This window comes from Salarias fasciatus, chromosome 19, assembly GCF_902148845.1.
Source record: "Salarias fasciatus chromosome 19, fSalaFa1.1, whole genome shotgun sequence".
In the NCBI taxonomy this organism is placed as follows: domain Eukaryota; kingdom Metazoa; phylum Chordata; class Actinopteri; order Blenniiformes; family Blenniidae; genus Salarias; species Salarias fasciatus.
In genome coordinates, this window is record NC_043763.1 from 11744740 (window position 1) to 11861888 (window position 117149).

The 117149-nt window shown below is 43.2% G+C and overlaps 7 protein-coding genes and 1 non-coding gene across 16 annotated transcripts; 7 read left to right on the forward strand and 1 right to left on the reverse strand.

Annotated features, from left to right (window-relative positions):
* The first annotated feature begins 3761 nt into the window (after positions 1 to 3761).
* On the forward strand, positions 3762 to 13169 carry atg9a (ATG9 autophagy related 9 homolog A (S. cerevisiae)). Its single transcript, XM_030117561.1, has 20 exons — positions 3762 to 3898; positions 4210 to 4262; positions 5081 to 5232; positions 5325 to 5368; positions 5529 to 5593; positions 5715 to 5864; positions 6061 to 6202; positions 6287 to 6427; positions 6552 to 6672; positions 6787 to 6962; positions 7052 to 7174; positions 7345 to 7532; positions 9391 to 9544; positions 9870 to 10049; positions 10151 to 10363; positions 10456 to 10676; positions 10825 to 10942; positions 11018 to 11285; positions 11471 to 11616; positions 11717 to 13169. The coding sequence occupies exons 3-20, from the start codon at positions 5130 to 5132 to the stop codon at positions 11723 to 11725; spliced, it is 2562 nt and encodes an 853-aa protein (XP_029973421.1). The 5' UTR covers positions 3762 to 3898; positions 4210 to 4262; positions 5081 to 5129; the 3' UTR covers positions 11726 to 13169.
* Positions 13170 to 15067: 1898 nt separating this feature from the next.
* trnak-uuu (transfer RNA lysine (anticodon UUU)) lies at positions 15068 to 15140 on the forward strand. Its single transcript has one exon. It is a non-coding gene; the product is annotated as a tRNA-Lys (tRNA).
* Positions 15141 to 20252: 5112 nt separating this feature from the next.
* pcnt (pericentrin) lies at positions 20253 to 52094 on the forward strand. Of its 5 annotated transcripts, none has more exons than XM_030116427.1 (61): positions 20257 to 20451; positions 21672 to 21701; positions 23804 to 23968; positions 24415 to 24558; positions 25334 to 25483; positions 25609 to 26492; positions 26586 to 26933; positions 27289 to 27676; positions 27817 to 28233; positions 28323 to 28541; positions 28640 to 28735; positions 28844 to 28987; positions 29153 to 29381; positions 29559 to 29638; positions 29745 to 29934; positions 30161 to 30261; positions 30396 to 30507; positions 30661 to 30787; positions 31197 to 31316; positions 31394 to 31463; positions 31557 to 31661; positions 31807 to 31918; positions 32014 to 32054; positions 32146 to 32277; positions 32376 to 32610; positions 32690 to 32756; positions 33283 to 33736; positions 33882 to 34058; positions 34170 to 34241; positions 34471 to 34575; positions 34905 to 35057; positions 35760 to 35906; positions 37469 to 37629; positions 38052 to 38227; positions 38311 to 38492; positions 38586 to 38748; positions 38914 to 39156; positions 39576 to 39808; positions 39986 to 40093; positions 40564 to 40584; positions 41217 to 41453; positions 41537 to 41710; positions 41893 to 42045; positions 42211 to 42402; positions 42502 to 43533; positions 44750 to 44920; positions 45035 to 45224; positions 45381 to 45715; positions 45821 to 45923; positions 46067 to 46239; positions 46322 to 46597; positions 46806 to 46963; positions 47191 to 47320; positions 47454 to 48245; positions 48343 to 48561; positions 48641 to 48856; positions 49000 to 49226; positions 49698 to 49777; positions 49867 to 50011; positions 50098 to 50204; positions 51629 to 52094. In XM_030116427.1, the coding sequence occupies exons 1-61, from the start codon at positions 20404 to 20406 to the stop codon at positions 51658 to 51660; spliced, it is 12291 nt and encodes a 4096-aa protein (XP_029972287.1). In that variant the 5' UTR covers positions 20257 to 20403; the 3' UTR covers positions 51661 to 52094. The 5 variants fall into 5 exon arrangements, with proteins under 5 accessions (XP_029972290.1, XP_029972291.1, XP_029972287.1 ...); XM_030116428.1 differs by having other exon boundaries at positions 29559 to 29632; XM_030116430.1 differs by lacking the exon at positions 21672 to 21701 and having other exon boundaries at positions 20253 to 20451.
* Positions 52095 to 52810: 716 nt separating this feature from the next.
* On the forward strand, positions 52811 to 58538 carry senp2 (SUMO specific peptidase 2). The gene is made up of 17 exons (XM_030117520.1): positions 52811 to 53177; positions 54258 to 54319; positions 54406 to 54518; positions 54650 to 54716; positions 54845 to 54923; positions 55034 to 55208; positions 55322 to 55428; positions 55534 to 55616; positions 55720 to 55768; positions 56184 to 56253; positions 56358 to 56504; positions 56649 to 56780; positions 56888 to 57112; positions 57224 to 57303; positions 57404 to 57488; positions 58006 to 58101; positions 58389 to 58538. The coding sequence occupies exons 1-17, from the start codon at positions 52882 to 52884 to the stop codon at positions 58449 to 58451; spliced, it is 1929 nt and encodes a 642-aa protein (XP_029973380.1). The 5' UTR covers positions 52811 to 52881; the 3' UTR covers positions 58452 to 58538.
* Positions 58539 to 62315: 3777 nt separating this feature from the next.
* Positions 62316 to 66121, forward strand: LOC115406417 (transformer-2 protein homolog alpha-like). 4 transcript variants are annotated; one of them, XM_030116442.1, is made up of 8 exons: positions 62316 to 62498; positions 63787 to 63914; positions 64006 to 64165; positions 64264 to 64452; positions 64658 to 64773; positions 64864 to 64968; positions 65125 to 65195; positions 65603 to 66121. In XM_030116442.1, the coding sequence occupies exons 1-8, from the start codon at positions 62466 to 62468 to the stop codon at positions 65611 to 65613; spliced, it is 813 nt and encodes a 270-aa protein (XP_029972302.1). In that variant the 5' UTR covers positions 62316 to 62465; the 3' UTR covers positions 65614 to 66121. The 4 variants fall into 4 exon arrangements, with proteins under 4 accessions (XP_029972302.1, XP_029972304.1, XP_029972303.1 ...); XM_030116444.1 differs by having other exon boundaries at positions 62321 to 63425; XM_030116443.1 differs by having other exon boundaries at positions 62321 to 62498; positions 63167 to 63914.
* An 893-nt stretch (positions 66122 to 67014) lies between these two features.
* On the forward strand, positions 67015 to 72259 carry LOC115406416 (obg-like ATPase 1). The gene is made up of 11 exons (XM_030116441.1): positions 67015 to 67127; positions 67426 to 67523; positions 67833 to 67976; positions 68054 to 68181; positions 69205 to 69380; positions 69475 to 69555; positions 69736 to 69833; positions 69929 to 70069; positions 70288 to 70384; positions 70881 to 71003; positions 71123 to 72259. Exons 2-11 carry the CDS (start codon positions 67426 to 67428, stop codon positions 71222 to 71224), a joined length of 1188 nt encoding a protein of 395 aa, XP_029972301.1. The 5' UTR covers positions 67015 to 67127; the 3' UTR covers positions 71225 to 72259.
* A 1687-nt stretch (positions 72260 to 73946) lies between these two features.
* LOC115406415 (transcription factor Sp3-like) lies at positions 73947 to 81841 on the forward strand. 2 transcript variants are annotated; one of them, XM_030116439.1, is made up of 9 exons: positions 73947 to 74088; positions 74412 to 74509; positions 76178 to 76408; positions 76496 to 77086; positions 79147 to 79350; positions 79425 to 79629; positions 79712 to 79901; positions 79989 to 80185; positions 80314 to 81841. In XM_030116439.1, exons 1-9 carry the CDS (start codon positions 74082 to 74084, stop codon positions 80565 to 80567), a joined length of 1977 nt encoding a protein of 658 aa, XP_029972299.1. In that variant the 5' UTR covers positions 73947 to 74081; the 3' UTR covers positions 80568 to 81841. The 2 variants fall into 2 exon arrangements, with proteins under 2 accessions (XP_029972299.1, XP_029972300.1); XM_030116440.1 differs by having other exon boundaries at positions 73952 to 74128.
* Positions 81842 to 82592: 751 nt separating this feature from the next.
* Positions 82593 to 111699, reverse strand: uggt1 (UDP-glucose glycoprotein glucosyltransferase 1). Its single transcript, XM_030116923.1, has 40 exons — positions 111647 to 111699; positions 108024 to 108162; positions 107612 to 107691; positions 107187 to 107317; positions 106988 to 107100; positions 106727 to 106901; positions 104879 to 104975; positions 104691 to 104769; positions 104313 to 104413; positions 100103 to 100202; positions 99926 to 99986; positions 98453 to 98544; positions 97432 to 97582; positions 97214 to 97333; positions 96271 to 96356; positions 95445 to 95580; positions 95232 to 95363; positions 93672 to 93836; positions 93345 to 93465; positions 92700 to 92798; positions 91895 to 91989; positions 90861 to 91067; positions 90595 to 90726; positions 90326 to 90456; positions 90085 to 90180; positions 89801 to 89903; positions 89627 to 89706; positions 86807 to 86996; positions 86222 to 86380; positions 86035 to 86120; positions 85842 to 85926; positions 85245 to 85333; positions 84893 to 84997; positions 84720 to 84804; positions 84451 to 84633; positions 84210 to 84370; positions 84015 to 84129; positions 83720 to 83836; positions 83008 to 83152; positions 82593 to 82861 (listed from the first exon to the last, which is right to left on the reverse strand). Exons 1-40 carry the CDS (start codon positions 111675 to 111677, stop codon positions 82842 to 82844), a joined length of 4593 nt encoding a protein of 1530 aa, XP_029972783.1. The 5' UTR covers positions 111678 to 111699; the 3' UTR covers positions 82593 to 82841.
* Positions 111700 to 117149: the final 5450 nt, after the last annotated feature.

Here is a 117149-nt window from a genome sequence, read left to right on the forward strand (position 1 = left end):
TTTATCGCTCTCGAAACAGAATGAAGTCATTTCTGAGAAAACAAAAATGAAACAAATGAAGTCATTTGAAATGGAAATGGAACAAACCTTTTTTTTTTAAATCTCAAGAACATTTGGGTTACAAAGTGCTAATAAGACCGTCATGAGGAAATTGTGATTAAAAGTTTGCCCTTTCTTTCTCTCCTCCTCCATTCTGCTGTGATACCGCTGCTAGAGAGATTTATTCTGTACCTTCTCACTGAGCTAAGTTTTTTTTTGGATGGCTTATTGTTCTCGTATGATTAATACTCGTGCCCTTCAATGCATTGTGTCCTGCTCTACAAAAATGTGTCTGCACCCTTCTAGTTGGTCTCAAGTTCACCCTCAGTCCTTATTCAGGTTGGATTTCATTGCTCACATAAAACTCAATTACTAATCTTTTCACAGCTATTTGATATCACTCATCACCACATGAATATAAAACACAGACTAAACATTGATATCATACACTAACTTTTGAAATTGTACAATATAGTACATAAATTAAGATTTTAAACAAAACAATACTTAAAATAAATTACTTGTGAGTTAGAAAGTGAGAAAATATTGTGCATTCTGTCTTTGAATTTAGAAATTAACTGTACCTTAACTTCTCTGGTACTCAGTGCAATTCTGCTGAAACCAAAAATTACACTAAATGTTTCAAATACTTCTGTAAATATGACTCAAACTCAACAAAAATGTATTTTTTGTAATATTTGGAAGATGCACAGACTTAACAGCGTGTGTGCGTCATGAGCAACCTGTCTGGAGTCCATCCTGTCTATAACCTACTGGGATCTGCTCCTATATCCCACCAGTTTCATCACCTTATGATAGCTGTGTGCTTCTAGCGGTGTCAGAATTTGATATAATGCAGCAAATTAAGATTCAATAACATTTGCCTAACAATATGATCATGAGCTAATGATACACTTACTGGAAGCCGGCACTGAGGGTTGCCCCTAAGGCGACCAGCAGCAATAGGAGTGCGATTAATGATTTATGTTTTAAAGGGAGGTTTGGGGGGTGTTGGGTTGCATCCAGTGTGGATCTTGAATGCCCTTGTGTGGAGATTTTATACCTGCTGTTCTGGTTTTTACATGTACCGGAAGGAGCTCCGTCTAATTAAGTCACTCCAGAGATGACTTCATCCTGATTCCCTTTCTCCTGCCCCCACCGGCACCCCCACCAGCCACTCCCCTCCCTCATCCCACCACCCATTGGCTGCACAGCCACATTGGGTCAAATTAGCTGTCTGTGCAACCCCCCCCCCCCATAATTCCCACCAGACAGGAGGGTAATTCTATCAGTGAGCTATAGCCTGCAGCCCAATGCAAATACTTGTGGTTGTGCACATGCAATAAAGCAGGATTGGGTTTTACTTTACATTTATGAAAATTTATTTAAAAATTCTCTCCATTTTGAATCATTTATAACATTTCAAAAGGTTTCATTTGAATTGTACAAGTGGGATTGATTAAATAAAGTGTTTTAAAATAGCATCATCAGCTACTGAAATTCATTGTGACAGACCTGTCTTATCAGATTAATCTGGAAAAAAAAAAACTAATCCTAATCAGAACAGATTAAGTTAACCTGATCACAATAATAACCGGATTACACAGACTCCCTCCTGACTCAAGAAACCCCCTGCCCAAATTCTGGTAATGTAATGGTGGACGAGAAGGTTAGAAAGTTGAAGTGTAAATGCAAATAACAGAAAAATTCCAGATGTGGATGACTTACTGTTTGTGGATCTTGTGGTCCCTGTACATTACACTCTGCACGGGGAGTTAGGTTAATAGAATCATCATTAGTATGCTTAATACTCTGGGGGCACACACAAACAAAGTGAGTGGTGTTAACAGTGTAACACATGCAACAAAAGCCCAGCTGTCATTCCAGAGGCTTAACAGTCACATATGAATATTCATCACTATGCAGAGCGACAGAAGGGAAGCTTGCCTTTATCACTTTTGTTCTCTGGAGTCAGCATCTGCACCTCATTGACTGTAGGACCATTGAATCTCATTCTGCAGCCACAAAAAAGATTGAGGACATTGAGTCAGACACCTGAACTTGGCAGAGAGATCATTGAAATTTTGCATCACTTTTTTTTTCTCATCCCACACATAAAAACACAATTTGTAAATACAATTATAACGTTCTAGTGTGTTTAAAATACTTCATAAGTGAAAGTAAAATGTGAGATGTTTGTGCCCTGGATGGCTTGGCCGTGTCTCTGTAATGCCCCATGCTTTGCTGTAAGCTGGTGGTCATTTGGAGAATGTGTTGTTTTTACTGACCCACCTTCAAGTGTGACACCTGCTCCCTCTTTATCTCCCGATGGACTGAGGACAACAGGAGGGTGACAGATTACACCATCGTATGGTGCAAAGTGGTATGACAGTGTATAACAAGCAGGGTTAGATGGTTTAGTTATTAAACTTCGGTACAAAATTATTGCTTTAGACAGATTTTTCAAAGATGAAATTCTAATTGTCTTGTTGAGTTTTCCAAATGTTTAAAAATCCAGAGTTGTATGAAAAACCAAACCACAATATCACAGAAATTTACTGTCTCCTGTTGTTTTCCATTGTTTACTCTGAGTGGCAACAAACATAATGAAATCAGGAATAATGACATAATTTTTACAGCTAAGTTTCTGATATTTTAAATATAATTTTTCAAATATTACATGAAACCTAATATAAAATAACATCAAATTCATTCATCTTGAGCTGAATTTTCAGTCAGGATGTTCAATCTTCACTCTTAAGTATGCACATGCAATTTAGAGAAGTTAGAAAAACACTGACAGTTTTATGACTGAATAAATAGTGAACTTTTGATTTAATCACATTGTGCCTCAAGTCAATGCTGAAGTGATAAAGGTGGGGGCAGTGTCAAGATTCAAACCAGCAACCTTCCTCTCACAGGTTAACTTCTGTCTGGAGACTAAATAACCACTGCAGCCTCCAATATTCCAGGAGCATGCAATGAAAACATAAAGGAGGGGATTATCTATTGCACTGTCAGTAAAAATAAATCACCACGAAAAAAAAGTGAGGATGCCTCCTTATGTAATCTTCCTAATACAGCCTAAAATAGTTAATAAAAATAATGTACTATCATTAATTTTTATTGGGATCCACTGAAAGTAAGTAGTGTACACTGACATACAGGCTTACAAGCATAAACTTTGAAAGTGATTCTCTTCATATAGTTGGCAAAAGTCGTCAGTGTTAAACTTGTGATTTTAAACAAGACCTTGTTTCATTATTCAACAAGGATTTGGTTCTGAAAATGTTTAACCCCAAAATGTAATCCCAATTTTCGATTTGGCCTTGCTGTTCCAGTGAAGATTGGACCAATATGTACTTTATGACTTCCTGCAGATGAGCCATGTGTTGTATTAGAGTAGTCTAATGTCAAATGTAAAGATGAATTATCTCCCACCAAATAGCAGAATAACTCCTCTATTTGGTGTGACTATCTCCATCACGACTGGAGCAGTACATGGAACGGCCAGGCGGTGGCAGTAAACTGCCGTGTAATGAGAGCAACATGAATGGGGTGTGAGCCATCATCCAGGGCGTTACCGCCCATCCCACAGTGCGTCCAAAGAGCCCGCCTCTCTGCAAATCTGATTGGCTGTTGAAACTGCCTGGCAGTAAAGTCTGCATTCTGATTGGATGCAGTTCTTGTCAGTCAGCAGTGACGGACGCGTCAATGATTGCTGCTTCGAAAATGAAACTAGCTCGCTTGTTACTCAGAGAGAGACTCAGAAGGAAACGAAAATAAAGCGTTCAATTAAAAAAATCTGAGGGGCGGTGGGTGTTTCCCTTTGATACAGCGGAGGCGACAGAGCCACACGGTAAGGGCTTTTTTTTAAAACCCTGCGGGATCTGGGAGGTGGCATATTATTTTTAGGGTGAGGAAGGCCCGTGCTGTCATAACACGACAACAACAAGCCCTGAACCAGTCCTCCTCCTTTTTCTGGCTTCGTGTCTTCATGTGTCTGATCATTTACCTGTCAGATCTGCGCGGATTTGCAGACTGCTGACATTTCCGTGCGGGTTAAACACTGCTGTGAACGGAAGTGTCGGTGGTCTGTGCTGGGGTCTTATATATTTAGAGAAGGAGTCAGATTTAACAGCAGCAGCTCGTCCTTTTCTTCTCTTGCAGCTGGAAATGTTGCCTAAACACACCTGGATGGGACCTACAGCACTGACATGGAAGTAAGCTAACAATAAACATATTTTATGTATTATTGTTGTTATTATTATCATTATTATTAGCTGTGATCTCAGAGGTTTGAAGAGTTGTTGAAATGTGTGCTCAAGATATGATAATATTGTAAATAATACTGTAAATGTTTTTTTTAATAGAAAACTTTATAGTGTAGTTACTTTTAAACATCATTTAATTGCACGGTTTATAACAGACATTCACTTCAATTTGTCAGATTAAAAAGTCTGCACTCAAAGCACATCCTCAGACCAATTCTGTAAAGATAGCACACCCTGTAGAACACAAGGTGACAGATTATAGCTTTATTTTTTTCTCTAAATAGAAAAAAAATCATATAGATTTTAAAATATGTTTTACAATACTTCTGACTCTTCTTACACAATAATGAATGAAAATGTTTTACTTTGTCATGCATTTTTTCTAACTTTTTAAATGTGTTACGAATCTAATAAGTCTTTCTTCGTCCATTTTGTGTTGTGTTTGGTTTTATTATTATTATTAACTCATTATTGTTGGTTTGGAGGAAATGTTTAAAAAAACCAAAAACCTTCTTTGTCATGTGGCTCCAGACTGAGAGTTACTGTTGTGTTGCTGCTCCTGACCTTTGACTTCTGGAGTCAATCCATATTCGCTCACATAACATGTTTATTTTAGTGTTTTTTTGCGGATGCTGTACAGGACACCCTTGTAATGCAATATAATATATAATGTAAAGTTTGTGAATGTCAGAGTTACATGATCTCCACCCCCTCCCATGTCCACTAATTTTCACATCCACCCCCTTACCCTCCCCTCTTCTCTCCAGTTTGTAGCGATAGGCTCAGCTACCTATTGATGCTGAAGTTCCTGTCACTATGGCGCACTTTGACACAGAGTACCAGCCCCTGGAGGCGTCCTACAGCGACTCTCCTCCTGGAGAGGAGAACCTGTTGATGCATGTGCCTGAAGGGTCCAAATGTAAGTGACGCAAGACAAGTACGATATTTATAGCGACAGTTTTTGTCTCCTGACCACAAAGTGATGACTAATATGAAATGAATCTTTTGCAGCCCAATGGCACCACATAGAAAACCTGGATCTGTTTTTCCAGAGAATATCCTTTTGCATAATTTTTGTTTGGTTATCTTGTGTGTTTTGTTCTGATTGTATCCACCAAGCAAACTGTGTCTTCCTTTGTTGTGCAATGAATATTGCAGCACACAAGTAATTTCCGAATTCAGTTGCACTTCTAATATTCCTTAACATCTGTTTACATTTATAACCTACATCAGAAGAATGGATTCACATGTATGTTGCTGGGAGAACTCTTTGAGCTGGTGTATGTATCGTCCCATATATTTTAATTTATTTCAAATTGATGTTTATTGTGTCTTTTGAGCGTGTTTTGTTTGTCTGCTGTTAATTTCTGCCTCCTCCGTCTTCTTCCCCCCTCTGTGCAGTCAGTTGCTGTTTGTGGTTGGTTTCACGGTGTTCCTCGCTAACTGTGTGGATTATGATGTCCTCTTTGCCAACAAGCTTGTAAATCACACTAATTCATCTAAAGTCACGTTGCCCGGTGCGATTTACCCTGTGGAAGTCTGCAGTGCCCAGTGAGTCCGACTCTGTTTGGTGAATGTGCTGCATTCTGTTTTGTTTTTTAAAGTTTAGAATTGATTGCAAATGAAAAAAATATATATATTTTTGAAGTAGGGAAAAGAAAAGAACAATGCAAATAACACATATAATTACATTGTGTTTGTTTGTACAATGTGGTTATTTTATGTCCTTAAATATTTCCTCTCTCAGTATCCGAAACAACACATTTGTGATCTTCTTGATGATAATCTCTGGGGTGTTTTGGCTGCATCGGCTAATCAAATTCATCTACAATGTCTGCTGTTACTGGGAGATCCGATCTTTTTACATCAACGCCCTGAAGATGAGCATGGTGAGATGCGCAAAAATAAATCAGAATGATTCATCAAATCGGTCAAGTTAACTGTACGGTCTGACCTGTGTTTGTGTATTTCAGTCTGAGCTGCCGTATGCGACGTGGCAGGAGGTCCAAGCCAGGATAGTTGAGATCCAGAAGGAACACCAGATCTGCATCCATAAAAAAGAGCTGACGGAGCTCGACGTCTACCATCGCATCCTCCGCTTTAAAAACTACATGGTGTGTTTTATCGGCTGTGAGATGTTGCGACTGATGACTGTATTGTGTGCCTGACGCAGTTCATCACATTCACAAAGACATGGAGTGACGCTATGATAAAGACTTTCTTCCTGGGTGATTTCAGGTTGCCATGGTGAACAAATCACTCCTTCCTGTGCGATTTCGACTTCCTGTTCTTGGGGACTATGTGTTTTACACTCGAGGTCTCAAATATAACTTTGAGCTCATCTTCTTTTGGGGACCAGGTATTTTTGTTTGCCCTGCGTGTCGTTTATGTGTCTGTTGTATTTCCATGCAGAAAGCACGATCAGTGTTTGTTACTGCTGCAGCAATTACAAATAAGCCTGTTTTTTCTCTAGGCTCTTTGTTTGAGAATGAGTGGAGTCTAAAACCAGAGTACAAGCGAGGAGGCAACAGACTGGAGCTGGCAGACAGACTGGCGTCCCGCATCTTGTGGATCGGCATCGCCAATCTGCTGCTGTGTCCCGTCATTCTGGTGTGGCAGATTCTTTACGCCTTCTTCAGTTACACTGAGGTAAACCTTTCACGCTCGTCCAGAACACACCAAACAATCTCCTCTTGTAGGTACAAGATGTGACAGCGTGTGTGTGTGTGTGTTTTCAGGTGATCAAGCGAGAGCCTGGCAATCTTGGGGCGAGGTGTTGGTCTCTCTATGGCCGATGCTATCTGCGTCATTTCAACGAGTTAGACCATGAGCTCATGTCCCGCCTCAGCAAAGGCTACAAGGTCAGTGCACAACTCAAGAATTGACGTTTATAATCATAAAACTTTACGACAAACCATAATTACTATTATCCACAATCAAATATTTTGACTATTATTTGTACTACACACAACAATACAGTAATTTATTTTAGTTCCTCATGGTTGTTTCCCTTTGTTTCTGTTTTGTTCAGGCTGCATCCAAGTATATGAACTGTTTCCTCTCACCACTGCTGACCGTGATCGCTAAAAATGTAGCTTTTTTCGCTGGCTCCCTTCTGGCCGTGCTCATCGCCCTGACCATCTATGACGAGGATGTTCTGGCAGTGGAACACGTTCTTTCATCCATCACTCTGCTGGGAGTGTGCATCACAGTCTGCAGGTTGGCATTAATGGACTGTCTCAACTTTTTCTTATTCATCTGATAAATAAGTGATTTAACATACGCAAACCAAAATACTTTTTTTTTTGGGGGGGGGGGGTTAATCTTACAATTATCAAATAAATTAAAGACCATGTCCTGATGCATAAAACACACATAATCAAAAAGAAAGTATGAATTTATACAAATTTAGAATTGCATCCTTTCTCCATTAGTTATCTGTGAAATATTTTCGTCGATGTCACCGAAAAAAAGAAAATTATTACTTCATAATTTGTTAAAATAATACTGCAAAGGTCAGAGGTCTGATTTCATCTTGGTGCAGTAGGGCTGTGCATCTTCACTGGTCTCACGATTCAATTACGAATATCTTGTCAACGATTCACTCAGATTCGAGTCTGCAGTGTATCACGATGCATAGCTCTGTGTTACATCCCATTTTCTCTTCATCACTGCACATGGCTACTTTTTTCCATTACTGAATACAAGCAGTCAGATAAAAATGAACTCTTTATTATCGAAAATGACAAACAAAACAACAAGTGTATTTATACCAGTAGAAAAACTCAAATGGAATCAATAGAGTGCAGTGTACTTTAAAGAACTGCTGAGAATCAAGAGACAACAGTACTGTGTTTGTTTGGGAGTATATTAGGTTTAAGCTGACTTTTTAAAGGTTCCAGCAGTTCACAGGATCGGTGCCAGTCAGAACATATTGATGAGGCCAAGATGTCTTTTAGCTCTGTATTAATCAGATTGTTGCAGCATCGCCGTTCCAGTGGCTTACATATAGTCTGAAAATATAACAGTTATGTGCGAGTAGCTATCAGTAAATCACATTGATAAAGTGAAGTGTCACAAACATTCTGAAAATAAGCAGTCAAATCAAATATAAAGTCTCGCCTTCCAGACACACATTGCTTCTCAATTCTACTTCTTTGCTTATAGTTTAATTGAAGGAACTGTAGCAATAGTTAATTGTCTGAGGATTCCTTTTGTCAAAAATAAATCACTGCGTCAATAATTCAACTCCGTTCTTCAAAAGAAAATAGCCGCAACGTCTGTCATTTCTGGTGACATTGAAAACACCCTTTAATACAACATTATAATTGATTATGTTTTGTTGCCGCATCGATGCAGAATCACCCACGTCCTCATCGCGATGCATCATAGAAACGATTGTATTCAACATCGAGTTCAATAGAGAGAGCATGCAGAAGAATGAAATGAAGACAGCACAGCCTGCAGCAACGGCAGTTATGTAAACATGAGGTGAAATATATAACAAGTCAGCCGGTCACTGCTTCAGATATACAGCGCAACAGATGCCTCATTTACAAACACTTTGATTCTTTAAAATGTGTAGAACAGCAAGGAAGGGTAACCGTTAACTGCAAGTCATTTTTATTGCACTTGTAAAGCTAGTTGTAATCCCTTTGACACTCTTTGGCAACTTACTTTTCACCCTGAATGCTCATTGTAAGAGGTTTTCCTTTCATAAGTAGCCTCTGGCTTCTGACAAGTTGAACTCTGCTTTGACTCTGAGGGGAATTTTTCTGCTTTGGATCACATCCCTTCATTGTAATTCTTTCCGGTTTATGTAGCTCTTCACTACAGTTTGAACAACATAGTAAAAGTAGGTTAATCTATTTATATTTTCCTTTAAACGATTTTAACAAATTCAGTCATTTAAACTTAAGACTCAATTCCATGGTGGTCAGATCTTTTAATTCAGGTTTTTTTTTGTCAGATTACCCATTTTAAAAAGCTGCAATGACTGTTTATTTCATCTGACAGGAGCTGAAATTGCAAAACTAGGTTTTCTTCCAGCCATATCTGCCTTTCTGTGTCCCTGCAGGTCATTTATTCCCGATGAGCATATGGTCTTCTGTCCTGAGCAGCTGCTGCGGTTCATCCTGGCTCATATCCACTACATGCCTGACCACTGGCAGGGAAATGCACACAGATATGAGACCCGGGACCAGTTCGCCCAGCTCTTTCAGTACAAAGCAGTAAGTAGGAACGATTTGAATAAGATTTGCCTTTTTGTTGTTTAGTTGCTGAGCAATAAAAGTCAAGTCGATTCTGTAAGCAGGGAGTGTTGTTCACCACATGGCCATGTAAGCCTGAGATTAGAGTGCGACTTCTATTAGATTTTTTTCATTACTGTTGACTTCTACACTTATTGTCTCACAAAGAAAAAAAATATCAAAAAGTTTTTTTCTCCACAGAAAGGTTTTTAGCCTTCAGTGCCGATTGTTCAATCAAACTATATAATTTCTTTTAAAGCATTTTACTGAACCTTTGATATGCTTGTGAACCCGTTTCTTCATGAAGGTGTGTATTCTGGAGGAGCTGCTCAGTCCAGTGGTGACTCCCATCATCCTCATCTTCTGTCTGAGGAGAAAGTCCCTGGAGATCATTGATTTTTTCCGGAACTTCACAGTGGAGGTAGTCGGGGTGGGAGACACCTGCTCTTTTGCCCAGATGGACATCAGGCAGCATGGACACCCTGCGGTGAGCGACTGCTGCAACAGCAGCAGCCACACGCGCAAACAATTTCTAAACATGTGCACGCATTAGGTTAGATTAAATGACAATCGATTCTGCTTTTGTAGTGGATGTCCGAGGGGAAGACCGAGGCATCGATTTACCAGCAGGCAGAAGACGGAAAGACGGAGCTGTCGCTGATGCACTTTGCCATAACCAACCCTCAGTGGCAGCCTCCTCGGGAGACCACCCACTTCATCAGCCAACTGAAAGAGCGAGTGCACAGAGAAGCCACGGGGGCGCCTTCAGAAACACACCCAATGTCCTTATCGGAGTCTGAAGTACGATTCCAAACGCTATCGCTGTGCTGAAATTCAACTTGACAACATCTCTACAGGCAAAAAAAATAAATTCATACCGTGTGTCCTTCCAGCCTCGGAGTCTTGTGGCAAACCTCTTGGCAGGACCCTCGACGCTGGCTTCTGTTCATTTCGGCCGGGACTGCTCCCTGATCAATCATGCCATCGGATTGAGCGATGGGGCGTCCGCCCTGCGCTCCCTCTCCCCGACCAGTGCCGGCCCTCACCTGAGAGGAAGTTTAAGTGTTGCTCACAAGAGCACTGGGCACACGGCCAAATCAATGGCAGGCTCCGGGTAAGAAAACAGCCACTCGAACTTCACTGTATTGCTGCATCAAAACTGAATGTAAGCAGTTTGCTTTTTATTTTGCTCTCTATTTCTTATCCTTCTGCCCCGTCCCTTTTTCTCATGCCGTTTCCTCCACATTGCCCTCTCCCTGCAGGACTGATGCTCGGACTGTGAGCTCAGGCAGCAGTGCATGGGAGGGTCAGCTGACCAGCCTGGTGCTGTCGGAGTACGCTTCAACCGAGATGAGCATCCACGCACTTTACATGCATGAGGTAGAAGTGGCTTTGCATGCACGTCAAGAGGCGTTAAGCCCCATGTAATTTACCCTTACCTTCTTCTTCCTGAAGCTCCACAAGCAGCAGTCTCACGGCGTGTTGTCCCGCCACACGTGGCACAGACAAGCAAGCGACGAGAGCAGCGACAGCGTCCCCGATGAAGTCCGGAGCGAGCCGAACCCTCACTCCAGAAACTTCCCTCGCTCGCACACCTTCCCCAACGCCGTTCCCAGTCCGAGTACCATTCCCCCCTCAGCTTCAGACACCAGCAATGCCACCCTGGGCCAGGAGGGGGCGATACAAGGCAGCAGTCAGCGGCGCCACAGTGGACCCGCCACAGGTTTTGTTTACTGTTGTGACGATTATTCCCCATTTCTTTATGTTCCTGCAAGAGTATTTACAGAACAAATATGAGTCTTAGCTACGTGAAAAGTCTTCCTCAATGAATTCTTTCAATCTTTTTAGATAAACTGTGAGTGAAGTTACTGCATGGTGAATCTTGAGTTCTCTTCACCTTTTTTCTAGACTCTCTTGGAGCAGGAGGGAAAGTTGTCAGGTCTGCTCGTGTGCCTATGGGAGGATGGGCCGAGGAGGGCCAAGCTGCACCCCGACACCACGAGCCACTCCCAGAAGAGAGCTCAGAGGACGAGATGCCTCCTCGCATGCACAGGGTCAGTACTCTTCACACAACTGAAATGACAATATTAACGTGCCTGTGTGCTCTGCAAGTAAAAAAAAATAATCGATTTTGTTCTCTTTCTCCCACTTCAGGTTACATAACAAATTCACCAGAAAAAGTATCAGCGTCTCACCGTCTATGACTCACTAAACACACCCTCATCTCTGTATGGACCTTTCCCCACCAATGACCATCTGATTCGTCGGATAACAAAGGAAATGGGCAATAAGGGTGTCATGTGGTTCTCTGAAGTACTGAAAACACCTGGACAACTTTAGATTGATGTCGCTACAGTGATCTTCATGGGTACAGGGTAAATCACTGTTCATCAGCAGAGGACCTGAAGGATCTAGTTATTTCTAAGAACCACTATTACCATCACGTTACATTTCACACCTTTATGAGATCAGCAGGTTGCAGCACGCCTGAAGAATTGCTTGTTTCGTTACTAGGGGAAAGAAAAAAAAAATCAGACACGAGAATTGTTTAAAAACCGTTTAAAAATGTGCTGATACCAGACTTTGATTGTGTATGTCTGTTTTTGTTCTATTAGAATGAGGCTGTAGATCCTGCGCTGTTCTGTCTGTCAGCTTGCATCTGGCCTCTTCCCAAGATCAAAAGCCTCAAAAAGAGTAAAACTCACATGATATGTAGAATTATTTTTTCTGCCTTCATTGCTTTCTAAGTAATTTTTTTCTTTTTTCTTTTTTTTTTTAATTCAAAACCCCTAAACCTCTCCTGCAATCTGGCTGTTTGTGCCGATAGATGTTCGTTTAAAGGATAAATTGTACAGAACATCCTGGTATTCTGCATGCTCACCCATGCACATTGTAAATATAAGTTTTGCAGCAGCCAAATAAAAACATTATACAAACAATAACATTTGAAAATAGAACAGACTAGCATAGGAGTAAGGCCAGCATCATGCGGGTTGTAACCACAGTTGCTTTATACAACCACATTTTTTAATGTTTTGTCTGTTCATCATTTACTTATTTTTCAGTGGACTTCCTTGGACTAACGAGGCAGTTTTAAGCATGTAATACTGACTTTTCTGGCACACACAAAAAAGAAACAAATACAAGTGCATGTATATCATCTACTCATCCTTCTGATGACCAAAAGTAGATGAACCTCCCAGGAAAAAAACACTGCACTGTGCCAGATCCTGCTTCATCGCAACACAACAGTACTCTGTTCCTCTATCTTTACGCCAGTTTCTTCCAAAATGCACTTTAGGGATTTGTCAAAGCAGAGGGTGTCACGTAACATGGATTGTGTGTATGTGTATATTTTTCGATATACATATTTTTAAATTATTTTATTTATCAAAGGGATGTGCCATGATGATTGACAGTTGGTGAATCAGGGATGTGTTTTTTTGTGTTGTACACTTGAATGGAGAAAAACTGTCAAGCTGATATCACGGTGGGAGACGTAGTGACCCAGTTCGGTTACGGTATATTATATGAAATCGCTGTTGGACATTTGTAAAAATATCATTTTGTACAGTTGTAAATCCACCTATTAAAGATAACACGGTGATTTTGTGTGTTGTTTGTTCAATTTGTTGTCTTTTTATGATCACAAGAGAGACAGAAAAAAAAGAAAAGAGAGGAACTGAGAGCTTCTTTTGACTTTACAATGCAATTTCTGGCTTACATTTTTGTAATCAAAATTCTGTGATGTACTGACTGGTGGTAGAAGAAGCTGTGGCTACAGAGGTCCATGGTTCGAATCCGGCTGTTCACAGATATGTATTCTAACTGCAATTTCAGCCTGCTGTTAAACTTTGAGGCATTTTATATATATAGATTGATACATAGATATTAGGGATGGGACGAGATCTCGTGTCACGAGATCTCGCGAGATCGCAATGCCGCGAGATCTCGCGAGATCGAATGCCGCGAGATTAAGTAAGTTTATATCAAGGCATAAACTCTTTATTAACTGGAATATTGACGGAATGATACATTACAAGGCGCAAAGCCATATAAACACGTGCAAACCCCTGAATATGCCCATATTCATATTTAAAAATCCGGTCGAAAAGGACATGAAATACTGTTCTGCGCATGTTCTATCTGCAAGGAATCTTGGTCTTTTGAGTCCACAAACTACACTTGTGATGCAGTTTAATTGATACGACGTAAAGAAAATGTGCGGAAACGATCGTTCAGTTCTTCTCTTTTATTGAAAAAACAGTGCATCGCATCAATGCACATTTTACCACATCTTACCGGCTCACACTCTTTTTCTAACAACATGCAGAGAGAGCCTGCAGCGGCTGCAGCGCCCTTCTTCCTCTGTGGTGTCTGTGTAAAATAAGGTTGAACATGCAAACAGCGCACCTAGTGGCATGAAGTGCAAATGCAGTCATGGCGTCGTCTGTGCGCCGCGGTTTGAATGGGAATAGGGGAACTAGGCAGCCGCATAGGGCGCAGTGTAGAGCGGAGGGCAACGTGGCCGTACAAGAGGCACTCCGACCCGACACTCCATGCTCTGACGCTGCATGTGAGTACCGCGCTGCCCCCCACACCTTAGCACCAACCCCCCCCCCCCCGCCCCCCGTCTCGTGTCGTCTCGATCTCGTGGACTCAATTTCGCGAGACATCTCGTCCCGTGAAATTTGTGTCTCGTCCCACCCCTAATAGATATAGATATGTATATATAAAATGGCCTACTGTACTACTGTAAATTTATTCCATGGTCACACTCACACAAAAACAGGTTTTATTTAAGACAAAACTGTCAGCCAATTTTCTTTCTTTTCTTTTAATTTTTTTTGGAGCTTATCTATTATATTGATACTCTTACAAATAAGGCCAATTTGATCAATTATGAACGGGCTTTGAATACATACAGATATTCATGTGAAAAGGAAAAAGCACTGCTGCAGAAATAAATGCCACATTTATTGCAAATTATACACTTTATTTTTTTGTATCATACAAATAAATACAGGAGTTAATAATAAGCAAAACTATTTTAACAGCAATACAACACAAAAGATAAAAAAAAATCTATGAAAAGGCTAAGGTCTGTAGAGAAATAAGAAACGAAAATAGCAGCATTGCAACACTTAAACTATATTTTGTGCGGTCAGCTTTTCAAACTACAACATTCAGTAAGGACACAATCCATTCCTTGGATATCTTGGAACGGTGTCACAGGCGCAGCTCATCTGCCTTGGGATGCAAAAGTTGGTCAAGGTGCGGGCCAGCCAGGGTCACAGGTTCGGCTTGTCATTGGTTGCCGAGATTGCCCGTGACTCGCCCTGACATTGGTTGGTTAGGGAAATCTGGACATTCTTGGTATCGATTGGACGCTGGACCTCGGGACCACCTCCAGGGAGCAATAGTCTGCTTAGGAGGGGCGAACAGTGGGAAGAAGGCGGAAATGGAAACGAAGTTAGTGAAATAATGCCACGTATAGGAGCACGAGCCCGGATAGCTCAGTCGGTAGAGCATCAGACTTTTAATCTGAGGGTCCAGGGTTCAAGTCCCTGTTCGGGCGAATGCGTTTTCCTCTTTGCAATTCAGTAGTTATTACCATTTGCAACGCTAAACACAGACGCGATTGTGCCTTCTGGCAATTGAAATCACCGTCTGTGAAGAGGAAATCTCACACGTTTACCGCAGGGCATCTGAAACGCTCTTTACGACTCTTCTTTTTGTCTCAGCACGTGGCATAGAAATTAATCAAATCCTTCAGAAATACACTCACGATAAAGCAACAGTACTCTATCCAAAGTGCCCCTCAATGACTGCGGTCAGTCAATGACTGCGGTCAAGTGAGCGTCCGCAATGCCACATCTTAAATGTTCAATATCGTATTTATACTTACGGATAAATCTCTCAAGCGTGAAAGCCGTAGATCCCTTTTCCGCCATTAAAAAAGAAAGAAAGACAAACCTGCTCCTATTTCAACGGAAATTTCTTAGATATTTTTTTCAAAAAGGTATATCACGATTTGTTTTCGTATATTACTTAGTGGTTTGATATATTTCCATCAAAACAACAAACAGAAGTGATGATTGGAAGTTGATTTCAATCCAGCTTCCTACTTTGCATTGTGTTAGGACAACACACTCACCACACCACCAGGGATCTGTGAATTAATAACCTCTGAAACACATTCTGAATGATTTGCTCCATCTTATTTCTGAACTGACAAATGAAAGTTACTAAAGCAGACTTTAGAAATGACAGAACTTAAATCAACCAAACTCAAAGTTTCCAGGATACTAACAATGATTAAAAAGCAGCTGAATAATTCCTCTGTAACACTGTGCTCCTCCTCCCTTTCACAGAAAATATGCATAACGTTCACAATATTTCTGGGGGTATAATGTGCAAACTGTTTTCAGATCATCCCATTAAAAAAAAAAAAATCAAGCACAATAAGTGTCACAAACTCTGAATTCTATGCTCCACTTGTTTTTTTGTTTGTTTTTTTTTCACCTTAAACATGACACAGCAAATCAAGGCTGCTGGAAAGAAAAGAAAGGAAAATAGATCACATAAAGATAAATTAATTAAAGTATCAGTGACACTGAAAACATTGAGCAATTCCTTAAAGCCAAATTGGAAGGAACAATATGCAAACAGTGAAAGCTGGAACACAGTATAAAGTCCTGCTTCTGTGTATTGATATTTTTAAGAATGCACATCACAGTGGTGGGAGTGTGACAGGTGCAGTTGCATGATGAAACAAAGACGCTTGTCCATCTGCAGGTCCTCCTGAGGCTAATGGTGAGCCTGGTGCGTATGTTGAGTAGTTGATAGGGGGCAGATGTGGTGCTGTAGGGGTCGGACCAAAATGATGATGATGATAGACAGCATTGGCTCTTGGTTTGTCATGTGCCCTTCCGAAAAAATGATTTCCTTGGTAACTGTCCTGGAAACAAATGGAGAAATTTAACATGAGAAGAAATCTTGTATTATTGTCAAGTACAATAACTTACTGTGTGTGTGTGTGTGTGTGTGTGTGTGTGTGTGTGTGTGTGTGTGTGTTCTCGTATTTCTGTCCTTGTTGGGGCCAAATGTCCCCACAAGGATAGCAAAACGTGAAACGACGTGCCTTGTGGGGACCTTTTTCCGGTCCTAAGTAGGAGAAACAGTGTTTTCTTGACCATGTTGTTGTTACTGAAAAAAGTAAAAGTGCAAAAACATTTCTTTAGGGTTAGGCTTTGTTGTGGTGTGGGTTAGGGTTAGGGTAAGGGTCAGGGTTAGGGGCTAGACATGAATGGGAGTCAATGGAAGGTCCCCACAAGGATAGAAATACGAGACTGTGTGTGTGTGTGTGTGTGTGTGTGTGTGTGTGTGTGTGTGTGTGTGTGTGTGTGTGATACCTTGCCAAGATATGCATTGTGAGGGGCAAACGGACCGAGCCCCCCAGGCGGGGACAGGACCATGGGGGGCATGGCATTCAGCATCATGTTGTGCATGATGATCTGATGCATCTGGGCATTTTGCATCAGCATCAGTTCCACCATGTCTAACACAAAAACACACAAACACACAAATGCAAGCATTGATCGAGCACAGGCACTTGAAAGTCTAATTTTTGTGATGTACCTTCTTTGATGCTGCCTGATTGTGTTGCCCGGTAGGACTGTGCCGGGGAGATCTGTGGGACCAGAGGCGGCTGTGCTGGAAACTGTTGTATTAAAGCCGGAGGGTGATGGGGCAGCTGTAAGCATGGAAAGAAACGTTTTATTGTAGATCTTGTGCAAATATCTTTACATGAAGAAATTCTGATTCTTTTCAACAGGCCCTCCATTCATGCTCACAGTTTGTTGCGTGGGATGAGGCTGAATCGGGCCGTTTAGTGGAGGAAGTAGGAAGGGCAGGAAGGTGGCCGGATAGTGGGCGTGTGTGGGTGCCGCAGGTGGAGGAGGTGGAGGAAACTGAGGTGCAGTGATGCAGTGTGAGTGATGTCTCCGAGACCCTCCCCAGGTGTGAGGTCGGTTGACGTCTTCCAGTAAATGCAGCTCCTGCACACAGCCGTGAATACTTTAGCTGGTTTCTCATCAGGATCATGTGACCAGGAGAGGCCGCCACTCAAACAAAAAATAAAAAATATGTTCCGTTTTAACAATTCTGTGCTTATGTGTGCTACAAAGTTAAAATACTGCTATTATTTCATTGTTTCCAAATGTAAATATTTACTTTTCATAAAGCAGGGACACAACTGGAGGAGCTCTGGCATCTGCCCCCTTCACAGCACAGAATCCCTTGCAGACGAACCTCAGATTAGAGGTTCAGCAGACACCCTTTGATATCTTCAGTTAGGTGTGTGTAGAATTACGATAAAATATATAACACAACCAATTGTGAGTAGAGTGTGCATTTTTACAATTACTGGCTGAATTTAAGTTTATGTCCTAAATTTATGAGTTAATGAATTTGTAGGTATTTCTTAAAGAGCTGCCCCACTGTGTATCTCTGTTCCTCATGTTAACAGTGGATCTAAGTTACTTTTTAATGCTTTCAAAAAAAATTCACATACCCTTAGTTTTTGTAGCAGGTGCTGCTTTCGCCTCCGTGCACGTTGGATTGCATGCATCTGTCCATCATCACTGCCTTAAAACAAACTCATTATGTTAGACTGTAATTTCCCCAATCTCAACTTTCCCACAGTCATCCTCAAAGTGAATCAAAATGTTCAGGCTTGAACCTTATACAGTCCACATTGATGAGGCTCAGCAATAATAGTCACTGTAGCTCTGGGTTTTGCCACTCAACATTTTCACTATCAGTTTCTTTTCTTATACTGGACCTTTGAGATTTTTGGAAAAGGAAACTTATTTCCCATAAACTATGATGTGGCGGGCCGCGTTAAGGGTTTAGGTTTGATAGTTTAATCATAATATCACCCATTTTTTGATGTGAGGAATTACTTTTTATTGTCTTTTAGTAATAACATCTTAACAAGTATGAAAATGACACCAGGTTAATATGTGAACTCTCACACAAACAATTTTTTGTTTCTTACTTGCAGACTGAGTAGACTCTGGTCTGTCTTCCATGTCCTCCTTTGTAGTTTCTAAAGGGTAAGCATTCATTTAGGTTCAAGTGAAAAACAAAGTATACCAAAGAGATTTACACAAACTTTAACATCTGAGTGACATTCACGCACCTTTTTAAAGAAAGTTTATGTTCTGGTGAAGCACAGATATTCCATCCTATAAAAAAGAAAACAGACCTTTTGGTGTTCTGAAATGTACATATTTGTATCATGTATCAGCCTAAAGAGATAAAATAAAAGCACATACTCACTGAAACATCCCATCTACCTGAAAATAAGCATTTGGGGGAACAGACCGTGTGCACACCTGTGTGTTTGACTCAAAATACAGACACACTCTGGTTACCATGAGACACTTCTGTTTACTGTCACCTTGACTTGTAGATATGCTTGGTTGGGTTTCTAGGTGGCTAGTAGGAGGGGAAGACAGAAAATGTATTCTTTTACCCTTCCTTTGAGACTTGAATTTCTCACTATAAACTGCTTCAGCTTAAGACCAAGCATCTCACCAACATGTACTAAAGTGGAGATGTAAACAAATGGTGGGAAATTCCCAAGAAAGCAACACACGTTTAAAAGAAAACACTTTGAAAATTTCACAGCTTTTAAATTGCACTATCTTGGAACATCAATGCTATTTCAAAACACATTGTTATGTTTTTTTATATATATAAAAAAAGGTTTCGGCATTATTTCATTTTAATCATACATCCTAGTACAAAATACAGTGAACTTTCACAACATGTCCATTATTTTTCACATTTTATAGACTCTAATATGCACATTATTACTGTTTGACTCGATGACTAAGCAACTTCTTAGCTTGACGTAAATGCTTCGCCACTGACTAATTACAAAATGCATTCCCCTAAAAATAAATTAGAAGTTACTTTTAGTGGAAAAACTCCAGTGTTTTCCTCATCATTTTGAACTTAGCAACGTCATCCTGGAAAGCAATTTATTTATTTATATAGTACCTATCTGACACATGATTTTCACAGGAAATAATGTGAATAAAACAAGATGAACAAATGCATGAATTATGCTCAAATTTCTGGCTTTATTGTCTTGAATGACATGGAACCAAGATGAGCTCTGACTTTCAGCCTTTCATCTTTGGGACCAAAAACAATTACCTCCATTTTTTTCTCTATTATAAAGTTGTTTAAATTTCTCACACACCCAGTTACATTTATGCACACTCATTAACACTATCCCAAGTATATCCGACGGCTGCATTGGACCCCGTGGAGGAGACGGTTCTGGCCCCAGAGTCATATGTTTACGAGTAATAATGAATGAGTAATGAAGTTAAAACTTTGTTGTAAACATCCTTCAATGTCGGGCTGTAGCCCTTAGTAACTTCTGTGCGTTCAAAACACAAGAAGTGCGTTTTGGTTTTGCTTGTTCTGATTGGCTTTAAGAACTGTCGATCAAATCCGCGTTTCAAGACACAGGCGCTTTCGTTTGAATTATGCGGGAAAATACTAGGGAAGCATGAATTTGATTGGCTGAGAGTACCTTCACATCGCATTCTGATTGGACCTTCCTTCCAAGTCACCCCAATAAGGGCGGAGCTGGGCTGGCTTGGCGGCCATATTGAATATTATCTGTTGACAGTTGTGTGTCAAGGTAGCTGAAAGATTTCCTTTCTGCGAACTTGTTCTTAAAGTCGAAACTTGCTGTGCGTTTAAGTTGAATTGGGACATATGTCCTGAATCTTTGAAGTCTTCATTGGAGCCGAGTCATGGATGAAGATGAACGGCGGAGGAAAATAGATGTTGGGAGAGCTAAGGTTAGTTGCTAACATTCAACGCTTGCTAACACTGGTGGCTAGCAGTTAGCAAACTCTTTTGTCACAGCGTTCGTTTGTCTGCTAACTACTCCCACCTCCTAAAAAAATATGTTGTGTTTCTCGTTGCTTAGAGTCCTTCTGCCCGGCCCATGGCAGGCACTCGGTGTGCAGCTTGCCGTGCGTTCATTATTGTTGAAACGTAGCTCACTGCAAAGTTATGTTTGTGGTGCAGGTGAAGTGATGAACTCATGCAGTCAAATGTAACTCACCAAAGTCACGTAAATGAAACCGTTAATTTTTCACCCCTGTCTTTTAATGTTTGTAAACACAGGGGCAACTTGGTAATTATTTTTGGACGATATCTTCGATATGGATTTACGCGTACTGTCTTTGAGCCAAGTGTTGTAGTGCAGGGGTCGACGATGTGTTGTTGGTGACGCATGATTTAATATTGCAAACTATCGCCCAACATTTACCGAAATGAATTACTTTTGTTGAGGTCTGATTATTAAAGTTATCTGTAAATACCCAGGTATGACTCAGTCTCAATTACATGTCCTAAACATGTATGTTTTTAAATTATTATTATTATTACAATTATTGTTATTTTTATTGTTATTACTCAGTGTTTTAAAGGTCACAGCAAAATATGCACCAGCTGCAGTTCCTCTTCAATACCATCCTACACTTTAGGGCTGGACAGGTCTATTATAGCACAGTCACAGTTCGAAAATAATAAATCACTATGTAGGGTCCCATTTTCAGACATATGTAGGTGTTTAATGTGACTTTTCTCTCTTTAAGTACTTGTCTAAACAAGTGATATTCAGCTGTGTTTGTGACTCTTGACAGCATGATAAATATATAGAAGTGAAGGATCAGGTTATGAAATGCATATGTAGGCTGAGCATTACTATATTCTGTAGCATCGAGTTGATATTATAGAAAACCAAAACTGCTGTTGTTACTTAAGGTGGAGGCCATATTAGTAATGGGTCAGTGCTGAACAATGACCTTCTCTGTGTTTGCAGAAAGCCACATTGTCTAACAACCACATTTAGAAGTGGGTCACATGTTCTCAGTAGTTAATTTATGTGATGACTGCACTTTGTCATCCACCCTCAACCCAGACTGTAGCTAATCCGTAAGATCAGGGTAATATAAAGCCATTTGTCATTTGCTGAATCTGAATTACCTGACACTGATATTCCTCATGACAGAAATCTTCCAACATACCTGGAAGCCAGTCGGTAAGTATACAGGGTGGTGACTATCATTGCAACTTAATGTTGTCAAGAGGTTGTTGGTGTGTGGGCCTTTTTCCCCCTCTCTGTCTGGTAATTGTTTTGTTTGTAATGATTGGGAAGTTTTCACTTGACTTACGGCTTTTCTGCATTATGGTGGGGTTGCTGTTGATCAAGCTTGCTCCTCTTCGAGTAATGATTTTATAATTTAAGCTGTCATTACTATAAATCATGAAATCATTTGTGTTCCAAATTTAAATGCTTGAAGTGGAAATTCACCTTCCATGCACTGTCATGCTGGTTGCAGGCCATCAGGTGGTGCAGTGTGCCCATGGGATTTAATGAGGTTGAATATGTTGTGCTTGTGTCTCACATGGATGATGTTGCTATGGTAATCCAGCACTGTCAGTTGCCCTCCCTGTGTTTGCTGCATCAAATAGCTCTGATTTCTCTCCCACATTGAAAGAAGTCCACATGTGTAGGAAATTCAGTTCACACATGGATGGATGAAAAAAAACCTGACCCACATTCAGCACAGCAGCATGCTATGACCCTGTCTTAGTGTTTGAGAACACAGTAGCAGGGTGCAGCAGCCAGTTGCATCTGATTTGTCTGTAAGCTCCAGCCAGTTAGTCAGACTCTCAGTGGAACAAAAGTGGCCTTGGGCTAAACACAGCTCATCTGGTCGTTTTTTCTGAGATGTGATGCATTTAGTAGCAGGCAGAGGCAGCGAAAGAGTGGTGAATGAAGGATGTGATGAGTTTTAAATGGAAAAATGAGTTTGGTACTCACACCAGTTTGAGGTGAGAAGCAATATTTGCTTTTAAAAACGGATGCCGCCCTGTGTCTGGAGTAAAAATGAATTATTGAGTTGTGAATAGATCCAATTCAAACCCTTTGTGTGGCTTAATGGCCATGCATGTGATGTGTTATCAAACATTACCACACGGCATTGTTGTCATGCATGTTTGTGACTCATCGCACAAAGCAACAAGTAGGTCTCCGGGGGCCTTGTAATCTCAAATTGAATTGAGCACGCACAATCTGATGCTGCTCTCCACACACACAGAGCTCTGTCTCCTCCTCTCCGCGTGGATACATCTCTCAGTCTCCACCCTCTCGCCTCAGTCTAGACAAATGCCATCCTCTCTATCCAGACTTTGTGGATCCCTCTGCTCTGCACGTTGGCTCTGGTGGCAAGTTTTAGGACGAGACCTCGGGCTGTGCTGCTGCTTGCAGGCTTCAAGATCTAAACTAGGAGAGGGGGACGGAACTGCCATGACGGGGAGGAATCGATAGATTTAACCACCAGCAAGACAGAGAGTCAACAGCTGACTGTGACAGAGACCTTCATGAAGCTCTCCATCAATATCTGACAATGTGAACCGCTGTAATCTGATTTAAGCTGCTTAAAGAAGAGCCAGGCTTGGAGACAGAAAGGCAGCAATATAAAGAGGAGTGTTTTTGAAAGAGAAACAGCTTGGATTAATTTACTGCTTATCAGACGATCTGGAAAGCAAGCTAAATCTTGAACTATGCTTTTTCTCTTATGGATATTTTTTCTCTGAACACCTCAGACTCAGATCCTTGGGTTTTATGCTTTTATGACTTTTAATTTGTTTTTAAAAGCTCCAATCCACATCTGTGTGTCTTTTTTTGCTTGTTAAAATGCCATTAATGAAGTGACAGATGTGTACTTTTATTTCTCTCTGTTTCTGGTCTGTTCAGAAGAGATTATTTCTAATCTGTGTCACAAAAGTCTGCACTGTCATGGGCTCTGGAGATTTGAGAATATATAGCGTCGTCACCTCATTTTGAACTTGGATACTATTTTTGATAGCTGGGCTTTTTTTTTTTTTTTTGAAGGACAACTGACTCATCAAAACAAGGACTTTCAATGCTTTTCTCCCTGCAAGCTGGACTAACAACTATTGTTTCACATTAATAATTTTGATGCTTTCCATGATTTCCACTGCTTTGAAACGATAACTCTGAACTTGAGTTTATTCTTGCTCTTGCTCCTCGAGCATCAGCATGCTGGTAGTGTGGTGGTGCTCTGTGGTCCTGACCTACGTGTCCATCTACCTGTCACTGTCCTTCCTGCGCAGCTTGCTAGTTACAGACAGAAGCGGGCGAAAGGCGACGGGGAGAGGGCGCCGAAAAAGACGCAGAAGAGGAAGGGCACGAATGTCTCGCAGAATGACAGCTCGCCGCAAGACTGCCACGTAGAAGCAGCTCCTCCCTCAGAGCTTGACCTCAAGACCACCCTCGAGGTATATTTGTGTTTACACAGGGACCGTCCATGCATTAGTTATTGAATTATGACAAAGACACTTGCATGGACCTTAAGAAAACCATTTGAAATGACACCACTGATTTAATCTCATTTAATTCCCACATGAGCGTACTATGCTTTAGTCACGGATCACATTAGACCTCCAGCATATGTCTAGTGTTGTTTGCACATTGTCAGCACCCTGGTCTTATAAACATACAGAAATGGGTCACTAGCCATCATGTTGCCTGTTGGCCATGTTGTCATAGCAACCCTGTCAGGATAAACTATAGCATTATTTATTGCTTGTTTTTTTTTTTTTTTTTTTTCCCTCAAAGGGAAAGTTTCGCAAAAATAAATGCAAATATTTTTGGGATGTGGTACTGATATTTTTGTTCACATAGTTACATTTCGATGTAAATAAAATACGTTTTAATCCTGCAGGGAGCTCAAAAACCAGAGGAATGTGAGGGTCATCAGAATGAAGAACAGAAGGATCAGCGCCTCACCCCAGAGCGAACTCCTTCCCCTGTAGAAAACTTGAGAGATGAGGAGCTGGCTGCACTCACTGACAGAGAGCAGCTCAAGGTATACACATTAAATTATTTGTACAACTATGTTGTATATCAGATTTTTTAATGGATGTCTGTGTATTATGGCCGTCTTTCATGCCCACGTTGAAGCAAACAATTTAAACACTTCTTTGTATGTAATATTGACTGATCTATGTGATGTGAGATTGCTGGCAGAGCTGGTTTTGTGTAGGCACCTGGCATTTTATTCCAGTCCTCTGCTGGCACACTGAAGTCAGTCGATCAGTTTTGTGTTTGACAGGACTGTACATGGATTTAGTTTGAATTTCGTGTCCTTTCTGTACACTGGCGTTGTATTTGAATAAGGACATTTGTGAATTTGAGTCGTATTAACAACCCATGGGGGATGTGACTTTCCCCTCTTCTGCATGACTGCTTGGCTGCTTCAGTCTGAAACTGCAGCACAGTTTTCCTTTAATATGAAGGTTTGTGTGCAGAGCAAGGAAGCTACAGGGTGTTTTCATGGTCTGAAAACATTTTGTTGTCTGCTTATTGTGAAGACACGTTTGGAACTAAGTGGGCTTAACCATAATGTGTTCTATGTTTAATTTAGATTTTTTTTTTTAAATTATTTTCTGATGTTTAATTTATAGAGTTTTCTTTTTTCCAACATGAAATCGTATTCTTTTTGATAATGGTTAACTTTTTAATGATTTGGAAAAAAAATGTTTAGAAATCAGTCTGGTTTTTGTTAGGCTGCAGACTGATTAGTTTTTTTCCCACAAAGATTTAATAAAATTGTCCCATCATGCTTTTTGTTATTCTTGCAGCAATTACAGCAGGCTGTGGAGAAGCGCAATGAAATAATTGCCAAACTCAGCTCCAACTTGCAAGAGGCACTGGCTAGTAGAGACCAGGTACAGCTGGAGGCGCAGTCACTTGCTGGACAGATTCAGGCTCTGCAGAGGCAACTCCACCAAGTATGTGCTGTTCAGTACCAATAAACATGTGGCACCACTCGGGATTCTTTCAAATTTAGCAAATGTATTTTAATAGCTTATGTACTATTGTGTCTGTATAATCCCAGCAATGTCTTTTCTCATAGACCAGTGAAGGATTTCAGCGGCTCAAAAGCCAAACGGGAGCAGAAGTTCAGCCACAGCTTGGACTTTCTTCCCAGGATGCAAGCACAAATCACAAGGATTCACTGCCAGAGGGCGCAGGAAGTGCAAGCCCTGTCTCTCAGTCAGGTGCTGGAAGTGTCGTCACTGAGGCAGATTCTGTCCTGCACACACTGAGAGCCGAGCTAGAAGAGGAAAGGAAGAACAGCCAACGCATATTTGCCCAACTAGCTGAAGAGATGGAGAAAAACCAACATGTGCTTTCTTTGCTAGAGAAGGAGAAGCAAGGGAGGGAAGAAGAGCGAAAAGAAAGAGAAGAAGAGCTACAAAGCCTCCAGACTGAGCTAAGCCAAATCCAGAATCAGTGCCTTGCAATGCAGCAGTGCAAAGAGGAAAAGGAGAAACTTAACAAGGAGGTGTTGGAGCTAAGGAGGAGACTTCAGGAGGAGCAAGACTCCATTAGCAAGTTCAGTGAGGAGGCTCTTAGTGCTGCCAGCCGTGCTATGAGTCATGAGGAAGAGGTGATGAGGCTCAAAGAAGAGCATAGAGCGGAGGTTCAGCGAGTCAGGCAGCTGTTGGATGAGAGGGAAATGGAACTTAAGTTCCGAGAAGAAGAGGTTATCAGTCTTAAGGCGTCCAAGAACAAGCAGAACCAAGCGACAGCTGGCTTCGGCTTCGATGGGACGATCGGCGTGGAAGAAGCTAATCGGCAAAGCGAACCCGATCAAGATGACATAGAGGCATCAATACCCGGTGATGTCCTGATGGAGCGTTACTTCTCGTCAGTTCCCATCGCACAGTCACAGTCGTCAGTGGGAAACGCCAGCTTTGAACACGGCAGTCAGCTGGACGTCTCAGCAGAACACAGGTCAGAAACAAGTCAAACCTGTATTTTGTGCAGATGTTATTTTGCAGCCTGGTAATTAAATCCCTGACACTGACTTTGTGCCCGTCTTTACAGTTTTGAGCTGAACAGTGACGTGTTCGGAGACCAGCCCCTGTTGTCAATTTCAAATCGTGTCCATGAAGAAGAAAACGACAGCATCTTGGATCCACATTACTTTGTCCCTGCTGCTGATGAGTCCATTAGCGAGTCCCCGTCCCCGTATCCTCACAACTTCACCCCCGGTGAAATGGAGATCAGTAACAACTCAGAGCAGCGGCGTGAGGGGGCCGAATTGGAAAAAGAACTGTTGATTCAGCAGTGTGAAGAGCTGCGAGATGAGCTGGCTCTGAAAGAGCGGGACCTGAATGTGCTGAAGGAGGAAGTCATTAAAAGTGCTGAAGAGCTGGAGGAGGCAAGGAACAGGTAAAGTATTTATTTATATATTGATGTGTTTTGTTTTGCTGGCTAACCCCAATGACATATTTTTAGTTTTGTCATTTCAATTCTGAAATGCTTTATTTTGTGTATTTAATGTAGCTTTAATGGAGCTCCCTTTGATTTCTTGTTTTTGTCCTTCAACCCTTTCCTGGAGCAGCTGTCAAAATCGAAAAAAAATTGCAACTTAACATTTTTAATTTTAAGTCAGTCAAAAAGCGTGACCGTATTTTAGAGAATCCCTGGATGAGAGCAATTTAAATAATCAAACAGGTATTTCCCTCTGGGTAATGTATTGATGTGTCATGCAGAATAAGTTGTTCTCCTTTATCTGTGTATTCAGGTGGTCTCAAGTGACAGAGGAGCTCAGGCAAGCTCTGTGGGAGCTCGAAGAGGAAAAAGCAAAGAGGAGTTTGGAGGAGACGAGCGTGAAAGCCGCAGAACAAGACAACCTTAAGAACAAACCTGGTGCCTTATTGGAGGGAAAAGAACAGGAGAATATACTTATGCTGACAGGAGAAGTCGATGAAACTTCCCTGCTTGTGCCTGCCACGTTTTCATCGGAGGAAGAAGAGAAACTGTTGAATGAGCAGGAGAAAGAGACTCTCTCTTCTCAACAAGAGCAGCAGGAGCTGCTGGAATATTCTCCGCAGGAGATAAAGCAGGCTGCGGTTTCTGCCAAAGAGAGCCCAAAATTATTCAGAGATGACAACCAGTTGCAAACACTACAGGTACACAGTGATATTAAGCCGCTTTGCCAAACAAGCTTTTTGAAATCAGAAATGCTGGACTTAAAATGGAAGCTCACATTCATAGGAAAAAACATGTTACATAAAAGGATTAACCCTTTCCTTTTCTTTCATTTTTCTAGGTCCACTGTGAGCATCTTCTGTCAGAGCTTGAGAAAACAAAAGCGGAACATAAAACTACATCGAATCTGTTGAATAAAAAGACAGCTGAGCAGGACACGGTATTGAAGGAGCTCGATGCTACACGTGGGCAGATTCAAAATGTCCAAACAGAAGTTGAGCGGCTGGAGGAAGAACTGCGACACAGCCGTGAGAGGCTAGAGAGTGCTGAAAAGGAGAAAATTGAGCTGGAATCTCAGATTTCCTGTCTGAGACAAAACCTGGCCAGTCTGGAGGAGGACCACGCTCGGTCTCTGCAAGAGAGGGAGGAGCACAGGAAAAAGGAAGAAGAGATGGACAGGCAGATAAAGCAGATAGAGCAAGTCCTGGAAGAGGAGCTTGAACAATTTGAGAATATTTTGAAAGAAAAAGATGTTGAGGTATGTTAATGTTTTTTTTTCTCCTCTCTCTTTTCTGTGTGATTTTCAATTGTTGTGATGAGTCTGAAACTCCCAAATCATAATTACAGCTGGCCGAACAGAAGGAGAAATGGGAGTATGAGCGGCAGGAGAAGGAGAAAGAGCTCGTCGACGTGAGACGTCTTTTAGAAGCTCAAATGAAGGAGAGGGAAAACGAGAAGGCGGCTCTGATGGAGAAACAGGCCCTGACTGTACAGGAGGAGACGGAAAGGCTGAAGACGGCTCACCTACAGGAGATAAAAGACATGACAGAGAAACATCAGCAAGAGGTGGAATTTACAAATTGCACTGAAGTGTTTTGCATGATTTAATATGCAGTGTCATGTAATTGATTAGTTTTCATCGTGTGTTTTATACTTACATCAAGGTTTCAGAGTTGAAAGCTCATCTGGGGGAAGAACTTCTGAAGCAGCAGGCCATTATGGAGGAAGAACAAAAGCAACAGCTCTGCCTAATCAAACAGGTACAATACAATACATCTCCAGTGTTTCTCACTACAGTTGAAGTTCTTGCTTAATTTACCCTGTTAAAGAAAACCTCTCAAGTTTTTTTCCCTCTACGCTGCTCTCAGGTAACTGAACGAGAGCATGAGAGGATGGTGTCAGAGCTGAATGACAAACACAACGAGGAGCTCAGTCAGCTGAGGACCGAGGTGACACTAGAGCTGAGGGAAAGCTTGGAGGCGGCTCACCAGGCTGAACTGCAGCAAGCTCAGGTAAATTAAATACAAACTCGTCCTCGGCAACATCGGTTTGTCTCTTTACTGGCCGGTTTTTCTCTTTCATAATATTGTAAAATGTTATCTGTTGCCATCTAATTTATTTAGCTTGTGTATATACAGCAACAACAATTTTATCAGCATGTGGTTTATTTCCTTTAGGCTCAAAAGAACTTGGAGCTTGAAGCTCTGCGCCTGAGTATGACCGCAATCCAAGAAGCACAGCAGCTGGAGCTGTCTGATGTGACGAAGCTCCAGACCTCCGTGAATGAAACATGGACCCAGGAGATGGAACAACTTCAGGCCAACCATAAATCAGAGCTTGAACAGATCAAACAGCAGAACCAGGAGCAGCATGACAGGCTGATTGAAAAGCATCGTCAAGAAATAGGTCGGTGCAGAGAGTTTATTTGAACATTTAGTGTTATTTTCCCACACAGAATGCTTGGCTTATACGTTTGGTATGACCTAATGACTGACTGTAAATGTTTCACATATCATGAATAAAAGTAGAACATGTACAGTTGTTGTATCTGGTAAATATCTCTTTATTTTTCTGCATGTTCAGATGAGTTGAAGCAGCAGTTGGAGACTCGGGTTGCGCAGGAGAGAGCCTCGTTGGGTGAAATTCAGGCCAAAGAGGTAGAGGTGAAGCCTTTTTGCAAAGCCATATTTTCAGGTTTTTTGCACAAGTACCTTTTTTTTTCTTTTAATACAACTTTCTGAAAATTCCTGTTTGTCTTTTTTCTTTCAGACTCTCAGTACACAATGGCAAAGTAAAGCTGAGAAGACACAAACAGTACTCACAAGCACACAGGCCTCTCTCACTGAGACAAGCGGTGCTTTAACTGAAGCACAGTCAGAGCTGCAGAAAACTCAGGCCAGACTGGAGGACCTGCAAGAGGAGCTGAAACGAGCCTGGGCGGACAAAGTTGCTGCTACATGTAGGTTGCATCCCTAAACTGCAATTTTAATGAGACCAATTACTGATCTCTTTCCACTGGATTAAAATATCTCAGTAATAAATAACCACACTGACCGCACAACTGAACCCACAGCATCCTTGGAACACTTTTATTTTTCTTTCAATTTCAGTCTCTGGATTTGAATGCACATTTGTATGTGATTTCACAATTTTTTTCATTTATTGAATGCTTTCTTTCCTCTCAGGTTCTTTAGAGGACTTGGTTTGTAATCATAACACTGTGCTGAAGGAGAAGGACGAGCAAGTCCAACAACTACAGGAGAAAGAACATCAATTGGAGCAAGAGGTTACTTCTCTATTTCATCTAAATCACTTAAATTTGAAGATATTTCCTGTATCAAATCACAGCATAAGCATCTACTGATATCAAAAATTGTTTTTTTTTTTTTTTGATGGTGGTCATGTTTCCTCTTTGGCCAGGTTTTGCGCCTCCAGGAGGAGATTTCGTCACAAAAGCAGAGCTCAGAATTAGAAATAGGTCAGCTGTGGACCCAGCTGGAGAGCATGAGAGCAAGTCGACAAGAGTTGGGAGGTAGGCTTCAACGCACCTTTCTAATAGCTGCTTTTGTGGAATTGATTTAGCTCCGTTAGCTACAAATCATGGCTTAGAATCTTTATTTTTAAAGGAAATGACTCTTGTTTATTTTAACATTGTCTTGTCTTTGTCCATTCTGTTGTCCTCCAGAGCTTAAAGAGCAGCTTATTGCCCGCTCGTCTCGTGTTGATGACATAGAACGCCTGAAATCTGAGTTTAACGAACAAAAGCGAGAAATTAAAGAGCAGAACGAGGCTGAACTGGAAAGCCTGAGGAGGTACGAGAGCACAAACTGGCTCTTTAAATCTCGCATCCCGGTCCTGTCATCACTGGCATGATTATGAAAAGTACACATACAAAAATAACACCACCAGAAAACAAGCAGATGGCGCTTTGCACTTATGCACATCCAAGTCAGCAGCCCCCAGGACTTCAACAGAATGACCGTTAACTCAGACAGAATAAGGTCACACATATGTAATACACGGTGATATTGAAGTTATCTGGAAAAAAGAAACATCAGCAGTCACTGATTGCTTATAAATTTGAATAAACCCAGGCAGGGTGAATATTAACATTGTAAAAACAAAACTTATTGTATATTAAATGCAGTGATACTGACCTCAGTCTGTTGTTATGACGTTCTTTCTCCAAAGCAATCATGTTTTCCCTCCAAACTCCTGCAGGTATTTCGAGAAGCGGTTGTGTGTAGCCGAGGAGAGCTACAGAGAGGAAATTGCTCTGCTGCAGCTGAGGCTGGTTGAAGGTGCCTTGGAGGAATCGCTGGTAAAAACCACAGATGAAAGGTACGTGTGTTAGTCTGCGTGTGAAATAGGATTCATGAGTTGTAGTCTACAATTGATGCCTTTGGCTTCTGTTTCAGTACAATGTCTCAAATTCACGATATGGAGGAAAAATTGGATCATTCAGCTGTTGAGCATGAAATACCAGAGGTGAGATACGTATTATTGTAGATGAGTGGCTTCCTTTTTAAATTGAATTTACTTCTTTGCTAAAATTTGAGTCCTATTTTATTTTTGATACAGGAAATGTTTGACACTTTGAGGCTTCAGCTGGAGGAGAGACATGCCAACGACATTTCCAGTCTGCAGTCGTCTTTGACGCTTTCCTTTAAGGAGGAACTCCGACAGGTAACCTGCTGAAGCATTGATCACCTCCTCACTGTTTAGATTCTTCACATTTTACAGGAAAAAAATGAGAAGCAAACATGAATGGCTGCTCATGGTGCAGAATATCTTCTCTATCGTGACTTGTTTTGTGTTACTGGTCCATCAGGCGCGCTCAGACCTCACCGACCGTTACTATGAGGAGCTGCAGGAGATGAAGACGCGTCACGCCCTGGACCTAGAGCAGCTCAGAGCCAAACTTTCTGATGGGCATTTAAGAGGTGTGGAGCCCAGATCTTTTTTTTTTTTTTTAAATGACAAGTTTTTCATTTGGTGTTTAGAAGTCGTGAATTGACAATTGTTTTTATTGTCATAGATCTCACCAGAGTCCGTTTAGAGACAGCACAGCACGTAGAGGTGAGAAGATATTCAATATTTGGAGTGAATTTAGAAGAAAAATAATCAATATAACGTAATACCTTGTGACTTTTTCTTTTTTTTGGATCAGGCTGAGGTTGAACAAAGGATATGGTGTCATGTGGAACAGATGCAGACAGCGGTAACTACCATCCACACTCTGGAGAGCAGACTGGCTGCCTTAACTAAACAGCATGATGCCGAAATACAGAACACGAAGAAGGTGAAAAAATAATCAAACAACCTAAAGCAGAGATTTGACAATACAGTGTGGTTTGGGCAAATCGTGTTATTTAATGCATTCCCTGTTACTGCCTGCAGCTGAAACAGGACTTTGCTGAGGAGGTTATCCATCTTGAGGAAGCTCTGAAACAAGAGAAGGAGACAATGCAGCAAGACATGAAGAGACTGAGGGAGAGGCATGAGACCGAGATGTCTGCCTTGCAGTCAGACCTCCACCAGGAGATGGAGAAAGAGAAGGCACTTCTTGAAAAAGCTCTTTCTCAGGAAAGAGAAAAGCTAAACTCTCTGCAGGCGACGCTGGACAATGGCAACAGTAAGTCAACAAGGCTCCTTTAGATTGTCAGATATGTTTGGGGTGGTTTGCCATCAGTTTGTTATATTTTTATTTTTAGAAATGAAGGAGCTCACTGCTGTGCTCCAGCAGCAAGGAGAGGAGCGGCTACATGAAGCACAAGAGAGGTGAGACCTGAATCAGAAACCATAAAATGAACGTTCCAGCTGGAGGTGATCCTGTTAAGTCCATTTTGCAGTATTAGTTTAGTTTTTAAGATTTCGTTTCATATTACCTTCAGGATTTTTTATTTTTTTTAATTTTAAACTGAAATCCTGGAGAACAAATGTTGATTACAGTGTTTTCAGTGTTACTACTGCATTGATCCAAACATATACAGACCCATCAACACCTCACTTACACAATATGCACATCTGTAGGAAAAGAAATTTTTGGGACCGTCTACAGGAGAAAAATCCGGCCTTGTATGTAGTATTTCTAATCCTAAAGATCAAAATCCACTTGTTCAAATTTCAAAGTACTCACCTTTTCCTTTTCAGTAATATATATATGAGCAGTCCTCCCAGGTTTTGTGACCTGTCCTGTGGTGACTAAAATTTAAGTTTCTGTGATACTGTGGGCTAAGTATGGCCTGATCTAGCCTTCTGAAAACAGTTTTTCACAGTTTTGTGTACTTTGATTTTGCCTGTTCAGGTTCCAAGAGGAGAAAAAAGCACTGGAGCAGCATTTGGTCAAAAGATTTGAACTGTCTGTAATAGAGCAAGAAAATAAGCACAAAGCAGAGATGGAACATGAGAGAGAGGCACTGCTGCTCAAACACTCCCAAGAAATGAACACACTCGATGCCAAACACAAAGCACAGCTAGACACACTCGGTGCCAGTCACAGAGATCAGCTTGCAGCTATGACTGTTGCGCTTGAATCCAAGCACAACGCCGACCTTGTTGCCTTGGAAGCAGCCCTCAACGCCAAACGAAAGCAAGACCTTGAAAGTCTGGAGGCCGTTTTCCAGGAGACCAATCGGACTCGGTTGGAGGCTTTAGAAGCAGAACTGACGCACAAACACCAGAAAGAGAGGGATGAACTTGAAAAGAGGATGCTGGGAAATATGGACACGTTGGAGGCCACATACCTGAAAGAAGTGCAAGTAAGACACAAACCTTGAAGTATAAAAGAGTCTTAATATCATGAAGTGATTTACAAAAAGCTTTCAAACTATGTATTTCGTTTAAAGTGATTACTTTCCCAGTTTGTATATATATTTCCTGATGTCTTTTCTATTTAAATCTAAGACGCTACGCGATGAGCTGGCTCAGCTTGAAGAGAGGCATCGTCAGGACCTGACTCACTGTAATTCCGAGCACAAACAAGTAACAGAGCGTCTCCGAGAGGACCTGAGAAAAGAGCTGGCTCAGATACACATGGAGAAGTTCAAAGCCATGGCTGCAGAGCTCAAGCATGTCCACACGGTAAGAAAAACAGTTGGTTTGCAGAGCGCAAAGAAATGATTCAGTTAATCAAGCAGAAATACAACATGACAGCGGATGTTCACCGTGTACTTTCTGGATTTGTTCTTGCAGACTGAGCTCGCTGCTCTTCGAGAGGCCTTAGATAATGAACACTGCAAGGCCTTGGAAACACTGAAACAACAGGTACGCAACATGTGGAAGTGTAACGCCACAGCTTGTAGTGATTCATATTTAAAGCATTTGTTTTCATATCACCACAACCTGAGCACATATCTGAGCAGCACAGTTTTGACAGTGATAGACGTCCTTCCTGAGGGTTGAGATTTGTGTCGATGGATTGAAAAGATATGTCGTCTGTGCTAAGATTTTAGTTCCTCATCATGGTGTTTTTACATCCTGCTCTCTTCCTCAGGTGTTAACCTTGGAGCAGGACCACAGCACTGCTCTGCAGGAGCTCTCGCTCACCTCCACAGCTGAAAAGGAGAAACTCATTAAACAGCATCAGCTCCAGCTGCAGGTATGAGTTTAATACATGAACAAGCATCACATTGCCTCAGTCCATGTGATCTTTTTTTTTTTTTTTTTTTGTCTATTACAGGGTGAGTGAACATCCCATGCTTTAAACTGCAAGTTGCTTTTAATGGTTGCAACTCAGTTCTTGTCTCAGTGACTCTTAGAGCCCATTAGAAGGGGGATTACACTGAGTCATTGTTCATCCTTTATAATGGCATGCCTGTGTGTTGAGGCACAGTATTTATTTGGATTTTCTCCCGAGAAGCACTAAAATTGTGAGCATTCCACCGACCGCACGCTGCGGTATTAAAGCAATCCTCATTTCTGCTGCAGGAACTGAAGGGCATATCTGCCCGGGAGTTGGAAGCTTGTCGCAGGGAGCTCGAGGAGGAGTCGTCAAGGCAAAGGCAGCACTTTGTCGAAGAGGTGGAGCTCCTCAAAGTCCAATCAGAGGAGCGTCTGCAGGACAGAATTAATCAGCTTAAGGTAAACAAACACACGTTAGTAAAAGATAAAGAAGAATGCTTAATGGAATAATGGCAATGAGATAAAACATAAATTGATACTAATGAGTTATGTGATTATAGTTAGTTCTGTTGTCTGATTTTTGAAGTTGGGCATTTGACTTTAACTAGAGTTTTTTTTTTTTTTTTGGTGAGATTATGTAATAGCAGTGGATTATTGAGAGCTGTGTGTGTATGTGTGTGAGGGTTGGCATTGCCCTCTCTAAGCTCCAGCTGCACCAGTTCATTCCTAGGATAGCTTTTTTTTTTTTTTTTTCCCCTTTGGCCCCTGTCCCACTGGAGCTTTATTCAAACCCACTTTTCTCATAATCCCAGCATCATATATGTAGAAGTGTTCACGTCCGTCTGTCTCTGTTCTCTCGATCTGCGTGCCGCTGGGTCATGCATGTATTTGTGTTGCTGCCGCCATCTGAACAGTGGCTAAATGGGATGGATCTAAGCTTTTTATCCTCTGATGCAGAAGGTTTTAAGCTTGAAGGTGATTTTATTTTTCAGACATTTAGCTTTTGACCAGCTGAAATGTGGAAGCCAGCTTGTAAGCTAGTGAAACGCTGCGAAAGATCTGATGGATGACTGAACCTACGGCGTGTGCCAGCTTGTTTTTTTTTTTAAGGTCGTCAACGTCTTTTCTTTTGTCTTCCCATCATCACTGCTTTCTTTGAAGACCGAGTCTGAAGAGCAGAAGGAGGCGGAGCTTGAACGCCTGAGGCGGAGCTTCAGGCTGGAACAGGAGGAAAAGGAGCAGAGCTACACCGTCAAAATGAGCCAGCTCACTGCCCAGCTGCAGCAACTGGATGCTGTGGTGGCCCAGGTACCAGAGCAAGCAATGTGTTTGTGGAGTTATTCTCTGGAAAAAAAAAAAAAAAAAAAGATTGCCGTCACCTGCTGCATTAGTTGCTAGAAAAGAATCCTGGAAAAAGGATGTTTATTTAGCTAAATGCTTGTTAAATAATGAAAGTGATGGGTATTTATTTATTTTAAAGATTCATTAAGGAGTTTGCACGTTTTATGCGAAACAGCGGCCCCTGCAGGCCTTGGGCGTAACGCAGCTTAGTGAAACACTCGTGCCTGTGGCTCGCGTGCACTGAAGAGGGGGAAACTCCTTCCTCGCTCTTTTAGTAGCGCTCAAGTAAGATTTAAGTTTGTTTTACCTGGTGGAGTCTGTGCTGGAGTTGTGGCAGTGCTAGAAGCCAGTCTTTTCTTACTTTCTGGAAGATCCTACTCAGTTGTTGCTCACTAAGCATCTGGTGGAGTAATGGCGGACAAAACGAAACTTAAGGATATCAGGTCAGCGGGAGCGTGCATTACATCACATTCTCTCAAATTCTCCCCCAAAAAATTCTGGTGCCGGACCGACACTGCAACTTTCAAGTGACAATTTAGCGCTGTTAGCGGTACTTGCAATGAATATGTCAGGGCACATTGTACACATCATTAAACATGTGTAACATATTTATGGTGTAAAATAAGTATTTTTAAAGTTGAAAAACTCCTTAATGCACCTTTAAGACTAGATTCCTCCTTTCCCCTTTCCCCTAAAATGCTCTGATTTTCAAATATATTGTATCGATCGGTTGCTCTGTTATATTGTACTTCATGTCAATAATTGGATAGAAAGATGCAGTATCATGATTGTTAGTGCTTTTAAGCAAACTTAAATATGTACTTAACACTCACTCCTGCTGGAGAAAGTATAATGGCTGTTAAAAGGCAGCTGTTGCAGTAGATTAATTTCATCAGCATGCAGCCTCCATCGGTTTTCACGCCGATGCTGTAAATAATCAACCCGTATAAATGCTTATATATTGCAGTTTCTATGGCATCTGTCCAGCTTCAATATTTAGTGAGATAACGCACATTCACTCCGTATGTCCCCACGAGGTTAGCGAGGAGAGCTTATGAGGGGTTGGGAGGTTACTGTTGTCATGGCGACTTCATTGTTTAGTTGAGGCAGGTGGCTGAGAGGAGACGCGTTTAGGCAGACGCGGGAGGGAGAGGGAAAATGAGAGGGAAGACATGGTGAAAGGAGAGGGACAGAATGAGGAGGAAAGGGTGAGAGCGACTACAGATGTGGAATAAATCTCGTACAATTCCTGCTCTTGTTTATGTGGCAGTAATTCCTGGAGTTGGCTTTCAACACTGCTGCACTGAATTGGTTTTAAGCTGCTGCCAAAGATGCTCGGTGATTACAGTCAGTGTGTTTCTGAGAGATTTAGAACGGTTTTGAAAGAAGAGTGGATTTCGTGTGTGCATGTTTGTTTTTTTTCACACAGGATGCATATGTTTTCGGCTATAACTTCTGGATAACTTTGTAGTTGTTGGATTTTTGAGTTCTTATTTAACTTTTTTTTTTGTTTTGTTTTTTTCCCCCAGCTGCGATCTGAAGTCGGGTGTCTGCAGGGAGAGTTGGAAGGTAAACGGGCAGAAATGGAAACCCTGGACACCCTCCTTCAACGAAGGGAGCGGGAGAGCCAGGAGGGCGGAAACCTTCTCAAGATGCTCACCGACGACTTGCAGACTGCCAAAGAGGATGTGTACGTGATATCATCTACACCAGCTTGCACTGATTGCGTATTACTAATAATTTAGTTTTGTGGAGCGAGTTTTCAGTTGCCAATTTTTAATCAGTGACTTAACACTTGCTAATATCCTGGTGCTCATAAATACTTCACATATTGCTTATTGTATTTTACAAGGAAAATTGTTGTCTGATTCATCATTTTAACTTTCAATTTATTTCCTAATTCTCATGAAGCACTTTTAACTGTCTTGTCAAGTGGTGCTGTAAAAGCAAATGTAGCTTGCTGGTGGATGACTGACACAGAAAAACAACCTGTTCATAACAATCATTAGTTTTTTTTGCATTTATTTGTTTTATTTGCATTTTCTGGCACATGACACTCGGTGGCCTTAGTGTGTGAGTAGATATAAATCTGTTGTGTCTCTGTTCTCCTAGACACAGACTACACCTCGCAAATGACAAACTGAAAAAGGTGCTAATCGAGATGCTGCACAGCATCATAGCCACAGAAGAACTGATTGGACAAAAAATAAGTGCCAGAGCCAAAACCTCGGACGAGAAACTGATCCAACAGAGAGCCTCTGCTGGAAACAAAGATGCCAAAGAATCAGGTCTGCTATTCTTCAGATTTTATGACCGTTATGTCAGGATACTTTGCGTTATTTATTAATGTTTTCGATATGCTCCTTCTCAGGTGTTTCAGCTGCAGATTTGTCTTCAGAGGACTTGGAGCTGACCCACCTGCTCTGTGAGAGTCTGCTGGTTTCAGATGCTCAGATCAACCCCGCAGGAGAAGAGGCTTCTCTGAACGCTTGCAGCAGATTGCGGCACACAGTAGACACACTGCTGGATCTTCTAAACCAAGCCAACACACAGGTGAAGGATCCGAATGTCCTCACACCGCATTCATCCTGTCTTCATAGTGTTGTCGGCTGTGCAGTAGCGTTGATTCATTTCACTCGTCCTCAGCTGGAACAGACCCACCATGTCCATCTCTCTCTGGAGGAGAAGTTCTCTCAAGGCAAGGAAGACTCCGCCCAGCTGCTGGAGCAGCACAAGCTCCTATTGGTGCAACTCGATCAGGAGGCCAAGCAGAAGAGTCAGCTCCAGCTGGAGCTGCACAAAGCGCAGGGTGAGCGCTATATGCATGTTTGCTACTTCTAAAGTGACTCATCTCACACAGCATTCATTGCAAATGCACGTCCGCTCTCTGAAGTTAGCTGTGTTAGCGTTTAGGCTGAACATGACAATCAGGAATTAATTCTGGTTTTGATCATTTTCATGATGTTACATTCAGGCCTGCTCGAAGGATACGTGGCTGAAAAGGCAGTCCTGGAGGAGTCTGTGCAGCAGAGGGAAATTCAAGAAGAGAGGCTGGTGGAGGAACTGGAGCAGCTGAAGGTGAAGCTGCACCAGATGCAGGGCCTCACCTCGGAGCTGGAGAGCCTCAGAGTGAAGCATCAAGAGCTCAGCGAGGAGCATGAAACCCTCCTGCGTCAGAAGGAACACCTCTCTGCTGGACTCGGGGAAAGAGAGCAAGGTGTGTGAAAGGCAGCAAAATGGATGTTTGTGACCATACGGCGTGCCTTGAGCTTGTCCGCATACTTACGTAATGTCTGTGTGCTCAGATGTGTCTTCTCTCCTTAGGCCATTGGCTCAATTTAGATCCTGACTCAGGTTTGTGGGTCAGAGTGTGTGGAATGAGTGTGTGATGAAAGGGGGGTGGATATGCAGTATATTTGCAGTGCTGTGTGTGTGTGGTTGCTGTTTAAAGAACCTCCATTATCATGAGCTTGTTAGAAGTGTTTTTCGTGTGCTGTGTCATGATGTTTAATCGTGTATGACACAAGATGTGTTATTGCAGGTAATAAACCTCATGTTTGTCTTGTCAACACCAATTTTTTGTATGTTTGCATGTACACTGAACTTGGTCTCTTTTTCTTTTCTTTTTTTTTTAAGCTTTGCTGGCAGAGACGGAGCGCTTGACCCGAGACAGACTGGATTTGCAGCGGCAGGCAGAGAAAAACCACAAGACTCTGTCGTTGCGCCTCAGACACCTGGAGAGAGAACTAGAGGAGCAGGAAACGAAAGGCCTCAAGACAGAGCTGGACCACAAGACGACCACTGAGGACCTCAGCCAGCAAGTCCACGCTCTGGAGAAGCAGCTGAAGCATGACCGGCAGTTCATAGAAGTGCGTTTTTTTCCCCAAAGTTTACAAATATTTCCTCATAGAATTTGTCCCTCAGAAGTCCTTTTTAGATGAACATTCAGTAGATGTTTATTTGGTTGGTTTATTAGAGAGTGTAAGAGCATTTGTCATGCTGCTGCTTGACAAACTGTAAATCTGCGTAATTTCCTCACCAAATAGGAGCAGGCAGTGGAGCGCGAACATGAGCGAGACGAGTTCCAGCAGGAGATCCGCCGGCTGGAGGCTCTGCTCAAACAGACAAACATTGTAGATAACAAAGGACACAGGGTAAGCGCCCCCCCCCCCAACCCCATCACCTTCTCTCATTTCTCTCTTTGCGATTCAGTTACACTGCATTGTGCAAAAGAGGCATCAAGCCAGAAACTGAATATTGTTTTGATGGTTGTCTGTTTACTGGATGAACGCTCTGATTGAATTCAGTAGAGGTCAGGCGATAAATAGTGCCACCAATAGATTTGTTCATTTTAACATGTGAATTCCGAAGCAGTTGGAATGATTTACTTCATCATAGTTTTCAATACTAGACGAGCGAGTACAGCCGGTAGAAGGTTGTTGCGTATGGTTTCTTTGCTTTTGATGCATTTGCTGTGACTGTTCAAGCATTTAATTGTATCATAAACCAATTAACGGAAGACTGTAGTGCAACTTACGAGGTTGAAGTGATGAATGCGTGTTTGTTTGCCAACGAGCCTGACCACTGCCATGTGTTTATCCCTGTGCTGATTGGATTGCTGTAGTTTGAGGCCTTGGTTCTGCAGGTATGACATCTAACTGTACCGCTCTTCTCTTAGCTCCTTTGACTCTTTTGCATGTTGTGATGCTCTGATCCATTATTTCTGCACAGTCATCCTTACGTCGGCGTGTTGCGTGTGGGCCATAAATTATTCGTTCATTCCCGTTTCATCATCCATCTGCTAATAGTCATTAGACTTTTTCCACACTTCATTTGTCTTTTGTCTTTGCATCACTACTCTCTCCTAGATGACGACTTCTGCATTTGCATCAGTGGCTGCTAAACTGGAAATGGCTTGTTTAGCATTAAGTCGTGTATACTGAAGGACTTAAACTACACAACTTCTTTTTTAATTGCATCACTAAAGCATATTGCTAAAGTGTGCAGAAGATATAGCCAATATGGCAAGCTGGTGATGACTGTTTTCTCGTACCAATTTGAGGGTGATCACCTGCTCTACATGTGTCCAGTAATGCTGAATTAATCATTGGACCAAATTTCCCATTATGATGAAAAGTTGTAATTTCTAAATGAAGTTGATTTAATTATCAACTCTGCGTTGTGTCATTAAAGTCCTTCAGTGTAATTTTCCATTGGCAAAGCCAGTCATGGAGAATATGAACTCTGAAACTTAAAAATGTCTTCCTTTCTGAACAGGTGGAGAGTCTTCAAGCTGTTGTCAAAGACAAAACCGACGAGCACGCCTCTCTGCTTGCGGCCAACCAGCAAGCCCAGCGCGATCTCGCAGAGCGCGATGAGGAGATAGACAAGTTAGCTGGGCGTATCAGGGAGCTGGAGGAAGCCTTGCTCAACAGTGCGGAGAGCAATAGATCCGTCACTCAACTCGAACAAGAGCTGCACAGAGCAAAGTTGAGAGAACAGGAGCTATTACAAGTGAGAACCGCTTTAAGTTCAGGCAACACGTCGGTGTGCATACTCCTGATTGTCTCTCAAGCTGTCACTTATCTCTCGGTCAGGATAAGCAGGCGCTGGAGCAGCAGCAGCTCTCGAATAGGCTTCAGATCTCAGCCCTGCAGTCCAAAGTGGATGAGACGAGGCACTGTTACCACGACAACGTCCACGACCCCACCCAGGAGCTCAGGGATGCTGTGGATGCTGCTCAGCAAAGTCTTCAGATCAAAGAACAAGAGGTCAGTGTTTTCGGAGAGGTTGTGTTTGTAGATGAACGCCTTTGACTGCAGTGCCACCTTTTGGGAGAAGTGTGAAAATCCAGATGAGTTAAAAAAAAAAAAAAAAAAAAGTGACTGCATCGTTTTAACACCAAAAGACTTCTGTAGTTGTATCTTCATCAATGTTATTTATCATATTTCAGGTTGACGTCTTGGTTGGCCAGCTGGAAAGCGTCCAGAGAGACTTAAGTATCAAAGAGGTGGAGCTCAAACACCTCACACTGCAGCTGGAGCTTCTAACGAATAAAAACACAGAGCAGGTGAATGAGCTTCAAGAGCAGATCGCAGCTCTGAAGGTGAGACTTATTTTAACTCAAAAGTGTATTTATTCCTTTGTCACATTATTTATTATGCACCTAATTGTGGGCTCTGTTGTACTTTCTATACATTTTTCAGTTGCTTTTCAATTTCTCGGTTCAGTTAAATAACACTGAAAATGGTATGCACATCTGTTCTTGCAGGAGAATGTGTCTGCACTCACTATATTTAAAGAGGAGAAAGAAGGACAGAGGGAGATGGAGGAAACCGAGGAGGAGACCCTCCCGTCAGCTCTTCTTCAGGAGAAAAACCAGGAAATTGACCACCTAAACTGTGAAATCCAAAGGCTAGAACAAGAGCTGGAGAATGCCAGGAACAGCAGTGTGGGCGTGAAGGCAAGTATCCAGTACTTTGACAGATGGGGTGTGCATCTTCTCGATGAAGCTGCGATTCCTTGAAAGAAAGGTATTAATTTGTTCTTTATCTGATGCAAGGCTTTGGAAGCCGAGATCGAGGATCTTCGCTCTCGCGTGGAGCACCTCCAGTCTGAAGTTACGCGAGTGCGCCAGGACAAACAGGAGGAGGAGGAACGCCTCCACGAGGTCATCAGCACGCTGCAGGCAGAACTGGCCACACTGGGCCCCAACCTGTGCGAAGTTAGTGACTCCCAGGACGGCGACAGCATCAATCCTTCGCCCTCCCCCAGCCCCGAGCCCCAGCACTGTGCCGAGCAGGAGAGGAGGGCCGGGCCCAACAGCCTGAAGCACGAGCTCAGTCTGACTCACGCCCCATCCTCCTTCGCCTCCTCCCCTTCTCTTCGGTCTCATCTCAAAGCCCTCCAGAGTCAGCTGGAGACCGCCGTGGCTGAGAAAGCGGGGCTGGAGCGATTACTTCTCACCCAGGAGGAAGAGTACAGAGGACACGGAGAAGAGTTTGAAAAGAGAGTCACAGCCATGAGGGAAAAGACCGAGGAACTCCAAGGTCTGCTCATCCTGAAGGAGGCTGAGCTGGAGGGCGTCAGATCCCAGTTAGAAGATGAGATGAGGATAAGGGAACAGTTGGAGGAAGAGGTAGCCAGTTTAACGCTCAAAGCTAAGGAGGGCAGCACTACGACTGAGCAGAAAAATCAGCTGAACTGTCTGGTTTTGGAACTGCAGGACAAGGAACAGGACAGAGTGAAGGAGATTGAGACCCTGAAAATAAAAGAGCAAGAGACGAAAATGGAAATCGAGGCCCTTCGAGAAACCAGTCTCACTCTGGAGAGACAGGTCCAGGAGGTGCGTGCGGAGGTGGTGGACATGGAGGAGCTCGTTGCTGTGGAAAGGACCAAGATTAAAACGCTGGAGACGGTGAAGGGGGAGCTTTCTGCTGAACGCGAGGCGCTCAGGAGGAGGGAAGGTCAGCTCCGGGAGGAAATTGAAAAGCTAAGACAAGAATCAGCTTCAATGAAAGGCCTGATTCAGGACCTGACAGTGAAGCTGAATGAAAAGGAAACCAGTCAAGAAGAGGCTCAAAAGGAAGTGCTGGTAAGTCTACATGTTTTTAGTACGAAGACGTTTCTTTTAAGCACAAATCCATAATATCAGAAGCCAAATGGCGTTTCATTTCTCAGCTTGTAACTGACTGCGCTTACATAACAGATTCATCTCTATCACTTTAACAACTAATCACATAAACATAAACAGCGTTTGGCAGTTACCAGAAATGCAGACTTCTTATTTATGGTGAATGGACCAATAGTTATTTTATTGAAGTGTTTCATTCAGAATGTTTTTTTAGTGGATGGGTCTGACTTTGTGCCTTGTTTGTCATAAATCCTTCATATTGGATGCATAAATCTGTACATTAATGAGAAATGCTGAATAAAACAGACATGATACAGAAATTAATTCCATTTCTCAAAACAAAGGTGGGAAAAACTACTACAAATTGATTTGTCAGAAAAAAATAATTTTTGAAGTACACTTTTACTTTAAAAAAAACCCAATGTGGTTAAAACTGTTAAAAAAATGTATCATTTTAAATACTTTAATAATTACTAAAAGAAAAACACCTGTTGGTAAGTCACTTTTAATTTCTAGAAAGAAAATTAGTTTGAAAATGTCAAACATTCCACTAAATATTGTATTTCCATGTCCGACTGCCTCGGGTTCTGGTATTTCTGCCATGGTTCTTTGCGTGCAGCTGCTGGTGGCTGCAGGCTGACCCACATCTGGTTATAGTTAGGGGGCGTCGCTGAAATGACGTGTTACGGCAGGCAGACAGCAGAATCTTACTCACGCAGAGGAAGTGACATGAAATAGAGGAAGAAGGAGGAAAATCCTTGTTTTAGTCTGTCGTTCTGAAGTTTTGTTGCGCTTTATTTATTGTTTTCGATGTTCTGTCTTTGGCGGATGTGGTAAGAAGCTGCTCTTTTTTCTTTGAAGTCGAGCCTGGAGGTTGCAGCAGACTGGTTGAGCTGCAGCTTTGCATTCTGGAGAACTTAGTTTTGACTCGTCCCACAGCTGCTTTTGGGAAATGTTGCCACTTAAGAGCAAACCCCTGCAGTGATGTTTGAGAGTGTGTAAAGGTTAGCTTATGTATAAACTGTAAATGTGTACTACGAATGGAACTCATGTAGATGTTGCTTTTCAAATCACTTGACCTAAGTTATTGAAGTTCTGATTGGCTACAAATGATTTGTTTAAAAAGTGCAGTTGTGATTGTACTTGCCAATGTTGAAGTTGTTTCTCTTTCTGTCAGACGCATGCAGAGGTAACCCTCGCTAAAGCTGATGCTGCCTTGAGGGAAAAAGAGGCAGAAATCACCAGACTGAGGGCAGAACAGGAGAGTCTGAGGTCTGAGCTGACTGCAGCGACTCAGGGGCTGAGCACCAGTGCAGAAAGAGCCGAAAAACTGCAGGAAGAAGGACAGGTATGATCATCAGAGCTGAATATTGGCTTCGTAATGCTGTGAGATAGTCTGCTATGCCCGAAGTGCTTTCTGGGTGACCGATGGATTTTGATATCGCTCATTTCTTCGTACCAGACCAAAGACCAAGCGCTTGTCAACTTGGAAACTGACAACCAGCGGCTGAAGGCGGAGCTTGGAAGGCTTCAGGAGGACCTGGCCGTGCAGGAGGAGGAACTAGCTTATCAGCAAAGAGAACTACAGCACCTCCGACAACAGTGGCATCAACAGGAAACACTCTCTCACCATCAGGAATACCCACAGAGGGGTGAGTAGTTATGTAAAGTCCTCTTATCAGCATAATCACATAATCTGCAATACAGAAACTTGAATTGAATAACACTTAACTGACCAACTATTTGTTCATCTAGCTTCAAATCAAAGAGAATGGAACCAACACATTCAATCTTTTTTCCCCCATCAGATATTCCTCAAAGAACTTTTGAGGATGTTGTGACTGTTTCCCGTGATGAAGTTTCTCTCAGCTCTCCGGAGATTCTGAGAAAGTTCGACGCGTCCGAGGACAGACTCCCAGAGCGGTTCCACACCTCAGTGCTCGGTTCTCGTCTGTCTGAGCTCAGCGCCCTGAATAGCACCGGCCTGGACCTTCACCAGGTCAAGACCTCTCCCAGGGTTGTAATGGATCCTCCACACTCCAGGACCATCACTCCAGATCCAGCCACACAGAGTACACACTCTCCAGCCTCTGTGTCCATGTCTGACAACTTCTCTGTGATCGATTCAGTGGACACTGACAAAGTACGTAGTCTACACTTACTATAGACACGATATCATAATAATCCTTGATGCGTCTCAAACTTCTGGTGTTAAGTTTTCTTACATTTATGCAAACGTTTATTTTAGATGCGAGAGTTGGAAGGCCTTGACCTCACAGCACCCCCATCGCCACTTGGCTCCACTTCTTCCTTGTCAGCAGCCGAGTGGGCGAGTGACGGATATGGCAGCAGTGAGTGTCGACACCCATAAAACTGCTCCTGTTTGACCGTCTTCAGTAATGCAAGCCACAGTTGATTTTTTTTTTTTGGAATAACATTAAATTGTCATGCAGGAATTGACGAGGCGTTACTCTTGTCCCTCCCTTTGATTCAGATGTCAGTTCAGAGTTGGGTGCGAGACTGAGAGTGGAGCTGGAGCAGACTGAAAGGCTGGACGCTCAGTTCATCGAGTACCTTCGCTGCAGAGGGATGAATCCCACGGCAAACACCGACAGTGCCGCAGGCAGCATGAGCTACAGCGACGATCTTTTGTCACCAGAGCTTCAGGTAGACTCACCGCAAAGCTGACTGGCTTTTTATTTTGTCATTTTAATGAGCGTGACTCATCAGTTCCTTCATCTTCTAACAGGATCTGCTAAAGAAAGTATATCAAGAGAGCTGCAGAATCCTCACGCTGTCCCAGCGTCGTGCGCTCCCCTCAACGCAACAGCGCGTTGCAGACTTGAAAGCCTTCGCACTGAGTCAGTCGCAGCATCACTCTGAAGACGGCTCCGTTCCACTGGACCACCAGGATAAATCTTTATCCACTCCCCCCATGAGCTGGCAGCAGGAGAAGCGAGCTCTGCAGGAGACCGTGATCGCTCTCAGAGAGCTGCTCTGCCGAATGGCACAAAGGCACACTCAAGTGAGTTTCCACGGTTTACAGATAATACAGAGAAGAAACGGAGCGTTCTTTCAGACCAATCAAGATAATGTTCACACCATCTAATAGTTATTGACTTTTAACCTTTTTTTTTTTAAGTATAATGCAATGATAGAAATTTAACTTGATGCATTTAGTTGTGGTTCAGTTGGCTTGAATGTATCTTCATGACATTTTTTGGTATTTTTAGCCGAACTACAGAGGCGACAATAACTGGGGCAGAGACCAGTCACAGATCGATGGACAAGTCGATTCCCAACTGCGGACCGAGCTGCAGGAGAGCCAGAAACAGCTCAAATGTGCTCACGACATTCAGCAGGAGCAGAAGAATAAGATAATGTCACTCAGGTATATCGCATTCCTCGACGATGTATATAACTTATCACAGAAGAAACTTTTATCTTTAGCACCATGGCTACATTTGAAATTAATTGTTCCCATAAACTCCCATGACTGACCAGAGCAACCGGAGCAGTCTAGTCTTTATGAATGACATGCCTTGCTTGTTCTCATCCAAGTACAGCATCCAAAATGAACGTGAGAGGTTTAATGTTTATTGTTGTGTTGCTCTTCAGGATGACTGTTGACAAGTGTGAAGAAGCTTTGAGGAGAGAACAAGCCAGAGTCCAGGAGCTGCAGCGAGAACTGGAGCAGGAGCAAGCTTTGAGTCTCCGTAAAGATAAAGAAGATGAGGAGCGACGAGAAGTAAGATGTTGACTAAATAACTTGCATGAGTCTGTATGAGTCACCATAGTTGATTTGTTTCTGTTTAAAGATCTAGTATACTGAAGTTTTCCCTTTTTCACCCTAAATTTTAACCTCTCGTCTCCCTTTTCAGGCTGTACACATGTCCTCTGAGAAGCAGAAGTCAGAGGTCATGTGTCTAAAGGGTCAACTGGAGCAGGACAAAGTGGCCTACAGCAACCTGAAACAAGAGCTGCAGATTGAACAGTCTCGAAGCGTGTTGCTGGAGAAACGGCTCGATGACACCCATAAGGAGCTGGAGGGTGAACGCCATCGCTACGCCCACCTGCAGGAACTCAGCCTGCAAGACAAGACCCATCTGGAACGCCTTCTGAACGAAGCGGAATCCCGTTTGGCCGACGTCCACGCGAAGCTCGCAGATGCTCACAGGAAGCTGGACGCGGAGAGGACCCGCTTCTCCGGCCAGGTGGACGAGCTCAGCCGCTTGCACGAAGCCGACGCCGCCCGAGACGCAAAGTTCATTTCGGACCTGCGCTCCCAGCTGGAGCAGGAGCGAAGGCAGGGGGAGGAGCTGGCCGCCGCGGCGGACCGGCTGAGGGCTGAGCTCATGCAGAGCAGGAGGAAATGGGAGGAAGAGGAGCGCACGAGGAGGTCCGAGCTCCAGAGGTTGCAGGAGGCCACCGCCAGACACCGCGTCGCCGTGGAGACCCTGAAGGAGCAGAAACGGGAAGCAAACCAGGCGCTGGAGGCGGCGCAAGAGCTGTCTCGGCGCCAAGGGGCGGAGCTCGCAGAGCTGAAGGAGAGACTCCGATTACTGAAGGACAAGGAGAGGGAGAGGGAAGAAGAGTGGGAGAGAGAGAAGAGAAAGGGGAGGCAGGAGCAGATGGAAAGGGAACGACGACAGGAAAGAACCAATAACAAACTGGTAAGACAGATCTTTGCTCGTTCCCCCTATAATATATTAGGTGCTTTTTTTTCTGATGCACACACAATCCTCTGATTAAATACATTTTTGACTTCAGCACGAGTTGGAGTTACTGAGGCAGCAGGACCAGCAGCGCATGCAGGAGCTGCAGCAAACTCTTGCAGAGCTCGAGCGAGATGAGAAGGAGATGGCCGCACAGAGGCTGTCGGGATCGAGGACCAGGCCGCCGCACACAGCCGCGTCCTCCCAGCATCTCAACAGTGACACCCATCCTGACCGCACCCTGTCCAACAGCCCTCAGCAGCAGCAGCAGCAGGTACTCAAAATTTTTGATGATTGTGGTAAAACTACACGCCCCTCATTCAATGCACTAACAAATGTTGTTTTCACCTCAGAATCCGTCCACTTCGCCGTCCCACCTGTTGCAGACGCTGCTGAAGGACAATTCGGAGTTGACGGAGCGTTTGACGTCACTGAGTCAGGAGAGAGCCGCGTTCAAACACAAACTCAGCTCCCTGGAGCGACAACTGCGGCGCACTGAGAACGAACTGGCCAAGGTCACCTCGGAAACGGAAAATAGACCCACCGCTGATGTGGCAAGCAACAGCAAGGTCAGGAACAAACACATGCACAGGATTAGTGACCTATGTTAGTCTTTCGTACACCAGCATTTCTTGACATTATTTAAAACCTGCTTGACGACGAATGTATTAGTATAGCAGCAACGAGCTCACACTTGTGTTCTGATTTGCAGCTGCAGCGATTGTATGAGCGCTACCTGCGGGCGGAGAGCTTCAGGAAAGCTCTGGTGTACCAGAAGCGTTACCTGCTGCTGCTGCTGGGAGGATTCCAGGACTGCGAGGAGGCCACGCTGTGCCTCCTCGCTCAGATGGGGGCGCGGTCGTCGCCCCATCCATTGTCCCAGCGCAGACCCCTCGGACGGTTCAGGGCCGTGGTTCGAGTCGTCATAGCCGTGTCGAGGTATGGGAGAATGTATTCCACCGCCAGGCAGCTCTGATCCCTCTGAGTAGATCGGGACAGAAGACAGAGAAATAACAGAATTATAGCTTAGTAATTAAAGGAAACTTTTAATTCAATAAGCCTTATTTAGAAATGAGAAACAAAAAAAATGTTGCCTTGAAATTTGGTTTCAAAATGGTTCCATATGTCTGTAAACACACTAAAAGCTGCTCATGTGGTAGACATGTTGCATGTTCATCTGGTCATTTCAGTAGCGAACACAGAGTGGGCGTCGCGCACATACAAACAGCTCCACCTGTTCAGTTCTCTGTGGTAATGCTTGGGGAAAGAATTGAGAATTAACATTCGAACAAAGGGAGTACACAAACAAGTGAGGAAAACAATCTTGACTTAAAATTGATAAATACCTCCAAGGGTAGGATGAAATGCAAAACATCTCATGTTTCTCTTTATTCTATTCTGTAATTGCAGGATGAGATTCCTGACCAGGAAATGGCAAAAAGCAATGAGAAGACTTCCAATAACCGGATCTGTCAATGGACACTCTCCAGGTCAGCTCTGTGGACATACTTAATGTTTTTTTTGCAGGAGCTGTGTGTGCTGAATGGGTGGGTTTTCAATTATTTTTTTTTCCTGACAGGCCACAAACCAGAGGTTTTAAGGCCACAGCAGCAGCCAAGATCCAGTCCTGAATCCCCTCAGAGCCGAGAAGGCATCGCCGTCCACAGAGAGACCGTCTCAGCTCTCACACCTCCCAACAAGTCACCCTTCAGACTGCACATGAAGTTTGTGCTCCTTTTTCAAAACATGTCTTTAAAAAATTTTGTTAAATTGAACTGTTACTTAACTTTGCTTACTTATCTCTCCCCAGTGTGGCTGCATCTTTCAGCGCATCCTCTCAGGATCCTGAGCGATCACTGACAGAGTACATCCGTCATCTGGAGAAAGTCCAGCAGCGTTTGGGAGGAGATGTCCAAGGTGAATTTCATTCATAGAGATTTAGGAGAGGCTACATTGTAGTGCACTATACTCAATTTCTGGTGTGTTTTAAATCTGAGTTTCACTTGACACACCATGCATTTAAAGAAACTCAGACAGAAATTAGGGGAGGGCGGGGTGGTAAAAAAAGATACATCAATTTAGATCACGGTTCCGAAGGGAGTCGTGATTAGAAGTGAGAGACCAAAAAAAAAAGCCAACCTGCGCACATACATAGCAAAAAAAAAAAAAAAAACCCACAAGACAAGTTGCTATCAGACTAACGGATCAGCGGTCGCAGCTATACATCAGCGCAACACGTCATCACCACTAGTCGTCAGCAGAAAGGTGTGGTGGAGACGTTGAAAATGGGGGAGGGAGTGTGTGTGGCATGTATGTGGCATTTCAGTTCATCAGTCCGTGTACACGTGTGTGTGGTTTGGCCCGCCTCCCCTTTGCGCTCCATAGCTGTAAATATTGTGGAGTGAATCCCGTCAACTCAACCTTGACTGAAAAAAGACTCAGACTTGTTGACTTAAATAGTTTTGGGAAGAATTTAGCTCCCATTATCAGATTCAAATATCAAAATATTGATTAGTCTGGTGTCTGTATAACACCAAAGTCCCACGCAGTCATTATTTTCTGAATTTGGTTTGAGACAAATGATCAAAAACTAAAATCAAATTTTGTGATAATTTTTTTTATTATTATTATTATTTTATTTTTTATTTTTTTGGCAGTCTGTTACTTGATGGGACTGTGCCTGGCAAAAAGCAACACAATTACAAATCCGATTACCCCTGTGTACTCTAACATCTCCCATTGTAGTCGGGCAGTCTCATTTAGCCCCGCCCCCAAATGAGGAAAGGAGGATACGAACAGCCTGTTCCCCTGATATTATTGGGTATTACTTCAGGAAAATGGGATGTGGCTGTACCTGAGCCGCCTGTCGCCCCTTTACCTGTATGGTCCAGGTGAGTGTGAGTGTAGCGCACTCACTCCACAAAGTGAAGCAGCACAAAATAATTTTGCTGTTCTCAGCAGCCATTACAGCTGATGACCCCTCGGATCTGGAACCTGTGCGTCACTTTCAGTAGAAACTGCCAAAATGGAATGCTGCCAAAGAAAACATTCTACATTCTGATCAAATAGATCACATATTGTAATTGGAAGCATTAATAATATAACATCCTTATTAGATTTAGTGCCAGTTATGATATGTGGTCTTTAAACAAAAAAAAAACAAAAAAAAAAAAAACAGTATTTGATTTGTCATTTCAGTGGCATTTCTTTTTTTTTCAAACAAATCTTTACACAAATTTGAGTCACAACAGTAGTAGTAGTGGTGGTTTTTGTTTTAAATGTATATTATCCAGAGATCATCAGTTTTTTTCTTTTTCAAACATGTTTTTTTGTCTTTTCAGGTTCATCTTCTCTCCAGTCCGAACCGAAGTAGTCTCACCACTGCAAGCCTGAATGTCGCCTGCCTGCATTTTGCTATGACACTGTCCATGCCTTATCCTTCATGTAGAAACATTTCCAGATTTACAAGTGCGTTGGAAAATGGATTATGTGTTTTTGTTTTGGTTTTTTTTGTTTTTGTTTTTTTACACATAAGTTATTTTTTTATATCTGCCATGTAATTTTTCTATTCCCTGAACCTCAGTGTTTTGAAGGTTGCTTTTGAAATGCTGGAAGAACAAATGCTTTTTGTTTTAAACACCACTGTTATTTTTGTACTGATGTTTGTTTCCTATGTTTTGTTGTTGTTTTTGTGATATGTAAATGGTACAGAGACCATCGGTAGGTGTTTCATTGCACAAAATGTGAATCATATGCATTTTTGTATTATCTGTGTTTCTACCAGAGTCAATAAATATTTTAACTGCTTTTACTCGCCTGACTGGATTCATTTTGTGTCTCTGAATTATTTGGAATTGAGAAATAAAGTTCGGTTGAGCAGAGGGATCCTCATTCTCGCACATTTTGAAATTAACTTCTGTTGTCTATAGTAGTTTTATTATACAATTTACAGAAGGATCGAATAAAACTATCTCTGGGCCATAAATAGTCAAAACATGACCCAAAGAAATAACTACTTCTTGAGGTCAATAGCATGTTTGCATAGACAGGCACAGTGCTCAAATGTCAGAGTTAAAATTGGACTGTTAGACTGTTTCTCGTCTTAATGCATATTTACATTATAAAATCAATGAAATTATGGGAAGACAACACAGTGAGATGAAAATTGATACGTAAAAACAACTGCATAATTAAGCAAAAACTTTTAGGGAACTAAAAAGTGTGAGATAAATGTCATTTTGAGTGAGTGAAACTGATCTCTGAGTGTTTTACCGTCAGGTTCTCAGCATTTCTCAGTGCTGAAGTCTGAGACGGGGCAGCTCAGGTCCTCTCCCATCATTATGTAACGAGAATTGATATTGGAGCGGAGCAGTCTCCACCAATCAGAAGCCGAGCTGCCTATGACGCTCTTTGGCCTCTGGGTCACAGGTGCGTTTGTTATATCTGCACAGACGCCGCTGAGACACCAGCGTGTCTTTTGAGGCAGGACGTTGCAGGAGCCCCGCTCACCCGGACCCAGTGGGGGGACGTAACGCTCGCACCTCGTGAAACATCAACACGGAGTGACGCACGGCCCTTCGCTCCCAGCACGTTAATGCTAATGCTAAACCAAGGCAACAGAAGTCGGTGTGTCGTAGATCGTTATTTGCCGTTTAAATCAGTCCTGGACCGCGTAGAGGACCTCGTTTCGATTTTGACATATTTGTCTGGGATGTATGGATGGATAGTTGACGGATTCTCGTCGCTATTTGAGCCCGTTTCGAGGCAAAACCCAACCGAGTGGTCCTCGCACGGTAACGTTAACGGAGAGATACCAACGCAACCCGGCGTGAAAGCGGGACAGCGGCGGCAGGACGGCGGGAGCAGACCGGCGAAACGGAGCTACCAGAGGTCGGTGGTCCGAGGTGGTCGGTGCTTCTTTTTTAAGTTGACTGTCAGACGGAAGTCACACCATCTTCCCCCCGCGGTTATTTTAAGATGTGACTGGTTAAATGGCTTAAACTCACCTCAGCAGCTAGCTAACACCAGCCTGTGTAAACGTTAGCATCAGGTTAGGGTTAGAACACTGAAGAGCTAATTTTTAAGTTTGAACCAGCAATTTAACGAAGATAAATGTTGATCTTATTGAGAAATGTGTTGCAATTTTAAGATATTTTCCCTGAAATGTGACTCCTCTTCGTATAAAAACAATATTGTATATAGAGGAAGGATATGATCCAAATACTCCAAATAAATTGAATTCAGTGATATTGAGCATCCAAATTAAGTGATATTATGTGATGTTTTCTTTATTTCTGTCTGAATTTAGCCTATGAAAATGAAAACGTATTTGATGGTAGTATTTACTAGGTTGCATAAAATGATTGTATATTGGGGTGTATGTGACATAATATGTAATGTGCATTGCTACATTTAAAAAAAATAATGCAAAATTAATCAACAAAAGTGAGCTTGTTCATCCTGTTCAGAGTCGTGGGTTGCTGGAGCCAGTCCCAGTTAACTAGGGGTGAGGACAGGATACACCTCGGACAGATCACCAATCCATTACAGCAAACAGAGACACACTCATTCACACCCTATCAGCAATTTGGGATCAGCACATTTAACTTTACTTCACACACACATTTTTGGACTGTAGGAGGAAATTTGAGTGCACGGGAAACCCGGGCCGTGCACACATGGGGGGAAACATGTAAACCACACAAAGACTCAGTCGATTTTTGACCCTTTGACCTTTTCACTGTGAGGCAAGAGCCTCCACTGTGCGGCCTGAGAGGTTGTAACAAACCACTAAAAATCAAGACAACGGTTTTGGTTTGGAGCTTGTTGCTCTTGTTTTTTGTGTAATCTGTTGAATTGAGGGGCACAAACTGAGTTTGTCTTACCTGTGTAGACAACTGCAGGGTTGAGAAGTGGATGATGGTCTCTTTTCTGTCCCCACTCATATCAAACCTTGTTTGCCTCTTTCAGTGTGCATGTTGCCGAGAGCGTTTCCCAGAGCGACCAGGTCGAGGTGAAGCGACCTCGCCGAGGTTTGTTCAGAATTCTAAAAGCCTCTCGACATTTGTTCCCCAACACTCTGCGACTTAACCGTCACTGACCGTTGTTCTCTTTTTAGATGTCGTGATCAGCTTTCTGAAGAAGACTGTGGCTGGAGTAGCAGGTCTGCTCGGGCTGCGTAAACCTCAGAAACAAAAGTGTTCGAAGGCCCGGCAGTACGAAGAGACACGGGTGAGTGCTGCTGTCACGTCGCTGACATTGATTCATTATCCGATTGTGATATTAGATATGTGTTTATTTTGGACCTGTTATTTTCTCGTTTTGTGTTCGGTGACCATCCATTTTCTCTTTTGTACTACTAGCCTGTGACTTTACTGGGCATAGATGAGCTTCATACCTCACGGCTGAACATCCCTGACTGGAGAATGGGTAAGTGGGGGAAAATAATACTTCAGGCAAAGTCTTAATTGACTTTTTTCATTTTGTGCACCAACATTCATTTTTCATTGTGGACTCATCAATCACCTGTTCTTGTTCTCACTCTTGATTCCTTACAGACAAACCCATGAATGGAGTAAATGAGAGAGGCGGGAAGAATCTCTTCCAGAACTCTTTACCTGTAATGAGGAAATACAGGTATGCGATCCAATCAGATGATTCGAATTTTCTGTCCTCCTGATTCATGATATAAATGTAAGCTTTGGACAAAATTCCCTGCTTAGTGCTTATCTTTCATTTAATTCCAGTGGAGCAGCGCCCCCTACAGGCCTGCCAGAAAGAGGGAAAGATGGTGAGAGGAGAGGCTCCCTCCAGCTGCTGCCCACCAGGCCTGCTGTCAGGATAGGGGCTGCGAACCCTGACCTCCCCTACAACGGCTTTGGATACAGTCGCTGCTCCAAGCCCAGTCTTACAGTGGAAGAGGTGAATTATGCCATCATTTGCTTGATTGGAAGATTTTATGTTCATGAATTATCTCCCAGGCTGTATCAGGATCTAACGCTTGTACCTGTCCTGTGTTTGGGCTCTTCCTGTAGGCCATAAAGCAAAATGATAAGGAGCATTACAGGCGCCTGCTGGAGATGGTGACAGATAAATACAGCAAAAGCCAACCACTACCCTTCAACCAAACCAAACCACAAGAGTAAGTACATCTCAACCTGTGTGTGGCTTTTAAGAGCCACTTCAAGGCGATTTGCACCCAGAAACTTCAGATGATCAGTCTTACTAATTCTCTCTTTGTTTCCAGGAAGCCACTGTCACAGGTTGATCATAAAACTGCTGCCTCAGGAAAAACCTTTGATTCAGTACCAAGAAAGATGGGACACATCGGTAGGAAACTTTTTACTCGTGTAGAATATGAGCAGATTGACTGATTCAGCTCGTCCATTAAATTTATTTCAAAAATTGTAATGCGCTTGTCTTTGCTTCTCAGCTGCACCGACTGTTTTTACATGGAATAACAGATCTGTCCCCAAGGACAGGTTGGTGTTGAATCACTTTTGAATTTGTGTGTCGTTGACAGTGTCGTATCAGTTGAGACAAATGTTTGCTAAAGGAAAAGCTTTCTAACTGTGGTCCTGTTCGCTTTGTGTCTGCTTTGGCACTTTTAACCAAAACATGCAAAATGTTTGAATGTTTCTTGAAAGTGTATTCTTTGAACTTTTATTCCTTTCAGTCAACACTGTGTGTTGTGTTGAATGTGCTGCATGCTGTTGTGATGTTGGCAGGCAGCTCTCTGTGTTGTTCTGTGTTCAGACTTGAATTATATTTGATTCAAATGTCTCAAATACATTTTGAAGCAAACTCAGTTGTTTATGAAAACGTCCTCTATCTCTGCTTTGTTTTAATCTGATTAAAAGTGGAATATGTGGAAAAACACCTGTAATTCCTCCCCAGGCGGAGCTTGACCTGCACCAAGCCGCTCAGTGGGACCTTTGAGGATGTACAGCCGGTCAGATGCACAAAGGTAGAGCTTCCTGTCTTTCTGATAATGTGTCAAAAATATTAATTTAGTCCCAATTCTTTGTGGAAGTTAATTTTGTCTTGTCAAATCTTTGATCTGTGTTGCAGCAGAAGCAAACCACAGACTTGGACCTTTCCACAGAAGTAGCGACTCGTCTGAATCTTGTGGACAGAGACACTCCGGCTGTCGGCGCTCCAGACACACATTCTGCACATACATGGCACAGTGATGAGGACATACCCCGGCTAACCAAGGTGAGAGCACCGGGTTTATTAAGATATGCCGTCATGTTTCAAAGCTGTAGAATTAATTGAACCTCCTCGTGATATTTTTAAGTTTACTTATGTTCAGCACTTCGGCCTGAAGAAGTAGAGTTGACTTTCGCTCACTGTTGGTAGGAAATGGCGGCGGAGGTGAGCGCAGCGCTCTCCCAGAGTGATCCCAACCTCGTTTTGAGTGCAGCTTTCAAGCTTCGCATCACACAGAGAGACCTGGCCACACTGCAGGAAGGAGGGTGGCTCAATGATGAGGTGAGACCATGAGAGTGATACAGTACATCCCTAAAGAAAGAAAGTATATTTTGTGTGTCTCATGTTTTCTTCTATTGGATCTGGCTTCTCGTTTTCTCTCCACTCAGGTGATGAACTTCTACCTCTCCCTGGTCATGGAGCGCTGCTGCGGCGAAGCCGGACAGCTAAGAGTCTACTCCTTCAGCACCTTCTTCTTCCCGAAGCTCCAGGGTGGAGGAGGCGGTCAACCTGGAGGTCACGGAGCCGTGAGGCGCTGGACCAAGTCCGTCGACCTCTTCCAGTTTGATCTCATCCTGGTCCCGCTGCACCTCGGGGTCCACTGGGCGTTAGCTGTGAGTTCACACCGTCTGGTTGAATTGTAAAAGTTTTCTGTGTTGAATAGCTGGGTATTATGGGTATTATGGAGGACTGCTGGTTTGATTTAACCACCATTTACTTTTCAGGTGATAGATTTCAAGTCGAAGACGGTGAAGTCGCTTGACTCGATGGGACAGAGACACGATGACATCTGCAGTATGTTACTGTGAGTTCACTGTTCTTCAACCGAACCACCAGGAACCTTTTTCAGTTTTATATTGCCGTTTGTTTCAACTCCATTGTTGTTGCCATGTTTGTCTTTTCAGACTTTACCTTAAAGAGGAGCACAAAGCAAAGAAGGGCAGAGAGCTGGACGGTGCCAAGTGGACTTTCAGAAGCTTCAGAGCTTCGGTAAGTCAGACTGCTGAATGATGCACCCTGCTGCTTTTCAAAGTGTGGGACAGTCCTCCACTGGGGGGCGCCAGAGAGCTTTAGGATGTCACACAGCTGCTAAGTGAAGAGAAAAAAACTCATTTTATTTTGATCAAATAAAAATGTTCTGACTCACTTTAATGTCAGCCAGATGTGGAGGAATTTTAATGTACTTACTGTGATCAGTACAACTATTGCAGATGATATATGAAACACCAGCTATTGTAAATGAACATCTGACAAGCATAAGTACAGTTCTGCTGTTGTATTACCTATAGATCTCAACAGCCATCGACAATAATATATTAAAAAAACATCAGACTGTGCCATTCATGCAAAAGCTAGCACTTGTGAGACTTGATACTTGCAGCGTGAGATTATGGGATCACCTTAGTTCAAGCTCTGTCTGGAAGCTCATCCTCTAACACTTTGAAAACCGTTGATGTAACCCTTCAGCATTTTCTTGACTGAGAGACTGATGAGTGCGTTTCTGTAGGAAATTCCCCAGCAGAAAAATGGGAGTGACTGTGGTGTTTTCGCCTGTAAATATGCCGACTACATTGCAAGAGGAAGGCCTCTCACCTTTAAACAGGTACATGCTTCATAATCATTTCAAAGCATGCCGGGTTTCCCATCGGGTCATTAATAAAAACATTGATGAAACTTTTAGTGGGAGTACAGAGTAACTGCGATCTCTATGTATTTTTTAATATTTATTCATTATTGTACCTCATGTATCTTCTTTAGCTTTCCAGCAGATGTCGTTGAAGTGAAATTTCTGAATTTACTAATGCAGGTTATTATGCTAATTGCGTGTTTTCTTCCCCTTGTCTTGCAACAACAAACTGCAGTTGTTAACCTGTACCTCTGTCTTCGCAGTGCCACATGCCCCTCTTCAGAAAGTTGATGATGTGGGAAATCCTCAACAAGAAGCTGCTATAAATGTTCACATCAATCTCCAATGGACTGCACAGCTTCAGAGACTTTGTCTCCGGGAGCAGCGTCTGTGTACAGTGACTGTGTGAAAGATAAGAAATGGGCCAAAGAAGTGAACTTCAGATTGAAATGTGACACGGTCTCACTCGTCTCATCTGGAGACATCAACAGTCTTAAGAAAGGATATTGTCTCTTTGTCGGGGACATTTTTAACCTCTGAGTTGTATTTAGAGACATTATTGGTATGTAAGAAGTATTTGTCGGCACAGACTTTGGCACTACTGACTGAATTGCTTAATTTTTGTTGTTTGAAGTTCTACCCGAAGTGCCTTCACCCCTCTCTCACTGAGCTCCGTTTTGAGCACGTCTTGTATTTTGGGAAGTTCCTTGGTCATTTACCGCCCAGCAGCTGATTTGAGGAGTGTGACGTTGAATTTGATTGTTGCAGGACGGTTGATATTTTTGGCTGTTGTCCATCCCAGATGTGATTGGCCGCCTGAATGACACAAAGCTACACTAGTATTCCATTATGAAGCCTAATCTCTGTAAAGTATTGGCAATGAATAATAATATACCTCCTGTCAGATTTCTTACAAGAACCGCATGGTTGAGGCGTGAGGCTTGTTTAAATAACTTATTTATGGTATGCCTGGGTGAGAATGTGTTTTTGTAATGTGTGTGTGTGTGTACAGTTTTTTTCTTCTGAGTGGAGTAATATCAGTTATCTCATATCTACATTGAAATGCTGTGAATTGTTTTCCAGTTACATGTCCAGAGGAGGCTATTTAGGGTTGCTACAGAGAGCTACAAAATCATATACTACATAGTGAACTACTGTACACTCATGCATGCTTGTGCTTATAAAAAAATGTGATTTTTTTTTTCTTCTCCTGCCTGTAATAAAGTATTTTGTTTTTTAAGTAAGAGTTTGAGAAGTGACTCAACTAATTGACATGATGGTGACTTTGGGATTTGTTTCTGACTGATGAATGCATTGCCTTTTTTTTTTTTTAGCAGGCAGTCCAAAGCCTACTGAAGTAAAATAAACCTCAAAGCAGTTTAGAAATGATCATTGTCGGCATAAAGGAGAAACAATGGTTTTTGGTTTCAGACAGTATGAAAGGGATAATGCGCTTAATCAGCCAACCACATCCAGCCGGTCCTTATGAGGTTATTGAGCTGAGAAGTGTTATCCTTTCTTCTGTCCAAAGAAAAAAACACTTAAATGAACTAAAGGCATACTGAACCTAGCTGAACCCTGTTGATGTTAAGTTAGCCATATGATATCTGGGTTTATATGACTGTCTGCTTGCTAAGGCTAATTTACAGATTCTCTGTACTTCTGCTCTACGGGACTTGTCCTCTAATGCTAAAGAATATTCTACTCAATGACGTATATAGAGCTAGACCCAATGACGTATAGTAGTACTACTACTTGCTTTTTTCCTCACACAAAAATGGCCATAAAAAGTTTCTGGAGGAGCAATTCTTGCAGTCAGAACACGCACATTATTTATGTAATACCTTAACATACGCAGAGGTTTTTCAGAGTAAAATGTAAAAAAATAAAGTAAGTAGTGTCATAAAAAATGAAGTCAATTTAATCAGAAGAGGTTCATTGAATACAATGGACACTCATTTCTAGAATAATTAAAACTGAGTGAAACAGCCAAAGGAAGACAAGAAATGGAAAAAAATGAAAGCATGAAACAGTAATTGCAACAAAAAATAGAAAAGTTTATTTACAGTAAATGAAAAAAGTGCACACTACCGGATCTTATCCGCAAGGCCCAGGACAGAGCCACCTTCAGGATGCTGGTCGCCACGGTCACCTAATGGCCACGCGAACACAAGTACAAGTAAGTGTGGGTGGGCAATGTGTGGTTACATAATTATTATATTTAAATATGCTGCATGTCACTCATATGTACTTCTAAACAAGAAATACCTTCAGATGCTTCAAGCATGGAATGAGCATCATCAGACAGGGCTTGTATTTCCTTGCTTTTAGATAACATGGCCTCCAACGTCACTCTGTAGCGCTTCTCTCTACGCTTGGAATTGTTGAAGTCCTGCCTCAGCTTTTCATGATGTGCAATTAGATTGTCGTATTTCCTCTTCAGGCTGTCGACGTCTGTACAGTATGAATGGTCTTCGCTCACAGCAGGACTGCCCTCTGCAGGCTCTTGTTCAGGCTCTTGTTCAGGCTCCATGTCGATTTGCTGGTACAATGCCACTGCTGCCAGGCTGGTTTGGGTTGTCCTCACTGCGATCTAAAACATTTGATAAAAATTAACATGGCAAATTTCCAAAACATTTGTTTCTTTTTCACCAATACCTGAAAGAAAACACTGTCACAATGAATGGCTGCAAATCACTATGAAAGCCAAAAACCGATCCTCAATCATTTTCATAGCCACACAAAGTGACAAGAAAAGAAAATCACTAAATTAAAATAATGAGCAACCATTAACAATTAAGGAACATTACCTTTTTCTCTGGTTTCCCCAGATTGAGGGATGGTACAGCCCCTGGCCTGAGAAGCTTGTGTTGAGCATGTTTTGAGAGGATGAAGTCCTCCTCCCTGAAGTGGTTGCTGCATACATAATCATGATCCCCCGGGATCCATCTCCTCTTGGTTCCCACCACTTTTCTACTGATGGCCTTTATCCATTCCTCTCTCTGTGTGGTGTCCTTGGACTGCTTGGGGAACCTGAAATGTGTGGCATATTACAATACATCCATAGACAATGATGCACTGTGACTGTTGCTGATAATCACACCAGCTTACACTGCACAGTTAGTGATTCAGTTAAACTGGCAGAGTGCAGCACTCAAGCCAAGGTCAGAAGTAGTTTGTTTGCAAACAAAGAAGCAGACCAAATTTGAGGCTGAATGTCCCAAATAAAAGAGCCACTTACTTATGAAAGGAAATGTTACAGCCACGCACAAATCGATTGGTGCAGGAGATAGCAGCACACGACTTCACCATGGTGATATATTAGCCACATCCACCTGAAACCATAACAACAGAGACACTTAAAATCAACAGGTTCACGATGATTGCAAGGTGAGTGTCGGCACGTTTCCAGAGAAGGCACTGGTGGCATTGAAGGAGCCAGCAGAAGTGCTACGCAGTAACTTAAGCACTTTTCAGTGCCAGATACGATCTTGCCGTGCTCTTCACCTCCTCAAACAGATTTCTAGTTCATTTACACATATTTTCTGATGACAAAAATAGCCTTGTCACCCGTCACCAGGTCAAGAGTGACAGGCACAGGGGGAATGGCGAGCCATGCTAACTGGGCTCTCTCCTGAGGAGAATCTGCTCAGCTGCAGTCACTGAAAAACCCGGCCAGTGCTGGTCGACGGTCTCCTGGCCTGCTGTTCTCAACGTATTTCAAGCATTGTGACTTGACTCCAACACAGAAGTTTACTGCACCTTGGTAAATCACGAAACACAAAGTCACATACCGTACTGGCGTCCTACTCTGAATCCGCGGGTTGCCACTACCGGAAGTCAGCTCCTATTTGCCGTCTCTCAGGGGGCAGTGAGCGGTCTAGCTCTACAACCCTCTTCCGTGTTTCTAAAACAGTACGTTCGCTCAAAGGTTCTGAGATTTAGTAGAATTTTCACGTGGAGTGTCTTGATTTATTAGATTGTACAGATTTGATTCGGAAACTCAGATGTTCAGGTTACATCCGTATATTAGTATATTATCTTTTCAGGATGAGTTCCCGATCAAAATATTTCTGATAATAAATAAATGACAGCTGTAGAGTGAAATGCGGCAGCTTAACCGGAAGTCCCGCCTCTGAGTGAACAGCGGAACCGGAAGTCTCACTTCCGACTCGCACAGTTGAACCGGAAGTTGATTTACTGGCATCCTGCGTTTTTTCCCTCTCTTTAGCATTAGCGCTTATCCGAAGTGTTTGCTGCGAAAGCTGTTCAGCCCGTTGTTACCTCCTTTGGACTCCACAGTGATTTTTCTTTAAGACAGTTTCTCTCACTGAGTTGAAATGAGCAACAACGAGGGAGATTTTAGGAAGCAGGTGAGTTCCGAGCTTCAGGCCGAAAATGTCGCGTGAAGCTTATCAGTTAGCTGCTTTGTAGGAAATAGGAAATGTGTTAAAACGAACCGCTATTATTGACGTTAGTATATATATTTTTCGTGCTGATATATTGAAATTGAAATTAAGACTTACTGAACATAATTGTGCTCACGGTTACAGTAAAGACGTTGCGGATTAACAGGTTTCTCTGGTAACTGGTGGCCGACTTCCTTTAGCGTCCCTTGTTTTCACGCGCAAGCAGCAGATTTTTGAAAGCGAACTCTCCTGGCGAATGCGTTTTAATCACATTTGCATTAATGTTTTGAAATTTCTCGTGGTTATTATTTCACCACGTGTTATTAACAGCAACGAAAAGCGCCAAAGGAAGTCAGCCACCAGTTAATCTAACATACCAGTTTAGCTGATCGTGGACTTTGCTCGACGGAACTTGCAGATAGTCGCTACTGATAAACTTAACCATCTTATGCAATAGCTCATTCTTAGCCATCCAAATGTTTAATTCTATATCATTTTATCAATCTAACGTGAAAACATGCAGCTGATTGCTAAATGTTGTTTTTCCTGCCTTTGTTGTTGTTTTTATTTGTGCCTCTTGGTTTTCTCAAAAAGCCCACATGCCTTATCACTCCTGTCTGTTCTTTGTTAAGGCAGAGGTTGGAAGAAGGAAAAAGGCGGAAGACCTTTCAGATGTGAAGTTGTTGTTGTTTGCAGCTGATGGTGTTGATGCATGCTAATGTGGGGGATGCTGAAAAGAAGCGATCCAGATCTGTCTCCAGCTTCTAGTGTTGTAATGGCAGATGGTAAATGGGGGAAGAGGAAGAGAAAGAAGTCATAAGTACAAACGGAAGAAAGAAGAAATGAAGGGTTTTTATGAAGTTGTGAAGTTAAGATCAGAAGTTTACCAGGGTATGAGTAATTTCTTAATAGCCTGCTATGTTATTCCTTGTTTCATTCTGTTGCTTTCTCTTAAAGCATGCTCATTTTTTTCCCCTCTTTGTATCAGCCGCTTCACTGGTCAATCCCTCCATTCTTCAATGTTTGTTAATTTCAGCTAAATTAATTTCTACTTCAAATACCAATCTTATTTTTCTCATTTGCCAAATTTTAAATGTTTATTTTCAATCCTGCTAAATGCTTAAATATGGTGAAAACCTTCCGAAACGGGCATGTTGGCAGTGTTTGATGTCAACTCCCGGCCCTGTATTTTTATTGTAAGATACAGTTTACCCCAAAGCTCTCCTCACCTCAGTGTGTGTGATTTCTTCAGGACTCGAGGAGTGCTTCCTCTCGGGACTCAGTGAAATCCGCCAGGCACTCACGTGAACGCTCTCAAGATGGCTCTCGCCGTTCCAGGTCTCAGTCTCAGTCCCGATCCCGATCCCGATCCAAATCCAGGTAAAAGTGTACTTCTAACATGCATCTGATGACAAACACTTAAAAAAAATTCTTGTTCTCAAGAAAACCTTTTAAAAAATATTCTCTCCAGGTCTCGGTCTCACAGAAGCTCGCGTAGGCACGAGTCCCGTTCCCGTTCACGCTCCCACAGGCGCCGCTCCAGGAGCCGGTCTCGCAACTCAGATGACCGTCGGCATAGAAGCCATAGCCGCTCCCCCATGTCAAATCGTCGCCGACACATTGGAAACAGAGTAAAATTCACACACTACTAATTGTTTTCAGCAAAGTTTACCTCCTAAAAAGATAGAACTTAATTTATATATATTTTTTTCTGTTGTTAACCCCACAGGTCAACCCAGATCCCACCAACTGTCTGGGTGTGTTTGGTCTGAGCCTGTACACCACGGAGAGGGACCTGCGGGATGTTTTCTCAAAGTACGGCCCGCTCACTGACGTCAACATAGTGTACGACCAGCAGTCACGACGTTCGAGGGGTTTTGCATTTGTCTACTTTGAAAACTTTGAGGACTCCAAAGAGGTAAGGTTGAGAAGAAAGACACATGCTTTTAAATGTGAATAATTGAACATTTTTGTAATCCTCTTCTTTAAAGAACTCTGATCTAATGAATGTTTGGGTTCTTTGGTGACAGCAGAGGCTTTTGTTGTAGCCTCATTTTAGGAAATCTTCAAAGAAAAGATGCAAAAGTCATTACACAACTAAATGAGTCATGACTGTGTTTTAGGCGAAAGAGCATGCAAACGGAATGGAACTGGATGGACGCCAGATCAGAGTCGACTTTTCGATCACCAAGCGTGCCCACACTCCCACCCCTGGAATCTACATGGGACGACCCACATAGTAAGCATTAACTTTTACAACACAGGGTGTTTTGGTTCTTTTGTGTTTACGATGTTGATAAAAACTTTCATGGCCTTCGTGTGGTTTTAGTGGCGGTGGACCACGCCGCTATGACAGGGGCCACGACCGGAACTATGAGAGAAGTTACGACCGTGGCTATGACCGTTACGATGACCGCGAGTACCGTTCGTACAGGTGAGCTCTTTCTCCTGCAGCTTTCTATTCCCAGAACTCAACAAAGTCATTACCTTTTTTGACTTTGCAAGCATTGATCCATTATTAACTCCAATTTTGGCATTTGGAAATAAATTAGAGATGATTTCATTGAAATGTGTGCTTTCCTCTGCACAGGCGCAGATCCCCGTCCCCTTACACGAGCAGAGGATACCGTTCCCGGTCTCGATCACGGTCCTACTCTCCACGTATGTTTGAACCTTTTGTTTTTTCCTCTTCTTTTTTTAGACTACATCAGCTCCTACCCCTTTTTTTTCTGCAGGCTATCATACAATAGAAATTATAAGTTAATAACTCAGGGCACACAATTTATTTAAGAGAACACATTAGGATGACATTACTGGATTGGGGCATTTTTCTCACTCTTAAGTTCTGAGATATTTTCCTGCCTGATTTTGTTTCACACTATATAAAAAAATATTTATTTGTGTTCATTTATGCTTTCTGTGATATCTAAATGGTAGCCTTAAAAACATCCATTTGAAAATAATTCAACAAGTGTTCTTTAAGGATTACTATATCATTGTTTATAAAACCTGCATCTTGTTACCAGATCAGCTGATCTAATCTCTTCTCCTGTCATTTTTCTTTTCAGGTCACTACTGAGCAGCAAGAGAAAAGTGTTATTGTTTGGATAATTCTTTTCTCTTCATGTTTTGACCATAAGTATGTAAGAAGAATTCCATTTAATTAAGAAACATTAAACAAAACAAAAAAAAATCTGAAAAGTGCCATACGGGACACGGAAAACTTCTGTCAGAAATGTAAATTGGTGGGAAATAAATGGATAGTGAAGGAGATTTGCATAAGATGTACATTGTATGTCCTTTTTCATGAAATCTGTCAGTTTTGGTCATAGGTGTGTACAAACCCTAAAGGCGGTCTGCTTGGCATTGGCAGGTCAAACACTGGGCTTGTTTATCTCAGTGGTGTTTTATAGCAGGGTTTTCATGACAGACCCTTGATTTACCTGCCGTGTGGGGGGTGTCTTCTGAAATATTGACGTCCTAGTTTGCTTTTTAAATGCCATATTTCTGTCTTGATAGTTTGACCTGTTTAAAGTACACTTTTGTTGGCTGTGTAAAAGCAATAAAGTATGAGTCCTTGACTGTCACCGTTTTCTTCATTGGTTTTGTGCTCTTATCAAGTATTTGCATTTCATTTTCTAAAATAAAATAAAATGAACATCTTTTTTGTCATCTCAATGCACATGTACTTGAGTTCTGCATTATAGTATGAGCTCAATGCTTTGTTTACTGGTCTTCGAAGAGATAACTGTATAATGCCATTTCAGTTCTTTGTAGAGCTGGTCACATTGGAACGAGTCTATCTCCACAACTCTGCAAAGTGGGAGAGCAGTTGTGAATAAAGAAATTGTGATGCATCCATTGTTGCTAGATAGTATTTTTGTTTTTGTTCTGGTTTCGGTTGTGAATGTGTTTGTATTGGTAATTTTATTGTGTACTGGATGTGGTTTATGAATATTATGAGTAAGGGCACTAGAGGGGATCTTGGGATGTATGACTTTCTGGACCCCAGGAAGAAAAGTTGTCACTACGGTGGTAACCAGTAAGTATCCTGAAACAAACGATAAAGTGACAAAGAAATCTTGAAAATAAGTTACATTATTATAGCAGATGCATTTTTGCTGGTCTTCTTTTAGAGAAGCTTATGATCCATCCTGAGCAGTTCCTCTATCTACTGCCACACGTGAATCTGTAAATTACTCTGTGGATAATTTACCCTTTGCATAAATAGTTTCTGTTTTAATTCTGCACCTGAGAGGGACCAGGTTCTATTCTATTCTATTCTTTTGAAGGTAAGTCTGAACCTGTGACAAAAGATGAAATGAAAACAAAATAATTCTTATCCAAACGCAAATGACAAATATTGATGATGAAAGTCAGAATAAACATTTACTAAACATTTTACCGCTTTTACGTCTTCAGTTCTATTTTCTCTGACGTGTCTTCCAGCTCTGCCTTCGACCAATCAGAGACGCCCGTCGTCACTGTACTTCCGCCTTGCTCTCAGCCTGTCTTTCCAGTGGAGCCGCCGCTGAGAGCAGCTCGCCGAGGAGTGGACAGTACACAGCCTGCTGCCCCAAAACAAATCTAAAGGTAGCCAAGGGCTCATTCTGTCTGCGTGGAAGCTTCCGGGCTCCCGTTCAGCAGCTTTTAACGCTGACAGGAGAGTTTGTTGACTGATATTTTAGCCCTCGGGTCGGAAAGAGCGGTGTCAGTTAGCCACCTGCTAACGTTAGCATGTTTGAATGAGACAAGTCACGTTTTTAGCAGAGCCTGTCCACTGGGATGGGGACAAAAGGCGATAAATACACAAACACGGGCCACTGCAGTCTTTTAGCCAAAGGTTGACACAGATGTTCCAGTTTTAAACGGCTTGATTTGATTGTTACAGATGCCACCAAAAAAGACAGAAGCCCCGAAGCCGCCTCCCTTAATTGGACGATTTGGCACATCTCTGAAAATTGGAATCGTGGGATTGCCCAATGTTGGGTGAGTAAATACCAAATACTGTTCACACTGCTGCAGAGGAGATCCAGAGATTCAAAGCAATGGTTAGCTAAGCGGTATAAGTACCAAAACAAATGTGTTTTACAGCCACATTTAAAACATTTTACACGTATGACTCCTATTCAATCAATTTAACCCTATTATCAAGTTCTAACATGTTTCTAGGAAGTGAGACACCATGATTGAATTTCAACGAGTCTGTGAGAACACCAGTAGAAGTTATAGTATGTACTTAGTGGATCTAAAGTGAATGAATCAAGCCTGATTGCTGGACTGCTCACTGTTTTGCAGCAAATCTACATTCTTCAATGTGCTGACTAAAAGCCAGGCTGCTGCAGAGAACTTCCCATTCTGCACAATCGACCCAAACGAGAGCAGGGTGCCTGTTCCTGACGAGCGATTCGATTTCCTCTGCCAGTACCACAAACCAGCCAGGTGAGTGTCGTCAATATGTGTCTTTTTTTGCAAATTGTAATTGACTCTTTGTTCACAGAGTCTTGTTTTTCCTCCAGTAAAGTTCCTGCTTTCCTGAATGTTGTGGACATTGCTGGTCTGGTGAAAGGAGCTCATTCGGGACAGGGACTCGGAAATGCCTTCCTTTCCCACATCAGTGCCTGTGACGGCATCTTCCACATGACCCGTGAGTTGTTGGAGTCACTGCAGCTCACCTTCGATCTCACTTGAAGGACCTCATTCATGTCATTTCTTTAGACCAGGGGAGACTGACAGGACCAGCGCCTTTGAAATCAGCTGTTCTGTAACATCTCAAACAGGAGCACTTTTTTAAGTAGAATATTTCATTAATTTATTTAAAGGTATAGTCTGTAAATAATCCCAAACATTGTGATTCATAACTGATCAGTCTTATATATAATTTCACATCTACGAGGAACTTCCATTGTTTTGATAGCGATGCTCCGGTGTCTAAAATTTCAATCAGTAGGGTGATTATTGTTAAAAAAATCTTCAAGGTTTTATCAAAAGCTGGCCTTCAGTAAAAGTTTTTCTGAAGCCGCTTGGTTTTGTGGAAAGCTGCAGTGAATTTTATGAAAGAGTTCAAGCTCTTTGGCATTGTTTACATTATGTTAGCTGTTTATTGATTTGCCTGTAGTGGATAAAATCGTAAGTAAATAAACTGGACTAAACTTTGACGGAATAAAATAGTTGTAGTTACCTTTGGCCTCAATGGGATAAATCCGTTTGAATTATGATGTGTTTAACAACAAAAGAATTCTGTGTCAAATTGTAGAGATTTGCCTCAATATTTTCAAACACCATGCTTGAGTTATTCCAATTATTTGTACGCTAATAATACACGAACATAAAGCTTTAGTCATTTTTCTGATGAATTGGATCAAATTGGATCAAATATTTGTCATGTCTTGTATTTTTTTAATTAATGGTAAAGATCTGAGGAATAAAACAAAAGACAAAATATTTCACTTTATATCGGTTAAACTGAGGAAACACATCTGTTTTGATTCCTTTTTTTATTTTAGATGCATTAACAGATATTAAAGAAACAGAGCAATCACTCATTGATGCGCTCAAAATGGCAAGTTTAGCATCATTATGAACCATTCTGATTTAAAACTGAAGTCATTTTCTGCTGTGTGCATTTTTGTTAATACTAGACTGCTAATTCTTGTTTTTTTTTTTGAAGGTGCGTTTGATGATGAGGACATCATCCACGTCGAGGGCAACGTGGACCCAGTGAGGGACATCGAGATCATTCACGAGGAGCTCCGGCTTAAAGACGAGGAGATGATCGCTCCCATTATTGACAAGCTGGAGAAAACCGCCGTGAGGGGAGGGGACAAGAAACTCAAACCAGAATATGTAATTATGAGTTTCCCACTTGTTCTGTGTCGTCCTGTTTGACGCCTGCTGGAGGAGGTGGGAGAATTTGATCTGTTTGATTGATTTTCCTCAGGACATCATGCTGAAGATCAAGAGCTGGGTGGTCGAGGAGAAGAAGCACGTCCGATTTTACCACGACTGGAATGACAAAGAGGTAATGAGAGCACTGCAGAAATCTCGGTGACTCGTTTGGGAACAGGGCTCTCTTAGTTTGCTTTCAAGATAGAAACTTTTTAGGATTTTTGGTTATTAGACGTACTCAAATCCTGTCAACAGTGATAGAACACACATGAATAAGTCTAAAATGTAATGTTAAACTGTATTCCCTCCACAGATCGAGGTGCTGAACAAATACTTGTTTCTGACATCCAAGCCCATGATCTATCTGGTTAATCTATCGGTGAAAGACTACATCAGAAAAAAGAACAAGTGGTGCGTTTGCGTCCTCCTATCTCCACACCAAGCTCCTTCATGTCCTGTTGTTACTCAGAACGGCTCATCCAGCCGCGTTTTGTTTTTTGTCTCAGGTTGGCGAAAATCAAGGAGTGGGTTGACGCTCATGACCCCGGTGCTGTGGTCATTCCTATAAGTGGAGCCGTGGAGTCCCAGCTGATGTACATGGACGAAGAAGAGAGGAATAAATTCTGCGAAGAACAGAAAACACAGAGGTCGGACGCATGAAAGATTTATTTTCAAAGTGACACAGAGAGATAAATTAACATTTTTCAGGTGGTTAATTCTACGAAAATGAAAGCGGCAAATGCTGATTTTGAAATTTAATCTAAATTTTTAAATAAATTTGAGCTTTTAAAAAGTAATTTTTAAATTCTGGTGTTTCGGCAGAAACCTGCATCAACCCTGCTAATTCTGCGTGTTTCTGCTGCAGCTCTCTGACCAAACTGATAAAGACCGGCTACGCGGCGCTGCAGCTGGAGTATTTCTTCACAGCGGGACCAGACGAAGTGCGAGCGTGGACCATCAGGGTGAGCGTTTGCGTACCTGTTGAAAATATTTAACTCAAATTCATCCTCTCTTTTCAGTTACTGCATTTTCTCTAATCCAGGAGGCTCGATTACAGAGCAGCCTGAAATCAAGACAGCTGCTCCCCAGATAAACATGCAGTGTAAATATTGTGTATTATGATACCTGTATCAGTTATATTTGGATTTTCAAGTCCATGCTGCAGACGATTTCCCTTTTAATTATTGCACCCATTTTGCAAATAATTGACAGTCTGATGTACAGATGAAGGAATCTCAAACCGGCCCACTCACCAGCCAACTCGGCTTACAAATGAACAGGCGGCTGGATCGGTGTGAAAAGAGCCAGATTTTTAGTACTGCTTTTTACTGCAAGGCTTTTCTTTTTTTTTTTAGAAGGTTTTGTGTTTCTCTGAGCTCCTGTGTTGAAGTGACTGTTGAGACATTGATGGTGGGATTGTGCCGATATTGTTCGGGCTGTTTTGTTGTCCTCCAACAGAAAGGTACCAAGGCTCCCCAAGCTGCAGGGAAGATTCACACCGACTTCGAGAAAGGCTTCATCATGGCCGAGGTGATGAAGTACAGCGACTTCAAAGAGGAGGGCAGCGAAAACGCCGTCAAGGTTGGTGTGTGCAGTGAATGCTTTAAAGGAGCGCTCCGCTAAATATGCGGCTCCAGTGCTTCGTGTTCTGGTGAATGAGCAAAAGTTCACCAGTTTGTTTTCCTCCTTTTCTTTTCCAGGCTGCGGGGAAATACAGGCAACAGGGCCGAAACTACATTGTGGAGGACGGAGACATTATCTTTTTCAAATTCAACACACCCAACGCACCCAAAAAGAAATAGAGGCCACAGTCTCCAGGCGGTTCACTCAGAGTACAGTTCAGTTGTTCCCTCCAGTGTTGCACCGTGTGATGGTTTTCATCCTTTTGAATACAAAACATCAACTCATAGCCATGACTTTTCTTTATTACTGAAATAATTTGAATTTCATGATGTTGGCAGATCTTCAAAAGGAATCTTTTTTTTTTCTTTTTAGTTCACCATGTTTTAGCATTTCTACTGTCAAGGAAGAACGAGTTAAGTGATGGAAATAGAACAGAATGGAAACGTATGCAGTTCTTTTCTCATGATGCTATGATTGTGTTTTAACATGTGTGGCCTTTTTTAACCATTTACACCACAAATCTTTCATTTTAAAGAGTTTTCCTTGGCAGTTTCTGAGTTGGACAGTTATATTTATTCCTGAGTGATTTCTGAATTTCTGTCTTGATCTGACATTTATCAAGTTCATCGTTGATGAAGATCTTAATCAGCATAAAGCAGGTACCGATGGATCTGTAAACCACCTGTTGTAACCTGAGCGCTGCAGCAGGTGAAATTTACTGTAAAACTCAAGTATTGTTTCCCATTATTCAAGCTTATAGTGATGTGAGCTGGTATCAACTGGACAAATGCTAAAATACTGGTGTTCTAAGACTTGATTGTTTTGCTTCATAGAGAGTGAAAGCTATCAGATGGGAGCTGGACTGTATTATGCTGAGTGTCAGGGATATTATTTTAGAAAGAACCAAACAACCTTCCCTGATAGAGCCTCATCAGACACATGAACAGTGATGCAAAAGGTTTGAGCTGGTATAACAGACAGTTCAGACTCTTCACATTAAGAACTCCACTCTGTAATGACTGTGTAATCAAGATTGCACATCTTCAGAATACTCTGTTTGACCTTCCTTCACTGCCTCCACAACAATGTCACATCATCGACTTGTCTAAGAAGTTCTCACATTGTGGATTAAGCTGTTTTAACCTGAAGGGACCCAAAATGTAAAGATCAACTTTCACAATATGCATGTTTCAATAAAAGGAAACAAGCCGGAACTTTTCTTTGTGTGTTTCTGAAATTTCCTCATTTCACATGCAAATCATAACATTAAGATAGTAAAATGTTGAACATAAACTGCTTTATAGTGGCAAAACTTTATATTTGGAACAATTTACACCAGCAGACATACAGCAAAAGAAAAAAAAAACCTTGTCTGGAGATCAGCCATAATAACATGCTGGGTGTTTTCTGTCTCTGCTTTCCCTGTTATGGACTGGAGACCTGTCCAGGGCTTATTCTGATCACCATAGTTAGCTGGGATTGACTCCAGTGCCACTGCATAGAAGATGGATGGAGAGTGCATAGTGTCCTGACAATGTGAATCGGCACAATAGATGTGTTGTTCAATATTCTGATAACGTGGGAAAATAATTGGAAGTGTGATTTCCAATGCTCTTATGTTCATGGCTAGAGAAGACAGCATTTCTAGATCTGTGTCATTTCTACTCATGGTTGTTGGTGTTTCTATCATAGTTTCTTTGTTTATTCTCATGGTATTATTTTTATTGGTCATTCTCAATCCCAATGTCAAACACATAACAAAATTTCACCATGAGTGGGCCAGACTGGTAAAAAAGTGCTGCAATATACATGTCAAAAATGTCTTTATTTTCACAAAACCAAGCAATTATTATTGAAAATTAAAGTAATTGCATCGTAATGTTACTTTAAACAATACACTCCGGTTTAAAATACAATGAAATGTTCCAAAAACATCTATAACTGCTGCATTATGCACATTATTAAGAAGTCGGCCCAACAGCAAGACTGTTAAACTAATGCTAGTTTTAATGGCAGTATCATGGATATCTCAGTTCGACTTTCAGTGTTGTGTCAGCTACTTTAAGAAATTTCTCAACTTTCTTTACAATTTGCTCAGTGTTTTTTTTTTTCTTGTGTCCTGGATTCATGCCTCTTGTGGGCCAGTTTTGGCCCATGGGCCTTATATCTGACACCCCTATTCTACTTGTTGCACAACTTTTGAAGTCTTTGGTTGGCCATATGTAAACATATCAACTAGAGTGAAACAGGAAAGCAGACGAGACCTGTTAAAAAAAAGTCATCTTCAGTTTCCAAATCATACAAGTTAGGTTGACTAGGCAAAGTATTTGTAATTAGACTGCTTTAACCAAACGTTTCCGATAAAATGCATCTGTGGAATCGTAGTTGTTTTACTCGAATATGTTTTGGGTTGAAATGATGTCCCCCTCGATATGTTTTCGTTTTTAGAGCATTTTGTACAAAGTGTACCAACTATCGTGGAGCTGAGGTTTCAGTAATTGACTCAAGATATGTGGAACAGTGACTAAGAACTCAAAACTTAAGGCGGTCAAAGACAGGCGTATTACGTGTAAAATGATCGCAAAAGACACACGAAATCAACCCAGCAACAAAGACACATACATCGTCGTGTTATGTCATTATTCCGGCCAATATTCAGTGAGTAATTTTAACAGAAAATGCGCCTTTTTTTCCAGGTAATTCTGTTGGGATTTCGACAGCTGCATTCCTTCAACAAACAGGAAGCACAATGCGCTGCTAAAAAATCCGATTGGCGTCGCCGTGACCCAATCACAGCTCAGCAGCGCCCCGATTGGCCAATCGTCTTAGAGAAGAAGGGCGGGACTTCCTGTAATGTGATGCAAATTGGTCGGCAAAAGCGCGTTAGTCCCGCCTCTTTGTGTTTCCCGCACCGTCAATCAAAATAGAAAAAAATCGACCCGAATTCACCGATCAACACTAGCCCGCCTTTGATAAAATAATCATGTTCGGAGTTCAGTTGATCCGATAATCTTCCCGATTACTACCAATCACGCTATGACTGGTACGTAAACATTTAGGGCATCGAAGCGCGCGACTACTCGGTGAGTTTGTGGAGCTACAGCGAGGCGAGCTGCGTCTTTTTATCTTTGCTCCGCTGCTAACTAGCTCGATATGGTTAGCTGACCGAGCTAGCTGGCTAGCCGCGGAGTTCACAAAGTAAACAGTCGATCTGAGCCCGAACAGCCCGACAATCTCCGCCGCAAAGTTGAATTTCACATTCGGCTCCTTTCGGACTGGAGAGTGGGGATGCTTTGCGAGCTTTTCTGGCAGGCAGGAGTTGAAGATTACAGAGTTTTGCTGAGTTTCCCCCTCTCTCCCTGCTAGCGCCAGAGCAGCCTCTGAAACAAGGAGAAATGGCGTCCGCGGACGTGGACAGCAGTCAAAGCGAGTTTCTGCAAGCCGGCGGCGCCGCGGAGACACAGGTATCCCCGCATTTCACAGCTCGTCTTTCTCGCTCGCTTTCGAGTTCTTGGTTGTGATTTTGAGAGCATGAAGTTCACACGTTTTAACATTTTGATGGCATGGGGTGAAAGCCGTACACTTCCTGTGTTCCCCTCAATAACGGCCACCCACTTCACCCCCGTAAAACCCGCCCATAGTGGGTAGGACACTGAAGGCAGTCACTCGGGTCGGCTGGCTGGAAGATAGCCGGTGTGTCTTGGGTCGGAGGATGCACGAGTTGCGATACTTGTAGCAGAATATAGTGCACATAATCGGAACAAGTGGCGTTCAATTGTGTGTTGTAATAGCCACCCATCCCCCACACCCAGCTCCCAGCCTGTTATCTGCTCGGCGTGCCGCTGGCTGCATGTCCTCTGGATGTTTGATCGTTTGTTCGTTCTGTCACGATCTGCGTTTTAACACCCTTCACTAAATCACAGATCTGTTCTCGATCCGCCCCGGCAGAGGATAATTAGGCCCGGCTTTCACAAACACTTCCTTAAAGCCCGCGTTAAATGTCTGCCCTGATGTGCAGCTCATTGTTTTATTTATAGTGTTTGGTGGCAGGTTGGTTCAATTATGACAATTTTAAGGTGGAGTTCTTGCACAATTATATACTTCATTCTGACCTTTAAATGATAGGGATCGTGTTGTTATGGTGCCTCAAATCCAGCATATCATCATCAAGGAAATTTTAACCCTTTGTAGGTGAACTGATGTGTACATCTATATTCATCTTTTATGTGAAAATCATTACTACTTAACAAAACCTGTATAAAAAGTGAGATGCAAAGTGGGGCTCTGGGGCCGATCTCTGCTCACTAGTCAGGGTGCGCTCTGGACAAGTTGCTGGTCCATCGCAGGTCAAATGAACACATTTACTTCAAACTTGAACCGGGGACCATCTCGCTGTGAGGACAGTATTCTCCACTGCTTTATCGTTTATTTCTGCTTCATTTTATGCTAAAATCATAGAGACTGAAACCGATTCCACTCAGTGTTTGAGGGTCTAACCTGCACAGGTAATCCTCTGTAATCATCATCTGCTTCCGGATATCTGTTTTCATGCTTATGGCGGTTTGCTGGTGTGGAGATTTGCACTCTCACCTTACAGTCTTTTTGCATGGAGCTCCCGTGTTGCATTGTTTGGTTAACTTGTGAGACTGACCTGTGAGTGTGTCTGGATATTAGCCCTGTGTTCGACCTGCACCCTGCTATCTGGGACGTCCTCCTGCCCTAGTGACCGTAACGTGGATAATGCGGGTATAAAAGATGAATGGATTAACTTCTGTTCTCCTTTGCAACCCGGGTTTACGTGTGTTTGCGTTACTGTGCGCACATACATGCAGTGCTTCATCCTAATGAAACACACACACAATCCTGACTGTCTATGCCGTCATAAAAAGCTTCACTTTGGCAAGTCTCCGTCTTTTGATGTCTTCCACAGCTTAACTTGTTCTGTTCTCTTTTTCTGCCTGTGTAGAAGTTTCTCAGTGGGTGGGCGTTTGATAAATCAGCTCAATGACAGCTTTGCAGACAATAGCCAGGCAGCTCGCTTCCTTTCCCTTTCATCCAAGCACAGGGTGAATTGCTGTCTCCTGGTAGAGGTGTGATCTGCCCTTGTTAATTAGCGCTGATTGTCCTCGCAGACGACAGACATGTCGGCCATTCAGCTGACGGGCACGGACCGCTGGGAGGTGTTAACTCCAGTCTCCACCGGGAAGGAGGACCAAGGAGTCGTTCACATTCCAAACTCGGGGATTGTCACGTCCAATGGGCAGTACGTGCTCCCCATCGGGAACCTTCCCAGCCAGCCCATCTACGTTACAGCGTCTGGGACTGAGGCTGCAGCCAATGGAGTGTCAGGCATTCAGTATCAGGTAAGAAGAATGAAACGCAACATTTCGTATAGAATGTCCATCACTCCAAGTGAGGATTGTGTTTGAAGGCGTCACCCTGTCTTCCAGGTCATCCCCCAAATCCAAAATGCAGACGGGACAATTGCAGGATTCTCAACACAGGGACTGGACGACGGCTCGGGGCAGATCCAGCTCCTCCAGGACGGCAGCCAGGGAACGATCGGGATCAGCGGCGCTTCGACGACGACCACGGACCTCCTCACGCAGGCGGGGCAGGTCCAGTCCATCCAGGGCGTGTCGCTGGCCGGCGGCTCGGCGTACACCGGGACCGTGGGCCTGCCGGGGAACATAACCTTCGTCCCAATAAACCTGGAGTCGTTAGGCCTCACCGGCGCTCAGACGGTACCCATCGCGACGGGCGTGACGCCCGAGGGCCAGCTGATCATGGGCGGCCAGGCGCTGGAGAGCCAGGGCCAGGACGGCGGTGCCAAGCAGTCGCTGGTCACAGTGAGCGACCCCAACGCCAACCAGGAGCTCTACGTGCCAACCACCACTACTTCCTCATCCGACTCCTCACAGCTGCCCGAGACCATCGACGGCACCGGCGTTCTCACCCAGGCCACCGCCGTGTCCGCAGGCGTCTCCGACCCCTCGTCGTCGGAAAACTACAACTCCCACAATCACCTGCAGCAGATCCAGGTCAGACTCTCTCTTTTTTTAGACTTTCAATAATGACGTTTCTTTTATTGTATCTTTGCACGCTCCGTCACACAGTGTTAGTCCAAATGATGATGCAAAGGAGTGAAAAATAAAATCCAGCTTTTGAGCTTCTCTATAAAATATGCAGATTTGTACTATAACAGTCCAAACCGACTTCAAATCCTTTATCTGTTGTTATTCTTGACTAAAGCCTGAGCTGGGACGAGAATGACAAACTCCTGATGGTAAAACTAGCGTCATTATATTCTGCAGGACTCTGCTGTATTTTAAATTTCCTGAAACTGTTTCCATCATTGAAATGTCGTACGAAGCTCAACATGTTATTCCAGCACAGAAAAACCCTGTAATCGGTCCTTGATGGACCAGCAGAAGAGCTCCCAAAGGTTTTGTTCTCCATGCGCCTGAAGCTCTGTCTGTGACAAGTGACCATTGTTCAGATTTGCTGTTTTTAGAGTCACTTTTTGCGGTTTGACACAACAGCAACCACGTAAACTTTCCCAGCATCTTGAAGCTCGATAAATCAAAGAGCTGAAGCGTCTACAGCTGCTTTACAGGATCCATATATTGTCTGCAAAGTTAATCGCAGTTAATTAATGTAGGGCAGACTTTAATATATAATATCGCGATTATTGCATAATTACGGTCAGGGCTTTAAATCCGTTTTAAAACTGGATTTTGAGCGTAATCATTGTATTAAGTTAGTCGACACGTCACTTTATTTTGAAAGAAAATCCAACAAGGTCAAACAGGAAATTCTTTCTCTGTTCGATTCCCAATCAAGACTCTCTGGTAAGAAATCAGTCGCTAACTGACGATGCTGCAGTTTCGACAATCAATTTAGATTCAGCCGATACCTTTGAGCGTAGAATAGATCGTGTGAATTTAAGTGAATCTGATTGGACTGATTGTTTGAACTGATGAATGCATTACGTTATGGGCTGAAAACTGCCAGCCTGAATATTTTGCAAATCAAATCAGTCAGTACAAAATGACTCATGTTTTGGACGAAGTGCTAAGAAAAGAATCCTGACAGCCCTTTTTTTTTTTTAAATTAATTTCCCAACATGGAATCAAAAACAGATGCATTTTAGCACAAAATCAGTGTTTTTATGTTACAATAATTATTAAAATCCAACAGATTGATGATTGCCTATATGAATGCTGTCAGTTGCAGAGTTCTGAACATCTTGTCTGATTTCTGTGTGGTTTACACAACACGTGGTCTGAGTGTAAAATGTGGTCAGTCTTTGAAACTAGTGTAGAAAGAAATTGCTGCTTCTTCGAAAACAGTGGTTTTGTTCCAAGAGGTTAGAGAGCAAAGCTCATAACTACAAGTTTGCTGGTTCAATTCCCACTGCTGTGGGCCCGGGGTGTGACCTCTGACCCACAAATGCTCAGGGTAATCCGGTCAGACCTGCACGGAGATGATCTGCTGTGGAAGAAAACAGCTGAAACGCAACGCAACGGCGCTGTTTATCCCATGTTAGAAGCATTTAGTGCTCACTTAAATAGTTTAGTTTTATTCATGTTATTAGGTTTTTATTTTATTTCAGGTTTATTTATATCATTCCAGTCACAATATAAACAGTTCATAACACTTGGTGTTAAAAAAAAAATGAAAAAAAAAAAAACAGTTGATACCAGTTGGAACATTTTCGAGCTGCATGGTAGGGATTGATGGTTGTGTCTAATTTTAATCTCTGATATCTGTTTAATGATCCGGCCTGATTGATGTTCTGTGAAGGATCCGGTCTCAGCTGTGTCCGTCAGTCTGTAGTCTGCTCTGCTCTGCTCTGATTTGATGCTATCGGAGATCTCGTCTTGCCACGACGGCCTGAAGGGAGCAAAAAGCCACAAACGCCAGAGCCGCTCCCCGAGCTCCTCTCCTCTCTCGTTCAGTTAAAGCGCTGGATTTTTATTGGCCTCGGCTTTCGGAGCGCATCTCTTCATGCGACGTGCTGCTCCGTGGACACGTTGTTTCCCCTTCGTGGCCAAAAGTAAAGACGAACTCGCCTGTCGCTCCTGTCGCCGTCCTGCAGGTGTCGGCCTCCAACGCCACCACCATCTCGCAGCCCATCCTGCAGCTGTCGGGGGACGGCCAGGCCCAGGTGGCGCCGGGCCAGGACCTGAACGCAGCGGCGGGTCAGACCCTGCAGAGCGTGCAGCTGGTCAACCCGGGGACCTTCCTGATCCAGGCGCAGACCGTCACGGCCACGGGGCAGATCCAGTGGCAGACCTTCCAGGTGAGCGTCTCGCCCGTTCGTCTGGCCGGCGTGGCGTCTTTCAGACGACGACGGTAATCCCGTTTCTCCCCCAGGTTCAGGGTGTCCAGTCGCTCCAGGGGCTGCAGCTGCCCCAGGGCCAGGGCCAGGCGCAGCAGCTGACCCTGGCCCCCGTCCAGACGCTCCCCATCGGCCAGACCGGCCAGGTCAGCCTCCCCAACCTGCAGACGGTCACGGTCAACTCCGTCACCCAGGCCGGAGTTCATTACACGCAGGGAGACGACACAGGAAGCCCGTGTGGTATGAACACACACACACACACACACACACATCCCAGATCCTTTGTGGTCGACCTCTGACCTCGGCACGCTCCTCCCTCCAGGCATTCAGATCAAAGAGGAGCCCGACTCGGAGGAGTGGCAGCTGAGCGGCGACTCCACGCTCAACCCCAGCGACCTCAACAACCTGCGCGTCCAGATCGGAGACGAGGACCTGGAGACGCCGAGCGGCGAGGGCAAGCGGCTCCGCAGAGTGGCGTGCACGTGCCCCAACTGCAAGGAGTCTGGAGGAAGGCGAGTGTCTGACACACACACACACATACTCACACACCTTGCTTCACCCTCCCGCCTGCTCACTCCCCCTCGTTTCCGCTGGGTTAGGGGTTCGGGCATGGGCAAGAAGAAGCAGCACATCTGCCACATCGTCGGCTGCGGGAAAGTGTACGGCAAGACGTCGCACCTGCGGGCTCACCTGCGCTGGCACAGCGGCGAGAGGCCCTTCGTCTGCAACTGGATGTTCTGCGGGAAGAGGTTCACCCGGAGCGACGAGCTGCAGAGACACCGGAGGACACACACAGGTCAGACCGGCCCGCCGGAGGGCACCGAGACAAACGTCAGGATTGTAAAGTCCTGCTTTCGCCTCACGCTCCGCTCTCGTCCCCCCCCCCCCCCCCCCCCCCCCCCCCCCTCCCCCTCCCCCGCGCAGGCGAGAAGAAGTTCGTGTGCATGGAGTGCTCCAAGAGGTTCATGCGCAGCGACCACCTGGCCAAGCACATAAAGACTCACCAGAACAAAAAGGGCGTGGTGGCCTCCTCCACGTCCCCGCCCACCACCGACACCGTCATCACCGCCGACGGCACCACGCTCATCCTGCAGACCACCACCACCCACGACCTCGTAGCCAATCAGGAGATCCCGCTGCAGCTGGTCACCGTGGCGCCCGGCGAGGTGATGGAGTGAGCGCGCGCCGCTCCGAGAACTGGCCAATCACAGGGACCTCTTGGGCTTTTCTCTTCCCCTCTCTTACCTTATTATTATTTTTTTTTTAATTTTGGTTTTTTGTTTTATTTTTTACATATGAATATATACGTAAATATATATGACAAATATATATATTTTAAGTAAGAGTTATCTTGACTTTACGTTTTGTTTTTTGCAGTCTTTTTATAGGCGGGCAAAATGAAATAACATTAAAATGTGGTTGCTATGTACACACTCGTAAATAGACACGCACACACACACACACACGTACACACACACACACACACACCGACATGCATTAACATCCACACGACAACACAATGAAATGCCTTATTTTGTATAATACTCTTGTATAAAATGCTGGAGGTGCATGTGTTTTTTAAGCTTTGCAGAAGGTGTAACTGTAATGGAGATAACTGTGTTTGTGAATGGAGGAGGAGATTTTTCTGGAAGGAAGCGGTCGAACCTCTCTGGGACAGTTCAGACGAAACGGAGCAGCGTTTTTCCTGTTTTGTTTTGTTTTGGTTTTTTTTTTCCCCCTCCCCTCTTCCGTCAGCGGCTCAGACTGGGAAGGAAAGGCCCCGGAGCTCGTCACAGGAACGAACGGGTTTGTCGTTATTTTTTTTTTTTTTGGGAATCATGGCGGCTGCTCCCGTCTCCGTGCCGACGGTACGACTGCCGCCTCCTCAAACAGTTTCACCCGTCGCTGGCGCCGCACGCCGCCGTGGGCGGAGCCTCCAGACAAGCGGATCTGAAGTCGAGGGGTGGGGGGGGATAAAGATGCAAGCTGCAACTTCTTCCAGCCTCCGATCACTCTGAGCAGAATGTCCCATCTTGTCCTCACGAGCACGCCGTCCGCTGCTCGCCCACGTTTAAAAACTCATGTCTTCTTCTCCTTTTAGCCTTGGTTTCTGTTTTTTTTTTTTTTTTGGTGTAAATTCTGTTTTGTTTTTTTTTTTGTTCTTTGTCGATCCGGGCGTCGTCTGAATCAAAGCCACATGACGGTAATCGAGAAAAACGGATGCAACAAATCAGCGGCTCCCCTGGAGGAGGAGGAGGAGGAGGAGGAAGGCTTTTCTGTCATTCAACATTCCAGTTGGACTCCAGATTATGCGGGATTCATTTTTGCAATAAGAACTGCTCTGTTGGTAATTTTGGCCAGATGGTCCCCCAAGAAACAGGAAAAAAAAAAAACAATCATGCCATTGTGTGTTTTAATTTGAATCGTCGTCTAACCGCCCCCTCCTCGGTTCGTCCTCATGTCTGTTAGCGTTCATTTTTACTTGTATATTATTTTCACCTTGTTTATAGAAAGCCATTACTTAGTTACCTTGAATTTTTTTTGTTGTATCGGAAACCTTTATTTTAAGTGATTTTTTTAATGAATTGGTGTAAAAAATTGAATGTTACTTTTGTAAAACCTTTTTTCAAATGGATCACAATAAAAGTCTGAAACCTTCCAAAAACCTGGACGGCGTTTGGGGGAGTGATCGGAAAAACGCCGCTTCTGTGAATTTGGACTAGAAGTTTGTAACCGTAAGTAAAATTGTTACTTTTTTTTGACACTGACAACACACAGGAAACCTGTGTGTTGTCAGTGTTAAAAAAACGTAACAATTTTTAGTTGTACAAACCAAACTTGTATAGAAGCATCAGTGGAAAACACAGAGTGGACACTGGATCGTTTCTTTATTGAGGGAATTGTTTAAAATTTTACAAAAAAAAAAGAGTTGAAATTAGAAAAAAATTGACAAACCCATGGACGTTACAAGAAACAGAAAATCCTCTGCCTGTGGGCAGAAAGACACACACACTCCCATCTGCTGCTTCGTGGAGGAACCGGGACAAAACTGCAGACTGACTTTTTCCTCGTGTTTTCTTGAATTATGTAAAATGTTCCCAGATCTCCACTGAGAGAGAGAAAGTCCCCGAAACCACCAGAAGACGAAGGAGAAAACGACCAGCAGGGGGGTCAGCAGGGTGACTGATCTCGCCTCGTCTTTTCGCTTTGTGCTTTAAACCACAGCCAGAACCAGGACCAGAACCAGAACCAGAACCCCGATCAGTGCAAACTAACAGACTCAAGTCCATCTCTGGGAAATCCGTACAATTTATAATCAAGACTCGCTTCACAAAAATACATTCTCATTATTTGCTCCCACACAGACAGAAACCTAGAAAACAGATGGACAGCAGGACGGACGCCGTCGGTCCCGGGCGGAGAGGGCGTCTCTTCCTCGTCCCGGCGGATCCTCACAGCTCTGTGTGGCCGTCTGACACACACACACACACACACACACACACACACACACACACACACACACACACACACACACACACACACACACACAAACAAACGCACATTTTAACTCAGGTATCAGTAAATGTATAAACAGAGCTTCAGGGAGGCGTGCCACACCTGTGCTGGTCCTTGTCGCTGTGTGGCTCACTTCGTCCTGCACCCGGGTCTGCAGACGCTTGATCTCCTGGTCGTAGTCGGTCCACTCGGACACGATCCTCACGGCGGCCTGCAGCTTGGGCTCCTTGGTCATCGGGTTGTTACACTGACATGAGAGAGAGGACATGATGAGATGATCAGACTCCTTCAGCGTGTTGATGAAACCTTCAGGAAGCTCAGCGGAAACAGTTAAAGCTGCTGTTTAACCAACGACAGGAGCTGAAAGCATTTAGAAAGACTTGTTTAGCTTCTTACAACAAGCTCAGCTTGTTCATTCGACAACTTTCCTTTTTTGTTTTGCAGGATAAGAAATTAAGTCACTTCCTGTGCAGAAAAATACACGTTTTGTAAAAGTTGAGTAGAAAATAGTATATTCGATCAGAGCTGTACTTTTTTTTTTTTTAAAAATACTTTTTCAAAATGTGTAAAAGTGTGAATAACAGAACATCAACTCTTCTTTGTACAATTTGTTTATCTTGTTCACTGCTGCCACTTCCCCATGGACACACAAACACAGGCATGTGGCAAAACACACATCCGCCCTCTTGTGGTTATTAAGAGGTACTGCAACAAAAAATACTTATCCTTTTCACTCACATCTGAAAAAGTTTTGATAGGACACACAAACAAACACACACAAACACCCACACACACACACACAGTTTGTATTTACCAGGTCTATGGTCTTGGCGCTCTTCTTGGAGCTGTCGTCACACCAGGTCTCACACCAGAGCCACTCCTGAGGGAGGGACTTTATGGGCACCTGGTGGATCATGTTGTTGGGAAGATCCTGAAGGAACAAGACAAAACAACAAAACAAAACAAAAAAACGAATTAACGGATGAAGAAACTCAAGAAGGAAAGTCTGGCAATAAAACTCAAAGCTGTGGTGGTGTGTGTGTGTGTGTGTGTGTGTGTGTGTGTGTGTGTGTGTGTGTGTGTGTGTGTGTGTGTGTGTGTGTGTGCACCTGGTCCAGGTTGGACAGGCTGTTGGGGTCCTGGCTGAGCCCCTGGTACTGTCCTCTGAGTCGATCTCCTGCTGCTATTTTCCTGAACTTCTTCAGGTCGACCACGTACAGAGCGCTGCGCACACGGAGGGAAAGGGTCAAAGCCGGCAGCGTCGGTTTGTGAGCGTTCGGCGCCGTTCGCCACGCCGCGGCTACCTGATGTGGTACTTGCGTCCCGCCAGGTGGCTCGCCCAGTAGCCCGACTTCCAGAAGCGGTAGCCGTCCATCTCCCGGCGGCTCTCGCAGAACGGCGTGTAGCCGTACGGCGCCCCCTCCAGGTCGAAGTCCCGCAGCTCCTTCAGGTCTGTGCGCACGATCTGCGGGCGACGGCAGAATCGAGCGTGAGGAATTTATAACCGAACACCGGTGAAGCGACTCGGGCTGTGGATGAGCGAACCTGGTCGGCGTCCACAAACAGGATCTTGTCGACGGCGAGGGGGAAGAGCACGTCCAGGAAGAGGATCTTGTAGCCCCAGATGATCCTCTGCTTCTCCGTCTGCTGGTGCAGCCAGCGCGGCCACTTGTACTGGACCAGCTCGTACTGGAAGCCGTACTCTCTGGCCATGCGGGGGATGAACTCCTGAGAGGAGACAGAGCCGTCAGGACGGCAGAACGCCACACAAACGCCCCGCCGTCCCGTTTCCCCTCCGCCGCCTCTTTCTTCACCTTGAAGGTCGGGGACAGGTAGTTCTTGAGGAACCAGAACTTGACGGGAGTTTTGGTGTTTTTCAGAACCGACAGCATCATAATCCTGAGATCGGAGGAGGAACCGAGACACACAGGGATCAGTGAGGGCTGTGTTCACACGAGAGGGAGAGACGTTTTCCGCCGGCGCTCACCTGAGAAACCGCTCGTACAGGTGACCCGACGCCACCGAGAAGATGTTGATCACGTCGTCCTTGTCCTGCTTCGGCTCCTCTGCTTTCCCTCCGCCTGTGAATCCTCTGAATGAAAGAACAGAAAAAAAACAGAAGAAGTCACTACATGACAGCTCGTAAATCTGAAAATCCCACAAAATAATCATGAAGAACAGATTTTATTCGGCTCAGTGACCGCAGCAGTCTTCACATAACAGATTGAAAGAGAGACGGGAAATGAAACACTTTACATGTTCAATCATCAGCTCACAGTTAAACTCCTCTGGTTCTAAAAGAAGAAAAATGTTTAAAAAACTTGAAATCTGAGGTGAACCTGGCTAAAGACTTCCAGAAGCCGGTGTCGTTGTCCTCCGTCCCGTCACTCAGCAGCTCCTCGTTGAACTTGTCCGGCTTCTTCTGGACCTGATGGACAAACGAGTCGAAGACAATAAATATTTTCAGAACATTTAATTGCTGGATGATTAGAGAAAATCCTTCCTTTGTTCCTTGTGAAACACTTTCTGCTGTATTTTATGAATGAAAGCACCGAACTGGCAACATCAGTCTGCATCAACTCTGACTGGATTTTCTCCTGGATCAATCCGTTCTGGAGTTTTTTTCCAGTGACACACATGTGAGAGACACGGCGTCTCAATGCGTCTTCATGTGGTCGAATTACCGGCACGAACATCCATCCGTCATTTTAAACGCTCGGCGCGGCGCCGCGGCGACAGACGCTAAAGTTGAATGTATGGTTCTAACTGAAATTTATCAGCTAACTGCAGAGACAGAGACCGGAGCCTCATCCAAATTTATGAGAAACACGAAGAGTGGAGCAGTCGAGGTGTTTTTCCTCAGTCTGTCTCCATTCGGGATTTATCTGCAGATAAAAACTAAAAGCGGCTAACTGCTGAGCTCCGGCCGGACCGACCTTGACTTTAATGATCCGGCTCTTGAAATTGTTCAGCACCACGACGATGTCGTCCGAGTCCGCGGGGGAGTCCGTGCCGTCGTGGCTGCGAAGGAAGACGCAGAGAATCATAAAGAAAACATTAAAACGCAGTTTCTGAGGAGTTTGCCGAGCGGCGTCGGACTTTAAGCACCGATCTCCCCAGCGGCCTCACCTGTAAATCTTGTAGATCTCGTCGGAGCGTCCTTTCCTCAGCTTCAGGATCCAGGCGCCGGGGTTGGCCTTGAGCTGGAAGTAACCCTGCAGAGCAGAGCAGAGGAGGAGGAGCAGATAACTCAAGACTAACAAGCAGGAAAGCACTAAGAAAATTTTATTTTGCGTTCTTCGAATCGACGACTCACTAAATTGGCCATGACGATGGTGTCCACCATGACGGGCTCGGAGGCCGTCCCCAGGGTGAACTGGAGGCCCCGCGGCGGCTGGCCGGAGCTGACGTCGAAGCAGTGGCCCTCCAGCAGCAGGTGCTCCAGCTCGTACTCCGCCGCCACGATGTTCTCCACCTGGAAGCACGGACACACAGCTTTTAGTCGAGCCGCTGACACACACACACACACACACACTCCAGCTAAAAATAGTTAAACTTCTTCATTCAGGAGAGGAAAAACTCTAAAATCTCTGCTCCGCTAAAGGAAATCCAAATAGAGATCACTTCTCTTGAGACTCACCGCAAAAACAAGAAACTGCAATGAAAAAGTTGAACACCGAGCGTTCTGACGCTAATTAGAGAGTAAAACCTTCTGGGGCTGCCGAGGCTGAGCTCAACCTTCAGCTGTCTGTGAAAAATGCGCAGCTTCTCTCAGGCAAAGTGTGGCTAATCTCGACCAGGAGCGCAGAGAAATCCTCTCTTCAGAGAACACAAATCATCGTTGGAGCGGCGGCCGCTATTTCCAGAACCCACTCATACAGCGTCTGTGAAGCGGCGTTACCTCCTGCAGGTAGATGTTGTCCAGGTCGTAGCGGGTGCGCACCGACTCCACCATCCAGCTCTCGGGGGTGTTCAGGTTCAGGGTGAAGAGCGGAGACTGGGGCATGTCCAGGAACTTGGCCAGCGGCCCCGGAGAGAAGCTGCCGTCGGCCTGGAACGCCACCTCCGGCTCCAGCACGTAGCGGTAAAAACTAGAAAAGAAAACAGCAGAGTCTGTCAGAAGACGCACCGAAAAAAAAGCTAAAGTTCTGTAACCGCAGCTGAGATTTATTGGCGAGTAGGTTACACCTCGGAGGAATCCGTTTTTTTTTTTCTGGTAAACACACAGAAACAAATAGAGCGAGAGTAAAATATGATGACAGGAGAGAGAGAGAGTATCAAGAACAACATAAGCAGCGTAAGCACAGCGATCTGATGCGGCGGTGAGGCGGGCGGCGCTGCGCACATTCACAACAAACACAAAGTGCACCCAGAGGCCGGGCGCTGCAGCAGAAAGCCCCGCAGGCGCCGGGCGGCGCGTGTGTGCGAGCGTCCCTTTATGGCTGTTTTCAGACATTAGCGTTCGTCTCACTCCAGAGCTGAATGTGCCACGAGTATCGCTGCTGCTCACGACGCACAGAGGAGGGGGGGGGGGGGGGGGAGATACACGGCGGAAAGTGAGGCATCTGCAGCCTGAAAGATTCAACTACAGAAGATGTTTCTCTACCACGATGAAATCATTCAAATAAGTGCGAAATAAATAGAGAAAATTCCTCCAATGAAATGTCTTGAAAGGAGAGAAAATGAGGGAAAAAATGGAATTCTGGGTTGAAATGTCCTGAAGTCAGCATTTCAGATGGTGCTGCAGTCGCTGAAAGATTATGTTGTAAAACAAAATCTGAGTTTTCTCTCAATGAAAAAACCCCTTTAGCTGTGGTTTATGTGTAATTCTGATGCTGCTTTTTCTTTTGCCGATTATCTCATTACAATAATAAGACTGACGTTAAACTACTGTGATCAGAGATGAGATTTGTTTTATTGACACTTAAAGTTAGAGTCTGTTTTTTGAAGCATCTTTTCGGGACATGTGGCTGTTTGACACTCGGATGGTTTTCTTTTCTTTTCATTTTTTTTTAAACATGAATTTAGTTTGACGGAGTAGAAAGTTTAAAGCTCTAGCATGTCCTGAAATTATGCTGTTCCACACACTGTACTTCAATATTAAATACCCAAAGAGATAAAAAGAAAAGTATCAACTGATTGATTTCGATCCATTTTGCAGCTTTAATGGCAAAAATGTGACGTAACTGGTTTAATATTTTTTAACAAACTGCTGTTTGGCCTTCGGCGTGTGAATTGCATCCACTAGATGGCAATGTGGTGAAAGAAAACTTGCGTCTGCAGCTCAGAGGAAACTGGAACGATGAGAATTGAATTTTAGTATTTTATGTCCCCGACACCCACTGATGATATTTTACTGGAATCACAAGAAATGACAGGAAAAAAAAAAGAACAATTTATGTGCTAAATGGAAAAAAGTGTGAGTGGCTGCTTGAGAGACTGCAGCTGCTGACAGTTTTCCATATATAAACTGAACAAAGACGACAAAATGCTCCAGATGGAAATGTAATGACGGTCTGACAAGCGTGTTTGACAGTGAGATCAGAAAGCCAGAAAGTAATTTCAGATCATATTTATCAACGTTTGAAATCAGGAACATTGACTAAAATGAAGGAAAAAAAACCCGAAAAGAAACATTAAAATAAAGTTTGTTTTTTTAATTTTAAAACTCTTTTTTTGCTGTCTGTACGCACATTAAATGAGCAAAGTTTTATGAATTTCAGTGATATTTAAATTAAACATGGTCAACAGAGGTTTTATCACAAAATGAATGAAAATGTTCCCCATCATCCACAAAAATGTAGTAAATTCAACTGAAATGACATAAATGTGACTGATGTGAAGGGATTAGTTTAACTTCCATAAATACATATAAGCAATAAGCATGTCTGTACACATGCTGTATTTATAACAATTCCACTTTTCTAACAATAAAAACTTTGATTTTTGTTTTTCCGTTTGTTTATTTCAAATTAACAGTAATCAACCTTTTTATGCTACACTGGTACAGGATGTGAAGTTTAACCAACCTCTCAAACACCCAGTGTGTTACTACTGTATTTTTTCAAGAAAAACAAACTAAATTTAGCTCAATTTCATCACGTTGATGTATGACGACAAAATATTTTAATTGCATAAAAACAAACGTCCCTACTTTGATTGAGATGATAGCCGAGTTTAAGTTCGCAGATCATTTTGCCATTTTTAAGTAAAATGTCCCTGCTCTCTCTTTTTTTTTTGCAGTGTGAAATCATTTAAAATGTGCTCGTGTTGCGTTTCGCTGTGGGCTGAGAGCTGAGCCGACGTCGCTCCGGATCCTAAACTGCTAAGTCCAAAAGTGACAGAGATGAATGCTTTAACGATCATGAAGTTTGCATCTCTACAACTTCTGCAAACTGCTTCCAGCTCAGAGACGACTCTGGATATGCCCAAAAGTTACAAAGAGTAAAAAATAAAAAATAAAAAATAAAGACTCGGAACAGTTTGAAACTAATTTGCATGAGAAAGTTTTGTTTCCTGCAGCAGGACGACTCTCTGTCGCTGATTAATGCAAACAAGGTTTTTAGTTTTGTATTCAAAACATCTGAACGTAACCATGCGATGATGTTTTCAATACATCTATAATATGATTTAAAACATAAAAGAAACTGAGACTGTGAATCATAGGTTTCAGAGTTTACTGGAGCGCCTGAGAGTAAAACGTAAACGAGCGTCCGCTCACCTCTTCAGAGGCATTTCCGACAGCTTGGACTGGCAGTTCATGAACACCCGCAGGTTGACGTTCACCAGCTGCTTCAGGACCTGCGGTGGCGAGAGGAGACGGAGGAGGCGACGGCGAGAGGTGAGGCCGAGCGACCGTCTCACCGGATCTGATGAGACGCCGTGGCGAGCCTACCAATAGGAGCGGAGCGAGTTTCTGAGCGTCCCTGGTGACCGGATCCACCACGGCAACCACGTCGAAGTACACGTCGCCTTCCCTGGGACGGATCTTCACAGCACTGCAAACAAAAAACTGCAACTGTAGCCAAATTCCCCAAGTCAGACGTGCATTTAGTACTACATTTTCAAATGGATATAAATGCAGTTACATGCTTTTTGAAAAACGCCTCCAAGGAAACTGACTTTTTAGCCATTCCTCACTTGCTTCTCTAAATTATGTGCAAGTATTACAGCTTGTACCTGTGGCGGTCATCTGCAAAGCCGTATTCCACCCGGGCCTCGCCTTTGGGCTGCGAGGAGAGCAGAGCGTCCACCTTCATCACAAGGTCGCTGGCCCTGAAAGGAACTCGGAGTTAACTCAGAAATACTCGGCTCAGTCGGAAAAGGAGGAGAAATTCACCTGCAAAGTAGCTGCAGATGCATGAAGAAGGAAAAAAAATATATATAAAAAGGAGAGAGTGGTGAGATGAAGGTAAAGTACCTGTCCTCCTCAATCCCAAACTGCTGCACTTTGCCTCTGATGCGCTCTCCGGACGTCTTCAGGATGATGTTCTCCAGAAGCAGGAAGTCGTCCTGGTTAAACACCTCCTCCTCCTCCAGCGGACCGATGATCTGGAGAAAAAAAAATACCCCATGATCCTCTGCAAGTGAAGGTGGGAACATGTCCTCTATATTTGCTCATGAAGCCGTTTCGCTTCGGTGGAAGTTTCAAAGTCCAGTGAAACGCTGAGAAGCGAGGCTGTGACTCACTCTCCCGTTGCTGATCACCGCTCTCTGTCCTCTCTTCAGCTTGAGCACGTCTCGGCAGTACGCGGCGTGGGAGAGCAGGAAGTCAAATTTGGGCCCCTCATAGGCGCTTTTGAAGAGCGACAGATCCATTCCCTGAAGGGAGAGCAGACCCACTTGTAGGCAGCTGACTGAAGCAGACATTGGGAGGAAATCATGAGGAAGTGGAGGCGTTTCACCGCCTGACAGTGAAAATGTCTCCGGAGCGACGATCCTGCGAGGCCCCTCACCCCGACGGCAAAGTCCGCCACGTTGTCTCCCTTCTCCAGGGCCGTCGCCGTCTCCTCCTTCGACATCTTGGTGATGAAGTTTTTGGCGTTGTTGGCCGTCTGCGTCTGCATGGCGGCCCAGATCGCCCTCGTCACGCGGCTCGTCTCGGAGGACGGACTCTCCGACGGGTTGTTGATCATCCCCAGACGGACGTTGTTGCTGGTTTTCTGTTGGGGAAAAGTTCATGTTATACAACGTCTCGCTCAAATACGCATTTGCACTCATTAATAATTCAAATCTATTTATATTTGACAGGAGAGTTTACCTCCTTTTGTGCATATGAGGAAGGAATATTCATTATACAGTATATTGTTCAATGATACAGATGTTATGCACCGTTTCACCAGCAAATGTTTAGTAAAGCTGATTAAAAAAAAGGAGCAAAACTGGAGATTTTGATTTAGAGATTATGGAAAAAAAAATATTGGCTTTATGTTGCCTTTTAGGCCTTGCTTTTATATTCGGACACAATATCTTGACATTTCCGACTATAAGTCCTTCTGATTCTGGAAAAAAGACACCGAGAAGACTACTTGAAAACCAGACCCAGAGTGTGTTTGTCAAAACTCTGCGGGGAGATTGATCAGTGGACTGGACCTGCTAATGCGCCGGACTTTTACCTGACATTTACGAAGGTGACGAATCAAGTTAGAAAATGACAAAATTAAAAAAAAAAAAAAAAAAAAGAAGTACTTCAAACTGAGCTCAACTGATCTGTACTGCCAGTGTAATGTCACATTGATAACTGCAACACGTTTCTGTTAAAATGTCAACTTGTGGTTTCATTGGGGGCTGACATTATTTCTTGGGTTGGTGCAGAAACTTCTAAACAAAATGAGTTGTCAGCAAACATCTCTTTCAGCATAATCATCGCCTCTGTGTGTGTAAATCCAAAAATACCAGGAAAACAAAATGAACAAATACTTTCATAAACATTCGAAAAAAACCCCTAAGAAAAGCTAGAAAGCTTTTCGACGAGGCGGCGTGTGTGTACCATGTGTCTGATGGCATCGTAGAGGAGCTGGCGTCCGGAGGGCCTGTCGAAGTCTCCCACCACCCAGAAAGTCACAGGACGGATGTAGCCGTCGTCTGCAAACCCAAGAAGAACAACTGATTCAGATGAAAGAGACTCATCGCTTTAGCTTTAAAATATTTATTTAGAAAAAAAAAGAAAAAAAAGAAATCTATCTGGAAATTAATATATAATTCTGAAAAATTAAAAGTTTGCTTCAAAGTTTCTGTCCTTCTCCTTTCCCTTCCATGCAGCTACTGCTACTGTCATGCTTTGGAAAAAAACAATGTTTGAACGTAGTGAGCAGTTAGGTAAAACACATTTTAGTTTCTATACTTAGACCCTGCAACACAATTATCACATGCACATGATTAGTCATTTGTATCCACTGCGAAATGCAACACAGATGGAGGAGTGGCGGCGGATTCACAAACACGTCGAAACGCTGCCAGCAATGCGGTTATAGCAGGAGAAAAAAAAATGAAGTGATGAGGAGGAGGAGGAGGAGGAGGAGGAGGAGCTGAGGGAATAAAACGTGGAGTAAAAAGGTGATTACCATGCCGGTTGGTGGCGGTCATCCCTGATGTAGGGAGGGTTTAAAAACGCATGAGTACGAGGAAGAAGAAGGAGGAGGAGGAGGAGGAAGAGGACAGAAGGAGAGAACATGAGGAGCTCAGGCCTGAAGATGGTGAAGTTATCTTCAAAAACAGCGAGAAGCAACCTCCACAGACAGACAGACTTCGCTCCTGTCATGAAAGCAGCGCCGCCGCCGCCGGCCGACTCGCACCTTTCTTGGTCATGTAGTTCATGCTGTTGGCCACAGCCGTGCTCTTCTCCTTGGTGTCCAGGGTCGAGAAGCGAGCGTAGTCGTCTATGAAGTGGTTGTCTGAAGAGGTAAAAAAACAAAGAGCAAATTTAATCAGATGCTCGCTGAATATTATCAAAATGTCTGGACTTCTAGTATATTTACCTACAAATAAACTCAACAATGAAAAGTGAGTAAAAGTTTTAAAACTGAGCTGCAATCCTTCAAATTTAAATATGTGATTTGCAATCAGACCCATTTCCACTAAGAGCTGAAATATGCTAAAGCGATTTATCTAACAATAAAGTATTTAGTTTGTCCCGCTGCATCTGTCATTTCTTAATTTTACATGCTGACTTTGATCCTTTATTCTGTGTTGTCTTGTTGCTGAACAGATTAATAAAGTCCTTCTGACTGTCTGCGTTAAGTATCGCTGCCATCAGTTCAGCTCTTTGTCTCTGAATGATGAAGTGAACAATTTTAGGGAAAAAAAAAAAAAAGCAATTTCCTTTTCTTTTTTAAATATATTTTACACACATATAGCAGCGTCATCCTTGGTGGTTGTGGCCCGTGGGCTGCATGTCAGACATGTTACTGCTCACGAGTTAGAACCGGTACGGTACTCACTGGTGTCGGACAGGTCCAGGTAGGTCCTGCTGGTGGACAGGACCCGGGAGTTGATGCGGGGGACGACGTTGGGCTGGTTCATGATGAAGTCCACCACGTCGTGGTCCGTGGCCAGCTCGCCCTGAGGAGCCACCAAAACACAAACCCAGGACGTCAAAGACCAAAGGCATTTGGCTGAAATGACAGATGGCGATGTGTGTGTGTGTGTGTGTGTGTGTGTGTGTGTGTGTGTGTGTGTGTGTGTGTGTGTGTGTGTGTGTGTGTGTGTGTGTGTGTGTGTGTGTGTGTGTGTGTGTGTGTGTGTGTGTCCATACTGAGTTTACTGACCAGGTAAACGGCTCTCTGGTAGAAGGAGGTGGTCTCCAGGATCTTCTGCATGGTGACCGTCTCCAGCTCGTCCGGGTCGAGGTGCTCGCGCTGGAACGGTATTCCGTTATACATGACGACGGGCAGGGGGCCCACCCCGGTCTGCTCGTAGTACGCCCGTCCCTCCTGTGGGAGACGACAGGAATAGACATGGTCTGACTTAGTTTGGATTTGTCAGTTCGATTCAGCTCTATTTATACGCCACCATCAGTCTTTTCAGAGCACTTAAGATTCAAAAATCAATGAGAAGATATTTTTTTTCTACAACAATGAAATGAAAATGTGATTATAAAAGGACGTAGCTGAACCATCAGGCTCATGTAACAGTCTGTTTTCTGATAAATACAAATATGGAAATATCCAGGGTCATCAATCTTTCTGGAGCAACATGAACGGTGGGAAGTAACACACAGAGTTGTGTGTTTCACTCTGAATGACAATAACCAGAAACGTACGTGAAGAAGGTCAGATGGTTCACACACCGTTCTCAATTTGTTCAATTTTTTTTTCCCTTGGCGTGTTCAAAATGACATTTCTTTTTAAACTGCTTGACCTCAGAAACCTTTGAAATCTCCTCGCTCATTTACCGTGTTTCACCTCATACGATCAGTACAAGACCAAGACAAGCTCCATCTTACTAATGCATGATGCACACTCGGAATAAACATCAATAATGTAGAGACAGACTTCAACAGCGAGCAGGTTCAAAACTGAGAACAATATCTCCACTGTTTTCTGTAACGTCGCTCGCCTTCTTATCATATTTTACACTCATTAGGAACATAACGGGAAAATAGATTTATTCTCCGTAGGTTGATATTTAGTACAGAAACACAAGAGAAGCATTTATTCCATTGTCTTAATCTTGTATGTCAGTGTTACTTTGATGTTCGGGCTCCTTCACTGTGCATCAACAATAGATTAGAGAAGATCATACTGATCCTTTCAGGCAGGTTTCTTCAAGGAATTAGGAACTCCGGCAGCATTTCGTATGGAAAAGGACAGAAATAGCACCAGCCGCCCACACCGACTTACGTAACGAGCAAAGATTGACAATTAAAATAAACAAAATACTACAAGAACAGACACCTGGTGTAAAAGAAGAGTTTACAAATGAAGATGAAGAAATTAATGAAGAAATTACATTATGTAGTCACTAGTGTCTGTGAGATTGATCTGACTTGTTACCCCGACTCCCCTACGACCCCCGAGCGAGGAGCTGTTCAGTTTTATGGCACGAAGCACAAACGAGCTGCAAAGCAATAAGAATTCTGAGTGATAAAGTTTAAAAAAAAAAAACTGTATTTTTTTTCCAGGGTCCTTCAAGGAAATGCAGCCCAATTATATGCAGCTCTAAAACACTTCAGCTCCTCTGCAGGGGGTCCCTGAGAAAAGACATCACTGTTTATTTATTTATTGAAGTGCCAAGCTGGGCAGGAATTCATAATTTAAATATGGGAACACGTGTCTCCAAAACAACGACTTGAGGAAATGTTAAAAGCGGCATTCAGCCTGGCTCACCTTCCTGTTGCTGTCGTAGTTTGAATCTGATCCCAGGACGCTGCTGACTTCCACGTAGGGGAACCTCTTCTCCAGGACTTTAACCACGTCCCCGACGCTCAGCTTTCCACCGATCGGCACGCGGTTAAACATCTGCGAAGAGCCGAACCCAGTGAAGAAGTCTCTGTCGGCGTCACGCCTTTGCTTTTTGATGCTTTTCGACGGTGGACTCACCGACAGCACGGACTCGAACGCGCTCTGGCTGTCCACCTCGTCTGTGATGTAGTTGTACGCCCGCACGAGCGCCACGCCCGCGTCCTGCATGCCGTCGATGTCGTCGTCGTCGGACACCACGAACACGAACCCGATCCTGAAACACAGACGGGGGTCAGACGGCCGTCCGGGGGCAGAGCTGGGTCGAAACGCAGCGTGAGCGCCGCCCGCTTCATCAGCAGTCAAACAAACTGTCCCTCCCCTGACGCCACGTGCAGAGAGGATTCAAAAAGCGCCTGACGAAACTTCAAAATTAAAGTGGACTTTTAACTACGCGTGGCATTCGGCTCATGCTACGGCAACAGATCTCTTTCTAAGGTCCGGCAGTGAGAAATAATAGATTACATGATCAGATCATAAACACCTCCGCTGATCACAATTTCAGTCACATAAACCCGTCTCATCAGACTGGACTGCTTACATGACGTGCCTCTAATCGGATCTGCGTTTTATCAGAATACCCATAACGTATAAATAATAAAGGCTCAAACACAGCTTACATTTTAATTGGGATTATTCCGGCCTCTGGTGAAAAAAGAACAAACTGTTCTCACCGTGATCAAGGATGAGGAGGTGACACAGCTTATGTGCTATTTATCTAAAATACATGGAAGCTTCACAGTTTGGAATAAATTGTGGGAAAACAGACATTTCCACTGTATTGTAACTTTTTTGGCATCCTGTAAAGTTGACTTGCCACAGACTGCCTACAGTCTAATACACGGTAATAAAGACTCAGTCTGAAGACGGGACAGTCCCCCGCCACCCCGATGAGACAAACGCGCACCTGAGAGGGATGTTGTTGGTGTAAAACATCTCCGCGACGCCCAGCAGCTCGGCAGCGTGTTCCTGGGTCGGATCCAGGATGATCACCTGCAACAGACACGTCGGTACTTCTCAAACTGCAGAATTAAGGTTTTATAGCTCAGTGAAAATCTTTTTTTTTTTTTTTAACAGCTATTAGATTAAAAAAAATAAAAAACTATCTCAAAAAAGAAACTTTCCAGTAGAAATTATTCTAGATTTTAAGAACTTCACTCAAACTTCAGGCCATAACTTTGCTGCTAAAATCACTGATAAGTGACAAAAAAATAATCAACAGGTAACATTTCTGTTTTCTTCTGCATGACTACCTCACTAATAAAAAAACAACCATTTTTCTTATCCTATCACTGACACGTGATTTTTTTTTTTTATCTAGAAAATAAAAATGACAATAAAATAAATGAAAAAACTACCAAAAAGCAAATAAACACAACTAACTGCCCATAAACATGTCATTGCTGTGGACCCTGACTGCTGACACACGTTTACAAAATGAGCTGTTACGACGAATCACTTCCAGATACTGAGAGCTGAAGCCATCTTGGATAAAAAGACAGAAACACTCAGTCATGTATGTTCTCTCAACTCCAAAGCAATAAAATCTGAATAAATCCAGTCAGTCTACTTATAAAAAAGAGGTTGAGGAAGTGCATCTTATTCTAGATGTTTTTATATTGATTTCATGAAATTATTTCTTCAAAGAACAAACATTTACTTATCTACAATAAATACACTTTGTGTCAGTTTCAACATATCTCAGTCAGAATTTATTGACTGTTTATAGCATTTCTATCCAGGTAAATTCTTCTTCTAAGAAGATGATCAAAATACATGTGACCTTTTTCTAGAATTATGTTTTTGGATTCAAATATGTTTGCATGACGAGGGGTTCTCCATTCTTTTACCATGTTGTGGAAGTTCTTGCGGATTTGCCTGATGACTCCGGGGAACGTTGGCCTGAGCAGCTCCTGCACGTTGTAAGGCCAGGAGCTGTACCTGTGGTCCGTCTCCAGGTTGTTAATCCACTAAAAGAAGAGGACAGTCAGTAAAATCTTCAGGACTGATCAGTGGTATAAAGACGGGATCACCTGCTGGAGAGGGATCTCTGAGCGTGTGTTCTTACACTGATTGCAGGGTTGCGGATGTCTACGGCGTAGTCGGAGTCGGACGGCTGAACGTTGAGCTTCAGGATGTCGTGAATGAACGGCGTCTCGATCTGCAGAGAGCGCAGGCCCTCCATCACCCGGGCTTCACTCCGCAGCACCTCGAACACACTGCGGCAAACAAAGAGTCAAGGAATCTGCATCAAGTCTAAATCTTACTGGAGCTTCAATGAAAATATGTCACAAACTAACATACAATCTCTATGACGTGCGATCGTTTGCAATACGTCTGCTGAAGAGTCTAAAAACAGATTTCACTTACATAATTACTGAAGAAATCATTTTGAAAGAATAAACCCATAAATAGCACACTGTTAGATGATCGTATGTTATTATAATTGATTAGAACCAGTAAGCGGCTATGAGTTGACTTTATGCAGTGTCAGCAAAATAAAAAAAAAAACAATTGGCGTCAAGATTAACAAATTAAATTAAAGAAACAGTAGTTTCTAATCAGAATTTAAAAAAAGGCTTTCTATGATTTTTGAGTTGATAAATGAAGTTGGCAGTTCACTTTTTTGATACAACATATAAACACAACAGATAAAATTTGAATACCTTTACATTTGGTAGAGAGTTAATGAATTTCCTTTTATTTGCTTTCAGCTTTTTCCAGTTTCTTACTTTTTGCCAGTCTCTCAAACAAACTTACAGATTAAAAGTTGAACTTATCTTAAAAAAAAAGATGCTGAAACGCTAATTTACTGTACATTTTATGACAATTTTAAAAGCAGATTATCAAAATGAACTCAGCACTTCGTTGCTACTGATGAGCAAACTCAGCCGAGCAATATCTGCTGATCCCATTCTCAGATTTTGTTGCTTTAAAACAGAAATCTAAAAAAAAGAAAAAGGATATTTGGCTCATTTTGAGTAGGATTTTTTTCAATGTATTTTAGACTACAACATCTCAGTTCCAGAATGACAACATGAGTTGAGTTGGATAGTTTATTATCAAAATGAAAACAAAGTTGTGAGTACCTGAAGATGTCCTGTGTGTCCAGATCAATATGCAGGCCATTGATGAAGAGGGCCGAATCTCCAGGCTGCAGTCCCAGAGTTCCTTTGAAATACTGCGAGGGGGAAACAAACATCAGTTGGGACTAAATATCACGTTCACGTCAACACCTCCAGCTCTCCGCTCGGCGCCGACCGAGCGGACTGCCACGGCGCGCGGCGTCAAAGCCAGCCGCCGCGCAGTTAATTATACTGTAAAACTAGAAGCAACAGTCGACACAAAGCCGTAACGAGGCGCGCTGACAGCTCCAAACAAGCTCTGACAGCTCTGTTCAAAGTCACTCTGTTTGGAGCAATCAAACCCCACACTAAACAAATCTAATTATTAGAGAAAGAGTGTGTAAATGTGTGCGTGTGTGTGGGGAACGACAAGCGCGTGCGTGCGTGCGTGCGTGTGTGTGTGTGTGTGTGTGCGTGAGTGCGCAGGCAAAGGGAAAAGCTCAAAGTGGTTGTGGTGCAGTCAAATCTCATTACAGAGAGACAAAGACATCAGATTAATCATACTCCAAACACTGCAATTACAAAAAGACATGATTAACACAAATATTGTTCATCCCACTTAAACTGCATCGTCGTGTGTGTGTATGTGTGTGTGTGCGTGTGTCAGTGTAGCGAGCGCGCAAGCGCACGTGTCCAAACTACTTCAATCAATAATCATTTCTCGCTGCAGGACTCAGTGCGCCTGCTGAATGAATCACTGATTCGGTAATTAGGACGTTTGTCTGCTCGCCCCAACGCGAGTCTGCACACCAAGATAATGTACACACAGCATCGGGAGGACACACACACACACACACACACACACACACACACACACACACACACACACACACACACACACACACACACACACACACACACACACACACACAAAACACACACTGAGCCACTGACAAGAAAAAGGGGTGATTACCGATTCCATTAGCAAAGCAAAGCCGAGCACACTGTCAAAAAGTGAATGCTTTTCAAGTCAGATGCTGTTTACAGTTTATCACGTAATAAAAGGTGAGAGGAGCAAAACAACAACAGGAAGGGCAGTTCTCATTTTGAGATATTTCCCTCAAGACAAAAGCTAAGAGGCTGAGGGCCTGCGGTTGTGGCTGTATGCAATAACACTATTTGCTTTTTTTTCCCCCCATTTATTTTTCTTCTTTATTGGATTATATTGGGAGACAGCTAAACTAAAAATATTCTTGAGATTCGTGGCTCTGTCAGCCGGTGACGACCAGCAGGTTACGTGACAAATACATGGAATACTAAGAAGTTATTAATCAGAACGGTTCTGACGATCAAGTGAAAATGCGAGTAAATAACAAAACTGTTATTTTTATAGGAGCTACACAGTTCTTTTTAGAATGACATTCTGTTTCTGTGAATAGCTGGGAAAGAAACATGGCTGACTGTAGAAGAAGTCAATGATAAGTTGCAGACATGTACCTTTTGGTTTTCGCCAATCTCTTTGCGGATTTCGGCATTGACCACCGTTTTAGTGATGGACCTGGAAGAAAAAACAAAAAAAGGAGCAAACTGAGCTGTGATCCTGCAGTCGATATGGAGCTCCGACTGCAGACGGTGAAGTGTGTGTGTGTGTATATGTGTGTGTTTTCGCTCTACCTGGCCTTGGTGGGGAAGTTCTGACTGAGGTCTTTCATGACATTGAGGGCATCAACGGCGGGAGCGGCGAGGATGCGAGCCGCCGTCTGGAAACTCAGATCTATCAAAGGAAAGGTGGGTGGGTGGGTGGGTGGGCAAAGCCGCACGGGGCGAGAGCGGGAACGGGTTGAGCGGACGAGAGCGGCGAGGAGAAGAGGAAAGACAAGAGGACACGAGAGGATACGATGAAAGGGAGGAGAGAGAGAGAGAAGAATCAGAGCGTTTGTCAGAGCCGGTACTTGTGTTAAATGAAGAGGGGGCTCAGATTTCACCGATGCCGAGCCTAAAATAAAAACAACCCCGATTGTTACTGCAACACTTCACTTGTCGTTTAAGAGTGAGAGTCAGAACCTCGGCGCGGCGGCGATTTCTGCTCACCCCTCAAACTAAAGCCGCGGCCAATAAGCAGATGCTCAGCGAGTGTAACTCTTATCAGAATTGAATTTTGAGCATCAGCATGTTCACGGCAATAAAGAGAGAGATTAAACCGATTTTATGAGCTGTAGCAAACACCTGCACCACTTCCAGCACACGGAAAACTCAAAGTGTTCACAATCGCTCCAATTACAAGTGCCAATGTGTTTGGGAATTGTTCAACACAAAAGATGCTTTATGGCATCTCATTAACTATTTTCAGCAATAAAAGTGAAAATGAAAGCAGTCAATTCCAGAAACTTACTGTCAGTGAGCAGTATTTTTCAGGACTTCTACAACTTTGATTCCTCTGAATTTGATAATGTTCCTCATATTATGTATAATTTAAACTATGGAATCGACCTTTTAAAATCATCTGTCACTACTGAAAATATTTTTACTATTTTGTATGCACTCTTGGAGTCAATTCGTTAAGAGAAAGCAAACGATTTATATCTACTTCTGTCAATCAATTAAATTGCCACAGTGTCTTTCGGTCAGAGAAATTTGCTTTAAACATCTTTAATACAGCTATAAACAATGGAACGGTGACTAATGACAACACAAACAAGAGTAGATGTAAGATTACTTAGTAATTTCAGCTATTCTTTTTTTTTACTTGCAAATGAGTATGATTTAGGCACTGCATTTTTATATAATGTAGAAAATAAAAAGAAAACAATTATTTCGCTGGCAACTCTTTCGGAGGAAGTGCAGGACTGTAGACGTAGACAAATGATCCTTTTTGGATCTTATCTATTGTAAAGAAAAAAAAAAAACAATTCTGGAATTTGGGACATGATCAAAACTATCATCGGACATGAATATCTGAACTATTTCTTTGTAAAGAGTCACGAGGGAAGATGCATGTTATGTCTGCACCTTGGGCAAGAAAAAGTAATTCTTTTTTGATCCATCAAATTCAAAATAACTAAAATCTGCTTCAAAATTCTGAACACTTCAACATGTAATGAGGTTTTAAATTGTATTTGGAACGAAATATATAGTTTACAAATCTTTAAATCCTATTTTATTTACATTTTTACACAAGTCCCAACTTTTTATTTTGAACACGGGGAAGCCTGTGAAGGCCTTCTTGTGTGTGAGCCAGATGAAAGCGGCTGCGGAGCTTCGGGACGGCTGTGGTGAGGATTATTTCGACGCACCGAGCATCTCAGTAATGGTGTTGTAGCCCGTGTGATTATTAGCCCCTGGAGGTCTTCCTCTCTTTGTAAACAGGCTGAGCTAATGAGCCCCAGTGGGTTGGGAGATAAAGACAGACGCCTGACAGCCGCGCTCAACCCGCTGCCCGCCCCCCCCTCCCCGCACGCTTTATTCACCACAATCAAAGCAGCCGCACGCCCATATGCTGACCACACCCCAGGACGGACATAAAACGACAAAACTATGCAGTGAATAAACATGGATTAATTACAAAAAGCAGCAACAATTAGACCAAGTTACTGCATGGGTATGAGGGCATTTAAAAAAAAAAACAAAAAAAAAAAAAAACAAAAAAAAAACAGGACGATCAAGCTTGAAGCGCCTAAATTACAACTTTGAATATGCAACAAATGATGTAATGGTAGCTGATGTAACTCGAATCAATGAGGCTTTTATGTTGTGGCAGACAAAGCTGTCAAATCTTTAAGATATTAGAGTGCAGAGGGATCAAGGAGAGCCCGATCGACTCCATTATTTCCATTTACTGATGGGAAAAACATCACTGGAGAAGCAACACGAGATATCATTAATTTTCTGATCAAAGTGTAACCAGCAGGAATCAAACTACAGAAAGAAGCAGCTTCCACAGCGATACAGATTCTCCGCCTTTCAAAGCTCTATGAAGTGTGAAGCAGTCAACGTACCAGATGTTTCAATCCGCTTATAGAAAGGAGATCAAATGCAGTTATGTGCAAATGATGCCTCAGTCATACATGCATGTTTTTTTTCTTCCAACAAACTGACTGTGGGGAAAATTAGAAATCCTCATGAAATATATGTCTATCCTCCATTTCATGAAGCCTGTTCACTTTATTTGCTTTATTTAAAAAACAATGGAACATTTTTAAATAAAGTATTGGGGAAATAAAGTTTCTTGGAGGTAAACGCTTTCCCCTCCAGTCAGCAGGACACCTCCTGCATGCGATCCGGTCACTGGGCCTGCTGGGCGAGGGCCGTGTGCACACACTTGGCATTAACTTGCTCAAGGTGGGTGTTTTGGACTCCGCCAGAGCTGTGCATCATCTTAACTTCTGTCTGTGATTTTTCCTGGACGGAGCCGAGCTATGGTGCCTCAAACACACGCTGGAGAGGTTTTCGGCTGAGTGTGAAGCACCTAAAAGTCTGAGTCTGGTTCTGTCACGATGGCGGGCGTGGGGGCCGAGTCCATCCAAAGCAGGCAGCTTCGACCACTTATTCAAAGCAGGGGGGGGGGGACATTCTGATGGGGGCAGATGACTGGAAGACGGGGGTTAACCTGGGGAAACGACTCAAGTTCCCGGAAGACATCACACGAAACAGTCTCGGCCAGGCTTGTGCTTTTCTCAAAAAAAAAAAAATCCAAGCGAGCGGTCATGCTTGAGTTAACAGTGCCGTGGGAAGGCAGGCTGAAGGACGCCAGCAAAAAAAAAAAAAAAAAGAAAGGGGAAAAACACACAGACTGCTGAGGGATTGCTGCATTCGGGTTGGTGTGCAAGATGTGTGTCCACTCAAGTGAAGAGCAAAGGCTTCGCCGATAGATCACCATGCAGGACCTGCAGACTCCTGAGCAGCACCGAGGCACGAAAAGCAAAACCATCAGCAGAACCTTCAAAGCTGCAGAGGAGGCCGCCAGACGGCCGAGGCTTAGAGGAGACGGCCGAAAGCTTCTAGAACTGAGGATGGGGATGGTCACTCCTGGAGGGGTCACCTGGGTTATGGAGCCTGGAGTTTAAAGAGCCCAGATCCTGGATTCTCATAATGTGTCCCACACGTCATTAATAGATGTATGTTAAACATGCATCGACAACTTCATAAAAAACAGTAAAGAAGAGAGACTAATGATGGAGAGACTCAGACCTACTTTTTCTCTTTTAGCCATTTAAGTTTAAATTTCCATGCCAAGCTAAACACACTAAAAAGGGGGAGCAGTCATGTATTTAAATAAAATTGTTCTGGATCGTAAAAAATTGGCATGATAACATATTCTCTTATGTGCAGAAAATGAAGGAAAAAAAAGAGAAAATGAAGCTTTCATTGTGCCTATTCATTTTGGAAATAGAAATGGTATCTGAAAAACCTACTCTGATCAGATTTTAATGAAATTGCGGGGACATTAAGGTCTCTCCGGGTCGAGGGAGAATTAATTTGATTCCGACGGGAACGAGGACCTGAGGTTTCACTGTCAGATAATTGTCCTTTGTCTGTAAGTGATTTGAAACTAAGTGAGTCTGAGCCCCGCAGGTGTACTTATGTGATCACGGGAAGGATTCCCTACAAATTCAAGCGACGGGAATAACGTCCACAGGTGGGAACTGTAAAATGACAGAGCCTCGCTGTTTGCTTTCAGTAGCCTGTCAAGACGTTGGCTCTGTCAGTCTGGATGTGTTGCTTTCTGTTTGTTGTGCGTTTATTTATGACAGATGTAATACCATGAAGTGATGTTTCTCTACAGACAGCGAGTTTGTATTGACAAATCTAGTCTTTCATCAACAGGAAACAGAAGAAAAATTGCTGACGGTTGTAAGAGGAGAAGAGGGTTTGGAAGGAAGCCCACCTTGCATTTGCCAGACTTTCAGAGGTGCCATTTCATTGGTGCTTTCTACTAAATGCTTCCTCAACTCTTTCAGCTGCTCTTTCAGCTCTGGGTAGAGGGTCCTGGGAAGAGAGAGAGAGAGAGAGCAGCAGGACAGGAGAGCGTGAACACGTCTGCTACACGGCGACGTTTTTAATTGCGAGAGTCGCCGCATCCACAGTCGGATTTGGCCGTTTTCAGGTTAGTTTAGCAGAGATATGCTCGGTGCTTCAGGGGAATAAAGTGTTGGAGGGAAGAAATAAAAAAATAAAAAAAACAGAGCATGGACTGAGTGAGTGCAGCTCCTGGAGCAAATCCAGGCTTTGAATTTTTATCATGGGCTGACACAGAGTGACTTACTTGAGTTTGCCAAAGAGAAATCCCTGGACCTCGTCCACTGGATCATTCTCCCCGATCACCGTAGCGTTCACCTCCGCCCCTGAAACCACAATCAATTAGCTAGAAATTCGCATCAGGACTCCTCTGGGGCCGCCTTAATGTATGCTTGTGGGTATTGACAGTGTGTGTACTTCCTTGGGAGTGCACACCTTGGACTTGTGTGTCGTCCTTCGCCTTGTACTCCTGGCTTTTGATGGCCAGCTCCACTCCATAGCCAGACAGATAGACTTTCTTTTCACTTGAACTCTGGGAGGGGGGGGGGAGAAAGACGAGAAAAATGTGAAAAACGATAGAGGAGAAGTTGTCCTTCTCTCTGCCACAAGACTTTTAAATCCTCAGCCTGCTGCAGGATGCAGAGAACGCTTAAATAGATGCAGAAATGCATTCAAAGGCACAACAAACACTACTAAGTTTGCAAGACTACAACTGAGCTGTCAAAACTCATTTTATTGCTGCTGCACTGATTTAAAAATAGTTCTGAAGTTCCAAAAAGGCTCCGTCAAATTCAATGTAGTCATTTCACCTGCAAAAAATAAAGAATGTTGGCATTATAAACATGTGGCCGGCCGCTGGCTCCAGTGACAGCTTTCCAGAGCGGACGGGCAGCTGTTGCTTTCTAAGTACTGAAGACTCTCGCTGGCCCGTCGCTGGCCCCACAGCCGCCCAGTAAAGAGGAAGAGTTAAGTGTTACAGCCTTTCTCGAGCCGGGGACTTCGTGCTTAACAGACAGATGGTGGGCATAATTTAGCATAATCAGAAGACGTACCAAAAAAAAAAAAATCTTATTGAGTGTATTTGCATGTGAGAGGAGAAGCAATCCAACATTGACTTGGCATGATGAACTGGAGAAGCACGCTGCATCCCAGGTGTAAATGAGGAGCCCAATTAAAACCGATGAAGTGTTTTTTTTTTTTTTTGTTTTTAAGATGGAGATAAGAGAAAGAGTAAGTTCTCCGAGATAATCGTCCTGTCTTGTTCACCGACGTGTACGTAAAGCTCTTTGCAGAACTGCAAAAGGCACGTGGGCGCTGCTCAAACACAACTGTTTTCTATGTATTTCTGCCAAAGTAAATTGCTGATCGTTGCTTTCATTTGAGTAGTCGAAGAGTGAGTCGACAACATCTGTTCATTTTTTTTTTTTCCTGATTCGCCCTGAGGCTGACTTCAAGCTTTTTACCAGATGAATGTCTACTTACAAGAAAAGCAGCACTTCTAGCATGAAAAGGAATTAATTTACTGATAAAAATCCACGTCAACATGTACTTTTCTTACTCAAGTGTCTATCTTTGGCTGCTCTTTTCATGGAAACAGGGAGCAAACTTAATGTCCTCCACCTCATGCAGCGGACTTGTGCTCTCATCACCGCTGAATATTTCAAATGTTTATGCAAAATGAGCCTGCAGATGAGTAAGAGTGCTCAAAAAAGAAAGAAGAGAGGAAAAAAAAGTGGATGAAAAATGTGTTGCTGAGCTGTGAATGTCCCTGTGGAGATTACAGCAATTCACACTGCAACATCCACAACTTCACTTATGTCAAAAGCGAGCAAGTAGTTTGGAAGAGGATGCTGGTGCGATAATATCACCATATTGGTCTGAAAACAACGTGGGCCTTTTTCCCTTTCACGTTATGTATAATACTGGCATGGAAGCCACAAAAACAAGAGGAACATGTTGGATTTGAACATGAGCGTTGTAAATAAGGTTAATGTGTTCTTTTTTTTTTATCCAGGAGTCAGAAGTGAACGGGTTTCTGAACCTGTTTTCTTAACCTGTTGCAACCACTTTTCTGACACCTGCATCAATGTTTCGTCTGTTTTTCTTTTGGATTGAGTTTGATGACGTCTATCAAACTGCAGTCTTTATTATTGGAATTCTGACCTGAGGAGAACAAGGTGGCACATTAACTTGCACTCTGAGGTGTAACCCAAAAGCCAACAAACAAACGTGCCGGTGTCTGCCGGATCGCGGCGGAACTCTGCTTGCGTGTGAAACACTTACAGCCAGGTAGTGACGGAGCACGTAGGTCACCAGGCCTTCTCTGGCTTTGGATGACACGGTTTGGTGGAGCGTCTGGAAATCTGGCGTCCCGACCTGAGCGTAAACAATGACGACGGGAGCGTCTGGACTCGACTGAGAATATTTGTGATCGCCTTTGAAGAGGTACGGCTTCGGTCTGAAAGACAAGCGGTGGAGTCATGCATGAAAATCCACACATTTTTCCTCTTGATTCAAAGGTTTTTGCACTTTATTTATATTTACCTTTCAGATGCGGTTTTTAAAAGTGCATCCAAGCTTTTGACGTCGCACGTCTTCACTCCATGGACGCTGAGGAAAGCCGAGCAGCCGGAGGGCGGAGGCTCGGTGGAAGCAATCTAAAAACATGACAGAGGGGCAAAGTCATTAACATGAGTTGAGTACATCGGCCTTCAGAAAAACGGTCTGGGAGGGATCCTTTTACCTGCTGAAAGGAGTGCACGGTGGAGGAATAGGCTCTCAGCGAGAGGGCGAACTTCAGCATGTTCAGCTGGACGGAGCTCAGCAAGTCGCTGGCTTTCTTCACGATCAGCTCGTAGTAGGCCTGATCCGTGTCTGTGTCAGGAAACCACAGCCTGGTCAGGGATTATTCTGATTCATAAAATTCTACCTTTAAATGTTACTTTTATATCAGATAGTGTGTAAATGCAGCTTTCATGCAAGTCAACAAGACAAAATACAGTCTGCTGCTCTTCTCTCTCGTCTCCTCGCTCGCACGAGCGCTCGGGCAAAACACTGATACTGCAATTACTGCCAAGACGTTGCAGACGCATCATAAATTCAGCTGCTCACAGCACGGACAGTAAAAGTGAAATCTGTTCTGGAGAGTCTGAAAGTGTTTCACTTTACCGTCATGTTCTCCTTCTATGTTTTGATTGGCCTCCACAAAGTCCCAGAATTTCTCCTGACTCTCTTCTGCCAGGAACTCACTGGGGAGGGAGGGAAAAAAAAAAAAATTACAAAGGTGGCAGTTTCACAAACTGCGCATGCAACACACACTGTGGGTGGAAAAAGTTTTAATTTCACTTGCCAAAGTCAGACAACAGTGTCAGCTGCGGCGAACTGTACAGCGTCTGATGCTGTTCAGCATTCAGCGTCTTGCTCAAGGACGCGTCAGTGCGACAGACGTTTAAACTCACTTAGAGGAGAGTCTCTGTAATGACCCTCAGGACATCGATTTATCTATTATCTGCTTCCCAAACTTAATGTCAGATGTACTGCGGCCAAAACACAGCTACTCCTGAGCAGTGCGGAGTCATACCTCGCCTCCAGCAGCAAGGGAGTGTCGGCCCATTTGGTAGTGAGAGTGGTGGTGACAGCCTTTGAGTCGGCGCCCGCCGACGCTGCAGAGGACAGCGAGAGCAGCAGGATGCTCAGAAGCCACATCCTCAGTCCCGCACCTGGGGAACAGAGATGCAAGATTAAAACAAGAAATGTTCACGTTGCAGAGAAAACGGATGATGCGCCTGAATCCAACACACAGCGCCTTAACAATGACACAGTTAGTCAGTTTTATTCACCCACAGAGGGAATGTGGCTCCAGGAACGGTGAACCTGCACAGCCTGCAACAATCTCTGTTTAAACTCTCCATTCAAATCGAAGAGGAAACGAGACCCCAAAACAAATGTGTTTAAACAGCAGAATGAAGAAGGGATTTTTTCCCCCCTCCATTTAAAACATACTTTCTTTGCTCTCTACACAATACAATATGGGTTCTTCTTCTTCAGCAAAGCAAGTAAACAGCATTCAGCTTAAAGTCAGGAGCCACAATATTGGATTTTTTTTTTTCCCCAATATCCAATATGCCCTTATTTTCAGACTCTTTGGCCGACTGCCGACAGTGATATCTGCACATATTCGTTTCCATCTACTTGCAAAGAGAATCAAGGCTCCTCTGCAGTGAGATTAACGTGTTACTATGTTGACTCTTTTCGCAGTCGCCCTGGAAATTTTATTCTGGAAGGTTGCGTGTTTGAAGCAGAAAAATGGGGAAAGCATAACATCATATTCTGTTATCAAAGAATTCTGTATTTCAAAAGAGTTGTTGGCCTTCATGCAATACACAAGAGTGGCACCTCTGCCGCTGGCTTCAACAGTTGATGCATACCAGTGTCACAAAGTATCCTTATTAACATTGTGATGGTGCTTCAGCAGTGATGCCAAACACAGTAGGATGCTGTTAATTTGCTTCACACCCCAAACACGGTTTTGAAGCGTTCACCCACGGCAGGCTGCCAAATCCCCTTCAATGGCTGTATGACTGCTGAATGTGAAAGAGCGCAAATTTATCGCTGATTTATTAAGATAAAATAACTGTAAACAGGAGGCTGCATCTGTTGATCGGTTTTCAGTGGAGACACTTGTGACTTCTCTGCAAGGCGATCTTAAGAAAGGAACAATAAATATTAACATTTTATCTCCAACAAAGCAAACATGGCACCAACACCTGCAAAACACAAAGCACTTGGTCGAAGATGCATTCACTGGTTCTTTTGGTCCATTAAATCAGTTTCAAATATAATCAGTGTTTGTTTTTCAGTCATCTGGGTTTTCAGGCTTCAGATGCATTCCTTTACTTTGTTCCTCATAATCACAACTGAGTTTCTGCCGGTAACAACCCCATCAACAAATTACACAGAAAGACAAAGTCAACATTTCTATGATTAATTGTTTTACAGCAGTTTTCATAATGACTGTGTTTGCTTTTAAACATGCTTGTTTTTTCAGCAGCACATTTTTACTGTAGAAGCCAGAATCTTTTTTTCTCCACAAATAGCAGAATCGAGCCTCTATCAAAGCAGCAGCTGTTTATTTTTTAGCTGAAAGATTAATAGAAGTAATATCAGTCAATTTAAAAAAATCAACTTGGGAAACTTTGACTTGATGTGCAATTTCAAACATACCAGGAAATTCAGAGGATGCTACAAACAGATTTCAGTTTAGCAATAATTCATAAGGTTCTCCTGCTTCAGAATGATTTTTTTTAAATGTACAAAAATAATAATTTAACTGAATGAGTTGGCCAATTTTATGACTTAAACTTTCATATCATTGTAGCAACCACACAATCAACAGTTATCTCTTTGCAGTCAGAACATAATGAACACATCTGTCACCTAATTTAAACTTTATAATGCAAGTTCCATTTCACGGATAGGATATCACTGACAAAAACAAACTTAAATTTCTTTACAGCGATGATTTAAGAGGATCTTAAGAAGAGCTAAGCAATATGGGGTAAACAAAATCAGTTATTGACAGAGTCAATGAAGCGTTCAATAATAGATTTATTGGGCCACATGACACTTGCTCTGTTGGAGATCAGTTAATGTAAATATTTGACTGGCAGGAGTGGCCATGCAGAATGTTAGCAACTGGACACCATCATAGAGTAGAAATACTTTAATCCTCCGTATTGAGCCATCCTGGACACTAGCAGCAGTAAGATCCTCTCGGCCACCGCTGATCACATATAGTCATGTTTCTACCGGTTATGTGTCCCTCTGTTGCCCTACTATGAACACGTGAATTTTATTGATTTGATTGATTGATAATAAAGAATGACTATGAAGTAGGAAACCTTCAGCAATGTGAGGCCTTAAGTGATTAAGATTAGGAAAACATTTGTTAAGAAAGGCATAGGAGAACATATAAAATAAAAAACTTTATTAAGATAAACAGAATTGTTCAAATCTATTGTTTAATGAAAAGTCTGGCCACATAACAGTGTTTTAAGGTCTGATTTAAAGAAAGTGAGTGTGACAGCAGTCCTCAGGTCTTAAGGAAGTTTCTTCCATAAGTGAAGAGAGGACTAACTAAAAGCTGCTTGAATCTGTTTCTTCTGCTTTTGAGAATACTTAGCAAACCTCTTCCTGAAGAACCCAGGGTTCTGGATATTTCATACTCCTCGAACGAGTCTGAGATGTATTTGGGCTTGAGATCATTCAAAGTAAAATAATTAAAATTTGAAGTTTAATACAGAGGCCGTCGATGTGATTTAAGCTCAGGTGTAAAAAAAAAATGCTGAAAAATCCAAAATAAGTGTCCTTTTGCAAAAAGAAAACAAACTGTGAGTTTAACATTTTGTAATCTAATAATAAAATTGGCCGATTAATGACAGAGGAAAGACAGTATGGGTAAACTTTGCTCAACATCACTGTAACTAGCAACAGAAGGCGATGTAGCTTACACTTTTAATGTAGGTCCTCTCAAGAGTCGCTCAACAATCTTTCAGTCTGTCACTCAAATACAATGTGAGCTTTGGAAAGTCTTCAATCTGTCCAACATTACTACTATAAACTCAAGGTGAAAAGAGGTAATTTTGAAAACAACTTTTTGAGAAAGAGGCACAAGCTTCCCATGCAATCTAAATAAATGAATTAAATCATCAGCCGAATAATCGATCAGTTACTCGCTGGACGTCAATATTGACAGTGGACCATAAACAAAGCGCTCCGTCCAATCGGAGCGTTCAGCGTGTCTCCTCCGTCCAATGAGCGCTCGGCTTGGACATCCGCACCGTTTCAATGACGACCCACAGAGCTGTCACATTAGTCCAAAACGTAAACTATCTGCTTTATCCCACCGGTGACACTAAATTTTAAGGCCGCAATGCCGCAAACAAGCCGCGACACCATCCAAGCTGTGATATTTTAGCCCCCAGAACCTGTTCGACATTTAAACTCCCACCTGAAAATCAGCGCAAGCTAAATTAGCCGCAGCAGCTAACTGCATCCGCACAAAGGAGAAACTGAACAGTTAAGCGTGTTTCTGTTCACGATAACCAAGCTAACACCGCGTCCTCTGTGAAACAATGACGCCCAGCCTTGAACGCAGCCCTCGGCAGCTACAAATCATACAAATGTAGAGAGATTTGTGCTCACCGGAGCCGGCAACGGAGCTTCCTGCATCCATGATATGCTGGGAGAGGGAGGGTCCTACCAGGCGGGTTTAGGCGGTCACATCTCTGCCTGTTCAAAACTACTAACATAAGAAAAAAAAAAGTCACTGTGACGTGACCTGACCACAAAGCAGCTCATTTCACCCAAAGATAATTAAAACTGGAAGAGAGGGGAAACGGAATCTTAAAAAGCAATTATTTTACCTGCCTAACCTCTGGCTTGCAAACTGAAAGAAAAAAAACTAATTAAAACTGAATAATAATAAAAAAAAAAAAAAAAATACCCAACTTGGTTTAAATCCACTTTACTTTTTTAGATAACCTTTTTCTACCAGCACGGATAATTAGAAAAAGAGGCAAACATGTGCACAGTTTTTACCCCGAAAATGCTTGGATTAAATGGTGAAATTGTGTCAAACAATTAAAAATTTCAGCAGCGAGGATAAACAATTTAAAATGAATTGAGCAGAACATTCTTGTATTTCTAAAGACCTCACATAGGTTAGGCTATTTGGCAACTCAAACTGTATGGTTGTGATTGCTCCAGCCTGTTTGAGGCATATCCTGCCTTTTATCCAGTATCACCTGAGGATGGATCCAGTGCCCAATGACCTGAAAGTGAACCTAAAAGATGGGTGCTATTTGTGGCAGCACTTGTTTTTCAAATGGAAAGCATCCATAGCTCAGAAACTAAGGGAACTAAACAAGGAACTGGACATATTACATATGTAGAGTTGATCTGTAGTGAGATTGATCTGCAGATGTGACATGATGAGTCTTCACAATAAATGTAGTTCTTGTGTGTATGTGTGAGAGTGTGTACGCACACACACGTGTGTACAAGTGCATCTCAAACACTTATACTTCAAGAGAAACGTTCATTTTCCGATGATTTATACTAAATAGTTAAATTTCCATGATTGCACTTTTATTACACAGAGACTGAAATATTTCAAGCCATCTTCATTTTGTTCTTTGTAATTGCAACTTCGAAGACCTGAAAATCAAAATTCCTGCAAATATTTCTACATTTCATTAAACTGGATGTTTTTCTTTTTGCTATTAAAAAACCCTGACACCCACAATTACCATAACCAACATTGTGATGTTTTGACATTTTTTGTTAATATGTTATGAATGTAGAAATAATGAACAAAACAATTCACTTTTCATAGGTATCTCAATTTTTGGCCCACACTTGAACTAAAGGGATGTGATAAAACTCATAAATAACACTGAAATTGCTAAAACCATGCACCAAGCAGAAAAGTTTCATAACAAAAACTCCCCTCATCAGATGGTTGGTGGGTGCAGGTTAAGGAAGAGCTGAAACAACAGCAGGGACTAAAACACCTCTGCCTCAAATTTAAGAGAACTGGGATGCAGGCATGAGCTCTCCAGTGCTATTCTTATCTATATATCTTTCTTTCTTATCATAACCTGTGAATCAAACCACATTAGTGTCTTTTAAAATTAACCCACAAAAGTATCTCGGTATTCATCCTGCGCTCTGCAGTCAAGGCCTTGAAAGAAAGAACAAACCTTCAAAATCAGCAGTAACTTATTAACACAGACACGTCTCCTGGTACTTTATTGATCCCAATCCGGGAGATTGTAGCAGAAAACAACAAATTGAAATATGGTGCTTCCTGGAATGTTAGAAATAAAGAAAACTGAAAGGAATACACAGTATGTACAGGAGTGGAATGTGTGTCAAGTGAAATCACAAGAAGAATGGATACGAGCACAAACAACGTCCAGGCAGAGCAAACATGTGCAATTTATGATGTGAGAAAGTCGAACGCTCTCTGACACAAGTGGGTTGAATATCTTGTTGACAGTCAAGACAGCTCATCTTTAGCACAAGCCAAAGAGTTTTTATTTCCTTTTGTGTTGTCGGAGCTGCACTTCAAAGCATTGGTTCCCAATCTTGGGTTTTAGACCCTTTTTTGGGGGACATCAGAGATCAGAGGGGGAGCCTGTGGCTTTGAGCTTGTCAACACTGAATTTGCACATGCCAGCAAATCACTTTAAAGACCCTCTCCAGCAGATCTGGAAACCTGCAAGGTGCATTAAATCTGCCTTTGTAAAAACAGGCGTGGCTGCTATTGTTTGGCTTCAGCATCAGAGGTGGAGGTTGTTCGCAGCCTCTGGAGCTCTGAGGAGGGTTTCAGTGAAACAAAAAAAGAGGTTTGGAATCACTGGTTTATAGGGGACTGGAGTATATAGAAACCACAGCAGTAATTACATGTGTATGCAACAGTATGGTGATAGTGACTATTAAGGGGTTGCAGGTATTAATTTGAAAAGCAGCTCAGGGGAAATAAGGTGTGCTTTATGCACCGTGTGATAGCCATGGGAAATAAATCCTGCATTTAGAATGAGACAAACCTCTCCCCCTGGTTAAAAGTGTTTGTCACGTAGTAATGAAAATACCAGCGAAAGCAAAATCCCCTTTTATTTTTCTATGTACATCTGGGCTCATTTTGGAAAGCTTCACCTTGAGTCTGTGTGATATCTTAGAGGAGAAATCGTCCCTTTGGGGAATATCTGTGAAATGCGCCAGACTCTTCTGTCTACCTGTTGTGTGGTCTCGGCAAAAAAGACGATTCCCAGGGCGCAGAGACATGGGTCCTGCCTTTTCATTTACTCGCTCTGCAGCTTAAATTAAATTGGACAGCTGATCCTCCAGAGGGAGCAGTTCCAGGGTTTGATTTAACATTATATAAAAAGCACCGACATTAATTATCCTGTTGGATTTGACCTTCACTTTGACGTGCACGTGTGGACACCTCACACATGTAGATGTGCACCCGCACGCACGCATCCACACACACACACACACACACACACACACACACACACACACACACACACACACGCCAGCACTAAAATCTGTCTGATCACAGTGATAACAGACCAAATCCTCAAAAGGAAACCGTCACTATAGTCTTAGTCCTAAATCTGACTACACAGAGAAAGAGAACAAAGAACAGACCGAATCTTCAAAAGGACAGAGTCCCCTCTAGTATCACTAAATCTGACAACACACACACACACACACACACACACACACACACTCACACTGCCCACAGGGCCTGTTCATCTGTCAAGAAGGTGACATCTTCAGATGAATTATGGGAGCTGGTTGTCATCTTCTCTGGGGTCACATTCGAAATGGCGAACCCGGGCTGTGGGCTCCGTCTCCCCGCACTATCACACATCAGCCATTTTAGAGGTTGAAAGCCTCGACGGGGGACCAAAACGACCTCAATTAAACCTCCATTAATATTAATACATTTTGTCGTTTCACGTGAGTTGCTGCTAATTAAATGTGTCCCTGACTGTATAATGGGGGTCAGCCGGGGTCTCCAACATGAAGCTAATTTACCACATTACAGCCACCAAACACCGGGGCCGGTCCCAAGCTCGTGGAGAGCAGGGCACTGTTGTTTACGCTGCTGTTGTTAATCGTCATGCATACACATAAACACACTTGTTTTTTAGATTAGATGAATGTTTTGTGCACAGCTACAGTTCTGACTTTCATTTTTATGTTTCCTTGTATGTGTGTGGATGCAAATAAAGAAATATTAAGGTTTCTATTCATATTTCTCCGACATCGATGTTTAGCAGACTTTTTGTATTGAGGTTAATAAGTTTGCAGCAGATCAGCTCTTTATGAGCTCCTGGCTTACAGCTACACACACACACACACACACACACACACACACAATGAACACACATTTTAGACCGTAATAGGATTGTGGGGCGCCTGGGATCGGACTCCTCCTGGTGGGAGTCAGCAGAGCATTGCCCGGGACTTTCAATGATTGTGTTCAATCCTGCGATATCATGAGGGATGATTTGGTGTTGACCTGGGAGATTAGCCAGGCCCAGAGCGGAAGGTCAGATAGCAGCCCCAGATGTCCCATCTTATCATATTTATTTTATTGGTGAAGAAGAAGAAAAAAAAAAAAAAGTGCTCCCACAGTGGCCTGCACTCTGTCACTGCCCTCTCCTCTGCATTGACTTTCTGACAAAAAACATGGGATTGAAACTCTGCAAATTGTTTGTGCATAGAGATTTTTCCACATCGTATATTTTATGAGGAAGGTCTCAGCCACGCCGTCGCTGGAAATGGCTCAGCAGCAGACAAAAGACCAAAGTCCATGGTGGCCGGCGCTAGCAGCGGCGCCAACGGGGCAATCTTCCAGAACTACAATGGCCTCGCTGTGATGCACGTAAGGGAGGCGCTCGATATGAATTTATCTGCTGAGCTCCACGCTGAAAATAAGCAGTCATAATGCCAGAGCTTCTTTGTTTGCATGAAACAAGCAAGGGGGATCGGCGACGAGGCCCCGCAGCCGCTCTGACCTCGCATTAATGGACGGCGGCCAGAGTCCATACAATCAGCCCGAGCTGGACTCCCGCAGCAGGAGCCAGAGAGCACTCTCTCTCAAACGCTCGCGAGTTTCAGCTCAACAAAAGCTGCGCGGCCCCTCTGCAGTAGCTGAGCCGTTATTGTTTGTGCAGTCCAGCTGCACTTGAAATGACAGCGACCCAGAGCAACGGGGAGGATTAAAGACTGCGTTCTGTCTAATACACCATTTACCAGCTGCCAGAGAAGCTGCAGAGCTCCTTCCTTTTCCCCTTCGCTATACGTTGGGAAGAAAAACCGCATCCTGCCTTTCCTCGCGTCCTACATAAAGAGCCTCTCTGATTCCTCCTCTCCTTTGCACTTTTTGCTCCTGCCCGTGCTGTGTGACCGCTTTGATCCCTCGCAGCCAATTGCCTCAGCCCGTCACTGTCCAGGCAAATTATTTTTCCACCCTGCCTGCGGGGGCCAAAGTTGAAGTTCGCCGGTGCGTTTGATGAGACGGGGTGAAGGCCCGCGCTGCGCTCCCCTCCGCCAAGGACGGGGAATGATATTTATACTGTCCCGAAGTTACCGCTCTCCTCCGTGAGAAGCCTACCTGCCGCAAGCGGCGGAGGAAGCGTGTTTGTGCGCGTATGAGCGCGCGAGTCGGGCCCGGGGTGTCCGCAGATTGAATTAGGTTGTAGATCACTGCCGACAGGACTGAGGCCGTCATTAGAGGAGGGGACAGACTTCTTTATGGGGTCACGGTCCCGTGGTCAGAGTGGGCGAACGGCGGAGACGTCCTCCAGTTACAGATCGGTCTGCGGATGAGAGTGAAGAAATCTGGAGGGCAGAGCTCCCACACGAATGTGTCTGGTTTTCAGGTTCAGAAAGAAATAAAAAAATAAATAAATAAAAGAGGAGAATTTTGTAAGAGATTGACAGCGCAGGAAACATGATTAATGATATGCAGTGACAACCACAACACAGCCAGGTCTGTAAAAATGAAATATTTTAATTGGTGGCTTGATGATTCATTTTTGCAATCATAAGAAACAAACCCAGAGAGATGCATACAGAAAGAGCCAGAGACAGACGGCACACCAAATAATAAAAAAAAAAAAAA

What these genes read in the sequence shown, in the direction of transcription:
- atg9a (XM_030117561.1), top strand. Translation starts at nt 5,130, where the DNA reads ATGGCGCACTTTGACACAGAGTACCAGCCCCTGGAGGCGTCCTACAGC. An exon ending in CCTTCTTCAGTTACACTGAG is followed by an intron (nt 6,963 to 7,051) that starts GTAAACCTTTCA and finishes GTGTGTTTTCAG; the next exon opens with GTGATCAAGCGAGAGCCTGG. An exon ending in GTGTGCATCACAGTCTGCAG is followed by an intron (nt 7,533 to 9,390) that starts GTTGGCATTAAT and finishes GTGTCCCTGCAG; the next exon opens with GTCATTTATTCCCGATGAGC.
- pcnt (XM_030116427.1), top strand. Translation starts at nt 20,404, where the DNA reads ATGGATGAAGATGAACGGCGGAGGAAAATAGATGTTGGGAGAGCTAAG. An exon ending in ACTCGGGGAAAGAGAGCAAG is followed by an intron (nt 39,157 to 39,575) that starts GTGTGTGAAAGG and finishes TTTTTTTTTAAG; the next exon opens with CTTTGCTGGCAGAGACGGAG. An exon ending in AACTGCAGGAAGAAGGACAG is followed by an intron (nt 44,921 to 45,034) that starts GTATGATCATCA and finishes TCTTCGTACCAG; the next exon opens with ACCAAAGACCAAGCGCTTGT.
- senp2 (XM_030117520.1), top strand. Translation starts at nt 52,882, where the DNA reads ATGCTAATGCTAAACCAAGGCAACAGAAGTCGGTGTGTCGTAGATCGT. An exon ending in GGTGAAGCGACCTCGCCGAG is followed by an intron (nt 54,320 to 54,405) that starts GTTTGTTCAGAA and finishes TTCTCTTTTTAG; the next exon opens with ATGTCGTGATCAGCTTTCTG. An exon ending in CCAGTCTTACAGTGGAAGAG is followed by an intron (nt 55,209 to 55,321) that starts GTGAATTATGCC and finishes CTCTTCCTGTAG; the next exon opens with GCCATAAAGCAAAATGATAA.
- LOC115406417 (XM_030116442.1), top strand. Translation starts at nt 62,466, where the DNA reads ATGAGCAACAACGAGGGAGATTTTAGGAAGCAG. An exon ending in GCCGACACATTGGAAACAGA is followed by an intron (nt 64,166 to 64,263) that starts GTAAAATTCACA and finishes TTAACCCCACAG; the next exon opens with GTCAACCCAGATCCCACCAA. An exon ending in ACTTTGAGGACTCCAAAGAG is followed by an intron (nt 64,453 to 64,657) that starts GTAAGGTTGAGA and finishes ACTGTGTTTTAG; the next exon opens with GCGAAAGAGCATGCAAACGG.
- LOC115406416 (XM_030116441.1), top strand. Translation starts at nt 67,426, where the DNA reads ATGCCACCAAAAAAGACAGAAGCCCCGAAGCCGCCTCCCTTAATTGGA. An exon ending in AGAAACTCAAACCAGAATAT is followed by an intron (nt 69,381 to 69,474) that starts GTAATTATGAGT and finishes GATTTTCCTCAG; the next exon opens with GACATCATGCTGAAGATCAA. An exon ending in GAAGAACAGAAAACACAGAG is followed by an intron (nt 70,070 to 70,287) that starts GTCGGACGCATG and finishes TTTCTGCTGCAG; the next exon opens with CTCTCTGACCAAACTGATAA.
- LOC115406415 (XM_030116439.1), top strand. An exon ending in CGACACAGGAAGCCCGTGTG is followed by an intron (nt 79,630 to 79,711) that starts GTATGAACACAC and finishes TCCTCCCTCCAG; the next exon opens with GCATTCAGATCAAAGAGGAG. An exon ending in ACACCGGAGGACACACACAG is followed by an intron (nt 80,186 to 80,313) that starts GTCAGACCGGCC and finishes TCCCCCGCGCAG; the next exon opens with GCGAGAAGAAGTTCGTGTGC.
- uggt1 (XM_030116923.1), bottom strand. Translation starts at nt 111,677, where the DNA reads ATGGATGCAGGAAGCTCCGTTGCCGGCTCCG. An exon ending in GGACGACACACAAGTCCAAG is followed by an intron (nt 104,770 to 104,878) that starts GTGTGCACTCCC and finishes TTGTGGTTTCAG; the next exon opens with GGGCGGAGGTGAACGCTACG. An exon ending in CCATCGTCATGGCCAATTTA is followed by an intron (nt 86,121 to 86,221) that starts GTGAGTCGTCGA and finishes TCTGCTCTGCAG; the next exon opens with GGTTACTTCCAGCTCAAGGC.